This window comes from Erigeron canadensis, chromosome 6 (genome assembly GCF_010389155.1).
Source record: "Erigeron canadensis isolate Cc75 chromosome 6, C_canadensis_v1, whole genome shotgun sequence".
In the NCBI taxonomy this organism is placed as follows: domain Eukaryota; kingdom Viridiplantae; phylum Streptophyta; class Magnoliopsida; order Asterales; family Asteraceae; genus Erigeron; species Erigeron canadensis.
In genome coordinates, this window is record NC_057766.1 from 35,571,145 (window position 1) to 35,707,499 (window position 136,355).

A 136,355-nucleotide genomic window follows, 5' to 3' on the forward strand; every position below is an offset into this window, starting at 1 on the left:
ACTTGTTATACTATATAGGCACATTGACTAGTCAAGAAATTTGGAATTTAAGTTAGAGGCTATAATAAAGTATCGGTTTTGGTGACGGATGTCACATACTAGGTTAAAACCCGTGCGATGCACGACTCAGTAATTTAAAAACGACATTTGTTCTTTGGTTGTTATATAGTTGACATGTGGATCTTACTTGCTATTTGAATGAGTTCTTCCATACTGTGTGTATGTTTGTATACAAATAATCAATAATCAATATTTATTGATCATTAATAAGAATAACATATAATACAATAGAATTAATATACACTAAGCTATTGAATGAAATGTAAAAGGTAATTTCGATGCAGTGATATAGGTGTTTCAAGTTGTTTTCTCATTTGTGTACTACAACTAATATTGGTTAATGTATTCCTCTGGTACTAAAAGGTTTAAAGTTGTTTTAATATTTGAATTTAGAAAAGAAAATTCACAATTTCAATATTCTAATCTGTGACTGAATATAGATTTACATTTACAAATTTAAAACAATATATTTTATCCATGTAATATATGTTTGTGTGAGTTATGTACGTCAATATAGCTGAACAAATCACACATATATTTGAATTACACAAACTAAAATCATTGTGTGATTTCTTTCCTTTTTTAATAAAAATAGTTTTAGCTTTTATCTATAATAACTTCCTTATTCCATTAAATAACAATAGTACTTGAGATTTGAGAAAGGAACATATAAAAGGGAATCCAATTTTGTGGAAGATTAATTCACTTAGTTATGGTGGAGTACACTAAATTGTTGGGGTCGAAATTTTAAGTCTCATTTAATTGTGGGGAAATTATTCACTCTACAATACAATTAGTAAATAGGTGAAATTGGAGGGTTTTTTTCCCCCCGATTTATTAATTAATCGTTGTCCAAAGTGACAAATTTTTACAATGGTGTAGCTGGAGTAAAGCCTCATCTCTTACCCGGGAGACCCGGAATCGAAACCTTGCATGATTTCTATTTTTTTAATAAACACGCATAACAATTGTTGAATTACATGCCATGTAATTCTTGACGTGGACATGGTATATGCTTGACACGTAGGACTGCTACAACCTCGGCGTGACACGTAGGAAATGACGTGGGCGGGGCGAATGATTGCCTCATAAGCTGAGTTTATTCTCACTTATAGGTATAGTAAGATAGTAAGATACTTGCATAAAGTGGATGGGTATTTTTTTTGAGATATATACTACACCATAACAGCAATAAGAAAAAGTGCCTTGCAAATACCCTCTCGACATTCATTTTTGCGGCAACGCTACTAGACGTTAGTAATACTTGGGGACTTACCTGAAAAGGCAAAATATAATTCAAACATCTTGGTAAATTTTAAATTCAGTGAGTGTGAGACCTTACAATTTATTTTATTAATGTAAAATGTTGTATGTCAATTGATTTCGAAAATAAATTATGCTGTCCAGATCGGAAACCCGAATTTGCATCTTTTGTGGGCTGAAGGAGAGGGGGACTTATGTACACCACGAGCTCGTGACACCTAAGCCACCTTCGGTTTTTAGGCCACGAACAATTAATAAGCATAATCGATCGAATGTACTTGGGTTTAGCGTATTTGAGGTAGCTCATCAACCAACAAATCATGTGGGCTAATGCTATTTTAAGTGTAACCTTGTGGGTAGGGGTGATCAAAATACGGGCCAACCCGTCAAACCCGTTTAACCGGGCCGAAAAAAACCGAGCCCGACCCAACCCGTTAAGTATATGGTCCGGTCCACGGGCCTATATTTTATGAAATCTTGGGTTACGGGCCGGGCTAACCCGGGAAAAAACCCGAGAACCCGCCAACCCGGCCAACATTGACATTACATTGTTATATGACTGATGTAAACTCACGTAAATATATATTATATATTATAATAATATTTTCCTAGTATTTTTATATATTTATATATGTAATTCAGTATTTGATTTGGTTTTCAATTCCATTCAACAAAGTTTTTTTTATCTAAAATCATGTTAATAATGTAATTAGGAATTCTCACATAATTTCTTAATGTTGTTGTTAATAGTTAAAGCACAACCGAAACGAGAATCATAATGAGATATTGTACTGTAGTCAAACCATTATTACGGAAACCATAACACTACTTAAAAAACCATGAGATATTTGTTGTTATCCGGGTTACGGGTTGGCCCGCAAAAACCCGAGCCCGCATGCTAACCCGAACCGGACCGACCCAATGAAACATGGGCCGGTCCTCGGTCCACATATTTCGTATTTTTCGGGTCACAGGCCGGGTTGAGCCCATGATCACCCCTACTTGTGGGATATCAATCATAAAGGCCCATCTGCAAAATGCATCTTAGACTCTTTAAATATAAGTTTCTTGTGATTCTTTTAACTGGGCTTGTACTAACCCATTCTTATATGGCCCAATTTTCCTAAAACAATTAAAGATACGCGCAAATTTGAAATTTCCAACTAGTTGAATGCCGTGTTTCCTTACATTTTCTTTTTTGCCCAAACATATACCATTGATTTAGAAAAAATATGGGTGCTTTATGCTATTTATATTTTGTATGCAACAGAAGTCACAGAACACCACCTTTGACTTCAACATACATTCTCTTATTTTGGGAAGTTAAAAAGTTCAATATTAAAAAAACTTGATAAATATAGTAATTTACATAGAAATAAAAGGTAAACGGGCAACAAATTGCGCTGTCACTTCTTTTTGTATAGCAAAACTAAGACGTTTAAAAACTACATTCATCGATCGTGGTGTCATGACATTACTATGCATGACCCGTTGAACCCTTCCAAGTAGCTAAGAAATCCAAACGTATTGAATGCAAAGGGTATAAATACGTGTTGGTTGTCAAGACACGCTTAATCGTGTTTGGCCACTTTGCATGAGGCAGCTTTTAAAGCCGCAAGACCGGCTGTGAAGCTGCACCCTAAGCCCACAAGTGGAGAGACTCCTGTTAGCATGTTTTTTGATTAAGGCTGTAATAATGTAATTATGTAATCCGACAAAAGGCACACTATATGATACAGTACAAAATACATATATTAAGCCACCAACAGCAAATTAGTTCAGGATCTACAATAAATTATAAATTTTCTAACATTTTGCTTCAATATACAAACTGAAATTTGACATTGCCATACTCTATGTTACACCTAAAACACACTAATTAGTAATTAAGTAATCAAAATGGGCCATTCAAATTAAATTCCACTAGAGGCTTCTATGTTTCTATTTTCAGTTTGGTGTGGAGGATCAGCACGAGAGGATGACACCACTTCTGGTTCTGAATGTATAACAGCCCGAGAATTGGCTTGTTGACTTGATCTATCCAGCCATCGTCTTCTTATTCTTAAGACCTCTACAATAATCGAGCTGCCACACATTGCTAGCCCACAGCCAGCAAACGTGGCGAGAAGAATTGATAAAACTGGTGTGATATGAATCTACATAGCATTCAAAGTAAAGGTGTCAATGGATCTTATTTTTACTAGACACTTTGTATTACATATGGTTGTAATGACTAAGGAATGTATAACATGTTAAATACGGTGTTGTGAATAAGTTGCTTACCACATTGTAGAAAATATGTGCAAAGAGTACTACAAATGAGAACTGGACTGATGCATATAACCAAACAAATTGTCTCTTCACTACATACAAGAAATGTAATATTTGAATTAGGAGGTACACTGCAACGATAAAGACTAGTAAATTAGTACATGAACTTTTGTTTTAATGTTTGAGAAAAATAGATTGTGTACCCATTGTGGAAGCTGTCATGGATGAAAGAAGACCCAAGACACAAGAAAATGGAAGAGAGAGCGCGATTGCACCTGTTCCCATCTTCCTTACCTTCATACAATAAGTTTATCAGATGGTTAATATTTAATATCACATAATCAATTACAAAATGTTTCAAATATATCTCACCAGAAGCTGCTCAAGGAAACAGAAGTATGCAAGCATGCTAACAATGACCAAAATCGGCACTTCCTGCCACACCCTATAGATATCACTAAATGATATCAGAACAAAAAATAACATTAGATGCCAATTAAGAAACAGAACTTAAACAAGAAAGAAGTGTTTTAACTAACCCGTATCCATCAATTTCCATGTGAGTGGCTCTACTTGCAGCAGAATTTCGGTGTCTAGTACTACTTTGTATTCTTAAAAGTGTAACAGGTAGGTTTTGGACGTCTTGATGGCAAACGTCGCATGTTCTGTTACCTTTTATGCTAAACCATTTTATGGCGCATTCTTGATGTGCTAAAGCAAGTTCACCTTTGCAACTGCATTCCATTTTTAAGGTCTCCCCACCTTCACATAATTCAACAAAACATATTCTACAAACCGCCTCTTCCTCAGGTATATCTTCACCATCAGCTTCATCTGCAAACCAAATTGGTATATCTTTTATCAAAATTTGTAAAAGAAGACCTTAAAGTTTGAATTTTCATCTCTTTCTGAACTCACCAGCATTACTAGTCGGAGTAGGAGTTGGTGTGGGGGCATCAGCTTCCTTTACTCGTGGAGTTGATGGAATCACACGGAAAAATGAATCCATTCTCTTGATACTTGCTTCTTTATTGAGGTTAGGCACTGAAAGTGATCGAACCATTTGTCCCTGGACTTTAGCCTGCTTGGATTTGCTCATATGTCACAAAATTGTCAAACATTTGAAGTCCTAGTTATCTAATAAGTGAAAATGTAAACAAGAGAAGCACATTCAGAAACTGGTTTTTGTAGTCCATTCTTACATGTTACAACTAATTATCTGATTCTGATCATTTAAAACCACATTTTTAGTCCATTTTCAATTTTCCACCACGACTCATAATCATATTGTCATTCCTTAATGTTACATGCTGATGATTTAAGGACATACCTCCGAATTTAAAGAACCCCTTGAACTTCCTAATATAGGGCCCGAATGACCAGCAGGGGTAGCAGGCAGAGAACCCATTCTCTTCGCACGAGGGGTAAATATCTTTGTGAACGACCATGACCTCGAGAAATAAGGCTTTTCTTGAGGCAAAGAAGATGGGGTTGCTGGATTTGTGCTAACAACAGCCTTCTGCGTATCAGAAACAGTATTCCTGTTCTTGAAACTCAATTTTGTTAAAAGACTTTTCTTCAACGATTTGGTTTGTGTGGTGTGAGTAGAGGGTGATGCCAGTGGCCGAGCTTCCGAAGAGGTTGGTGTTAAGTTAAAGTTCACTTTTTTAGGTGTAGGAGTTGGTGTTTGAGGCATTTTAATTAGAACAAATTCCTGTGAAGAAGAAGGTTGTATCGATCTTGATGGTATCTCCAAGAATAGATTTGGTTTTCTCCAATTCTTGCCATTTTGGGCTTCCATATTTTCCTCAGAATCTTCTCCTTCAACCTAGAAACAGAAATGACAAATGGAAATGAGTGATAAACATATCATGCATAACTGATATGACATAGTCATTTAGTATAGGCTCACTAAACAATATTTTAAACTATTATAGTCAATATGAAGCATACTTTTGGCTAAGTTAACAAAAATTTGTCCAAATCATAAGAAACACATGATACCATAGAGCAACCAAACAAAACACAAAGTTAAACAGACAAAAAAAAAGATGCACAATAATGAAGTCTAAAATAATTGAACATGAGCAAACAAGGGTAAGAATTTTAAATTACACAATATTAAAATAAAAAGCTTTACTTTTCATCCAAGAATTAGGGAAAGTTTTACTAGATATTACTAATTAAGGAACATCATCAAACTGATCAACTGTTTTATGGCTTACTAATCACTCAGACCTCAAGATAACAATATTTAACAAACTCCATTATATAATATCTATTACGAAACAGAATCCTCCAGCCTTAAGCTACAAATCTTCATTTCCTAGACTTTTTCCAACTAGTTGCTCAAAGGACAGACAGATATACATGATTAGATATTGAAAAATATCATTACTTTAGTAATATATTCAAACATAATAGTTACCAAACCAAAAATTTTCAAAAATAAAGATGACCTCATAAAAACTCTGCATCCACATAATCTGAAAAATACAAATAAATAACGAGTACTAAATTAAGAGAGACCTTGATTGCAACTTCCTCAATTCTTGAAGTACTTGAATCACGCAGCTCAAATATTGACATGTTTTTTTTTTTCTTTCTTTAGTTTTGAGATTTCAGTTAACAGTTTCTTGAAACCAAAAGGTACAAAATGGAGGAATTAAAATGGAGATGTTGTAATGAGGTTGATAATGTTGGTTAGTAATAGTTATGGCATGGAAACAGAGGAATGGTAGTATTGGTGTGGGAGTGGCATTTATATCCTTTTTTTTTCCCAATTATTTTACTATCACTATCCCAATCACTCTCGCGAATATTATATTATTCCAACACTCTATATGATAAATTAACTAATTTATGCAATTATGCATATGTTCTAAAGACAAATGTCTTCATGTCACATATGAATGGAGTGATTATTTATGAGAATGAGTTTTTTTTACTCATATTCAGAATTAAAACTAGTAAATTTTGGGATATCATGTGGTTGGGCTTTAATTGTAGTGTTGAAATAATTGTATATTTGCGTTAAACTATCAATCATTTAATTAACAATTATTTTGTTAATGAAAAGTTTGTTTAAAAGTTTTCATGAAACTAAAAACTGATAAAACACACTGTGATATGAACTTAACACAATATTTTTTTAACATACTGTGATCTAAATTTAACACAATGTGTTTTTAGAAAACATATTGTGTGAAGTTCATATCACAGTATGTTTGAACAATTTTCTGATTTTCACGCGCTATCAAAAACACATTGTGATTTAAAACTTAACACAATGTATTTAACACATTGTGTTTTTAAAAAACACAACAAAACACATTTTATTAGATTCAGATCACAGTGTGTTTAGGTCAGTTTTCACAGAAATTTTATTTTTCAAATAAATGTTTTACTCAAATATATATATATATATATATAGGCGACATATTTTGAGACCACCTCTTATTTTAGGACCAACTAGGACCATTGATTTTTGTACAACATCATGATCTACTACGATATACAAGACTTTTTTGTAAAAACACTAAGACTTTCCGGCGACGGGCCCACTAGATACTCATGTGTAAGTTAAGTTACACGTAGTAGATCATGATGGTGGTGTGTAACTTACGAAAATCAATGGTCCTTTTTTGGACTTTTTTAGAGGAGGGGTTATTTGAGAACTCCTAAAAAAAAGAACCCAAGAACTCCTCTATACCCTTGGATCAAAGAAAATGGATGGACAAGATTAAAAATAAAAAACCCCTCTCAACACTAGAGGGGTATTTTCGTCAGCTCCTTTTTTCTCTCTCTTACTTTAATAGAATTCTATTTAATTCACTAAAAAACTTTTATCTCACAAACCGTAAATCGTTAAACGAAAAAAAAAGCGTGGGTAGTCTTAGAATTTCGTCCTCTTTCATTAAAGATGCGATTCAATATACTTTTGACGACTTTTTAAATTTAGTTTTTTTTTTATCACGTTCATCTTACACATGTGTAAGTTATACTTACCCATGAGCAAGTTGTACTCGGCTAACCCTCGACCTTCAAACCCTAAACCCTAGAGTGAGAACCCTCATCTGTTTTAGGTTCTTAGGGTTTAGATTTTCTTGGGTTTTTAGAAAGTAGCCTCCCCCTCAGATTAGAAATTAAGCTTAAGGTTTAGTATTTAGGGTTTTACAATGCGTCCTCATCATTTTTGAACTTTATAAGTAACTTACCCATGTGTAGTTTGTACTTACCCATAGGCAGGTTATACAACTCATCAATTCCAGGTCTTTCCTACACATGTGTAGGTTGTACTTACACATGTGTAGGATGAACATGATAGGAAAAAAAAAAACGAAATTTAAAAAGTCGTCAAAAGTATATCGAATCGCATCTCTAATGAAAGAGGACGAAATTTCAAGACTACCCATGTTTTTTTTCCGTCTAACGATGTACAGTTTGTGAGATAAAAGTTTTTTAATAATTTAGATATTTTTTGATTTAATAAGAGGAGAGAGAAAGAGAGTGTTGGACAATTTTTTTAATAATAACAAACATGTCCTTCCTAATCTTAATAAATGGAGGGCTGAGATTGGTTCTCGCGTTCTTTATATATATATAAACTATAAAAAAAAACTAACATCTAATATTTGTACGGTATATTAGACACGGACTCCATCTAGTTTTAAATTAAGGGGTTCCTAATCCTTTTTTCTTCCATTCGTGGTTTATTACATATGGATCACAAAGTAAAACTTCTAGCATTTTCTTCTTAATTAGCTGACACTACTCTGGAAAATATATTTAACTTGTATTGTGATTTGATTATGTGTCACGCACTTAATCGCGTAGTATGTGGATAATAATGATTCGTAAACCTATAATTGCACCTTTAGTTAATTGCACTAAACACTTAGCTGCTTTGTTTGTGTTTCTTTCTGCCCGCAAAATATATGGTGCCACCAAAACAAGTAGCTATGATCACATTTTATCTTTAAATAATGCAAATAATGCACACGGAGTATAACTTTTTTTATACATATAGGATAAAATATATATAAAATTAGAGCATAATTGTTTTCATAAAAACTAACTTTAATTGTATTGCTGGTTTGTCGTCTTAGATCATATTTGGGTCAAATTGGGAACTATTGAAGCTTTCAGGAATAGATATTGTAAAGTACTTGACTGGATACACTTTAATTTTGTTGATTAGTAAATTGTTCAAGGGGTTGCCGTCATATATATCATTTTTGAAGACCAAATAATAATAGTATATAATTAGACTATTAGATAATAACTAGATTTTAGACCCGTGTCCAGGGGTTTACGATATTATCAATATTAGATGTTTATACATTTAAGTCATAAAAGCTTATAATGTTGAAGAAATACGGTTCTAAGTGTTATATTTTGCAAGTTGTAGTACAATAATCATATGTTTGTCACTGTCATTATTAGCCTCGACATATTGATGAAATTATTTGTCGTAGTCATTCCACAAGCCACATGCTATATATAATAATTTCTCCATTATAGAATATTTTGAAACCAGTTGTACTCATAATGTGATATTATTATGAAAGATAATTAAAAATAAAAGATATAAACATATTTGCGATCCTGTTCAAGTATATGTATTTAATCATGTTGCGTGTCCATAACACGCATAAGTTTATTTTCAATCACTTATTTTATGATAATATGATAACAATTAGGATTGTTTTTATATTATTTGATAACAATTAGGACTCTTGATTTGAGTGACAACTGTAACTTTAAATATTAATATGCAAAACTAATATATACAAAAGGAGAAAATTATGCACCTTTTTGATTGAGTGATAAAATGAATCTTGAATGGAGTTTATATTGATTTAGATTTAGGATTCAAATAACCCGCTGTTATAAATTGTGTTTGGGATATGTATCTAGATGTCACATTGTATATATATCAAATATTAAACTAAATATTAATATTTATAATTATAAAAATCTAATGTTATATTTGTTAATAAGTCATTAGGTTTTGAAATAATTTTTTGTAGAAAATATTTCATAGGTTGAAAAATATTTTATTTAATTAAATTTAAATGATTGTAAATTTTAAAAAAAATTTTCAAGTTAATAGCTAAAAATAAATATAAATTAACTATTCAGAGCTAAAAATGTAAATTATTAATATAAATCAAAAAAGTGTAAATTAATGAGACTTTTTCTACAAATCAATATAAATACTAATAGAATAATATATTTGGATAATGATTATTAGGATTTTTTATTTGTAGTTTATCTAAATGATGACATCATCAAAAGTCAATTTGATGAAATCGAGCAATGCGATTGATTAATAAGTTATTAGTTCAACTGTCTTATAGTATATATTAAGATTAAGATAACACTATCATTACGACACAAATTAAAGCAACTCCTATCGGTTTTTGAACTAGAAACCATAGCTTTTGGACTTTTATAAGTAAAACCTTCAAGATTTCCGAAGTACTTATAAACTTTCACGTCATATATTATGGTAGTGAATTAATTAGACTCTAATCCATTTTAAATTGTTTTGTGGTCTTTCTTTAAGCTTGTTTTAAGATTAGACATCACTAATATTAATCAATCCCACTATAGGACTTAAAAGTAGCCACTTAATTTAGCAAGAAGATTATAATGACCTCTATATGAAGTTTCCATGGATGTTCATTGTGAAGATTAACTCAAAAGTTATCAGTGCAACAGATGAATTTAGCACATATTTAGGACCTAATAAGTATATGAAAACAAAAGCAAGTGGAATGGACCCATATATATAAAGAGAAATCATATAAGTCTAATTTGATAAAAAGATAAAGTTATAAAGGTACGGAGATAAAGATGAAACTAAAAATAGGTACTCCATTTCAAATGTCTTCTTTTGACATTAGGCTTGAGGTATAAAGATAGATTCATATCTATGTATTATCCATTTGCACGAACAACGTTGACCTGGTCTAGTTGAACTTATTTCGATGATCTATTCCAGCTTTGGAATCGAACTTTACACATAGATGGTTTAATCACCATCAAATAATGTTCACCAAGTCGTACGGAAAAGTTAGACATGGACCAAAAGTGTGAACTCAAACACCGCGTTTCTTTGATTTAGCGAAGGTTGTCAAAAGAAACCTTTATAGGTTCGCTTTTGAATTCATGGTGTTTGTGACCCGAAATTGTGACTTGGTCATGTAACAATGAAAATTAGTAGCTGACTAGTGTTGTAATAGAGACGTTAAATATGGATGCATCTTTTTCATCTTTTATGAATATTGAAAAAAGTTATCAAGGACAGGCAAATGTATGTGAGGGTGTGACCAAATATGTTAGTGGAAACCTACATGACCATGCACCCACTCATTTGTGTTAAGGCTAGTGGAGCTATCAAGCCCCTATATATATCAAACAACCACTCCAAAGTCAAAGGTTAATTTGTCAAAAGTGGGTGGGGGTAAAGATTTCACTTATTTTTGGAATTGGAAGAAGGTAGGTTAATGAGTGTTTCTTCATAGGAAACTAAGTCTAAATAATTATTTGGTTTAATCTAAATATAAAAATAAATAGGCCAAAAAGGCTAATATGAAAAGTTAGGTTTAAAAATAATTGGTATAAAAAATGTTTCATTTTTACATTAAAAACATGCTATAGTGGTAGGCACATTAAGATTTTTCTTTTTTTTTTTTTTTTGGAACATTGCACATTATGATTTAAACAGAAAATTCAACCTACAATTTGAACTTTTTTGATTTTCAATAGAGAAACATTATTGTCAGGATTTGTATTATAAGCAAACTCTAATTAAAATCAAGTTTCTTTAGTGCTAGACAAACAAATTAAAAATAAACGTTTTGGTGTTTTATTTGCAACAAATAACATAAAAAACCATATTAACACTGATGTAGCAAACAATCAACTTCTGATTAATGTGTTATGATACTGAACAGTTTGAGTTAAAATTTTAGATCACTCTTTTAGATAGTGAACAAGTTTTTGTTTGGAATAAACTTCCTACAAGGCTACAAGGTATTATTCTATTAATGAACTACATTTAGTCATTTACAGATTTACAACTTAAAAATAAAAGAAAATGGGCCATATCTCTAGTAGATTGATAAGATAACGGATTCTAAATTGTAACCAAGCATCATCTCCATGAGTTTGAAACTGGGCTTTACAGAACCAGGCCTTTTAAAAACCAGTCTTTAGACAATCAGTATACTATATTTTATGGATCCATGGGCTCGTGGATACTACACTACTAGTCTAATACGTTGTTTGGCAATATTTAATGGATGATTTATAAAAATAAAAACATATCTTTATACCGTCAAATAGTAAGGTACTAACTCGAGAGCAGATAGTTTGTTAGTCTAAACCGAATCTTATCACCACAAGCCGAGCAGCGATGCTAAAGAAAAAACCTCACATGCTCCCTTACAACAACTTGAAGATTAATTGGTGCAAAACTTGCACTTAGCAAAAATTGAACTCCCACCTCGTGAGGAAAACCCGAGTGTCTAACCATTGGACCAATGGGTGATCATTAACGGGCAATATATACATGTTCGTTAACAGCGAATCAATACTACTATTGAATATGTGTTTTATATAGAATATATATTGAATTTAATAATGAAAAAATATCTTTACGAGCTAAATATGTTACGAGAAGTAAAATTCAATGAGAAAACATTTAAGTATGGGATAGAAGTATATCGTATTCTTAGGGTTTTTTATATGGCAAAATGCATAATCCTAGAAATCTAAAATGATTCCGAACAATCTTAATCTTAATCTTAATATATACTAAAAAGGCAATTAATCTAACCTCAATTGATCAATCACAATCCCCAATTTCTAAAAATTAACTAAATTAGCACATGTCTAAATTAATTTACACTTTTTGGTTTTCATCACTAATTTAAACTTTAACCCAATTTAAAAATAATTAATACTTGATTGCATAATGTTCATCTATTAACAAAATTAAATATAGCTAAAAGTTGGAGAGTTTACAACCTTTAGATTAATACGAATGAATATTTATATCAAAATCTAATTTTATTATATTACATGTAATCAAACTAATTGTAATATTGTTGTTATTAGTGATTTAAATCATACTATTACCGGGGCTAGGGTTCCCTCCATTACCCTTTTTTGAAAACCCTCATGAACGAGCTGCTACTTTTGTTGTTCTTAGCAACTATGATTAACGGAAGAAAAATTACTTTTTTGCAGAAAACCAATGAGAATTCGGTCAATTGTGTAATCAAGTTAAGGATATTGTTTATTTAGAAGAGTTTGTATTAAAAAAACCTTGCTACACCATCCGATCTTGATATGATCTAGCATTCCATATTTACATTTAAAGATCTCAAATCCTTTTTAAGTATATTTTTATAGTTAACATATCATATTTTTTTTGTTTCATATACTAATATTTATGTTGATGATGTTGTAAAACCCTCCAATTCTATAACAATGTAATAGTGCAACACTTTAGAAGCTATCCTCTTGTACAACTCTACTAGCTAAGTATCCCGGGTTTAACCCGAGAATAGTAATAAAAGTTTTGTAAAAACATATATTTGATACTTAAGTTGTGACAGTCCAGCGGTATTCATAACCTCGTAATACTATATCTTATGTTTCAAATAAATTTAAGTAGTTTATTAACCTGTATTACATGCCAAAAGTTTAAAATTATGTTATCATAAAATTAATTATATGATGAAAATATAAAAGTCCCATGTATAAAATATTAGAGTTTTCAAAAGAAAATAAAAAAAAAAGACATCAAAAATAATAAAATAAAAATGAAATAAACTTTAATTAGGAAGGTGTTTTTGACATCATAAATAAATTAAATAAAAAAGAACTAATTTTAAGAAAAAATTTGAAGGTGACAAATTAGTTATTTTTGTAAAATGTGATGTCATAACAATTTTATTTTATTTAATATAAAGATTTAGCTTTATAAGACAACGACCGTTTAATGTTCATTAACGATACGAGACATTAAGAGCTATGATTGATGTCCTAGGTATATTGCCTCGTGATGAAATGCGCCATTGATATCTTGTACAGTTTAATAGCTGTTCTTCTATAAACGGGTTATACCTAGATTAAATAATTCACTGCCTCAAAATTGAAGATTGAGTTCATTTTGGTGATCCAAATAGAACTAAATTGAACAAAATATGACTATTTATTAATTTCACTTTCTTAAGACAATAAAATCTTTTTTCTTTGATGATAAAAAAAGGGGAATCATTTCAATCTATCACTAATTATGTAGTACCAAACACACGAAAAAGGTTTAGACAAGGAACATGTTTTATTGTAGATACACCTGAATAAACCCACATGGTAAGCACGTGTATTACCTAATTTGGAGAGAAATTGTGCCCAGTTAAATCATTGTTGGAATTCATAATCATTGAATAACCCTTTATATTGTAAGCTTAGACATGTCTAAAATGGTTCTTTGAAATCTTTAACATTGTCAAAAAAAAAAATGTATGTATAATAAAATAAAATTACTAAAATCTTGCAAAATAAGATAAAAAAATAAAAATATGCAATAATATCTTGAAAAAACCATCACATTCGCAAGTGCTTCAAATTCTATATGGTAACTGGTAAGGCTTAGGAACTCACAAGTCGATATTCGATCCACCAACACAAGACAGTTAAAAACTGAGATTAAATGCGTCAGTGCTATAAACGAGTTTTTGAATGTAATAAGCTTTAAGATATAAATTAAAAATTAAAAAAGGTTACACAAGGAGGGTTGATCCCTTCACAAAGTCACTAGTGTCAAGATAAAAATAACGAGACTATTAACTATACATATTTTCACAAGTCACAACGGATAAGTGCGAGAAAATGTGTTAAATCTGTCTTACTCCCTTATTTTTTTCACATGTCATTATCTTACTATTAGACATATCTTTAGGCACATCAATTACTTTGATTTATCATTATCTTTTCTTAAAGATTATGCCTTTAAACATCAAACCTTTTCAATTCGTTGTCATTATATGTACTGATGTGCACATTGTTACATAATTGGATACGTGTGCAAAATCATTGACACATCTATCAGTTTACAGCTTGTAAGAGTTTACGTACATGTACATTCAATATTAAAACGTACAATATCAAAATGAGATAAGTCTAACTCTTTTCATGCACTTGTCTATTTTCACAACTATATTTGTTATCTTAGGCTATTCAGAGTGGGATGTTCTTATTTCGTTTCGCGAAATAGGGATTGGGAGTCTCGTCTCGGACTTGACTTGAAACACACACCACGCCACGTGTCACAAGTCGCCCTATGTGGGGAGCCCCCTTTATCCTCCCACTCCTAGTAGCCTTATTATGTAAAATTGCTCACAAGTGCTTGTAAATTTGAAATCTAACCAATTTGGCATACGTGTTAATATTTTGGTCAAAAATATCGACAAAATTGTTGTACGGGTTGTTTTTGAATTGGATGATTCTAACCCACAAACCCGTTATCCTTTAACCCAAACACAACAATTTTGACAACTTTTCTGTATAGCATTTACCAAAAAACATGTTAAACTGACATGAAATGACAATCTAACCATATTTTGTCTGAGTCATTATGATTGCCCGTTTTTCATTGGCTATTATCTCCTCAAAAAATATCATCCCCCACCACTCACCATATTCTAGACTTTACACCCAAAGGCCTAGTCACTAACTTTTAACTGGTTATTGCAACAGCAAATACAGAGGATCCAATCCCATACAATGTAATCTATATCTATATTTAGGTATATACATTCATCTCCAAAAACCACACATTTGAACTATAGTCACACATACTAACTCATCTGGAAACTTAATAAGGAATTGTAATAACTTGTATTGAAATTGGACAAAAACAACAAAACAGTTAACTTGAACTTTGATTATTAATTTTTGCAGTTTATTGCCACGGGAAGTAGGCTGCTAAGGAACAAATAAAGCACACAAAAGATATGAAAAAAAGAAAGAAAAAAATGCACCCTTGTGACCAAACAGGCTGCAGATTATGAAAGTACTGAACTTGACTTACAACAATGTTTAGAAGAAGAAAAAAAAAAATAATGGTGGAATTGACATAGTTATCTCTGAAAAGAAAGTTTAGTTTTACCTATGGTCAGGAACTCAGCAACCCATCACAGCACAATTGTAAACAAACACTCCAGAATGTTCTTTAACACCAAGAATTTTCCAATCCAAGATCCCATCTTTGACCCCTGATTTTGGACTCCAAGAATTGAGAACAATAGATTCACCTTCTGGACCCCTTTGACCACCGACTACTAGAAGCCGTTCCCCACAAGCCTTGAAGGCCAAGCCCCAACCGTTTGATGAATCAGCCCGAACAGGTAGTCGGCCCAAAACCTCCCACAAGTTCTTAACTTTGTCATATTTCTTAACCATATTGCTCGAATACTCGACTGCATATAACTCATCACTAACAACTGCAACAAGAGGAGGTGCTTGTGCAGCCCGGTTTACATTAGGGTACATCCCTTCTATTTTCCTCCATTTTTTAGTTTTAAGATCAAACTCCTCACCACAAGTTAATGAATCATTGGGACTTGTCATCCCTCCTATCACATAAAACTTTCCATCCATGAAAAAACCAGAACATAATCTACGAGGCGAATGCATATTTGGCAACATTTCCCATTCCCCAGTTACAGAATCATACAATTCAGCAGACTTCAAGATATTCCCATTATGATCACTTCCTCCTGCAACAATAGCAATGGATCCAAGAGTCCCGGAGCCAAACAAACAACGAGAGTGATTCATTCCTTGGCATTTCACCCAATGCCGACGAACCAAACTATACTTCCATATAGCAAAATCAAAAAGCTCACGCCCGAAAACCAACAACTCACTTCCCACAGCTAAAGATTCTTTATCCGCATGATTAAAACACTCGTCACAAGGGATTTTCGGCAGTCTCATCCAATTCTTACTAATTGGATCAAACCCCTCCCACCCTCTAGGATCAGAGACCATATACACCCAATGCTCAACTATCCCTAACTGTTTCCTTAATTCGTATAAATATCCGCTTTTCATAAGCGAATTAAAGCGCTTATTTAAAGACGATAAAGCGGCGTAATCAAATCTACATACCCAAGCTAGACATATTAAGGCAACATCATCATACATCCCAGGAACAAGAGAATCATATTGCTCTCCATTTTTCTTCATTATTTTTATTCCAACCTCATTATTTTCTTCCTCAAACAAATATTCTGAGAAAGAATTATTTATCTTTAACATCTTTCTTGTAATATAATATATCTGTATACCCCCCACAACAATTTATTTATTTATTTAATTTATTCAAATTATTCTTATTCATAATATGCCCATCAAATTATACCAGACATCAAAACACCTAAATTGATCAAAAATCATCAAAAAGATCAAAACTTTACAATCAATTTCATAACTTTATGAATGAAAAAGACTGAAATGATAAAGCCCATGTTGAAATTATTGAGATCTCACCGTGAAACCGTTTTTTATTTCAGAGTCGCCGGAGATTATTGAATTTTGGGATCTGGGTAATCACGGCGCCGGCGCCGGCGAATGGAAGAACCGTGAACATACAAACATCTTGTTTGTGTGTCAAATAACTGTGTGTGTGAGAAAATAGAAAGAAAGAAATAAAGAGAGACAGATGAGATAAACTAGTTGCAAGAGAAAAAAGGACTGAAAGTGAAAATATCTGTGTTGCTATATATACTTACACTATTGGTCCTTCTAGTATTGTTATGTTATCTTTATCATCATGAATCATGATAATGATATACGGAATATTTTACACGTATATGTTTTGGCTACTTTCATTTCATGATTACAAATTTACAACAAATTTTATTTTATTTTTTAAGGCAAACTTATATTAAAATTACAACTATTTTTTTATATAAATGCAGATACAAATCTAGAGTTAACCAATAAAACACATGGATTCACTTGAAATATTAACTGTCAAACTATAAAGATAATGAAAATTAAGAATTTTTAAAACTGACCATAAAATATCTGGTTGAGTTGTATACTTATGTAAATCAAAAAAATCCATTATATATCACATATATTCGAGTCTGGATTAAAGTTTCAAAGTATATGAGGAAATAAAACGGAAATATACACCCAATATTTTTTCTTGTTGAAAATTTGATCTTAAATAGGTTTGACAATTTAATATAACAACTTGGCTAACATACAACTACATGAGCAATTATTTTTATTATATTATACGATAAATAGTTTTGATTTGTTATCGGTAAACATTTGTCCATTGATCTTGTGCCAACTGGTCAGAGACATGCCAGATTTTACCCAAGGTTTTGAGTTCGATCCTTAGGGATGACAAGTCCTGGGGTTTTTTCCTCCGAATACTTGTAACGGCCCATTGTCAACATCTCGTTGTCTAGGGTACGTGCAAAAATCACCATTATACCGTGGGATTTCCCTGATGTCGCATACAGACTGAATGTTGGAAAAAAAATCTTGTGCCAACTATTATGAAAGAGACTCAATAAAGGATTTTAAGTTTTATATTCTTTGCTATTTTGATTCTTGTATACTTTGCTTTGCAATTCTGTTCTTCTCACTTGATATCATACTCGACACTACTCCACTAGGACCTGTTACAATGCATCTATACCAAGGAACTAAAATCAATCAATTTTAAACCATGCATATTTAATTAGTTGAAAAGGAAGTTGTAAATTCCTCCTAAACCATCATTTTAGTTGCGTTTTGTCCTAAACCACAATGTATGTAAATATTATCATCAAATATCTATAATCATGACGCTCGTTATACAGTTATACAACCATGGTGATCAATGAACTTGTCACCCCATAGTTATTGACATAGCACAAAGCCAAATTTGTTCCACCAGTTCAACCAAAATTTTCATTGGCAAAATATTGATTCGATGACTACTACATCTTCATGGCGTGGTCTGATTGAAACTTTTATTATCGTGGCTTGGTGGAGTAATTAACAGAATTGAATACATTCTCAAGCATTTTGTCCTTTATAACAGAATTGAATACATTCTCGGCTTGTTTTAAGCTACATAGTTTATCAAGTTATAAAAATGGGATTTTTTAAAAATTGTCGATTTGTCCCCAAGGCAATGATTTAGTCTTCTCTATTTATGGATAGTATTCCTCAATTAATAATTAATATTTTAAAATTAATTTTAGCATTAAGTTACCTAATTAAAATGACACTAATTGGTAGGATACTCAAGGCATGTGATCGATCATATCGTTTATGTAATGTCTCATACCACACAGATTTTTTTTCTTGATTCTTTAACTAGCATACTTTTTGTCAAAAACATATTGATATTTTTCATTTTGCAAATAAGCATGGACCGAAGGAAGAACCACAATTTCATATTGTGACATAAAGACTCGTTAGAATTCTATGTAATGCTCCTTTTGATTATTTAGATCTTTGAAATGAAACTTAAAGACTCGTTAGAATTCTATGTAATGTGGTATCACATGTTTTATAAATTTGCTACTGCGGAGTATTTAGTGATCATGATAAATTTGTATTTGAACAAGCATACGATCAAAGGCGGGAATATTAATTTTAGCATATTAATATAAATTTGCTACTGCGTAGTTTGTATAAGCTTAGTATATTATGCCTTTAATATTAATTTTAGCTTCACCAATAAATTAATGCAAGAATTTATGTTTGAATATTAAACATTTCAACTGATGAATTAAATGGTACATAAATTAATGTTAGATATAATGTTAAAATTAATGATAAGAAATACTAACCATGAATAGAAAACTAAACCATTGCTTTGGGGGCAATGTTTAGTAAATCCTTATAAAAATTATACACTTGCAATAGGCGGGAAGCAGGGTGGAAAGAGCGGTGTCCGAGTTGCTCACCACCTTTTATTGATTTTTTTTTCTTTTGTCTTTTCTTGTTTTTTGTCTTTAATTGAGTGGGGAGGGTGGTAAGGGAAAAGGCGGGGAAGAGTAAAAAAAGTGGGGAGAGATGGGGAGGTACTCCCTCCACCTTAATTGGATATATTCCCAGATATGCATTTTACGCTATAAAAAATTTAATTGGCTAATGTCATGACGTGTTTCACGCTACATCGATCGTCTACTTTTAAATGTTATATATCTTCAATCTTAATCTTATCTTAATATATACTAAAAGACAACTGACCTAATCTCAATTGATCAACCACAACCTTCAATTTATCAAAATTAATTAAACCAACACATGTCTAAATTAATTTACACATTTTGATTTTTCATCACCAATTTATATTTTAACTCAATTTAAAGATAACTAATATTTTAATCATAATATATATTTAATAACAAAATATAGTTAAAAGTTAAAGCTGTTACAACATTTAGATTGATACAAATTAATATTTATATCAATATTTAATTTTGTAGTCTTAATTGTAATCAAACTAATTGTAATATTGTTGTTATTAGTAATTGTAATGAGATTATAATTAGGATACTCACTGTTTTTATTAATAAATGGAATCAAACTATATTTTGAGTATAGATTTTTCTTATATAAATTGAACCCTACAAATAAAATCACAACACACGAAATTATTAAAAATCCCACGAGTCACGAACCAGCTGCTACTTTGGTTGTTCTTAACAACCATGGGTAATAAAAATAAGATTATTTTTATTGATAACTAATATTTTAATCATAATATATATTTAAAAACAAAATATAGTTAAAAGTTAAAGCTGTTACAACATTTAGATTGATACAAATTAATATTTATATCAATATTTAATTTTGTAGTCTTAATTGTAATCAAACTAATTGTAATATTGTTGTTATTAGTGATTGTAATGAGACTATAATTAGGATACTCACTGTTTTTATTAATAAATGGAATCAAACTATATTTTGAGTATAGATTCTTCTTATATAAATTGAACCCTACAAATAAAATCACAACACACGAAATCATTGAAAACCCCACGAGTCACGAACCAGCTGCTACTTTGGTTGTTCTTAACAACCATGGGTAATAAAAATAAGATTATTTAGCATTCAGTATTACATCTCAATATCTGAATCAAGTATATTTTTACATTTAACGTATATGTATTTTTTTTTCCATATATTAATTATTATATTGATAATGTTGTAAAGCACGTATATTTGGCATGGGTCTAAATTATAGTTTTGGATTGGAACTAAATACACATTTAAAACTTGATACATTCAATATAGTTTTAAAAATTTTACATTTTTACTGTGACTACTTTTAGTTTAATATATTTTTATATACATAAAAACATGATAAACTTCTATAATATGTTAACTCTAATTAAAACCGTGAATTTATAATAAGATTAAATTAAATGATTTATGTACAATAGATGAGCCTCACATAAAATGTTATTCCCCATAGTATTGGTATATTTTGAAAACTACCTTGCATGGTTTTTAAGATAAGCATATGAAAAAACGAACAAAAGATGTACACACATATGTGCATTATTTGAATAGCTTCACGTTAAAGCTTCAATATTCTCTCACTTGTCAATTGTCACCCTCTTTAAACCACGTACGAGTGAGTTATAGTTGAACCTATATCTTGACAAAAACGCGTACGACCTCGATCAGATGCTTTCTTGGCATTAGTTATTGTCCACCCCACTAAAATAACAGGCTCACACAATGAGGTATCGTTGGAAGCCCAGTTGTGAACCTAAAGCCTGTAATCTTGACAAATTCACTCCATATTATTATAATAAGTATATATATAAATGTAATGTAATAGATGAAAAGATCAAATATCAATTCCGAAAAAAACATTTTAAAGATGTTTTAATGCTAATTAACTCATTGGAAATGCATCGACTACTATTTACAAGTTACATAAAAATTATGAGTGGGGTTGTGCAAAATTTCCCAACTACCGATCCCACTAGCGAAAAATAATAACGAATTACAAATGAGATCAAGATCGGGATTGATATCTATTTTTAGTTCCGGGATATGTACCGGAAAAATATTGGGAATACTAGTATGGTATCGTACTATCGATATTGGTCAAATTCATATGAGGTCCATATAAGTATAATATTTTGATGACTTTTAGGACAAATGTCATCAATACTAGGACACATTACAAATAATATTATATTTATTCACACTTTTAGTTATCATAAATAAATTAAAAAATTTGTCACGTTTTTATGTGTGTAAAAATTGTAGATATAAAAATGTGTAAAAATTTATTCACACTAAATGTTGTGGTTTTTTAAAAGTTCACACTTTTTAGTATAGACTTTCATAATTAATTTGTAACACCTCATTTGTCCACACTAAAAATGTAAACTTTTAGTTCTACACTTTTTAGTGTGGATAAATTTCTATACACTTTTAGTTCTATATATTATTACACACATAAAAGCGTGACAAAAATTTTAATTTTTTCACACTAACTAAAGGTGTGGACAAATGCAACATTATTTGTAGTGACATAACAATACCAGTCTTACGTACCGTCTTAAAATCTGAGAGAATTAAAACGCGTATGCATTTAATATAAAGTTTTAAGTATAAATGCATACAATTGGAAAACACGTAATGATATTAAAGATTGATATAATTTACAATCGATATAATTTTTTCCCAACCATTATCAAATGGTGTAGTGGGAAAAAGTCTCGTTTCTTCATAAAAAAAATCCTAAGTTAAAATCTTACATTAGACATATTTGGGATATCTATGTATTTAATTTCTATTCTATGGTTAAGATATCTTAAGTAAGTTTTTTCGTCTAGATGATAAGAATCTCAACGTATGTTGCACCTATGATATTCGCGAGTAGTACTAACTTTTTTTTATAAAAATAAAAAAAAATCTTTTTTTCTATGACTATGTTTGGCACAAGCTTTTCAAGAGTTTTAATTTTCTATTTTAAACTAAATACTCCTAAAGTGTTAAAAGTTTTGTTCGGATGCAACTAGCTTTAGCTTTTATTTGAAAAGAAAATCTCCAAAATGAAACGCTCACGAGCTTTACCTTTTCGATGTAGCTTTTATTCTTTAAAAGTTACATAAATACCTCTTGAAATTGAAGTTGCAGCTACAGCTATTATACCAAACACTTTTAAAAAATAAAAGCTCCAGCTAACAGCTTTGTTTAAAAGTTACAGCTCCAACTACAAGATACAACTAATTTTGCCACACCCCATATATTATCAAGCAAAGTGTTTCAAAAACTTGCAACTTAAATTTACTTTTTTATATCTGATGTTATAATAGGACAGACTCGGTACACCATTTGATTTATGTTATACACCAACGTAGGATACTACACATTTAACTAGGTCAATACGTTAGAGTTTCATGGCTGTTGTAATCTTTTTTATAGACCATAGTAGTAACTCAGTGTGACTTGTGAGTAACAATTTTTGCGTAAAAAACTCTTTTATATATATAAAAATGAAATTGATACTTTCATCAAGAGTACTTGGGCCCGGGAGGTGTTATTCACTTATTTAGTTATTTGTGCTATTGACTTCTAATAAGGTCCTTTTCAGAATATGTATAAGGCCCTCCACACAATTACTAAAAGCATAAATTTGGAGTATAATAAAGGTAAATTATTTAAAGATTGTTTGGAAATTCCATCCTTTTAATTAACTTCCAAACAAGTTTGGTTATGATTTTGGATTCCGCTAGAATGTTTAATATCCACAAACTAAAGAGTTATTAGACCAATCCATTAGTTAGGATATCACAGTAGACACTTTATTTAACTATTAAGAATTTAGTATTTCGATCGATACAAAATAAATATATTTTTAAACCAAAGAAATACGTCCATGAAAAGCTGGAAGCAAGCCAGCCACCGTATAGTCCACACTCCACACGAATGCATGCTAGCATAGTAGGATGGACTAAACATTTTGGGCTTATGAGGATCATTTCCACAAATTAAAGCCCATATGTTAAATTATAAAAATGAGCCCACTTTTCGTCAATGATTTTTTTTTTTTTTTTTATAGAAAATCAAAAGCTTACATCCATAATCTATCTACCAATAAACTAAAACAGAATTGACATATTCTTGAAACGACACGTGGCGTAATCCTTGATCGACACATGTCCTTTTAATTAATTTATTTTGTTAAATTAGTTTTTTAGTTGTATATAAATTCAAATTAGTTTTTTTAGTTGTATATAAGTTCAATTTCCCTATTAGATTTAAAATTATACTCTACTCTTGGTTTTATTAATACAAAATACATTATAACCTTATTTGATTAATCGTTTTCTCATTAATAAATTGTCTCTTTTTATTTGTCAATTCTTCAACTCCTATTACTTATAATAATAATAATAATAATAATAATAATAATAAGTTATTAACATGAAGACTTCAAAAATCAAGTTTACGATCCGAAATCATAAGACTATTTGCCATCATCTACTATGCTTACAAGTTCCGATTTTGATGGTGCTTTTAAAAATTTAAGGTTAATTCAAAATTCTAACTAAACATATATTATATTTATCATTAATGTATATTATAATTTAGCTTTGATCATCAATTACCTTAACCACAATTTATTTCATACTTATGAATCATGTATGAGACATATTCTAAATTCTTTATGATACATCTTTATAGCTACCGTACATTGTACGGGTATTATAACTAGTAATATAAAAAAGGAGGTTGAGGGTACATTTGACACCCCTAATCCCCCTCCTTGAGTCTAATTCTCCCTCCTTATTAATTCTCTAATTTTTTAATATTTATTTAATATTTAGGCCGACCTTTTATATCCCAAAAATTATTATTATATAATTCTTATCTATTATCTATATCTATATATATACAACATAGAAAAAACCATCACATATTCTACATAAAAAAAACAAACGTACGACAACCAAAAAAAAAAAAAACTACATCGACTACAAGATGATTTTTCTTTTTATATGTTTTACTAATAATCATAATTAATCATTATTACTTAACATTAATTCTTATGTTATTGTTATTATTTTATTTTTTAATTTAGTTTGTTGTCTATTATAAATTCGTTATGGCTTCTTCTTAAACAACAAAAAATAAGACAACATTAGTTCATCTTGAAGATCTTAAGCCAACACATGTTAACCATCATCTACGACTCCGTGTTGTGCATGTATGAACTGTTTCGGAGTGGAACAACCCAAAGAAAATCAAAACGTTTGGGATGGTTTTTGTTGATGAATTGATATGTATTTTTCAAATTATATAGTTTACACTTTTAGAGTATAAGAAACTGTAAATTTTTTATTTAACTAAAGTTGAAAAAAAAGGGTAAACTGGACTCAATATTTATATGGATTCAATTTTCGTATGTTTTTTCTTTAGCTTTTGTATTTTAAAATATAGGAAACTGTAAATGTTTTATTTAACTAGACTTGAAAAAAAAGGTAAACTAGACTCAATATTTATAAACATATTTAATATACTACGAATTATAAACATATTTAATATACTGTGACGATTTTAACTTCACATAAGTCATTTACTCCATATAGTTCATGCTACGAAATCTTTATTTTTGAATACATGTTTTCAATTAGTTTATTTCCGTTCTAATTATAAACATGTTTTCTGATATTTTAACTTTTTGCCTTAATTTTATCGTTTTATGTTTTATGTTTTGTTATTTTAATTTTATTCTGTATCTATTTAATATACTTGAATTCTATTTTTTTAGCTTTGATTGATAAATTTTGAGACTACATGTCTATCGGACGGGTTTGAGCACTAGTAATGTAATATATACAATTTTTTAATAAAGGCATAATACACTCCAGGGTTAATAACGGAAAAAACAACCAAACTGCTACAACCTCCTTCTGTGTAGTCAATTGCATCAGTGGCGAAACCAGGTTTTTAGGTCAGGGTGTGCCAAATTATCAATCAAACACAAACAAATGCCAACAAGGTCGGTCCTGAAAACCCACATGCCTTGGGCGAGATGGTCAAAAATATATTTATATCAAACGGTTTAATTAACGATATGGTATTCATAAGAATTTGAAACCGGGTAAAAAACAAAAACACTATAAGAATTCATTAACTTTAAATGTAATAATATCGACATATTTCAAAGATCACCAATTAAAAAGCTTAATAAAGTAAACCTTGAAAGCTCTATTTAATTCTAAATTGTAAATAGTTTCATTAAAAGTTAAATGACCTGTAACTAAGTATTAAACGCTTAAAAGATACGTAGTAAATTGATTTGCATAAACAAAATAGATTTTTGATTACCCAAAAAAAATATAAAAAAAATACTGAACCATGTCAACAAAAAGTTATAAGAGCAATGGTAATTCAAATCATATTTGTGTAAGGATTAAATATACATCATTACATCAACGCAGTTTATGATTCAAAATGAATATGGTTATAAAAGTGCTTTTCGTAAAACTTACCAAGATTTCATTTAGAAGTCACAATAGCTAATCGATTACTATTATTAGTGCTTTTGTGCTTGACATAGTTACTTTTTAGTTTTTACCTTTTTCTCCTTTAAGAGTTTTGTTAATCAGGTTGGGTCATAGTCATTTCCCATTTACTACATAGATACATTTAAAAAGTAAAACACACTGGTACGAAGATTTTCAGGGTGGGCCTTGGCCCATCTAATTCTCAACGTGGCTCCGCCACTGAATTGCATGGATGATATTCCTCTTTTTAATTTTTTTCTTTTTTCCTAAACAAAATGGTTGATTCAAATAAACTTTAGTGATTGAGCGTACTTCATTGAAGAAAATGTTAAACTAGTTGACTCGATTGGTTTGTTGGTACAAATTCGTCCCAATCCCTGGTAATCTAGCTTTTTTTTCCCCTCAGTCTCTTACCTCATTTAATTAATTTTTTTCCCCACGAGCCTTCATAACTGTTAAAAGGTTCACGTCAAAGATCAAATTTGTGATTTCTATTTTAGAACTTACAAATGCACATTTTTTTTTTTAAAGGTGTGGATCATTTGCTCGCAACAAGGGATGTAACTTATAAAACTCTGACCAGAACTCAAACCTGCTTCACTGTAGGACTTTATTATCAAAATTCTTTCAAATGTCTTTCCCATGTCTCGAGACCTACAGTATGTACAGTTAATGCTCAATCACTGAATTATAATGAAAAGTACACTTACAAACGGATCTTCATCCTAGTTAAGAGTATTTTCAGTCGTCCAAGTTTTTTTTTTTTTGTTTAATTAAAACTATCCTAAAAAGAAAGCATTAGCAATTTATTTCTAATATTTTAATTTTATTTTATTATAGTATGTGACCCCACTTTGATAACTTATTTGTTTCATGCCTTTCTAAGTAAATTTAGATACCCGACCCTATCTCCCTTTCTTTCTTCTTCTATTTTTTATTTTTATTTATTTATTATTATTATTATTATTATTATTATTTTTATTTTTATTTTTATTTTTATTTTTACTTTTTCTTCTACTCATCATTTAAGTAATTGTGTGTTTAATTCCAATTCAAACTACAACAAAGCATAACTAAATTTCATCTAAAATAAACACTATTCATAACTTTTGTATTATACTTATCAATTATCATCATAAATAATTTTCTAAAACAAACAAATAAATAGTTGATTCTTAATTAAATTGATGTTACATCATTTTGAGCTTTGATTAACATAGAGAGATTACCAACTTGCATTATATTTAAACATTTTTTTAACATTAAACTTTTATTAATATTCAAAAGGTTTATAAGAGTAAGCAACTTCACTACTTGTACTTCCTATTTAGCTCAAGTGGTTAAGCATCTGCCTTATAAGCAGGAGGTCTTTGGTTCAACACTTGGGAAGTACATAGGAAGTCTTTCTATGAAGGCTTGACTTGGGTATACCCAGGTTCAAGTCTGGGAAGCAGGGTTTACCCCTATTGATCGTCGTGCCTTCGGGTGGATTAGTAGGGGGTTTTCCCACCATTGGGTATTTGAAATAGACATTTTTACTTTGTGGGAGTTCTCTAGCGCGAACCCGATTAAGACAGCGTATGTTAGACCTCCCACTGTCGAATCACGACATGAAGTTCTCAAGCGAATTTCAACTTAAAAAAAAATAAAAAATAAAAAAATTCACTACTTTAACTATCATTATGATATGAATTAAGTTCCATTTTTTAATTTTATTTTACCAATATGAATAGAAGTATGAAATTACAACTTGAACTAAAAATCACAACCTATCACCAACTCAAACTTTTAGAAATCTTCAACTATGTATAATAGACCCATTTCACCAATATTTACTCCACCCCTCACCATAAAAACCCTTGACCCATTTCAACACACATCTCACTCCTAATCCACTATTCTCAATCCTTCCCTTATTTTTCTTCCCAAAATAAGAAACAAAATGGCATTACAATTCTTGCTACTACTAATCCTATGCACCATCACCACCACCCTAGCCCAGTCAGCACCGGCACCGGCACCGCCCGGTCCCACCAACATTACCAAAATCTTGGAAAAAGCTAGCCAATTTACCACCCTCATCCACCTTTTTGCCATAACTGATGTAGGTGATCAAATCAACACACAACTAAACAACTCCAAACAAGGCATGACCGTATTTGCCCCTATAGACAATGCTTTCACAAGCCTCGCGGCGGGCACATTAAACTCATTGTCTGAGCAAGAAAAGGACGAACTAATCCAGTTCCACGTCCTCCCCACATTCATTTCCACGTCACAGTTTCAAACCTTAAGCAACCCGTTGCGAACACAAGCAGGGGATAGTGCTTTCTATAACTTCCCTTTGAATATAACTACTTCCGGAAACAGTGTGAATCTGACCACTGGTGTTGTTAACGCGACCGTAGCCAATACAATCTATACAGATGGTTCACTTGCTGTGTATCAAGTGGACAAAGTGCTTTTGCCCATGAAGTTGTTTGGCCCGGTACCTCCAGCAACCGCCCCTGCACCTCAACCCGAAAAGACTAACCCAACGAAAAATGGGGATGATGAAACTCCAGCCACCAGCCTCCACTCTTCGGGTGCACGTGATTTGGGTTGTGACTTGCATTGCTTGATGATGGGTTTGATTGCTTTCATGGCAATGTATAATTACTTGTAACAATTGGCACATTATTTTGCATGTGTCTTTTTTTTTTTTTGAGTGATTGAGAATTGTGATAGTTAGTATTATTGTGTGGTGCGTGATTTTGTTAACTCGATGTGAACTTTGTAACCTACTGTGTGTTCATTTTGGCACCCGACTCTGTTTTTAAAAATATGTGCAACTAATATTAAAAGGAAAATGCGATCTTCAGCTTATTTTTGTAAGGGATTTAATATCTTAATGTACTCTCTACATTGTATATTGATTCAACTCTTTGGGTTAAACCCCAGTGGCCAGGGGTGTCGGGGGAGTTTTACTCCACGGTCTTGAGTTCGAGCCTTGGTAGGTTCTCCTCGATGGTATTTTCCAATAAAGGAGGTGGCATGGTGAGAAAGACTATTTAAGATCCGCTTAGTGCATGACCCTTTCGTTGTACGATTAGCACACATCATACGCATCTAGGGTAAAATTCACTTGTAAAAAAAGGAAAAAAAAAAAGAAAAGAAAAGGAGTTCAAAAAGAAGTACATAAATTCTAGTTAAACTTCACTAGTTAGTCACTAAACACTAATATAAGGACATAATCGATAACCCTAGTTAGTGTATTTCTAACTTAACCAAGCCATAATGCAATATTTATACGTCCGAATAATGAACTTTTTTAATTAGTGCATGGCTACCAGCCTACCAGAAACAAATTTTGAAAAACAACAAAATGTTCACACATTGGCTCACCCATTACTAACAAACTTTTAAAAACAAAAAAAATTAAAAATGTACTAAAGTCCAGCCCAGCCCAACCATTACTATTAATTGTTAAATTAAAGACTGTTTACAAACCCATTCGACCGGCCCATGAGACACTCACAATCAAGTCAATTCATGCTGACTCAGTCACTACTGTGATATTCCCTATTTGGTCCCAACTCTCTCCCAACAACTAAATATCTTATTTTGCAGCAAATAATAGTCAAATATACTCTTTTAATTCTTAAGACTATCTTTGAGGGTATTTTTAAATGCTCTTAGTTGTACATGAATATTCTTTGTTATTGAATTTTAAAACTAAAGTTTTTTGGGTGTATGTCTTTACATAAAGGTATACCCTTAGGGTATCTCCAGTATTGTTTTTTTGTTTGTATATATATAAATGTAAGAATATATATCGATGTTTGTATGGTTAATTAGAGGTAAACTAAACGATTTTAAAGATGTGCAATGATTTTAAAGATTTATAAAGATATGATGTGATAGCTCAATATGTTTAATGACGTACTTAATATTGGAGATAGACTAAGAAGATATATAGAACATTTATTTGACTACGTATATATAGCCGCTTACATTGACTTTTAGTGCTTTTCAGTTTTTGTCAATATTGTTTTGATAAACGTTAATTAAAAAAATGGTCGAGAAAATAGAATTTCAGTTTTTATTTTATACATATAATAATGTAATAGCGCTAACTAACATTCTATTCTAGCTATAAGAATAAGACTAGCTATGTTTGTGATGTTAGTTGACAATTAATTAAGTACTACTGGAATCATATACAGTTATGCGTCCAAAGAAGAAGAAAAACAAAATACGGAACATGTAAAACTAGCAAGTGTGTCTAAGCTTCTTTTTTTTTATACCAGTAAATAGTAGTACTGGTTGATAATTACTCCGTATTATTTTTTAAGTTAGTAATTAAATGTTAATGATATGATTTCAATATCGGACTTCTAGAAAGGTAAAACTTTCCACTTTCTTTTTACGTACACCGCTAGATTAAAAGCTCATTGGCTAGCTTTTGTATATTTTAAGATTTTCATTACACGTACGTACCGCCTACTAATGTTTTAAAACCAAAATTTGTCTCAAGATACATTAATTGTCAACAAACACATTTCGCTAAGAATCACTCATGTAAATCATAAAGATGTCGATTTTACAAAAGGTCCTATATATATGATGAGCTAGCTAGCTAGCCTTACGGCCACCACACTAGCTACTTACCACGTACCCGTAACAGATGAATTGTTCCCAATCGTACGAGAACTTTTAAACTAGACTGGACCAAACCAAATTAGATCAGACCGAGCCGGACCAGCCTGATTGGTCATGTTCCCCTGACCCAATTACACCTAGCTAGCTAGGAGGACTAATTAATGAATATATATGACAAGGGTCACTTTTATCATATATATCATCATCCCAAATACATGCATATATATTCTATAGACACGAGTACTAAATGAGCCAAATTAATTAAGCACATGTTCTAGCTAGCTCGATCATTGACTTCCTGTGAATCCAATGCTTGAATCGTTCATCGAACAAGTGAAGCTGTTTAACTCTTGTTGCAAACTGAACGTTCTTGGCTGATCGTTCCCCAATTTTACACCAAGAAAATCTCTTGTCAAACTACCATCACCAGAGTCAATGCCGCTTGATGTCTTTTGCTTCAACTCCGCCATCATCATCATCATTAGTCCATCTGCGCCGTGCATCATCTGATCACCACTTAAGTTCTCACATTGGCTCAAAGAAGAAGAACCAAACCCGGACATCTCATGACTTTTGTTCATGAGCTGAAACCCGCTTGAGCAGGTACTTGTCGTGGACCCAATTTGAGACGCCTTTTGTAAGAGGGCAGTGGCGGACAAAAGAGTTGGAGGAGGCTGTGCGTTAGGACAACCACCATAATCATTATACATTGGGCTCAAGTCCATTTCCTCTTGGTCGTTGTTATCTTGTTCCTCTTTTAAGGGCATTTCTGTATAATTTCCAATTGCTCCTTGGTTTCTACTCAGCCATTGCATCATTTCTGATGATAAGATTCCACCATTATTGTTGTTATTCAAACTTGTTGACCCCAAAAATGATGAGCTATTTGTCGAATTTGTAAGAGGAATATTATTATTAATGTTGTAATCATGGTTGTGTAACCAAGTTGGTAACCTTGGTTTCAACCCATTTCCATCTGGACCTCTTTCTAGCCCACTCACACCACCAAACATAACCGGAAACTGTGGATTCGTTATCCGGTTTATTCCAGTACCATTCATCATCATTAGCTCATTATGGAAATTGAGACTTGAGGTGTTTTGAAAGACTGGATATGAAGCCATTCTTGAATTTTCTTCCGATATAGCATCACAAAATGCTCTATGTGTTATAAAGCTATCTTTCCTGCATGTTCCATAATTATTGAAATTTATCATTCCAATTCATTCATCGTTTATATATATATATATATATGTGTGTGTGTGATAATCATCACTAATAATTAATAGCTAATACTTATGAAATCCGATTTCACAACATTCAGAAAGCTCTGAGCCAGCTTTCTGAATGTTGTGAGTCAATGTCATTCACATGGCCGGATCTCGCAAATATATAATCTCTTAGTCAAGTAATTAAATATCAGCCTAAGCCTAATTAATCAACATATAAATCTAATTAATGATCGATAATCAAAATGCATGTATACCTGGAGAAAAGTGTTCCACAATCACATTTATACTCTCTAGTGCCACAAATCTTGCTATGAGCCTTCCAATCAGACTGAACCGCATACTTCTTCAAGCACTTATCACACTTCCACCTCTTCTCACCGTGTTTCCGGCTAAAATGCTTCTTAACACCCGTAAGATCTCCAAGAGCTCGAGAAGGATCATGATGCACACAAGTTGTTTCAGGACATATGTAAACTTTCTTTCTAACAACTTCATTTTTGTTCCTTTGCTTAAGCTTCCAAGGCAAGTTATGCCCTCTTCTATGAAGCTGCAAATTTTGATCTCTTTGGAAACCCTTGCTACATATCTCACACACGAATCGATTCGTTGCCATCAACGAAGTTGGCGACAACGCTATCACTTCTGCATCTGGATCTATATATATATATAATAAACTCAATTAAATAAAAACACACAGACACACACACATATATATATATATATATATATATATAAAACAAACAACAAATTATTGATATACCATGATCAATATTAATTGATATACCTGGGTTTCCCGGTAGATTGCGCTTTCGTTTAGTCGAATTATTATTATTATTATTATTCTTATTATTATTAGGGTTAGGGTTTGAGATTATTGTTTCATGAGTGAAAGGTGTAAGTGAAGAAGGTTGAGGTGATGAAAAACCATCACAAGACATCATTTCGGATCAACAAATTTTGAGTAATTATATAATAAGGTTATAATTAATTAATTAATCAATCAAAGCTACTAAAAATAGCTAGATATATGCAAAATCAAAGATGGTGATGATGATGATGATGATGATGCTATATATATATATATAGTATAACTTTTATATATATATTTGATGATGATGAGGTAGGATGAGGATGATGTATGAGCATGTGATTCCATATATCAAATGTTCTTCAAAGATGATGACGCAAACCACCAAGAATAACAACCACCTAGCTTGTAAGTGTTCATGTTACTCCTTTTCATTAAACTACACATGGAGATCTTGTTGTTGCTTTGAATCTTGGTCAGAATAATATCATATATGAAGAAATTAAGAGTACACGTTTGAGAAAAAAAAAAAAAAAGAGTAGAGAATATATATATTCAACACACTTAAAAACAAACACACATACACAGTGAGAGGGAAAGAGAGAGAGAATTATGTTTAGGTCACACACGGGTTGTTATGTAAAGTCGGTCAGTCAGAAACTCAAGTGGACCACATACATACCTCTCCCTCTCCCTTTGCATAATTATTGATGCCTTCTCCGTGAGTAACTTTTGACCTTTACTGCCAACTTATTCTTATTCACATTTTCTTTTTTTCTCAATTCCTGCCAAAATTTATTTTTGTTTTACTCGGTCTGATATATATAGAGTATAACTTAACGAGTTTAATGTGTAATACTCGAGTCGAACTACATTTATATATAAAAAAAAAACACTCAGAATTCGACTCGGAAAAACTTTAGACTATTTTCAAATGCGTATAATTAAATGAATTCAGATGTGGAAAAGTTTAAACAACATATTAAAATTAACAATTTCAATTTGGACAAGTCTAAATGAAAGCCTTGATAAGAATAAATATTTACAAAGATAATTTATTTTCCTATCATTTATTTTGATGGTTGTATCGCCATTAAGTATTATCGGCTTATACAGTCAGCTATAAAAATTATAAATGTGATACAATAATTATAAATGATTGTACGAATATCACTTTTCATTTACAAAATATGATTATATGATTATTTAAACAAATATGTATACCAAGTACATATATACACACATACATATATATACATATAGGTTTTAGGTAAAATAAAACAAGTATTATAGTAAAACAAATAAAACAATAGGTTTTTCTTCACTGAAAATCACTGTGCATCATGAAAATCATCGTGCATCAATTGTTTCGTGAATCTTCGTGCATCAGATTAAAGATGATCTAATGGTTAAGATCCCGTCTTATTTATTTTACTTTAATACTTGTTTTACAATACCCAACCTCCATGGAGACACATTTTATTTTTCTTTTCGATAAACGTTTATCTAAAATTTACACAATTTGAAACAAAAGACAAAAACATCAAAAAACTTTGATCATGTATTCATGTCCATGCCAAATATATACCTCGTTTTATAAGTTCCTATAAAGCTGCTTTTTATTTTGTTTCACTTAAAAAGAAATGAACTACTCGTACTACATGACAATGAACTTGTTAAATTACAGTATCATTTATAACTGTACCAATTAAACTGTTGGTGGTACATATATACACATTACATATATAATAATTAGCTTAAATCAATACTTAAACTGTAAAAAACTTGGATAAAATTTAACATCAAAAATTTCAAAATGTTATAATCGACAGAAACATGACCAGGATTGTTGTTGATTTCAACGTGAGCGTTGAGTTGTCCTTTTATTTTTTTCCTTCTCCAAGTCCGTGATTTACATTTTGCACTTGATTAGACCGAGTGATTGAATGTACAGTGCGGCCCCCACTCACCTATGTTTCATCATTTTATGATATGTTGATATGTCCCTCCCGAGCAGTAAAAAAAACCACAGTTTTGACTAACTATTATTCACGCCTTACCTAATTAAATTTTACTTACACCTGCAACAAAAAGTTTTGACAATTTCAAACAAGAAGCTAAGTAATATTAACAACACAAGAATTTGGGCTATTGGGCTTTGGTTTCCATCTATGGGCCTTGAAACTCTAAATGCAAATCTATTATCTACTTGACTAGCTACTTGTCTAATTCAGGGCGTGCCTAACAGGGGAAGGGTTCTTAAAATTTAAATTTTGTTATGTAGTTTTTAATTTTTCATGGATTTTAAAAATTTTGTTATAGGTTTTTAACATTTTGTCCCCTTCTAAATTTATATTTCATAAATTTTTTAATTTTGTCCCCTCTGAGATTTTTTCTGATACCGCATTTATATTTACTTAGCCAGTTAGTCGTACATTAAATTATTCGTCTTAGTACATCCCATTATAGTTTAGTGGTTGAGCACCAGCTTTACATGTTGTAGGTCTCGAGTTTGAGACATGGGAAAGACATTTAAAGAGGAATTTCACTAAAAGTCCTCCAGTGAAACAGGTTTGAGTCTTGCAGAAGGAGCAGGGTTATACCCCAATTAAATGTCGTGCCTACGGAAGGTTTAGTTGGGGGTTTCTCCTCCTACTAGGTATTGAGAGTGAGAGGACTCTCTAGCGCGGACCCGGTTAAGACAACGTAAGCTAGATCCCTTGTTACGAGCAAATGATCCATGCCTTTAAAAAAAAGATTATTCGTCTTATTATATTGGTATACCTCATAATTTTATTTTATTATATACTCGATTATTTAGTTGTTTTGACATTGATTAATACCATTATTATTATATCGCAAATAAAGTCTTTCAGTGTAGCAGGTTTGAGTCTTGCAAAGGGATATGGTGTTATCCCAATTAAATGTCGTGCCTTCAGGCGGTTTAGTTCGGGTTTCTCCTCCTACTAGGTATTGAGGGTCAGTGGACTCTCTAGCGCTGACCCAATTAAGACAACGTAAACTAGATCCCCTGTTATGAGTAAATAATCCCCCCCTTTAAAAAAAATACCATTATTATTATTTCCAAAGTCAATTATGTATCAAATGCACAAGGACGGAAGATAAATTATCTCTTTTAAAACTAACAAGCTAGTTTTTTATGTTTATTGAAGACGTACAATTATCAGATTTTTATTTTTTATTTTATTGTGATTACACTTCTCTTATAGATATATCTAAGAGAATTGGTACCTATGGAATAAATTTAATTAATTTATGACTCTCCCTGTAATTTTATCCTAATACTCTACAGTTAGAACTAGTTTAAATCAAATTAATGAAATCAACGAACATAGTAATATCAGAATCTAGTTTCCTTAGATGAAGTTTGACCTTTGACACAAGGATACCTTGATCAAATAATGCTTTCATATATCAAAATAAACATATAAGAATCCAAAATCGATCAAGACTTTAAATGCTCTTTAATTTTGGATTTAAGATAAATTATATTTAACGAGTATATTTTTTTTGGTTTTGCCAGGTAAAATTGTAAAAATCTATTAGCATCTTTCAAACAAACAATCTACAATCAATAGAGTTGACTGTTTAGATTTTTCTAGTCCATACTAAAACTCTTCAAATTTATTTTTAAAGAAAAAAATAATTCTTTTCACGTACTAGAGTTGACTGCTGAGATTTTCTTGCCGAATTGTAAACTAAAAAAAGAAGCCCATATTACTATTTGCGATTACAAGTTAGTATGTTACAACCCAAAACCTCGACAACATATGGGCCTAATTTGGACAAGATGGTCCTAACCTCAATACGCCATGGTCCTAATTCGCAGGAAATGACGGGATTTAATAATTTATTTTACTAAACTATATTATGGATTTAGTTCACTAAATTTTTCTATTTTTGAAGTAGATACTATGAAAATAATTAAAGATGATCAAATTTAGATACTATAGAATTTATTACAAATTTAAAATTGATATACCAAATTTAGGATGATTACAAAGTTATCAAATTGTAAGAAACAATACAGCAAGCTAATTATCAATTAGTCATTTGTAATGAATGCGAAAAAAACTTCCTTTTATAATAAATCTCACTAATCGAAACACAATCTGTGTGCTATAATATAAGATTTAGTTTGTTAATCAATCCCTAATACCCAATTACAACCCTTTTATATATTGCATTACATTATGATCACTTGATTACTTCCATTAACAAGCCACAATGAACATCAACAGTTTCCCTAATGATTCCATGAAGAAAAAGGCATCAAAAGGCAGAAAAAAGATCGAGATCAAGAAGATTCAACATGTAAGCAACCTTCAAGTCACATTCTCCAAACGTCGTACCGGGCTCTTCAAAAAAGCAAGTGAACTTTGCGTTTTGACTGGAGCCCAGATAGCCATTCTTGCTCGTTCTCCTGGTGATCGTATTTATGCTTTTGGGCATCCATCTGCTGACGTTCTTATCGAACGTTATCTCAATACCATTGACCCTACTAAAAACGACAACAATGCATCATCATCCGATGGGTCATCCACATCAAGTGCTCAGATACCACAACCACCGGTGAAAGAGTTTAACCGGCATTATATGGAGGTTTCAAAAGAGTTGGAGGTTGAGAAGAAGCGGAAAGATATGATAATAGAGTCAAGGATGGTCAACAATAGTGGACTTCCGTGGTACGAAGAAGAGAATCTAGATGGGTTTGATGTTGATGAACTAGAGCAGTATCTTTCGACTTTGGTGGAAATGAAAAGGAAGGTTTTAGTAAGAGCTGATGAATTGATGATGATCCAGAAAACCCCTGCTTTTTTGAGTCCGAATATGTTGGATCATATTCGTAGTGGTCCAAACATGTTGGATCGTATCGGGGGTGCTCTAAACATGTTGGACATTGGCGGTAATGGTCCAAACATGATGCAAAATGGTGGAGGTGGTCATGGTGGATATACTAATAATGACATGATTAGGAATACAATGATTCCTAATAATGGCGGTATGCCTCCTCAAAGTTTTGATTTTGGAAATTTTCTTAAATAGAGGTTTATCAATAATCAAGGCACGTAACTTGCTTCAGATTTTACTCATAAGGTTAATCGATGAAATACTAGTATGTTTTTTGCTTTTGTTGATTGTTTTGATATTTAATGATGGTTGTGCTAATAAACATTGCATTACTATTAGAACCCTGGCCGGTATTGTTTTGATCATATGATCCTCTTTTTTTTTTTTTTCTTCCGGTCAAATGAAATTAAAATACATACAATGAATATGATTATAGTTAGATATATACTATAGATATTCGTGTATAATTTATGGAGTACAATTTGATGTCATAACCCCAAATTTATTGTCTTAATTAGTAATTGAGACATGTTATTGTGTTGTTACTTGATTATTTATACATACAAAAGGATATCTCTATTGGTAAATGAATTACAAAATTTTCAATATCGGATGTGGTTTGGTAGCTGGATTACGATCAAAATATTGATCATACTCCCCATCTAACATTTTAATCATATACTACTGTATTTGGTCTTTTGTCAAATGAAAAATCTTTTGAAACACGTACTGTAACCTCGGCCTGTTGCCTTTCAATAGGAGCAATTTCATACAATGCCACTTGTGATGAACCAGGCTCGTGGTCTTGTTGGTCTATAGCCTCATCTATGTAGCTTAGCTCAATCTCATGATAAAATGAAGGCTCTCTACTGATGGGGTAGGTAGGTGAGGATGAACCATCAGGGTCTAAATATTCACTTAATCTGGGTGAGGAGATTTGAAGGTTGTCCATATTGGTACGATAGTGACCTAAGAGGTGGACCGGGGACAAACTGTCAACATTGGATGGTGTCCCAGGCCTACTTGACATTGGGGTCATTTGGCCTGATGATTTCTTGTTTTCTTTAATGTTCTTTCTTGCGGTGTGGTGCCATCTTCTTATTGCAGTCGCTACTCTTTCATTGAATACCGTCGGTCTCATTGTGGATCCCATCTACGTTCATAACAAAGACACGCTATACTTATACAATGTTAATATAATACAGTTTAAAAGCTTTATTATAGAACAAATTTCACCTGCGTGACAAGGGCATATAGAGGAAGAGTTACATAACTGCACAGGATCTGAATTGTTACCCTAACAAAAGAAACTATATTATTAGTTTATGTACAATATAATTAGTGTCATATATTTTTAGAAAAAATTTGAGACTCACCCCATTGTGATTCTGATGATAATATCCTCGGTGTGCTCATGAAAACACGAGTTCAATCCAAATTGGTACTGAATTAATACAAAAAAGGGACATTTTAACAGATAAAATTAAGAAGATGGTAGTTTGAAAAAGAAAGGTTCTGTCATGATTAATAAGAATTTGAAAAAAGTTTCTTGATTATTAATGCATATCTCTTCCAAATCAAGAAAAATCAATTACAAGGATTGTCCGTGTGGTTTGTCCAAATTTTATTAATCGTCCCTAACTTTTATGAAGTACTCTGGTCTTAGTGTTTGCAAATGGCTTCACAGATGGTCCATCGGTGATGGATGTTATGTTTTGGGGACTTAACATACCCATAATAACAGATGACAATCTTTGCACCAACGGGGAATCCATTTATAAACAGTAGGACCACCGGGGTAATTTTTAAAAGTTATGGACGATAAGCACAGAATTGAAAATCGCAATATGCTTCTTACCGAAGTCCAGGAGAAGAAGGCAAACTGAAATGCATTCTGCAATATTCATAATAGTAAAATACCAATTAAACACAAGGTTAATCTTACTGCTTACTAATATTACTGAGTTATCATTCCAGCCTTATGTATATATTCAAGCAGAAAACTGATTATGATGTTTAATGAGATACCAGATTACAAACGGTATAACTATAGTTAGTTTACCTGAAAGAGGACAAAATTGAGGAGGTGGAGAAGTAAACGGGGGCGATTGAACCAAAAGAGATCATCACCAGGCTGAACCACTGGTTCACCCTTAATGACCACTCCTCTATCTTGGAACTTTAAGCCCATTTTCGTGATAATCACTTGTAATTTTGTCCCCACAATCAACACTATCTGCAATTTCAATCATTGTTACATTAAATGACATAGCTAGATATGAACAAATAAACAGTGTTAGTACATTAATAAGTATACATATAATCACTGAAAGTCAGAAACTACTGATCTTGACATAATTAGGCATGAACCGGTGGGAGAGTTTAGATTCATAACCTCAGTATACATTAACATCACAACTTGTATGAAATATGAACCACTATTTGGTATAATTGAAACACTTTTTTGCTAATTGTGGACAGATTTATTACTTACAATCAGGGGGACAAAGGGTAGCCATAGATAAGAATACCATCCTGCAGTCCAATAAAAGACAGATCAAAATACAATCATGATTCAAAAATTTACTCTGCAACTGTGATATGCCCATATAAACTTACCATGAGTACTGAAGAGCAAGAAAGCGACAGCAAATAACCAAATCGGCGGGCTGTCATAAAATAGAGGATGATAAAATTGTGTAAGGGTGAGTGTAAAAGAATAAAATTGCATACCTATAGGTTAAGCATTCCTCTTTTATACTTTTCTTTTTATTTCATATGATGAGGTTAAGTAATTTTTCTGCAACTATGATCTACGGCCCATCTTCACGATAATTGTTACTCTGTATAACTAAAATGATTGAACAAAAACTGGGGAAAAGATCTATTTTGATTGCTCTTGAAATCCAACAATTTTCGAAAATCCTCAGATATAAGGTGTTATTAAGGATTATTGAATAGCAAAATTTCGAGCTTCATGTGCTGAAAGTTGATAACAAAAATTACATGAAAAGTTTTGAATCCAAGTAAAAAGAGAACTGATATATAGATTGAAGAGAAATATATAGCCACCTGATTTCCACAACCACCTTGAAATCTTCTTCAAGTGATCTGTTAATGTAACTTGCAAAATCGAAGCTTGAGTGGCTATGGGGTGCCAAATGCGCCTAAAATAGAATAAAAACTTGGATTATGTATGGTGAAACTGAAGTTTTTCATATCTGGTTGTACTTACAATTAGACATTTAAATGCAAAACTTACAATGATGAATCCATGCCTCAATGTCAAGTAGTCAACTTTGGGCACTGATCTAACAAATTGTCTATAGAAACAAACCTACAATAATTAAGTAATTAGAAGGTTAGTAACTAATTAGTATATATAAATCAAGGATATTAAAGTTGATAAGACAAGAGTATATAGTTTTTTAAGATTATACATCCTGCTTACTTAACTTCAATTCCTTTCTAACTATAAGGAAATCCAAAGAGTTATGAATAAAAATATCATGCATCCTATAACAAACCTTGATCGATCATCAGTATGATTCCATCCTAAGATGTTCAGATATGCGGCATAGATATATAGAGAGAGAGAGAACAGAGAAAGACTTACAATCCAAAGTAAGATGGGAGACTTGCTCCAAGAACTCATGTGTCTTCTTCCAAAAGATGTATCTCTTGTAAATCTGAATCTTTTTGAATCTATATGTACAAATGACCATACTCGATCAATTATAAGAATAAGTTGGCTATCACCTATCTATAAAGTTTCAAGCCCACATGTTCTCAATCTTTGAGCATAACATGACCCATTTTATATATAGGACACGGCCGGGGTGAGTCTACTTCTGATTTTGACATAATGGTACGTACAACGAACATTGCGTGTTACATGGGGAACGTTTAAAAAGGTATGATCTAAAAAACACATACCATGAGAGAATTGATACTCAGGTGTTTTTATTTCCGATTCCCACCGCTTCCAATTTCTCATCTATATTCAAAATACAAAAACATATATCGATCTTTAGTTAGTTCACAGGAGTACTATGTCCATTAATTATGTATTGAGAGAATAAGTTTTGTTTTTTTTGATGTATATATGTTGTACCTTCAATCTACCTAAAGCCATGGTGAGAACGCAGTAAAAAACATGAGATACAGTCAACACAAAGATGAATATATGAAGCTGGTGAACCCCGTCGTATGACATAAACGACACTTTTCCCTGCTCTTCACATGTGTCGCCGCCACTACGACTACTGCTTTCTCCCAACATGCGACGGTCACCCTGCAGCATCATCTCCGACGACCAACCTAGTAATCTACGGCGACGATTCTCTATTTCTTCATCACTAGTAGTATCATCCTTTTTGTCTTCATCAATCTCCAGCTGGCTGCATGGAAGCCAGCTGGAAGCTGCACTTTCTGATATACATATTCTTGTGATCTGAGTTGTTCCTACCGTTAGTAGCAACGATATGAATCCTAGCAGCATAAGCTCTACTCCAAATACCCCCCACCAAAACAAAAAAAACCCATCATATTATTATGATCAATAAATGAAGTAACAAGTTTTTTTTGACAAATTAGAGATTAATACGAAAATCCGGTCAAAATTAATTAGTTATATATTAGTACCTGCTTTGATCTTTTGTAGTGATTCATATAGACCATTTTTGTGTTTCTTCTTTAACCACTGAAAAACAACATTTAAAAGAATCATCGATCAACGTTACAAAAATTCAGTTTAAATTAGTTCCAACTAGCTTGTACGTATATATGCTTAATTACGTACGTACATGACCGATCTTTTCGATGGTCTGTTCGATAATGATGGAGATTACGATCAACACAAAACAGACGGTAGCTACTGCCCATGTAGGAGTCTCTTCCAAAGACCTTCCACTTGCTTTACCCATTTATAATGATCAGCTGCTGTCTCCAGAATTAAAGATATATAAGATTAATTAATTTGAAAATATATATTGGAATGATGATGGATGATTTTGAATATATGCCTTCAAAGCTATATAGAAAAGAGTTTAAGGAAATGATTATGAGAACACGGTTTCCTTAATGAATTTATATAAGTATGACGATGATCGATGAAAGACGCTCCAAATAATTTGACTATATATAGGCGCATATGAAAGATGTATATATATAGAAATTTCCAATTTACACCCCCTAGACTATGCATGGTCATATTGTGCACCTACACTTGACAAAAATAACAACAACCTCCCTGTATTTTTTGACCCGTCTTAGGAAACCAGAGATTTTGGGAACGATATGACCCAAACATAATTGTTCGATTAGCTGTAATTTTTTTTTTTATGGTATAAGAATAGATATCATAATTGTTTGATTAATTACCTGACAGATTAGTGCAATTTCGATCTATTGTAAATATTGTCTGATTTTATGTTTTGGCCTCTCCACTAGTTTGTTTATTTGTGAATAATAGTTAAATTTTAAAAAATAATATATAAAAAGAATTGTGTGCATATATTTAATCAACGTAGAAAACTTATTTTAATTAGAAAAAAGTTCAATAAATATGTGAGATGTATGTGTGTACGTGGATGTGTGTGGAAACCCACATAAGATGTATTGACATGATATAAAAAAGTTCTGATTTTCTATAGAGTCAAATGAAAATTTAAAATAAAATTTATCAAATAATAAAAATACAAAACTCTTAGTTTTAATCATCTTAGATTTATTATTTTAACTTTTGCTTGTATGAATATAAGTTGAGCAGCCAAAATATAAAATTTTAAGATAGATAATTAATTTATTGTGTATGATAGTAGTGTGTAAAAATATACTGAGTAGTTGTCATAAAGTATTTATTTTTAACAACCAACTAAGATAATGTCGGGTATTCTATATGTGACGTCCTAATGGCTAAAGGTACGCACAAGCTAGCCGGTATTCCAATAATCAAAGATGACTATTATTTGGATTTTTGGATCGGCTTGAGAGTTGAGAGTTAAAAGTATTGGGTTCAGGTTTGAGGTGAGAAAAATGTTCTTTTAGATGTAGACGGTTTTTCTTTAAAATTATCTGGTTTTTAAAGAATTGGAAATGATTATACGAAGAAGAAATGACATTGAGTTCAAACATGCGTGTAGTTAAAACAAAGTTATTTATTCTATTCAAAGAAAACGTATAATCGGCCTAGTAGAGCTTGTTCTCTTTTCACCGACGATGCAGAGAGCCAAACTCTAGTTTGGACTGGACACAACTTTAATTTTAGCAATGGCGTTAACTTTGATCTGAGTTTGAAAGAATACAAAGTTTAATTGTTCGCCGCTTATTTTTTTTCCCTACACGCCCAAAATAATTAATTTTAATGACCCCGACACCCTATATTGTTAAAACTAGTTGACCAAATGCAATCATCACATGTTTTATAAAGTTAACTTTGTCTTTCTTATTTCTAATCTTCAGACAAGGAGTAAACCAATAAATTAAAAAACCACATCCATGTATCTCTTTGTCTCCCCCTCTTAAAAAAAGAAGAGGAAAATAGAAGATGATAATACATGACTTAGTGTTGTAGTTGCAACAATTCTTTGGCTTAATGGACATGCTTTGACAATATAAACATCATTTCGTTTTGTTATTAAATGATTAATTAACATTTTTTCTCTTCGTCTACACGTCTTTTTTCACACATAGGAAATTTGATAGCACTTTCTCATCATGAAGCCTTTTGTATATAGGCTACAAAGGTATTATTGTTGCCCATTGGTGGTCACGTATGGTCTCTTCTACACCAAAGTCCACTAGTCATCCGTCAGTCCATTGAATAAACGGTCACTTTCTCCAATTAATGAAGTCATCAATGGGCCTTCAACGACTATATGCATGGGTCGATTGGCATCATCGATCCATATATAATATATGTTCATTTTTAAATTATAATATAAATTGCAATGGGTCATTCTGTTTAAAAGTAGTCCAACACAAACTAGCTATAATTAAGCCACTCCTATAAGTACCAAAAGTGTTCGAGTTCCCAAATCAAACCATGGGTGTTGATATATCTTGTTTTAACCCATTTAACCAAACCATGTGAAACTAGATCGATCAAAAACAATGTGAAACTAGATCAAAACCAAACCAATTAATGTAGAATTCGGTTTTTTGTTAGAGTTTTTACCTAAACCGAATTCGGTTCGTAGCTTTTATATAAATTTACTAGTTTGGTTTAAACAAAAAAATCGAATAAAGTTTACCAATTTTATATATGTTTTGTAGTTTTAAGTTGCATTTCTATATATTAACTCCTTAGAAAAACCATGTTTATTTTTGTCATACATAGTTTTACTTTATATTTATCTATCTCGTGAAGCCTTCACATGTTTTCCATCTGTACTGATATCATTTTTTATTCGATTTATATTGTTATGAAAAATTATGTGTGTTAGTTGTCATAATGTTATGGTAAACTTCTTTAAAGATTTATAAACCATGTTTGCAATATGACTAATTTCCTCTCTTGTTAGGAAAAAAATCCCTAAATTTGTTGTGGAAAACTTTTTACAAAATTCTATTCGGATCTTGTGGTTTTAAATTGAAACCAAACCAACTCAACTCAAATGTTTTCAGTTCGATTCAGTAAATTGAATTCAGTTTTGGATTGTTTCTCATGCTACAAAATTTTTTGAAAAATCGAATGGATCGAATATGCATGCCAAACAATCCAAGACAAGGGTGGAGACAATAGGGAAACTGGTAGGTCTTTAGCCCCCGCCAACCGTCCAAACTTTCCTTTGCAAGGCTAACTCATAACCAACCAGTATAAAGGTCGTTTCAAACGAGCCACCCCCAACTTATAAATAATTGATTTCTACCCATGCCAGTACAAGTAAAACCATTACATTTAACCAATAAAAGTAAACTATTGTCATGAAAATTTATTTTGCTAACATTTTATTAAATGGTTATATCTTTTATATTATGTTATATACAACGATCGAGAAAACAATACGGTTGAGCCCCCTCAACGTCAAATCCTAGCTCCGCCTTTGATCCAAGGCCGAACCGTCAACCCCTAGGTGTTATATCTATTAATTATACACAAATCGAATTTAAGTAGTAGTAGAGAGGCTTGGCCCTACCTTATGGGAATGGCTAACGAATTCTCAAACACACAAAGCCCCACATTGCATCCGATCTAAGTTCTAGTCGCGGTTTGGTACACAATCACTGATGAATCCATTACAACACAACCGATTTCAACATATGTACATATTCTAGCTTAAGTTTGCTATTTTTCTCAGATGTTATCTCACTTAATTTTCAAACTATTCCGCATTTTCATATTTAAGTTTAATTGAGCTATTATAATATGAACCCATATTGATCTCGTATTCTGAATTTCTGATAAATTATGATAAATGATAGAACGAGCATGTGGTCCAAGGCGGATAGGGTACGTTAAGTTTGTTGTTGAAGTTGAACGTACTTTTATGATGAGACAAAATTGAGTTCACACTAATTAAATATATTTGATTTCCGTAAGCAATTAAGAAAAGCTTTTTTAATGCAAACTCACAAGTAATGAGAAGTTATCATAATATATAGATGCAAATGTTATCATAAGATCAAACCTTTATCGGTTCCCACTTATACCAACAGGGAGTTTATCTAATGATAAAGAAAGCATTTTGTAACTTTAAAATCTCAAGTTTGTTTTTCACTTGACACAGAAAAATATTCGATCTTTTAAAGTACCCATTACAAATGAAGTTTAGGATCATATGTGAAGTTCCAAAAACATGAGTTCGATCATACAGAATGCCTAGTTCATGTTGGGATTATGATAGTGGTATTGTACCGCCATTATATGCTCATATGAGATGAGGCAATAGGTATTCAATTGTGATGTCGGGGTTAAAGTTTCCCACTACCCTTTTTTTCCCACTGATTATTATTAAAACCAATATAAGTAAATCATCTAACATAAAAGTGTGATTAAAACAACATAATAATTTTTGTTTTTTTTGTAATATATACCTCGCTACTAGAATACCATCATGATAACATCGGGTAATTGGATGAAAATCCCCTGATCCCATGTACCATTTGGTACTCACTAATCCCCCAGCCAGACAGTGTCCACGTGATTTTCAACCACTCAATATTTCTCTGATTATCTTAAGTTTGCTTTTGACAAAACTCGAACCCAAGACCTCCTTTGAAAAGTGGCGGCTGGTGGCCACTGGGCTATTGCCCAATGGTTATCTCTAAATTAAATTTCTAAACATAAGTTCATCTCTAGAAATGATGCTAATTGGCAATGAAAAAATTTCTAAACATAAGTTAATCTCTAGAAATGATGATAATTGGCAATGAAATTCGAAATACTTAACGAATGTATGTGACATTATATTAATATCATTGGACCAAATATCAGTCGTAGCCATAACCCTTTCCTTTGATTAGTCTTGGTTTGGTCCCAACTCTAAAAATGAATGATCCTTAAGTTCAAACAAAAGAATTAAATTAAAGCTTTAAAAATAGAAACCAATATACAATACAAAACAAAATGATAGGAAAATAAAATAACTAATAAAAGGAATCTAAAAGAAACAAAATGCTAGTAAGCAAACTCAATGTTAAATGAAAAAATAGAAAGAAAAAAAAGTTTTAAAAAAATTGTTTGAATAAAAGCAACTTAAATCAAATTAGTTATACAAAATCAAAAATATATATCTATATATATGACAATTTAATCAAATATAAAACTGAAAGGGTATAATATATATAAAATTTGAAAGGGGCAAACTGTAAATATGAGATTACAAGTAAAATTACAAAAACAGAAAGGGAAAAGGGGGCATCTGGTGGGTGTCGAACTAGGGACCCTTTCTCTTCAAAACTCAAAAGTGAAAGCTTGTTCACTCCGTCTAAGTACCTAATACTTTCATCTTTCTAAAAATTTTAAGATAAAAACAAAATAAATTTTGTTCATTACAAGCTTTTTTAATGAGATTGTGTAATGTAATATGAATGGTCATCTAAAATTGTCGATTTCTGGGGCCTATTACCAAAATGATATATGTTTTTTCCAATTTTTTTGAAAGGTGAATTTCGATTGAAACTTTGTGTCGTGATTCGACAACGAGAGGTCGAGGGTTTTTCCGCTATTGGGTATTTAAAATAGGCATTTCTGCTTTGAGGGAGCTCTCTAGCGCGGACCCGGTTAGCATACGTTGTCTTAATCGGGTCCGCGCTAGAGAGCTCCCTCAAAGCAGAAATGCCTATTTCAAATACCCAATAGGGGGAAAACCCTCTACTAATCCGCCTGAAGGCACGACGATCAATTGGGGTAAACCCTGCCCCCTCATATTTGAACCTGAGTATACCTAATCCAAGCCCTCATAGAAGGACTACCTATATCTCAAAGTTGGTGGAATGGAGATTCGAACCTGAGACCTATAGATCACCAGGGGAACTCCAAACCACTCCACCAATTTATCATTTGCAAGCTAGCACTTAGATGTAATGCAAATTTCTATGATCAACCAAAACTACCATTTTGAATGCATCACCTTTTTGTTTGCAAACACCGTCAAAGTGACCTCGCAGTGGTTAAAGTCATAATTTTTTATGAAAAACAATCATGGAGATGCCTCAATTAATTATGTACATTTGATGCAAAATTAATCGAACATGAAAAGCTTCTCCACTCGTTTGGACCATTTGAATAATTTAGACCCCATGGGGTCGCTATTTTAACTACAAAAGCAATATAATTGAACAAGCCATCATAATCAACTGAAATTTCTCTTCAATTCTCTCTCATAAAAACTTCCACGTTCGTAGACTCTCTGTTGTCTAATTGTTCCCACTAAACACCATTCACAAGTTTATACTCGTATTATTAAGAAGGAAAACAAAAGTATTAAAAATATATCATAAAAGAAAATCATGATATATATCTTAATTGAGGAATGAAGATGGAAAGGAGTGAGATCATGATTCATTCATGAATCAAAATATGAATGAATTAAGCGTGTTTGGTTCATTAATTTAGGTCTATACGACTATACTCTTGTAAAAAACATACGTTAGTTCCAAATACAAACGTTGATAAGACGTAAATCTAAAAAACAAATTAAAAAAAATCAAGGGAAGGTATAAGATTGGCATCCTTTAAATATGAAGTCAACCATATTAAGTTGGGGATATTGAAGAAAAAAACGTCAAAATTCGAAAATTATCTTTAAAAATTGATATTTTATTTAAAGATGGCTCAACTTTATTATTAAAGTTTGAAACAACTTTAAAGAAACTCAATCCGTAAATGTGTGTGTTCGGAGGGTGGAGGATGTCATTTTCTTAAAATTCAGTGACTCTTGGAAAACCCTATAAAGTTATTATTATTATTATTATTATTATTATTATTATTATTATTATTAAATAGTCGCACCTAACAAATTTTGCAATTTTTTCAACTTTTGCAATGGCCGTACTTAACAAATCTCATAAATTTTTAACTAGTAAATCATGTAGGATAGCCATTTTAAGAAATGACGTGTATAAATCTGATTAATTCCGTTCAATTGTATATATAGTATTAGTCTTAATACTCGTACGATGTACGGTAACAATATAAATTGTATCATAAAAAAATTCGAATGTGCATCATACATGATTCGTATGTATAAAAAAATGGTGGTTAAAATAAACCGATGATCGAAGTTAGAGTAATAAGAGTTGAAAAATTGAGAAAGAAAAAGAGATAATTTATTCATGAAAAAACGATCAATCAAATAAGATTATAATGTGTTTTGTATTTATAAGCCAAAAGTTGCAGTTTAATTATAAGTCTAATAAGGAATTTGAATCTATATATAATTAGAAAAACTAATTTAATAAAATAAATAAATTAAAAGGACACGTATCGATCAAAGATTACGCCACGTTTCATTTAAAAAACATGTCAATCATGTTTTAGTTTATTGGTAGATGCTAGTCAATTTCTAATGCGTCTATGTCAATCAAATTCAAAGGGCAAGTTTTGCCAAAATCAATGGAATTAAACCTATGTAGTTTCTTTATGCTATGCTATTCTTGGCCACAAAAGAGGTTCGTAACTTCTCAAATTATAACAAAACTGGGTGATATTATGAAAAAGATAGACTTTATCAAGTTTAGAGTGTGGACCTAAATCTATCCCCTGTGGGTTAAATCAATTAATTAAATTAATCGAAGATAAGTGAAGCTTTGATTTGTGGGTTCTGTCATTTTTATACAACGTGACAATTTAGCAAAATGATAAAACTTAATGAAATTAAATATAATGTTGTTACAAATAATTATAAATCTTGACGGATGTACTCGCATTACGATGGCGATGGTGGTGATTGACGGCGGTGGTGTAGCGTTTATGGTTGTGCTTGTGTTTCTATGTGTGTGTTCTCTCAAATTGACGGCATTTGTGGAACATTAGTATAGTATCGGGTAGGTAGGATACAATGGTTTATACATAGGTATTTATGGTAGATCCTCTGTTTTTTTTTATAAATGGGAAGGGGGCTCCTTCTAAAAGTGATTTGCTTGGCCAGTAGTACTTGTTGCGTTTTTTTGAAGGATATTAAGTTAGTTAAACTGCGTGGGTAAAAGTCCATAGATTGGGCTGATTATTCATCGGATACGAGAGTAGGAAGAGCTTCGATTCCATCAATACAAGTTATTCCAGCAATGACTTTTACTGTAACAGAACTAGAACTATCAACTTTAATTGTTCTTATAGGCAAAAGTCACCTCGACATAATATGGAGCTACCCAACTTCTCTTAATGCTAAGGAGTTAAAAATTGTTTACCCTGTAGTCGTCAGCTCATTTTTTATAGATCCGACCAAGTGTTCATAATATGGAGTAAAAGAATTCAAACATTTCCATGCCGAGAACCATGGCCGGCGAAGACATGGGACAAAGCGGACGACGGGCCGAGGTCCGAATTTTTAAGGGATCTGATTTTTTATACTTTCTAATATATATATATATATGGGGATGAGAATATAAGGTTGTCGGACATCTAAACTTAGGTGTGAAACACTCACATATTTTTTTTTAATCCATAAAAATTATGGGGGCCCATGCATTTGTTCATTAAACAAGAAATAATATTAGTATGTGAGGGGTTTCACACCTAAGCTTAGGTGCCGGATAGCCTTATATTTTTTTTCCCCATATATATATACATATATATATAATAAATTGTATATGTAATCAACTAAGCCTATTACAAATCCTAACAATCATACAATCATTAAACTATATAACTAATTAGCCCACATAAAAAAATCCCACTTAGATATCTTCTGCATATAAAAAATACCCTTGTTTGCGGGGAAAAAAAATAGAATGCGACTACCGCAAACGTGTCCCTGTACAGGTTGCTTATGTATTTTTTTCAACCAAACTTTTTATTTAATTTGGATTGAATAAAAACGGTGTACTTTTTAGGTTTTAGATTTTATCATGTTTTATATCTCTAAATTATTTATCTATTATATTGTTTATTGATATAACATTTTTTGTCGTTTTAAAAATTATTTTTATATAATATAATCGTTTGGTGTACTTTACCTATGGGCCTTTTATTTTTCCGGCCGAGGTTCATAAATCCTCGGAGATGGCCATGTCGAGAACCGGTGTCTTACCACTTGGCTATACTCCATACGGACTGAGTAGTAAGCATGCAACCTCCTTAGGTAAACCACATCTATTTATCTTTAAAACCGAACAAAATTATGTGTTTCTTTGGGTATGCAAATTAATTCACACACGGTTTCAAAGGTTGTCAATAGATCCACATCATGTCATCGTGCCTCCGTGTAATCGCTCTCAAATTCCAAATTGATTGTCACGATCTCGTGATCACACCTGGTCTTAGCAGTATTCGACAATTGTCCGAAAATTATATATACAAACAATTCAAATTCATTCATATTGTATACTACAAGCAGAGCGAATAGATACAGTCATGTACAAATTAAGCCGCGTTCATATATGTTCGTTCGATTGATTACTATAGACCAGAGTTTTGAATGGATACACATACTCCATGTACTTTAGTCAAGAGTACACCAAAAGTTAAAACGTAACGTGGATGGTTATACTAAATAAAAATAGATGATCGAGGGGCCCTACATGGAGCGTATGTGAGATCAACCGCTCCTTGACTCGCACGTTGCCGCCCTTTTCCATTTTCAAAAACACCATCCTCGTCTTCTCTCTTTCCATTATATTTTAACTGCACACTTTCATAAAAGTTAGTTAAATTATATTCTCCTCTAATTCTATCATATTGCCTTATTATTCTGACTACTACTTTCAAAAACAATGGATGTTCATCCTACCCCCTTTCCTGGTATAGATTGTTTTCTTTGTCTATACAAATTTCACGATTTATTTATGGTTACGTTTTCTATTTTATTCTATATATGTTTCGTACAGGAAACAAAGCCCAACCGGTGAAATCTAAGTATAAAAAGATCAATGAAGTACCGAAATCGAAGATCAAAGAAGCACCTCCTCATCAAAGGTAACGTTTGTGTTTCAACAAAGATTAACATTTGATTATTGCGTTTTGTAAAACATAAATTAACCATTTGAATAAAATCTTGATGATATATACAAAATCTGTTTTACAAACGCAATCCCTACCTAAAACCTTGAAAAATTAACTACATGTCCAATCCACAAATTTGTTTATGTAATTAATTCAGGCACAGGAGAACCTTTGGCACGATTCGCAATCCCAACATCCCAGAGAAAACATTACCCGAAAAGCCAAAAACAAAACCATCGAATCATGTCACACTAAAACAACAAAAGCCCGAGCCAGAGACTAAGCCGGTACCAAAAACCGCAACCAATGACAAATCCAAACTGAAAAAAAAGAAAACCGTTTCTTTCCCTGAAACCAAAATAACTCCGGGTAAGGACGTTGTTGATGGGGTCAAAACCCCGGTCAGACCACCGTTTTCAGTTAAACCAATCAGGATTCCTGGGACACCGTATCTTACTGCTGAAAAATGTAGCAGTTGCCAGTTTGATAGACTTGAAACGGCGTCGTATTGGCTTGGTCAGATAAAATCCGCTGAAACTGTCGGCAAGCATTTTGTCTCCGTGGCTTTCTTCCGCCTTGCCAATCTTTGCAAAGCAGAGGTTTTTGCTTTATGTTTTTGATCAAAAATAATTCTTATTCTTGTTATAGTAATTTTTATTTTATTTTTTAAAAAGATAAAAAAAAATAAAATGTAAACTCTTATAACTCTTTGTTTATAATTAATTGTTGTTTTTGTATAAATTTGTGTAGCCGGCACGAAATCTTCAAATCGAGCTAAAGAAATATATAGCTCGTCATGACAACTTATCAACCAAGGCCGAATGGGAAGATGTGTCTCGTCTATATGGAATAGTAAAGAAAGAATGCGCAACTAATAAAATCAAGGAGGATCGCGTTGTGAATTTGTTTTCCGAGGAAACAGATACACCAGTTGGTTCTAAGGATTGCGATAAGAACAATGATCAAGAACAAATAATAGAAAATGAAGACGACGATTGGGTGAAAGAAATGTATGAGTAGGTTAATTAGTCGTTATTCGAGTGTTTGTGACCTTGTTTAAGTATGATTAAGTTGGGTGTTATTAGATTTGGGGCTAGCTTGTATGGCTATTATTACTCTATGTGCTTGGATTGTAAAAGTTATAATGGTGTTTTATGACATGTATATGTATTCAGTTTGAGTATTTATGATAAATTGGGATATATGGTTTGATTGATCCAAAAGTGATGATATATATGTACTATATATGGCACCATGTTAAAATTCAACAAAAAATAATTAAAATTAAATCAAATGTAACCATATTATATATAGACTAACCTGATTCCACCGATTTCTACATAATTTGTTGTCAAAAACTCAAAATTGGAGATTGTGGTAAATAAATCAAAACAAATCACCTGAAATCAGATTGGATACGTATATTGGGCCGTTTAATGCGAACTTGCTGTATTTTTTCGCCCTTTACCCGAAAGCAATAAACTCTTTTAATGGCCCATTTGTAGCTAGCTTATTGGACTATTTAATTTCACATTTTAGTATTTTACTTTTTTATCTAGATATTACGTCAACATGCTATTTTTTTTATAAAACATGCGACTTCAACATCTTATTTTTCCAAGATATACCTAAATGAAATGATTATGGAAGTTGTAAAACATTCACAAATGAAAAGTTTGCTTTATATATAAAACGCTTTGAAAATTATGCGCATTTTCCAAATGGGTGCCTTTCTCATCGAAGCAAAGTGTATCGACCTAAAGTTTTTATTTTTATTTTTTTTGTTAATTTTGCATTATTGTACAAGAGCAAGATAAGCATTTCAGACTGCTCATGTTACTAAATGTTATAAGTAATGTTAACTAAAATAAAAATAAATATATGTGGAATTAACTATAGCCAATAGTACATAATAATAGTTTATAAATTACCTTTAGGAGCAATACTTTTACAGCAATCTTTTGTATATATAATCTTATTTTGTATATACATGCAAGTATCGAAATTCTAAAATTATGTCTTTCAATTACTTTTACCGGTTGTCTCTAGTAATGTGATATTGTTATATAAAAAATATGTTAATATATGCAAAGCAGTGACGATTTAGTTTAAATATTTCACTCAAACTTCTTTGTTTTGGGATAAGTTTTCTTTTCTAGAACAGCTTCGTTTTGGATAAGTTAAATACATACATGACCTTACACCAGCCTGTTGCTTGATGCAGGGACCATTATATTATATTACCCTATAAAAATTATATATGTCAAATATTCGACTTTTCTCGAAAGAAAACAATCAAGTAAAACCTAAACACAATTTCAATATTGGTAATTAAAGACAAAAACATGTTCCATGAGACATCAGCAAGACATAGACGATAGGCCCACCATGAAATAACAAATCAGGCCCAAGTTCTGCCTGTGTGATAAAATCAGGAGGTCCACAATCAAAGTATCTTTCAAATTATGTCGGCCCAATAGACATATATGAATGATATATATCTGTTTAACGTGTAGTGTTTTCACAAGAATTAAACCAGATAAAAACAACACTTCATCCAAATACAGAAAGAAAACAGAAATAATGTAATACACAACTGAAATAACTAATTCTATATACAAAAATACAAGACGGAAGTGATATATGTAAAACTTAATACTACTAATTAATTAGTGGGTAATTCTAAGCCACTATACTTGTAATACTGCTTAAGCATAGCTAGTTAGTGGGCCATTCTAAACCATCATACTTCCATAGCATCTACAAGATGATGCATCGGGTTTGGTAGTTTAAACGCTATGAGTTTGAGTCTTATTTACAAATGGAGATGCCGTTTTGTTAATGAACCCGATGTTGTAAACGTGCCAGCTCATCATCCCCAACACCATCTCAAGTGCTTGAATTTGAAGTAGGTTGTAGAATGAAAGAGCAAGCCATGCATAGTTGACATGGAGTTAAAAATCAATGCGCAGATACATTAATACTCCTAAAACATGCTTTGAAAACAATAAACTTTTTATTTGGGTTTTAACCATAGTTGACATGGAGTTAAAAAACAATAAACCTTATCTAGTATTGAGTTTTAACCATAGTAGCAAATTAGATCAAAGTTCCGTCGTTTTTTGAACTCTTATATAGTATTTTAATTCGGGGATGCTAATTAGACTTAAAACTCTTGTCTCTCACATTCGAATGGCGATCGATGATAGACGTTGATGTGTTAAACTTAACTATGGTGCTTTTTGAAGTTTTCTCACATCCGAATGCAATTATGAAAAAATGAGGTGATCCCATTAAAGTTATTAAACGTACACATGAGTAGTATTGGTTCCCTAGGCCATAATCTTGTTTAATATATGCTTTTATATGGTGACTTTACACTAAATAAGTTATATATACGGATATACCTGATATATATATTTCTTTAATTATTGGTTTATTGGGAGGAAAGAAAGAATAATATAAACAAAGGTAAAATTTATACTTTATTAATTAGACAATAGAGATGCTAAGTGCAAGCTTTCAATCATATATGTTGATATACACTTTGTCTCCCCAATTTGTTTGGTTAATTTCCTAGCATTTTAGTTAAAGTTGTCTTCACCCCTTTTCCTTTCTTTAACTTTAAAACAAAAATTAAAGCGTAAATGAAGAGCATCATAATAAAATTCATCCAAATTTATTTATTTTACTAAGATGATAATCAAGTATATACAGAGAAAGGTTAGATAAAGCATGCAGTACCTATCTTAGATAAAGCATGGGGAGATTATGTGAAATTCGATCAGGGGGAGGTTATGTAAAATTCAGAGGCTATATATATTTATCAAATTCAAATGTTTAATTTATAACTTTTTTTAAAGTGACAGTACCTAAGCTTAGATAAAGTCTACGGATCATTTTCCCCAAATATATATAATATAATATGCATTCAAACCTCACCCTACCGATCTATATCTGATAAATAACAACACAATCATTTGGACCGGTCTAGAGATTATATATAGACCTTAACCAAATGTGAAATGTCTGGCTCTAGAAAACATTAATAGCTCCCCAGACCCAAGTAGACCTCATTGTGATGGATTGATAACAGAATCTCAATCCCTAAGGGAAGTATCCCATATACCCCAATATATTGTAACTATAGAGACCATTTATGTGTTGAAAAGCAATCTTATTTTTTAGAACGACAATATATCCAATTCCTACTCATAAACTATATGAATGCCTAAGATATAACCTACAAGTCTACGATTTTTGAAAAACCCTCCAAATAATTCATTCCTATACAAATGTAGACAGTGAGACTCGAATCCAGATGGATTTTCAGTCAAAAACTTTGCGGATAAGTCACCAACCCAATTGTATTTTCTATGGTCGAAAAGCATCTTATTTGGAATGCTACATAGCATCTGGCAGAGATGATCATGTGCTCAATGATTCGGGTGACATACATAATGAAAAAAGCCTATCGTATCAAGCGCACAGTAACTAGCAGCTAACTAGTTTGTCTCTAACTATTTATTTTACTCTTGAACCTTGAAATTCTGATTTACATAATGGATTGCAAGGAGACAAATTAAAGACCACTCGTGTTTCCACTTGACTAATGTAAAGCTCTCATTTGTTTTAGTCATGGCTTCTTACCCCGATCATTTGCCGATCGATGTATTAATAAAATAACGCTGTTTTAAAAGTAATAATAATAATAATAAGTTCTCATTTGTTTTGACATGGTGTAGCTTATAAAAGAAACAAAAATTAATTTTAAAACAATATGTATGATTTTATCATATAATATGTATGATTTTAAGTACTTGCACGAAAATTATGACATCAAATATAAAAACCATTTTTTTTCAAGACCTTTAAAGTAACTGGAATCAAATGTGGTTGAATTGACATCATCAATCGCGTTTTCATGAGTAAATCAATTAAAATGGATAGATTTTTATACATAAAAGCCACTACCCGTGAACTTATATATACATGATATTTTTTATAGGATATGTATATAGTGAGTACATGAATAGATGTATAGTTAAGACGATTGTTTGATATATATATATATATAGAAAAAGTAATACCAGTATTATTTCAAGAAATTAAAAAGTACATGAATCCATTTTTATGTTTTTCAATGTTTCAACCTGTACATGCTATAGATGTATAGTTAAGACGATTGTTTGATATATATATATATATAGAAAAAGTAATAATCTATAACTAACGATCGCTAGCTACAGATACATATATATGTTAAATTTTGGTTGGGGGGGACCTGGCATAAAGATGATGTATGATTAAAGGGTACGTACGATGAATGCGGGCGATATACCATTCATCATCAAATCGGTCCCCAGACAGACATACATTCGATTAAAGTTCTTCGCCCATAAATACACATATTACTAATTTTATATACTATATTTTATATTGAAAGATATATATAATTATATATATATGGCTACTACTACAATGAGAAAAAAATAGTTTTCAAGTTTTAATCTTACCATTGAAATTAAAATCAAAAACAATCTAAGCCATTAAAATATAAAGTCAAACTAAAACTCATATAAACATGGAAAGTGTTAATCATCATTTTAAAATATTTATAACAATACAATTAAATGATTAATACAACCAAAATAAACATGAGTCTATATAACCTCTTGAAAAAAATGTCTATACATAGCAACCTTTGTTATAAATGTTAAATTTCAAAGTCTCAAACCCATGTAGTACGCAAGGCATAACCATACATGCTAAATTTATTATATACTTGATTGAAAGCAAATTTAAAAATTTTTCATATAAGCTCTATAAAAGAAAACGTAATTAATGATAATTGATATTTTTTAAAATGGTAGAGATTTATTGTATGACACTATAAAAAGCACCAAGTTTTTCTTCTCATGTTCATTTAACATATTTTTCAACCATGAAGAGTGAAGACTAACTTATTATTTTATTAGCTCATATCTTTACATATGATTTTATTGTATATTATATTATAAATATGTTGTTATTCATGTTTTTTAGGACTTTGAAGACACTAAACAATGAAATTGCATGATGTTGTTGATATCAAGGATTCGACCGATGAAAAGGTAACCTTATCTAAACAAATTAGTAAAAATTATATGTTGTGACTCTTTTTTTCTCAATTTTCTTTGTAGGATGAGGTTGATGGTGATATGTTTTTGGATGAAGTTAAATTGGTAGACATTCATAAGATGAAAAGGCAAATATGTATTCAAAATTATTATATACATCTAATATTGTAAATACATTTACTTCAAAGAGTGTCTAACTCTTTTTTATCTCATTTTCTTTTTACAAGGAAATTTTGATTAAGATACATTTTAGATGACGATAAAGCTATCCCATTTATCAAACATAAAAACATGAATCAAGTAAAGTTCAACATAAATATTATTTGGCTAATCGATAAAAACTAACCTATTATTTTTCATGTTATTTAATAAAGTTTGTTATTTTTTATTTCACATGTTAATGATTTAAATCTTTTTGTTATCAATTGTTTGAAGTTTTGATGTTTTAAAATGTTAATTTCTTATATTCTCATGTTTATTGTTTCATTTATTTTATAGATTATTTGTTTCATTTATAGGCGCATTTAATTACAAGGACATTAAATTAGTTAAGACTTAAATTTGTTAAGTAAAACAAAATTGTAAAAATACAAAAAGTAAAATTTAGTACAGCGACATACATTCATTCGAGTTGCTTAGAATGTTTTCATATGTAATTATTAGTTTTTAGTTTGAAGTATTTTTAAAAGAATTTATCATGTAAAAGAATAAATAAATAAGAAACTAATTAGCGTTTGGAAAAAGAAAAAAAAAGTTAATAAAAAGCACACCTCTTCATTGTTACAATTTGACCATATTTAATAATTACACGGATTGTAATGAAAAGTAGTTTTTAATTAAAATACATACTTACTAACTGTAAAAAACCTTACTAATTTATAGCTAAATAAAAATAACAATTCGGTCAAAGAAAAGAAATAAATTATCGCTATTTAAAAAAAAGTATTTTTGATTGAAGAAGATTTATGATAAAAATTTAAATATATTTATCTATTTAATAAAAAATAAATAAATAAATTTAGAAAAAAAAAAAGTTTAGATTAATTAGGAGGAAGAATTAGACCTAAAGAGGGGGAAGGGGGGTTAGGGTGTCAATTGTATCCTCAACCTCCCCTTTTAGCTATAATATAGATATGTATATTTGAGAAAACTATTTTTGATAAAAATAGATAGGTACAACACGAAACATCAAAACTGATAATTGATAGTAAAAGTCAACTTCAATTTTTTTTTACAATAGATAACAACGTTATTTAATAAACTTTTTTAATTGTGGTAGTTACCAAAGTTAAATGCATGTTTAGTGATTGTGGTTAAAATAGTTATACTTGATAATTAGGCCATCTAAATTCACAACCAATTAATGTTAGCTTAGTCCTTTAAACATCTAATAAATAATGTTGTAATGACAGTCACTTCGAACTTACAGAAACACAAGTATTTCACGAGGGTGGTGATTCTTTCATGAAAAGTTTTTATGCTAAAGTAAAATTATAAATCCCCCCCCCCCCCCACAACATATCATTCGCATGTTCATGCTCATCGACAAAAAACAAATTACACAGTTGTTACAAATATATCCTCACATCTTTAAGTATTCTTTTCTATATAAATTTAAAAATATTTAAATTAGTAAATAATTGAGAGAGTTGGTTTGTAAATATATAGTAAATATTTTAAGGATATTTTAGGTAAGAGTAGTGTAAGTTGAATTGTATTGAAAGTTAAAAATATTTTGGGTATTTTAAAATACGCAGTTGAAAAGATGTAATGGTAGTTTGTTTTATAAGAGAGTAACAATAACCCGGTCAACGACCGGGTATAAATCTAGTTGTATAGTGATAAACGGGTTAACATATAAGGTTTTCTCTGTTTAGCTTATTTGAGATGAAGAATATCCTTTTGACTCAAATATAGACGCTCTAATTAAATCATTGTCTGGCAACCCAAAAATTATCTATTAAGATTTAAACCTGATGTCAAAAATGTTATCTAGTGAGATTTAAACCTAAGATTTAAGAAGTAAGGACCATATACATTTATAGATAACTTTTGATATTGCAGTACGTACAATAAATGTGAAAAAGATTTGTAATATTAATTTATTAATCGTATTCTGCATGTATGAGACTATGAGAGGTAGGACTAGTCGAATCAGCTTTTTTTTTTTTTTAAGAACAACATTAGTGTTATTATTAGGACTTTCGACGAAAGATCGAAAGACACCATACAACGAGTTAAAACGAGTTACAACAAGTAATTAGGAGAAATTTGTCATAAAGGCCAAACTAATCTATCTTTTTTAAGACGACAATTCATCCAAAAAAATGATGAAGAAACGATATCTTTAAAGATATCGATCAATACTAGTTAAATTACTACCATTAAAGACAACATTATTCTGATGCTTCTATAATGCCCACCACCACGTGTAGAAAATCGTCTCTAAGTTAGTCTTGAATTTCTTTAACATTGGTAGACTTGATATTTGATATGTCGTATTTTATACCCATTTCCCACAGCTAATATGGTTGATTTAGCATCCAAGCTAACCATCTGTAGTTCAGCAAGTAATTCAAAAAGTTGAGAGTCATCACACCCACCCTTTATTTCCCTACGCCACTCCCAAGTTCTGGATCCGTTTGAGACACGTTCTGAAATGAGACAATCAGGTTGTTTTTTTAATCAAAATAATTGAGGGTACCTACTGGACAAAGATGAGTCCCCAATCCAAATGTCTTTCCAAAATCTTTTATTAAGACCATTATCTATTTTTCGAGAAATAACAGAACATGGCAAGAGCTCATCACCATGAATGGTTGTTGATGTCTTACATATTTGCGCCCACAAACCCTTTTGTTTACTTTGAAGCATAATCGCACTATTCAACCCATGAATAGACATGATGACCTTTGCCCATTAAGAATTGGGATTCAAGAGAATACGCTATCTCCATTTGTACAACAAAGCTAGATTTAACGCTTTAAGACTTCGAACACCTAAACAACCAACATATTTTGACGCTAAAAGCAAAGGCCATTTTGCCCAAGACATTTTCTTGGCTTCATTATTACCGCCCCAAAAGAATTTGGATCTCATACCCTCCAATTTGGAGAAAATTGTGGCTGAAACACGAAATAAAGAGAAGAGGTAGATACCAATTGATCCCAACTTTTGAGTCGCATCCCAGAACCGATGTAATGAGGGTCAGTCTACCCCCAATAGATAAGAGATTTGCCTTCCAATTAGACAGTCATTTGGAGAACTTTTGAGTCGACGATTCCCAATTTTTTAGACGGTTCATAGTACCACCAATCGGAATTCCCAAGTATTTAAAAGGGAATGACTCATGTTTACAACCTGCTCTAGAAGCCACCGCTTGCCTACTAACCCCAACCCCGAGAATGGAAGACTTGTGAATATTAATTTTTAAACCTGATGCATGGAAAAAGAATTTGAGTGCTGTTTTGATTACTTTCACATTAGATTCCAGCCATTCCCCAATAATAATTACATCGTCCGCAAAAAATAGGTGAGAACTGGAAATATTGTTAACTTTGGCAGATAGGAGTAGAGATCGAACCAGCTTTTATGAGGAGTAGAGATCGAAAAACTTAATTAATTAAAGGCAAGTGCTAAAAATATTTCACCAAATTTTTTATAGTTCTGCCAAATTTTACTGAATGTAGATGTATAGTGTTGGTAATGGACTGACTTTTGTCATTCAAGAGAATATCGTTAAAAAATAATGTGTATATACAACTTGGACGACACGTATATTAAAATTTACTAAATTACTATGTTTAAATGTTATTAAATGCATATAAAAAAATATGGAAAATGTTAAACATAAGTCGTATGGTTTCATTTAATGTGTATAAAACGATTGTACATTTTCATATTAAAAGTCTAACTCTGAATTTTATGGTAAGTGTACAACTAATTAATACACCTTAACGAAAGTTCTTAAGCTTTCGTTTAGCAAAACCCAAAAAATATTATGTTAATGTCATGATCTTTTAGATCTTTAATGTAGGAAGTCGTAGTTTAGGTTCAATGTACAATCATCTAATTATGTGCAGATCTTTTTAAATGAAAATTTAATCAAATTTTCAAACATTATATAGGGCATTGCTTAAACGTCATTAATTATCTTAATGTTTCTAAATGTAAACTATACTTACAATAAATGAATTTAGTTTATTTTTTCATACCAAATTTACCCTTTCTTTTTTTAAAAACGTTACAGCTAACATGCATTAATATTCATATATTTAAGTGATATTCTCTTAGTTTTGTATAGTTACTTTTCAAATAAAAGTTTTGTACGATTTGATCGACCTATATTTCTCAAAATTTTATATGAACAAATTGCATTTTTTGTCTTGTGTTATCACACATTTTACAAGTTTGATACAAACATGTGCAAAGTTGCGAAACACATCCTTGTCATATCACACCTGTTGCAATTTTAGTCCAACAGTAACGTCCCGTCTATTTTTTACCATTAAGGGCATCATGTGTCCTTCACGTGAGGGGCAATATTGTCATTTTAAATAAACGAGGACTATTCTTGCAACTCACCCAAATACATATATCATCATCCTCATCAAAAATCATATTCCGGTAAAGTAGCATATTCCGGTAAACTTAACCAAAAGTAAAACAAAAGTTCTCTTTCATCCCATTTTCACCATCCAATTCATCATATTTATATTTATACACAACCAACATTAAAACAAAAATCAAATAAAAAAGCAGTAGCAAAACACAAGTAGTAAAACACAGACTCTTTCTTGACAACAAACTGAGTTTCTCACATGGGGTACCAATCAGTAGCTTATTATGCTCCATAAAATTATTAAATCTAACCACTAGTTTGTTGATTTTCTCCTTTGTCTATCTTGATCCTTTCCCTGATGCAGCTTTCCAGATCCAACATCTTTGAGTTTGAAACTTTTTGATCAACGGTTGTCGTCAAGTTTGAAACTTTCCAATCAAAGGCGATATCGGCGGATCTGTAACGATCTCCATTGACAGGTCGCTATACACCAGTTGGTGGGTTTTGTTTTCGATTTTTAGATCTGGTGAAGCTAGTGGTTTAATTAGTGAAATTGGGGTTTTAATGATTAGTGAAGAAGAAAAGGAAAAGTGGAGAGCAAATATTGTAATATTAGGCTATCAGCGATGGCATGTGATATAGATATAGAAGATACACAAAATGATCGGTTGTAAAGAGTAAGAAGAAGGTGAAGCTTAGTGTGTGTACTTTTGGAATCTTCATTTGTAATCTCATTTGTAAAGCTGATACATGAATCTCACATTTTTTTCTAGCCTTCTCGTTCGTAGGAATTCCTTTTTCTTATTATGTGAATTTTTGTTTGGTGTTTGGTTAACTTAGCCGGATCTGCTGCTTGTTGCCTGAATATTGTCAGAATCTGCTACTTTGTCTTTGGATGTGTTTCACGACTTTGCACATGTTTGTATCAAACTTGTAAAATGTGTAATAATACAGGGACCAAAAATGCAATTCGTTCATTTTATAATAATCATTAAATCTAAGGGTTATTCAATAACAGTGATATTTTATTAATAATAATTCAATATACATATAAGATACAAAATGAGTATCCGTATTATCCCACTGAAAATTGAAAAAAAAAACAATATATAAGAGAATACATGTAAATTATTACTATTATCATTACTCTATATATTATATTACAAATACTAAGGGGTGCTTGGTTCGGATAGGGTAATGGAAAAGAGAAAGGTAATAGAAATGCTAAGGTAATGCAATCAAAGTATACCCCTATTAATATTGCTTAGTTGTAAAATAATGCTCACCGTTTTTCTCCCACTTGCTTTTTTCTTCTTCTTCCCCCTTGTCTTTTTCTTCCACTTGCTTCTTCCTTGTCATCTCTTTGTTTTCTCCACTTGTAGAATGCAGAATATATATATATATATATATATTGGTTTTTGTCATCAAAAAATCATCTAATGGTCTTTTCTCGATCTCTTACCGGAAAGAAAATCTAGCACCACCAACCGGAAATATACACCGGCCGTCACTAGAAATATCCCGTGAACGACTTAACTGGCGATTTATCCCTCTCCAGGAACACACATTATCAACCACCATCGACCGAAAATCAACTCCAGCCGTCATCACCATGCCTATGGAGTAACCTATCGGAGATAGCCGGAACAGGATGGGGGTATCGGCGGTTACCCAGGAGGATGGTGGGTGTTGGCTGTCGGAGGTGATGTGATGGGCGGGTGATGTATACCAACAGATCTTAGACAGAGACAAGAGAAGAAAGAAAGAAAGAGAGTAGAAGGAATGATTACCTTACCCCTCAATTTGTTGAGTAATGCTTTATTAACCACTTCTAGGTATTGATTATCTTACCTTACTCCTACCAAGCATTGGTATTCATTGCCTTTGCCATTCCCCACCCCCAAAAACCCCCAACCAGACACCCCCTAAATGGTAAAATTTGCAATATTAACTTTAATCATAGTTGGTATTTTTTTTTTCATCAAAATTGTTTAAATCATGATTTTTATTTTCTAAATCAAATCAAACTATATATAGATATCTAATACTTTAAATAGAGAAATGTTACACATCTCTTTTAAATATGCTATAAAATATAGTAGCAAAACACATATTAAATACTATTAAAATATAAATTCAAATAACTAATTGACATTATATAAATAAAGTTTCAATCACACGAAATATATTATTATTGTTTGATGATATTTAAATATATTAAATAATAATATAAATATAAAGTAAGCTCTAATATGTGCGAACAATCTTATCTTAATATATATTATAAACAGTTGAACTATTGACTAATTAATCAATCAAATCGCTTAATTTCATCAAATTGATTATCGTTTATATTATCATTTAAATTAAATATAAATTAAAAATCTCAATAATCATTATCCAAATATATTATTATATTAATATTTATATTAACTTATAGAAAAAATTCCATTAATTTACACTTTTTTGTTTTTCATCAATAATTTACACTTTTAGTCCTGAATACTTAATTTATATTTATTTTTAGCCATAACTTGAGAGGATTTTTTAAATATTACAATTGTTTAATTAATTAAAAAAATTTCAATATATGAAATATTGTCTATAAAAAATTATTTCAAAACCTAATAACTTATTAATAAATATTAGATTAGATTTTCATAAATTATAAATATTAGTATTTAGCTTAATATCTAATATAAACACAACTTGTACTCTAGATACATATTTCAAACATAATAACAAATGACGATATACAATATTTTTATCCTAAACACTACAAGAATCACAGAACATTAGACAATCACAGAACAACACACGATTTACAACAGAAGTTACTAGACTATTAAATCCAAATCAATGTGAACTCATTCAAGATTTATTCCATCTCTCAATCAAATAGGTATATAATATTCCCCTTTTTTATACATTAGTTTTGCGTATTAATGTTTGAAGTTACAATTGTCACTCAAATCAAGAGTCTTAATTGTTAGAGTTAATTACTGAAATGGTACCTAACGTTTGGGCCATATTACTAGTTTCATACCTTTCTTTTCGAAATTACACTGATCATACCCAACGTATGCAAATCTCCACTCGGACGATACTGGAGGCCAACGCCGTCCAATGGCCGTTAAAACCTCTCCCACGTGACTTGCACGTGAGGGGTAAAGATGTAATATCGCGTTTTAATGTCTCATAATTACTGAAATGGTACCTAATGTTTGCACGATATTGCTGGTTTCATACCCAATGTTTCTTAATTATTTAAATGGTACCTAATGTTTAGTTATTAATTTTATTTTTTTTACTTTTTTGTATTTTTTTAATTTGTTTTATTTTTCTTTTATAAAAATTATCTAAAACTTATTACAATTTAATGAAAATAGCCAAAATGCATTTATAATCCACTAAAAAAATACCAAATAGATATTTCATAACGAAATATTAGTTTTAAAGTTCACGAATAACCAAAAATAGCAACAAAGTATCATAAAAATAATTTTAAAAAAATTTAAAATTCTCTTTTTTTAAATACAGGATTTAAAATATTGCTTTAAGCTTCTTGTTGCAGATATTGACTTGTATTTCTGGTGGTATATTCCATTGTATTACCATTGTGGTATTTCCGGTATTTTAAAAAAAAAAAAGTTTCCTCGCAAATTTTTTAAAAATTGTTTTTATAATACTTTATTGCTATTTTTGGTTATTCGTGAACTTTAAAACTTATATTTTGTTATGAAATACCTATTTGGAACTTTTTTTTAGTGGATTATAAATGCATTTTGACTATTTTCATTAAATTGTAATAAGTTTTGGATAATTTTTATAAAAGAAAAATATAACAAATTAAAAAAATATATAAAAAATAATAATAACTAAACATTAGGTACCATTTAAGTAATTAAAAAACATTAGGTATGAAACCAGCAATATCGTGCAAACGTTAGGTACCATTTCAGTAATTATGAAACATTAAAACGCGATACATCTTTACCCCTCACGTGCAAGTCACGTGGGGGAGGTTGGAGGTTTTAACGGCCATCTGACAGCGTTGGTGAAACGCCCCAAACCATATTAACTCGAAAGGCATACAATCATTTGAAACTCATGTTAAACAAGCTAGACAATTTTATACTTAGAAAATTTAAGCCAATTTTCGCCAAAAATCAAAGTTCTCAAATTTGAAAAATGACAAATTGAACCTTCTTAGAATGTTAATATAAGTCTATTGTATGAGTTTCAGGTCCCGGAAAGGTCAAACGAAGCCTCATTAATAAAAAGTGTAAAAATCACAGCAGGCGGGCGGCTCTTGTGTCCTGCACAAAGGTCGTCCTCTTCAGGTTTTGTACTTTTGACACTTTAAACAACTTTTGACCCTTTTTCTCAAAACCGAGCTTCCGACAACTGATTAGCAACTTAGTTTTGACATAAATCAACTAACACAACATTTCCAAAAGTCTCCATACCATCCATTTATACAAACCAAGTTTATACAAGTAAATGGGCCATCTTACCCATTTTGACGCTTTTTAAGTCAAAATACAAGTTTTACAAATTCATGGAACCACACTTGACCATTTACAGAAATTTGACAATAGCATGACCATCAAAACAAAATGTACCAAGAGACATAAGGAGAGTGATTTCTAAGCCTCTAAACCACAAGATTATCATTCATCCATGAATGACCTAAATACCTCCAAGTCTTGCAAAATCTTTACTTCTAATACTTCAAGCTTTAAATCAACAACTAGTTCCTTCTTCCGAAACTACCTATAAAAATGGTAAACAACTAAAAAGTAAGCGAATGCTTAGTGAATAAACTTGCATACAAATATACATACGAAGGAGGGCAAAAACACAAAAGACTATCGCATGTAGCCAATGATACCGTCATATCATCACTTGCATACTCACTTTTGTGCTAGCAAAACATACATGGATCCACATACGCTAAACAATCATCAACATAATTAACTATCGGGATTCTTAGGCCCCGGAGGTTCTTAGGCCTCATAAACACTATGCCCCATATGGGCCTACGCCGAATCAATCACCACACATGGATAAATAAACTTCAACATGATGTGGTCAACACCACACATGGACAAAAGGCTTCAACACGATGTGGTCGATTGACCCAACGTATACATAAAGGTATGCAAGAGTACTCACCCCCTCCGCGACTATCAACAATCAACGATGCAACAACAAGTGCAAAGCTTTCAACCTATCAATTCAATACAGTATGCACATAAGACTTTATTCACAATCTTGGCTAACTCACTTAGCCAAACTAATGATTCACTAGCATTCCTATTCATCCAAACTCAATTTCCTTGAGTTGGCTTAAAATCAAGTTTCACTTAACAAAGCTCAATCTTTCTAACTCATCAATCTCAATTATCTATCATTTTGCTAAAAATCTCATTTTACCACCAACATGTGGCCATTTCATCTAGTTGCTCAAAATTACCAAATTCTCATTCACTAGCCTTTTCCAAACCCAAAACCCAACCCATTTGTCATTGAGTTTCTTTCACCTTTAACAACTATATTAGGTAGTTCATCTTACCTTTTTCAACCACATAACAATAACTAGCAAAATTTTATCTTTTCTTACAAACTCAAATTATTACTTTGAACTTATCAATTTCATAATCAAACACATCATATAACTCAATGACAACTAGGTTAACTAATGAATTGGGAGAAATTAACCATAATTCATTTTCTAGCAAAATCCCCAATTTGGTTCATCCATGAACCCTAAATTCAAAAAGAAAGATAAAAACTAAATTAGGGGAATTCAATACCTCAACAAACAATAGGTTGATGCTTAGACTTAAGTTGGAAAATTCTTCTTTCTTTCTTTTCTCTAGCAATTTCGGCCACCACCACAAAACCTGCAAGCCCTAGCTTTTCAATTCTTGAATGGAGATTATTTGATGGTGATGATTATTATTATGATTTTTATTCTTGGATTGAAAGAATTAGTCTTTGATTTTGGAAGAATTGAGATGAAGTTGCATGGAGGAATGATGATGAACAAGAGTGAAAATGTGAGAAGTGGAAAAAGGAAATGGCTGGCACTTCCGATGAGTGCCACGCCCTTGACTAACTTTTGTGGGTATTTTACCCACTATCCGTTAAAGTACCAACTAAATTAACCCCCGATTCAAAAATATAATATTAGGGACTTATTTTAATGTCAAAACTACAAAAAAGGTTCATTTATTTATCTTTAGAAAAACTTGGGGTGTTACAGTTGGCCTCCAGTATGATCAGAGTGGAGATTTGCATACGTTGGGTATGATCAGCGTAATTTCGAAAGGAAAGGTATGAAACTAGTAATATGGCGCAAACGTTCGGTACCATTTCAGTAATTAACTCTAATTGTTATCAAAAAATATGAAAACAATCCTAATTGCTATCTAATTATCATAGGACAGGTGATTGAAAATAAACCTATGCGTGCTATGGGATTTGTCAAGTACAAGATCACAACTATGTTTATATTTTAATTCTTATTTATCTTTCATAATAATATCACAATATGAGTACAACTAGTTTCAAAAAATTTTATTATAAAGAAATTATTATAGCATGTGGCTTGTGGAATGACTATGACAAACAATTTCATCCATATGTCTCAGCTAATAATGACAGTGACAAACCTATGATTACTGTACAACAACTTGCAAAGTATAACACTTAGAACCGTATATCTTCAAAGTTATAAACTTTTATAACTTAAATGTATCTATATCTAATATTGATAATATCGTAAACCCATGTCCAGTGTTGAACACGAGTCTAAAATCTAGTAATAATTTAAAGTAAGCTCTAAAATGTGCGATTGAGATTAATGAAGGATTATAAAACCCCAAATTTTGTAACAATTCAATAAAGAAACAAAGGGTAAATTTGGTATGAAAAAATAAACTAAATTCATTTATTGTAAATATTGTTTACATTTAGAAACATTAAGATAATTAATGACGTTTAAGCAATGCCCCAAGGGCACTTGATAGAAAATCCCTGTCTTTTTTCTGTTATCCTTATATAATATAAAAGTTAGGTTTTGAACCATCCTTAAATCTTAAATAATCTCTCTTCATAATTATTGGTATAAGTCTAATAACATAGTTTACAATTGTAACAAGCATGAGTATTTAATTGTTGTTTAGTTATTATGTGTGTTATAGTAGGTTTACGTGCAATTGTAATAGTAATGATCATTATCATATTAATGACATTGGGAAGTTGAAGTATTTCATATGAAAGAAAACGAAGCAACAAAGCCACAATTATCGAAGTAATTACTGGAACTAATTACCCTTAACAAGTACTTCATTTAACATAATGCACATATGACATGTGCATCCATAAATTAATTACAAAGTGACAAACATACTACATATCAGTATATGGATGATACATATCGTGAGAAAACCATTTGCAGATAACGGCTACTAGAAGTGCTTTCCACTAGATAGGGTCGTGCACGAACATCATAGATACATATGTAAACATGTACGAGTAAATAATACACATTGTTCATATAATATATGCCCTTACTACGTGCTACATAATGTATAGATACAAACTAGCTACATATCATAATACTTTGAATCCTCAACTTATTCTAGTTGTATAGAGGATGAAAAGCCCAAAAGATTATGAAGTCTTTGTTATAAATATGTAGGTGGTTCATGAGAGTTTATTGGATTGGGTGTTATAGAATTTCATTGGTTGTTAAAGAGGGTATATATATATATATGAGGAATTCATTCTTCAATTCCAGCTTTGCATTCTTCTCTCATAAAAAGTTAGTATTCATAAGTGTATCTAAAGCCAAAAAATATCTCTTCGAATGGGGAAGAGTAATGCTATTGTTGTAAAACAACCTAAGAAAAATGATTGTATTTTTTTGAATCAACTTAACAAAGAATCTACGGGCCTGATTGTTGTCATGATTTGTAGGCGGTGGGATGTGATAAGTGTGAAGAACAAGTACATGAGTACCGACTTCATCATCTCTGATGCAAAGGTGTATAGGGCGGGTTTTCTATATAGATATTTATAAAATGTTTGTTTTCCCTGTTTTTAATTTAATAATTCTTCCTTTGGCAGGGAAATGTCCTTCATTGTTTTGTCAAGGCTTCGATTGCTTACCGTTTTAAGCCCCTGTTGGAAGAAGGTTGTTTGTACATGATGAACGACTTCACTGTGTTGCCGAATCCTCAAAAGTACAGGATTATGAAAGATGTTGAATTCATGATCGAGATTGATGGTTCAACTTTAGTGACAAAGCAAAGTGATGACGTTGATAAGTTTATTCGACACCCGTTTCAGTTGGTATCCTTTGAGCAGATTGTACCTACAAACAGCAAGTATTTTGTTGGTAAGTTCTGTTTCTATACTCCACATTCATAATATTATATGTATGTTGAAATAATAGGTATATTTAATCAACTAATACTTAAAACAAACTGCTGGATTATTCAACCATATAATTATTTGAAACTGATTTAAGCTTGGTAGCTTTAATGTTATTGGTTATGAATACGTAAACTGTCAAATAAGTATTAATCCAGCGAAAATACTAAACCTCCACACTACTCACCATAATTTATTTTTCTACTACGTTTTTTAAAATAAATTACCCAAACTATTTATCATTACTAAATGGCCATATAACCACAGTCACACGACATCACAAACATATTCAAACCCAAGATCAGTAATTTAAAAAAAAAACAAAAAAATATAAAACTTTTTCATGAGTACATAAGAATAATATATATATATATATATATCTACAACTCTTCTAATTCCGAACAATACGAAACAGATTCCATAAATCCACATTTTTGATAACAACTCATTTAACTCAGTTAACTAGAACACACATGTTCAAATTACTATAAGTTACCATTTAAGATGACTATAAAAACAGACCCAAATATATAACCGCACTCATAAAACACAACCCTACATCATCAACTATTACATTTCCCCCACTACTATTTTCCTATCAATATCAACCAATCTTCAATACTATCCGGGTGGTTTTCCCCAAATTTAATTACTATAATCCGTTTTCTTTAAAAAAATATAAGTTTAAAACAAACAAAATGTTCAACTGCTTTCTTCCTCAAATCTTTCGAATCACTACCATGTCCCTCTTTTTGTCGCTGTATTAATATATATATATATATATATACTTCACTACTGCTATCTATGTAAATCATGAAAATAACACTTGAATCACTTATGTTCATCTTCAATGATTAGTTATACTATGCCAATGAAGTAACTATAATTAGATTTAACACTACAATCATTTAATCTAAGTAATATCATCACTTGCTGATGGGTTTCGAGCTACTGATCGAGGTCACCATCATTGCCGTTATCGTTACTTATACCTTTAATACTTTTCGTTGGCTTAAACAATCCAACGGATTGTATCTACTTACATAGAAGACCAATGTGCATAATTCATATTTAAGACGCATTTATAGACAAAATATGCCTCTTCATTTCTTATACCCAACATTAAACATAAATCAAGAAAACCATGGCAAACAACAACAATCCAAGTATGATCATTGTTGAAACAAAGATAGCAATGAAAAATAATATGCTTGAATAAATCATTTTCTAACTACCCACAAACAATGAAAATAATAATTTTAAAATACAACTACTACAAGAAAACAAATATATTTCATCCCGGTCGTGCATCGCACGGGTCTTAAGACCTCGTATATCCCAAAAGATAACTTATAAATGAATAGAATATAATGAAGTAGCTATAAATATTCATCACCCGGAAAACTGTAGAAAAGGTTTGACCAAACATAGGGGAAAAAACACTCGTGTAACATATGCTAATGTTGTAGTTGTATTCATGTGATGTGGCTTTGTCTTGCCACAAAAAGAGAGGTGAAAAGTAGGAATGGCAATGGTTGGGTTCGGGGCGGGCAGTGTCAAACCTAAACATGAACCTGATAAGGAATATGTGATCCGAATTCGACCCGATACTAATCGGGTACCTTATCGGGGACCCCGTCGGGGGTAAAATAATGCCCCAAAACCCGAAACCCGATGACAATAGTTATTTTTTAATAATAATTACCAAAATCTTGTTTAATTTAAGAAATAATACTACATGCTCTTGATGTTTTGAAAAATGGATATGCAAGTGTAGAATGTAGATACAAATTAGTTAATATAAGTGTGAAACATTGTAATTACAAAAATGAAATATAAATTCAATACTAATCACTTATAAGTATATATATAAAGTTATTAATGTCGGGTCGAGTATCGGGTATTCTCGTCGGGTATCGGGTTTCCTCTTCGGGTTGGGTGTTTTTTTTTTTTTTGCCATCCCTAGTGAAAAGGCCTACCATAAGAAGTCCATAACCATATATGTAGATTGTAGAGTCAAGTAACTTTTCCTTATTTCAACAAGCTCATGATTCTTAACCGTTTTTACCGATTATAACTCTTAATATCACTTCAGTTTTTAATGTTTGACGTCGAAGACTTTTTTCTACAACTATGTATGCTAGTTTTCGGCTGTAAACTAATATGTCGTCGTCGTCATCATTAAGAATACATATATTGATAATATATATCCATTAGTTTTTAGATAACATATATCCATTGATTTTTATATATAACCTCAAATTTTGCTTGTAACATGTGATCGATAATAGTATATTACTATTATCAATCAATATATTTTCGTAGATGCATAAACATTAGGTTTAAGATGTTAGTCACATGTTTCATAACATAATTTAGAGAAATTAAGATTCATGATTGGTAAATTAGGTCAGTTTTTTTTTTTTTATAAAAAAAGTGAATTTCGTTAGAAACTTCGTGTCGCGATTCGAAAGCGGGAGGTATAGCATATGTTTTCTTAACCAGGTCCGCGTTAGAGAGTTCCCACGAAGTAGAAATGTCAATTCAAATACCCAATGGGGGAAAAACCCCTACTAATCCTCCCGAAGGCATGACGATTAATATGGGTAAATCCTGCTCCCTCAGACTTGAACCTGGGTATACCCAAGTCAAGCTCTTATAAAGGGACTTAATTCCTATGTCCTCTCCAAAGCTTGAACTCAAGACCTTATGCAAAGGAGATAGTGTTACACCCATTGAGCTAAAACTCAAGAAAATAATAGATAAAAATAAAATGATAAGATTAAGAAGATTTTAATGTTTTATTTTGAATTAAGAAAAATGTTAAATGAAACCCTTAAGACTTCACTTAACATACATAAAAAAGTTGTACATTTTCATATCAAAAGCTCACTCCCTGAATTTTATGGTAAATATACAACTATTTAATGCATTTTAATGAAACCCCTAGGACTTCGTTTAGCAAAACCTTTGAATTAATTCAATCATTTGGACATATTTAATATATCTCAGGCTTAATAATGACAATGTTAATATTCAGACATTTAATTGGGTATATATAGTACTTTAAAGTTTAATAATGATAAGAAAAAGTTCATGTGAGAATCATTTGAATTAGAAGAACCATGAGAACCTTTATAATAACTTGATGTTCATATGTGAATACTCTATGTGAACATATCCATGCATATATGAACATATCAAGTTATGTCTAATATTAACTATGTTCATATGTGAATGGTTCTCAAATGAACATTACCTAATAATGATATTTATAAAATTAAGGATAAATAAATTTCTACAATTTTGCTACATTTTTCTTGTGCGCTAATAAAAATTCGCAAATAAAGTGATTGGCTTTTCACCCCGTTGATTATTTGTGAAGAATGGTAAACGACTAAACGTAGACCCATTAAGCATGATGGAGTATCTTGGTCATCACAAATAACATAAGGGCGCGTTTAATTCATAAAATGCTTTTGGAAAGAATGAAATCTATTAAATGAATTGGAATATGATGGAATGGAATTTGACGGAATATTTTTCACTTTTTGAAGATTTAAGTGACGGAAAGAATGAGATTCCTTCTCTCATCCTCATGGAATGGAGATTCCATCAATTGAGGGAATGTTTACATTCCAGCGGAATGATATTCCTTCATCTTTGAACAACCAAATGCACTTTCCATCAGATTCTATCAGAATCTACGAACCAAACGCGAAGATCTTGAAAAAGTCAAGGAATGGAATCTCGCCAAAATTCGTCCGCTAAATAAGTCATGTATGTTCTACATTATGAATAGACATTTGCAATCAAACTTTTAAACAAAACAATATTTATTACAAAAATATTGTTTTCACACTATTGAATAACAGGTATCGGGTTTGAGACATGAGAAAAACATTTTAAGGAGTTTTCACAAAGTGCTCTAGTGAAACAGATTTGAGTCATGCAGAGGGGTAAGGTTTTATCCCAATTAAATGTCGCGCCTTCGGACGGTTTAGTTGGGAGTTTCTCCTCCTACTAGGTATTAAGGGTGAGGGGTTCTTTAGCGCGGAACTGATTAATACAACGTAAGCTAGATTCCCTGTTACGAGCAAATGATCCACACCATAAAAAAAAAAAAAAAGAGAGACAGATCAAATACGTAGTATTAAACATGAACTAGGAATAAACACCCCATTTTTTATTAAATTTTATGAGTTGTAACTTGGAACTTCCTGCATATATAACTCATCGGTTAAAGAGTCCATCAATGAATAGAAGTATAGAACTGAAAATTGGATGGTTGACACCAGATGAGTTAATAATACATATAGATTAATCATTTAAGTTTTAACATCCAAAATCAAAAGATTAATTTAAAATTTTTTCTTCTTGGAGAATATATATTGATTATCAACGAAATAGGGCCAACGATCGACTACCTAATAACCTAAAGTATAACATTGACTTATTTTTATTATATATATATATGGATACCATAGCATAGAAAAAAAAATAAAATTAAATTTTAATCTTAACCATTAAAATTCATAAACCTTTCAATCTTGGCCTTTAAATTTCAAAGTCAAATTTCTAAAAATATAAAAGTCAAAAGAATATAAACATGGTAACTTTTCAATTGTATTAAACATACTAACTAATTGCTTTAAAAAAATTTTAAGTACGTAGTATACCAAAAAAAATCACACGGCAATGATCAGAGTGTTTGTGTATAACAACATACTTTAATTAGTTTATTTTTGTATTTTTACATTATAGTAGATAATTTTAATTAGTTTTGAATTATATGTGATGAATAATGCATGTTTGATATTTTCACATTTTTGATCGATTAGTTTCAATTTAATGGAAGTTTTCATTTTAATTAATTTGGTAAATGGTAAACTTATAAACTCTCACACCAAATTTATAATTTCTAAGAAAAAAAATACTATAAGAAAGAATATGATAGAATTAAGTAAGTACATGCGAAATTTTGTAATCATAGTTTAAAAAATAACGAGATGTTAGAGTTTTTACATAGATTAGAAGTGTGCTCATGTAATACATGGCATCCAAATATTTTTTTTAAATGTTATAGTAAGGACGTACAGTTAAAAAGTAGAAGGTGACTGTTTTTGGCTTCTGACATCCGTGAGGGTTGTGTAACATAGAGAGTTTAAGGTGTATCATACTCCAAAGTTGAAAATCATTACGTAATAGCCTAGTGGCCACCCGCCACCACTTTACAGGGGAGGTCTTGGATTCGAGCTTGCCAAAGGCAAACTTGAGATAATCAAAGGGTTATTAAGTGGCTGAGAATTACCTGGACACTAGCCTGACTGAAGGATTCGTGGGTACCAAATGGTACATGAGAATGATTTCCATTAAATTACCTTTTTTTACTACAAAGTTGAATTTTTATTTGTATTATTTTTACATTACCACTTGTTGTTATAATAACTTTTTAATTGCAATAATATATTCAATTTTTGTTCTAATATATAAGCACGACCCATTTATGTTGACCTGTTAGACTCTCTGATCCTAACTGTAAACATTAAAAGTTTCATGTTCAAAAATTCAACTCGTGATCGACCCGGTTTTACAAAGTTGGCCAAATTATAGGTTAGCGGGTTGATAAGTAAAATAAGTGGATTAAATTACAGGTTAACGGGTTGATAAATAAAATAAGTTGGTTAGTCAAGTATGCTTTTAAGTGGATTGGTTTTGATTAAGTATGTCAAATCAGTTGTTTTTAGGTCAATTTCATAACTCAATCAACGACCGGGTATTGATCTAGTTTTTGAATACCCCAAATCCTTTTAAATTTTGCCGATTATATTGCATGGAACTCAATTACTATAATTTAATTAAAAAGTTGTTTATGCTAAAGAATTGAATAAATCACAATCATATATTGATTTAATAGTCAAAATTTTAATACATATACTTACCTCCTTATAAGCTAGTGATGTGGAGTGTCTCGACGAATGTAATATATATTTATATCCATATCTCTTTATAATAATTATCAATCCTTATTTTTAGAAAGTGTTAGAAAATAGTTAAATGCAAAAGTATTAAATTATCCTTGATAAATATCCACTTTACCGAATTTTCCCTTAATAAATTAATTTACAATATAAAACTTTATTTTAATAATTAACACTTTAAGCTCTATTTTCTAAAATACTCCATTATCACTTTTACATCAGCCTACACCACTTGACACCGACACCACTAGACCGTCGTTCCCGTCACCGCCGCCGCATTGCGCGGGTATTATGCTAGTGTGTGTGTGTGTCTATAGGAGGACAATCAAATAAGAACAACCTTAAAATAAGAACACAGTGAGAATACTTAAAAACTACATTTCGATGCATTAAAAGTCCATAAGAGTAACATAGTGTATAAGTAATTATCATTATTTGAGTATTTAACAACACATTGGTCTGTCAAAATTGAGAAAATCATGTTTTTTGTTTTATGCATCCATCTTGGATGCATCAACAAAAAACGTTATTTTTTCATTTTTGACGGATCAATGTATTGTTAAACACATAAATAATGATAATTAGTTATACACTATGTTAGTCTTATGGATTTTTAATGGATCGAAATGATGTTTTTAAGTGTCATCACCGTTCTTATTTTAAGAATATTCTTACCGGATTGTTACCCTATCTATACTATATTGATAAACAAATTACCGAACTCCCTTTTCAACACTTTACCTTTAAAATACCCAAAATACCCTTAGTGTTCAACACAATTCCTAACTCACACACTAAATCTACGGGGAGTGATATTTATACAACAAAATTTAGCCATATACAACAAAGGTACAAATTCTATTACGCAGTGTACAACTGTATTATGTAGGATTTGTTGTAGATGCCTAAAACTTGTTGTAGCAATATCAGTTTCCTAAATATACTCAATATATCCATAAAATATTTTACACTCATATTTATCCAAACTATATATCTCTATTATTAATTAATTTAAATATTTCCACCTAATATCTCTGTATATTCTTAATAAAGTTATTTACAAAAGATACATCTTTTAACCATAAAATAACTACACAACCATTTACGTCAATTACTTTTAGATTAATAACTACATCGTTACCACCACCGCCATTAGCACCACCTGTTGTCGCCGCATTGCACGGGTACTCTTTTCGTGTGTGTATATATATATATATATAGTAAGATTTTGGAGATAGACAAACAATTTGGAAGAGAGATTTAAATTGGCAAAGAGTCGTGTTAGAATTTTTTTGCCGACAACAAGAACATATGTCAACTTAAGGTCGACAATGATTGATCGATTGCACATCATATCATAATTAATGTCTTGGGGACTTAGTGTTCGTGCATAATATAATTTGCATAGATAAATAAAAAAATTAAGATATCTCAAGTTCATTCAATTTTACCAGTCAAATTGGAAGAATTTCAACCTTTATATTAAAATGACGGGTTAAAATTTCATTATCATCTTTGCATCATGATTATTGATTTTAACCCAATAGTTAAAATCTTTTCAATTTGACCCCTCAAATTGTTTATTTGAATTAATCTAAAATGTTTCAACTATAATGTAGTACTAGATTTTAGACCCGTGTCCAGTGTGAATACGGGGTTTACGATATTATCAATGTTATATTTTCATACATTTAATTAATAAAAGCTTATAACTTTGAAGATATATGGTTCTAAGGGTTATATTTTACAAGATGTAGTACAATATTCACAGGTTCGTCACTGTTATTATTAACTGAGACATATTGTTTGAATTGTTTGTCGTACTAATTACACAAGGCACATGCTACAATAATTTTTCTATTATAAAAATTTTTGAAACCAGTTGTACTCATAATGTGATACTATTATAAAAGATAATTAAAAATTAAAATATAAACATACTTGTGACTTGTACTTGACATTCAAGTATATGTACTTGATCATAATTCGAGTCCATAACACGAATATGTTTATTTTTCAATCACTTGTCTTATGATAAGTACATAACAATTAAGATTGTTTTCATATTTTTTTGATAACAATTAGGGCTCTTGATTTGGGTGATAATTGTAACTTTAAACGATTAAATATAAATACTTTTTGTAACTTTTTTTTAAAAATTGAGAAAAATCCTCTCAAGTTGATGGCTAAAAATAAATATAAATTAAGTATTCAGAGCTAAAAAATGTAAATTATTGATCGAAAATAAAAAAGTGTAAGTTAATAAGATTTTTTCTACAAATAAATATAAATACTAATATAATAATATATCTGGATAATGATTATTAAGATTTTTAATTTATAGTTAATCTAAATGATGACATAAGCGCTAGTCAGTTTGATGAAATTAGGAGATTTGATTGGTTAATAAGTTATTAGTTCAACTGTCTTATATTATTATTTATTAATTATTATTAAGATAAGATTCTTGTCAATAAAAATAAAATCACATTCAATTAACCGATAATGAGTTTTTGATATGATAGTTTAAAATGAGGGGTGATAAGCTTTGTTTTTAGGATGTCTTGATTAAAATCGAGAGAATAATATGTTATTATCTTTATAAAAAAAACCTAACTATTGACAAATACTATTCATAATCGGGAAAATAAAAAGAATAATAAAATGGGAGTTTGAGTGTCTGTGTCTTTTCGGCTTTAAAGAACATATATTTTTAAAATGCCTTTATTTGATTATAAAGTTTTACAGATTAATATTAACAGAATGTTTAGATATAAATTTGATAAATCAAATTAAACACATTCATTCCTAAACCCAAATTGGGATACAGGGGCGCCAATAGAAAAATCAGAATGGCACATTGATTATCACATATGTCACTATGGACTCATTTTGTTTTAATTGAAACGCTTTTAAGCCTAGATAGACAAATACAAGTACAATCTAAGTGATGTGGGTTACATTCGAGTATAACAATTCATGGTCATCATCTCGTTATTTGAGATACATGTAATTATTTACTGTTATACGGTGAAATTATTCAATTTTGTATTCCAACTGAATGTTCGAGTAAAAAATATACAAAAACATGCAACTATATTAAGTTATCTTATATATTTTCAAAATTAAATTTTCGATTATCTTTCTCATTAATTAGTTTTTTTTTCGTGGGTCATGTAGGGGTAGTGTCTGGGCTTTAAGACAAAATATGTCTCTAATCAAAACTAGGGGTGAGTATCAGGCGGTTTGGGTTGGTTTTTGTCTAAAACCGAAAACCAAATTGATCCGATCCATTCGGTTTTTAGAAAACCAAAATCATTGGATTCGGTTTTTGTTCGGTTCAATATGTTCGTTTTTTTATAAATTGTTTTTTTCACGTTTTTTGTTTATTATGTCATAAATTTAACTTTCAATTGTTATTAAAATAAATATGATATGGAAACTAAAATATAGAAATGTTTTTTATTAATTAATTATATTTATTAGGTGTTAAAATTGGTATAAATTTTATAAAATGAATTTATTTTATTATACTTTTTCATCTAAAACATATAATTTATATGAATTTGTACACTATAAAGACATAAAATTTAAATATATTAACCGTATTACAACTTATAAGTAATATAAATAAATGTAATATGATATACATATAATAAATTAAAATATATTTAGTTCGGTTCGGTTTTTAATCGGTTTTTTGGTATATGAAACCAAAACCTGAACTGATCCATTCGTTTTTTAGAAAAGAAAAACCAAACCAATGGGTTTTATTCGGTTTTCGGTTCGGTTTTATTGGGTTTTTTCGGTTTTTGGTTTTCCGGTTCAGTTTTTGCTCACCAAACCACTAAGGGGGGAAGGAATGGGGGTCGGGTACTCCGACCACGATCGGGTACACCATTTCCAGGAGTCGGGTATCATTCGGGTAACGAAAATCGGGTAACCTTTTGATTAGTGAAACCGACGTTGGGTTCAAAATATTTGAACGTTGGATGTGGGGTCTGGTTGCTCAACGGCTACTTTTGCCAAATAAAAAAAACGCAGCCACCACCATTTCTTTTTCTTATTCTTCTTCATACATATACACAAAACGCAAGTGTATATATATATATACACAACAACACAGCCACCACCATCACTGTCCAGCCACCACCATGGTACCACCTAGAGGTAACCAACAAACCCACCAACAAGGTTATCGTCAACCACCACCACCGAATCAAGGTTTTTTCCATCCACCACCACCGAATCAACTACCACCACCGAATCAAGGTTATTTCCATCCACCACCACCGAATCAACCACCACCACAGAATAAAGTGTATCGTCGACACAATACACAGCCACCACCATCGACTCAATATTCCCAACCACAACAAGTGCAATTCTATACACCACAACCCGCTAACCCACTTTACGGTTACCACATGGGTCCTCCTGTCGAACCTCAACACATTGAACTCGCATAAACGGGAGACTTTTCTGCATTTGAAGATCTCAGGACCGACGACGTTATACCTGAAACACAACCGGTTGAAGAACAAGATGAAGTTAAAGAGGTCGATTGTCGTGGGAAGAAAAAGGTGTTTGTCGGGAGGAAGCGGCGTAAACATTGGACGGAAGATCAAAAGGTCGCCTTGGCTCAAGCATGGATTCAAATATCGGAGTGTAAGAAGTATGGCATAGAACAAAAGGCCGAAGGGTTTTGGAAACGAGTTCTTCAACACTATACAAGCACCTTGGGTTCGACTACGCGAACCTTTCATAGTTTGACTACAAAGTGGAAGGCGATGAATATGGAGATGGGTGTTTTCAACGGGTTATGGATTCAAGCGGTACATATACTTACACCTTTTTCATTGCAAATGTCGATTAAGCATTGCTGTAGATTAAGTACTCTGTTTAGATATATATATATGTGTATGTGTGTGTGTGTGTGTGTCGAATTGATTTTGATATAGATATAGATATGTGTTGATTAATCTGATTAAGCATATAGATATAGATACAATGTCGATTAGGTATAGATTAAGTACTATGTAATGATTTTGATTTTGATATAGATATATATATATGTGTCGATTAAGCATTGCTATATATTGGTTAACCATATAGATATACATACTGTGTAGATACTGTGTAACCAAATAGATATAGATTTTGATTATGTCGAATTGATTAAATACAATGTGTATGTAGCCGAGGTGATTGATTATGTGTATATATTCGAATTGTTCATGTCGAATTGATTGATTAAATACAATGTTTGATTTATGTAGTTTCGTGCAAAGGGGAGTGGATGCAATGACTTGGATGTTACGACGACCGCTTTGTCCGATTACCACACCAAATTGGACAAGCATTTTACGCATCTACCAGCGTGGCATGTGGTAAAAACTCGTGATAAATGGAAGCAACAAGATTGTTTTGCTGATATTGTAGGAATGGGAATCGGTTCGTCTAGTGGATCCTCAAAAAGAAAGTCAGCGGATTATGAATCGGCAAGCAACGACAATGTCCTTCCCGACATGAATGAAGACCCATCCCCGCCTTTGGAACCAAGAAAGATGAAGAAGAAGCAATCCGCCTCGTCTTGCAGCTCGGTGTCAAATGTAGCCGAGGAAATCACCAAGTACACACAACAAAGGACGAGCTATTTGGACAAGAAGGAAGAGAAAGAAGAATTGGCGAAGCGTTTGATGGCTACACAACTTGAGGGGGAGATGTTCAAGAACCGCCACCGTGAATTTGATGTTTTTATGAAGCCCCATGATCACATTACCGATCCCGCTTTGTTGGAGTGTGTTCTCGAGGAAAAATGCGCACTCGGGAAAAAAAAACGGATGACCTTGTAATTTTTAAATTTGTTGAACTATTTATGTTTAATTTTAATTTGTAATGTGGTGAACTATTTATTTTTATGTTTAATTTAGTATTTATGTTGAATTTTAATTGAATTTAGTATTTATATTTATATAGTTAAATTGATGATTTAATATAAAAAAAAAGGAAAAAGAAAAGAAATTGGGTAAGTTTAATGAATTTGTGTATGTATTTCTAGTGATTTGGGTAAGAATTGGGTAAAATTTAATAGGTATGAGTTGGAGGATTTTGATTAGAAGATGATTTGGGTAACTTAATTGAATTCGGTACCACTCCTTCCCGCTAAAAGATTTCGCATGCTAATAACTTATTTGACCACTTTTAAAAGTTTCTCCAAATAAGAGCATTCTATCTACCACGGATTAAAAGGACCAACTCTAATCATTTTCTTTTTCTTCTTTTGGCATGATTACGAAGACACTAACATGCCCGCACAATAAATATGCATTATGTTGTTTCTAAAAATAGCAACTTTTCATTATAAAACCATATAACTTGTGTCAACATTTCATATAAAACTTACTAGCCTAAATTTGGTGTGTAAAGCACTGTTTAACTTAATTTATTCTACAGTTTTTGTTAATTACATTATCCCAAAAATAAAAACAAAAAATTTGCATTTATGGAAGCATTATGCATTATGTATATCAGTTGTTTACATTTTAGCTGTTTTATACCAAAAAAAGTTTGGAATATAGATAAATATATTTATGTGTCATTTTGTGCATCAACTTATTGACTATTCTCTGTTCATAGATACCATCTTATGAAGTGAACGAACTCATAATCTGTTTCTACAAAAGTCATTTGTAAGATTAAGTTATTGAGGTTGTTGCTTAACGTAAAAATTATAGTTACTCCTCAACGAACTCCGTTCTAGAGATGGCAATGGATAGGATTTAGATCGGATGTGGTCAAATCCATATCCATTTATTTTTTTAGCATCCATATCCATATTTATTTAAAAAAGTCTCATCCACTCATATCCATTTCCAATAGATGGGATAGATAAATGGATATCCATTGGATGATTGCCATTAAAATATTTTCGCAATAATATAACAGTTTAAAATGTGTAGTAAACATCCTTGTCATCAATAAATATGTTGTTCTAACTTTCCAAAATCAAAAGTCATGGTTTTCTCTATATTATAGAATCAAAAGTAACCGGTTTCCGAGTTTGTACAACCAAAAAACATATTTGTGTAATTGTGTTACACACATTTTGCAATCCTAAAGTCTAAATATTGAATACAATTACAAAAAGTACTAAGATATTACTTTTAACTTAATTATGTTTGTATATTTTTTGGTTGCAACATCAAGATTTCAAAAACACGCCCCCTTAAAAATTAAAAGTCATATATATATTAACAAAAATGTAAAATGTGTTCAACACATAGACATTTATATATATAATTTATAAATAAAAACAACACATTTAGTTAATTTCGGGTTAATTAATGACATCGACATATTTTTATCTATATTCACTCCATTAAATATCCATATCTGCTCCACATCCAATATTTATTCAATTAACGTCATCTATATCCAACAATAATAGATCAGATCGAGTAGATGTTTATTGGATCGGGTTACCATTTTCATCCCTAGCTGTTTTTACAAAAGAACCATTTACTTTTTAAAGTTGCTTCTAATTAATGAGTATAAAGTTTGCTTCCAATGAGACAGGGAAATATCAACTTCACGTGCTTTGGTTTTGAATGGGACGACTTGACGATTGGTCACTTGTTCGTATGAAAATGACACTTTCTTTTAATTTGGTGAAATAAACAATATAAATATATCGCGTAATACACAAGTTAGTATATTTTTATATTTATATATATTGAAAATACAACTTTTAACTAATTATTAACAAATTTAATTATTAATTATACTAAAATATATATAAAAAAAAGTTTACACTTTTTTTTTAAAAATCACCAAATTATAATATTTAGATTTCCTTAAAAGAATAAATCTTACTGTAGTTATTTATAAGTCCCATTAGTTTACATTTTTTTTGTTTTCTATTACCAATTTATAATTTTTTATTTTTCATCACTAATATTTAACTTGATAGAGATATATTTTGACTTATCATTCAAAGTGTGAGGATTAATATTGTCTTTAATAAATTAAAAAATTTAAAGAATGTGATCTAATGATCATAAATCAATGTAGAAAATCATCAAACGGTTGTTTTCTATAATTAATTTACCATATTTAGATTTTCATAAAAGGATAAATCTTACTATAAATATTTGAAAGTCGCATTAACTTGCATTTCTTTTGTTTTTCAACACTAATTTATAGATTTCTTTATTTTTCATAACTGATATTTAATTTAAAATATAGTATTGATAACGTTTTAGATTTATAACACCTATATGAGATTTGCTAACTAGTGCCCCTAGTGCACTAGTTAAGAAGCATTTAATGAACTTGTTATTTCTTTATTAATCAAAAATTTTACTTAATGTGTATTAATTTAACTCAACAATTTTTATTTTTAATTAAATATTTAATACATATTTTTATATTTTAAGAAAATTAGACTTCAATAAATACTTTATTAAATGCTTATGCTTCTTAACTAACGCACTAAAGACACTAGTTTGCAAATCCTTTAAAGAATAATATTGAATCAACATTATGGTGGAGTTGACCTCTTTGTTAGCCTTAGATGGAATTAATTTTAGGAACATTTTTTAAGCCTCTAACAATAACTAATTTTCTTTATTTTTCTTGAACCGGCAAAATAAACAAAACGGAAAGAATGTGTTAATTCATAGCAACTATGAGACAACTATCGAGATTATCAATACTTAAGTTCCCACTCGATCATGCTTCAAATTCTCCTTTCCTAGCTCAAAACTAATAATAGCCCGAAAGTTAAGAAAACTTATAGTGAAAAACATGTGAAGGAGGAAGCTAGGTATCAAACGACCATATGACCCTTTAGTATGTACTATTCAGGAGGCATTGACAAACATTTATTTCTTATGTTTTTTCAACCAAACAATATAAGATTTCTCCATAAACCAAACTTATCAAAATAGAAGTCCGTACACTGTAGTTGGTACGTTCAGAAAAGCAAACGTAACATATACGAGTATATATATATATTTGTCCAATGATGGAGTATCCACGTAGAGGTAGTTGGGAAGGTATTGTGACTTGAGAAAAAGATAAGCCGATAAGGTTATGGTTACCACTCTGATGACAGCGAAAAAAGGGGTCGTGCGCCTGAAAAAAAAAAGTGGATGTTTATTTTTCGGCATGTGTAACCTCTGTGTGGTCGCCGTTAATACTGCGGGTCCCTATGTCTGTAATAGTAAATTTGAACGAGAAATTAGCGGGGCCCTGTCAGTGTCAAAGTATTAGTGTCGACGTCGGCGCTAATACCTTGGTCGGGTTGACTTTTGCCTAGTGATATTACCCTCTGCCTTAATTTTTAACGTAAAAAGTGAGAATCGATGGTATTATGGTAATTAAACAAATTAGAGAGGGTTATTTGTGTCGGGCAAAACTAGGCTAACTTGTCTTCATTCAACGAAGAATGTGTGTGGTGGGGTACTTGGCCAGCGCCAAAGCCGCAGGCCTCCTATATATATAGTTTTACCACATTCATTCACATGCGCGTAATCTTCACCTCTTTTGGATGCCTAAAAGTGATACAATTGACTGTTGAGGTAAAACACTAGCTAATAATTTTAGTTAAAGAGAGATGATGAGTTCACATCTTATATGTGACTATGTGAGCATAGGTGGTTGCTAGACGATCATTTATGACGTAAAATCTTCTTAATCACAAGATTATGCCACGTAGAAAGATCAAGAGAAGAGATTAAGAAAGAGAATAAGTGAATTACAATTGTCATGATTTAAGGTATTTAAGAGGATTTTTTAGTCTATTTTTAAAAAGATTTTTAAGCTATTTTGTATATTAGACTTAATAGACTAAATATCATTATATAATTTTCATTGTAGTGACATTTTATTAGTTTTTCATCAACATGTGCATCTTTTTATTACTAATAGTTCAATAATATAAGTCGAGCTAACCCTTTTTTTTTTTTTTTTTAGTTTATACGCTTATGAGCTAGGCCCCAAAGTTGACTTTGTTTAAAGCTTATAAAAATCTTAAAGCAACATTGTATATGATAGGGAAAAAAAAAGGAAAAAGCGAAGATTTAAGGTTAAAATGTTTTTTTTCACTTATAATACGTATTTTTTTATAGAGTTTAAAAAAAAACAAATGAACTAATGACATATCGATGATCTTAATTTACAGCTAAAAAAATATAACAACAAGCATATAGCAGTTTCAAAAAAAAAGAAAAAAAAAGTGATGTAGTATAAGATATTTTTGAAGGTGTCTTACATAAATAGAAGTAAGATATGTAAAGTGTAACATCTAATTATCTTGGCGGTGTATGAGAGAGGTTAAGATATAGACAATGTTATCTCTATTTAGGTAAAGAGGTTGCTTTCTGTGTCTATCTAACTAGTCGAAAGGGATCTCCAGCTTTTACATAGGGTGAGGATTGAATCCTTAATCTTTGTTTATGGGTATTCACCACTTAATCCCAAGTTTATCTATTTATCTATTGATGATTGATTAAATAAACAATATGTATAGAAAAAATAAAGATAGAAAATAGTGTTATAAACAAGCACATTTGAGTTAAAAACTCTCGTATGATTTGATGAGAAAAAAAACCTATATCGTGGGTCAAAATCATATCTTACTACTACTACATATGATTTTTTTTTAAGAAGAAAAACTATTTTTAAAACAAAGACCTCGTCTCAATTGTCATAGATAATAACTAGCATATTTTCGCGCAATGCGGCGGTATTCGTAGCGGGGAACGGCTGTTGGTGGTACAGGCAGTGTCGAGTGATGTAAATAACTGATATATAACTAATTGATGCAAATGGTTAATAAAAATATTATAAAAGATAAAAGAGCGATACTGTTACATTTTTTTCCATGTAACTTCCAAAATAAAGATAATATAGATTATACAACTTAAAAGAAGTGCAATTATTATATTGTACTACTAGTATAAAATTTCATATCCTTAATCATTGATGTAACTTTCTTTTTTTTCTTAAAACAGAAAATTAAATTATTTTAAGACATAACAGAATGAAATAATAGATTATCATTGGGATATTATAAAGATTATCCCACCTTTCTAATAAGTTATAAAATATCTTCATATGAAAATATCAAATTATGCTTAATGAATCCTATTTGTAATGATTTATAAAAAATTGCCTAATTGGTTTTAATTACACCCTAAATCCTAATATATTAAAAATTCATACTAGCAACTTTACATCAATTATATTTTTACCAACTTATACTACTCGACGTTACTTTTACCACCATTAACAGTAGCAACAATTAAACTGACGTCATCACATTACACAAATAATTTTTAGTTTATTTAAAGTGTATTTGAGTAAAATTCTAGTCCATCTTAAGATAGGAATAAAAGAGAGAGAAGAGGGGGAAAATGCCAATGAGGCAAGATGTGGTTAATTATAGGAAAATGAATGAATGAAGGCGAGTGGAGAGAATTGATTAGACAGGAGAGAGATATGGGTGGACTGGTGGATGGGAAGCACTGAGTCACTGAGTCATAATACCAACGCACTGCTATTTACTCGCTGCCAAACCACCCTTCTTCTCGAGTCTTGACGCCCCCACCATTTTACATTATATTGACCCCGTCTCTCATTATTATGTTTATAACGTTGATTATATAAATTTAAAATAACTCTATCAAATACATACATACATACAAAAATATAAAAGTGCAAAACTTGAAAGTGTCATTAGAACATTAACACGTCCATGAATAGATGAGGCGATTGTGTGTGTGTCAAATTAAGCTAGCCGAAGATGTCGATCGATGAGACAAATTTTTGTGTGTCAAATTAAGACGACAATGTCGATAGACGAATTTAGGTATTTCAAATTTCATGTTCAAACACGAAAATAAGATTACATAATGCACCATGTGATGTGTTTTGTATGTACTTATACACGCATTAGTAAGACGCAATCAATCAATATATCTCAATGACTCAATATATATCTTTATAAATTAAAATTGATATAATTGTCTCATTCGTACACATAAAATTTAAAGTGTCTTTATACGCAACCTATTCTTTTAGGCTTTTAACTTTACAGGATTCTTTATGTTGGGCTTTGTGTTATAAGGTTGTTCATGACTTTATCCCAACCAAAACTCATATTTTTAGAATATTTTCTTGAATAATAGGTTTTCTTGGACCAATTATTTCTATTTTAGGGCATGCAGAAAAGGGAAGAATTTAGCCAACTCAATATTGGGATGTACAAAGTGTATACGAATCGTGTAAATTTACTAAAGTGGTATATTATTATATTTGTTACATTTAAGTAACTACTGTAATATAAAAATGTTGTCACCTTATGAATTGAAAGGTAAATAGAATTATTGCTTTTTCTCGTTTTACCACTACCTAACTAAATCATTCATTCGGGAAAAGTTAGCATGCAATATGCATTGGTGGCACTCGATTGAAATTATCCAAACTTTTTCACTTTTTCTTAGTGATTATATAATCCTTTGAATATACAAGTAATTTTATAAAGAAAAATGACTGATAGACTTAAAACATGAAGGTAACATGTTTTAAAAAGTGTAATATAAATATAATGCAAATCATTACTAAGCTCTACATCCAGAAAAAGGTACATGTACAATCTTTTGCACAAGTGTTTAATACAGTAATTAGTTTAAGGTATTATCTTCGTCAAGTGTTGGTGTTTGTGAAAGACAATGAATGAATTTTTCTCAATATTAAAGCTATCGTTTTTTTATGGTATAGAAGTAGATTAAAAAATTTTGGGAGGATTATTATCATTTTAATGTAATCTAATCCTCCACTTTGTACGAATGTCTACTCTCAAATTGCAGAGTATTATATTTATTTGACGTGAATAATACATACTTTGCAAACAAATGTATAGTATATACAAAGTCATATACTCATATCACAACAAAAATCTATCTTATAAGTTATAACTAAAAGAAAAAGGTTGGAAATATATTTGGCATCCTTTAAAACCTTGAAATTATATTTACCCTCTACTATCTCTACTCCTTTTTTCTCTTATTTTCCCATCTATTTCCATCTTTAACTTTTTATAAATAAATTTTATTATTAAAAAATTATTTAAAGTCCAATACATTACACTTTAGAATCACTAAAACTATTTTTTCTATCGCTTAATTTTTTTTATAGTTTTTTATCCGTAATCACTATAAATGTTATTTTTGTAAATGAATAAAAAGTATTATAGATATATTATCATCTTCCAGAAAAAAAAATGTTGTAAAATATAGATATACTAGCTAATAAACCCGGGTATATTTATTATTATTTTTTTAAATGTAAAGATAACTATATATGACATAATAAATATATTAAAATCTTTTTAAGAAAAACTATGAACATGCCACATAATATTTTTTTCTAGAAATATACTAAATTAGTTAACATAATTTATATATGGGAAAAGGGAATATAAGGTTGTCCGACACCTAAGCTTAGGTGTGGAACCCCTCACATACTAATATTTTATTATTTCTTGTTTAATGAATAAATGCATGAGCCCCCATGATTTTTATGGATTAAAAAAACAATATGTGAGTGTTCCACACCTAAACTTAGATACCCGACAGCCTTATATTCCCATCCCCCTTTATATATATATATATATATAGGGGCTATATAGGGGGACAATCAAATAAGAACAGTTTTAAAATAAGAACGGTGATAACACCTTAAAATCATTATTTTGATGCATTAAAAGTCCATAAAACTGACATAGTGCATAACTAATTATCATTATTTAAGTGTTTAACGACACATTGATTCATCAAAATCAAAAAAATTACGTTTTTTGTTGGATGCATCATTTTGATGAATATGCATCTAAGATGGATGCACAAAACAAAAAACATGATTATTTCGATTTTGACGGATGAATGTGTTGTTAAACATTTAAATAATGATAATTAGTCATGCACTATGTTAGTTTTATGAACTTTTAATGCGTCAAAATGATGTTTTTAAGGTGTTCTCACCGGAGTGTTACCTTATATATATATATATATATATATATATAAAAGTACCTATTGCATTAAAATAAATATTTAATGGATTATTTATTTTTAAAAATATTCAATAGTAAATATGACATCATAAATAAATTAAAATCTTTTTAAGAAAAAACTAAGTACATGCCACATAATATTTTTTTAAAAATAGTTTTAAAAGAAAATCCTTTTTTATTATATATAAAAATAACTGTTCTGTTGGCAATATCTTACCAATTGAAAATTGTTATTTTGATTTAATAGTTAATACTTCGTATTTATTTTATTTTTCATTTTATATTTACAAATTGTTATAAAAGTTATTAAATTAAGGTATCCAACAACTAGTCAGATATTGGTGAATTAATTTATATGCCAAAAGTTGATATATATTTTTTTATCACCAAGAATGGGCTTATATATAAAAAATAAACCACTAAGTATTTGTTTATATTTCATCCCAAAACATGAGTGGGACTATCCATGAGAAGTCTTAAATTACAGTTTAAGAGGATATTGACAAACATTCTTATAATGGTCATTAAAATATAGAACTTTTATCTAGAAAACTTCTAACTTTGTTAATTTTTGTAGAGTTTACCAATAACTTTTTTCTTTGGTTGAAAAAGAAAAGAAAAGGTGATTGAAGTTAAAAAAGACATAAACCCACATTGGCTTTTTCTGCCTTTTGTTTCAACTTTTGTTTCTGTGCTACCTATGCATTTGTCTATGTCTACCTTCCTTCCTCTGTTTCCTTTCTCCCTCATTTAACTCACACACATAAACACACACACATCATATATCATAAATAATGGGTTAGCAATCATCTCAAATTTCTGTGCAAGTTTTCATCTTTTGTATCATATTCCATTTGGGTGTCTTCAAAATCATGTCTTTTCAGTATATTCATGCTTATCTTGGATTTTTCTCCATTTTTTGACTTCATTTTGACCCCAAAATTAAGAAATTCACTTAAAAAGTTGATCTTTCTGTGTTTTTATCTTTGGCCCATCTTTTAATTCTCAAGAAAAAGTTGGATTTTGTGATGGAAATTGATCTAAATGATGTAATAACAAGTGGTGGTGAAAATGTAGAATCTTGTGGAAATGAAGGGGACTTATCATCACTATCAACTTCATCAAATTGTTCATTAAGTTCATTATCATCATCTAGTTCAATTTATATGGAACTTTGGCATGCTTGTGCTGGCCCTCTTACTACTCTTCCTAATAAAGGAAATGTAGTTGTGTATTTCCCTCAAGGCCATTTGGAACAAATTGCTTCACACTCATTATCCACTCACTTTTCTCCTATTGAAGTTCCTTCTTTAGGTCTCCCTCCTCAGATCTTTTGCAAAATTGTTGATGTTCAATTGCTTGTAAGTTGTTAAACTTTTCACTCTTTTGGTTTCATTTTCATTTTATTATATATATTGGGTGCTTTTTTCTTACTATAAATAGAATAACCATTCCTGCCATGGGCTGGGTAGACGTAGACAGTTTCTATCCTTATTCGAGGATAGGGAGCACTTCCAGATATTGGGCATTTTTTTTATTTACTCAATTTTACATTTTGTTAAAGTTTACACAATTCTTGAAACAGGCAAACAAGGAGAATGATGAGGTCTTCACAAAGCTCACTCTTTTGCCACTACCAGAGGTAAATTTGACTAACATTTTGTACTTCTGAGTTAAATTCATGGAAAAATTGATAAAAAAAATTTCCTCCTTACATAATGTTCTTACATTCTATAAAGCTTTTGTACTAATTAAGGTGTGTTTATATTATCTTGAAATTTGTGGGTATCTTTCTTTTACTCTTTGTATGCAACCTTTGTTGTAAAAAAAAAAAAAAGAGTCTTTATATATATATATATATATATATTTTTATTCTAAGTTAATTTGCAAGGGTAAAATGGTGGAAATTTCAGGGAAATGTGCAAGAAAAGGAAGAAGAGAATGGTGGGGTCACACCTACAAGATCAACCCCTCAAATGTTCTGCAAAACACTTACTGCTTCTGATACCTCTACACATGGTGGATTCTCAGTCCCTAGAAGAGCGGCTGAAGATTGTTTTCCACCTCTGGTTTGATTTTCTTGAATGCTTTTTTTGATTTTAAATGCTTTTGGATGTTCAAGTTTGATATTCATATGCGCATGTTTGTTTATGTAACTGCATTAAATATATATACTGGTTGGATTTTAGGATTATAAGCAGCAGAGGCCTAGTCAAGAACTAGTTGCAAAGGATCTCCATGGAGTTGAATGGAAGTTTAGGCATATTTACAGAGGTGAATGTGGTTAAGAAGTGGTTTTTAGTAAGGGTTTTTGAATGGTTGAACTAAAAGTTTCTGAATTGATTTGGAAACTGAATCGTGTTTTTTTTTTCAGGTCAGCCGAGGCGGCATTTGCTTACAACGGGCTGGAGCGTCTTTGTGAGCCAAAAGAATCTGGTTTCCGGGGATGCGGTTCTTTTCTTGAGGTATCCCTTTGGAGCATGTACACATTTTATTTAGACAAGCTAATATGAAAAGATCCTGCTGGAAATCAGTTTTGTTGATTCATTCTTGAATGTGAATGAATTTAGGGGTGAAGGAGGGGAACTAAGGCTGGGTACCCGAAGAGCCACCCGACCAAGAAACATCCTTCCTGATACAACCATGGGTAACTTGAACTCTTACGCTGACACTCTTGCTTCAGTTGCTAATGCTGTGTCAACCAACAGTACTTTTCATGTGTTCTATAGTCCAAGGTGAAAGTTTTGGGATCATAAACAATTCAACATCAAGAAATACTAGATTTTATTTACTGTATTTTAATTTATTTCCGCAAATTAAAAAATGCAATGTAGGTCTAGCCGAGCGGATTTTGTTGTTCCATACGCTAAGTACGTGAAATCAGTCAATAGTATGATATCTATTGGTTCAAGATTCAAAATGAAGTTCTGTATGGATGAGTCTCCTGAACGAAGGTATGGTGTACATGCACTACGCTTATTTTTTGTGATAAAAAACATCTGGGTAAAAGAGGATTTCATTTGTTTTCTTGCAGATTCAGTGGAGTTGTGACCAGTGTAGGTGATATGGATCCTTACAAATGGCCTAACTCGAAATGGAGATGCCTAAAGGTACATTCCATAACCATTTTGACGTTCATTTAAATAGATAATTTAAAAAGTTTCTTGTATATTTATATGCTTTATTGCCTGCAAAAAAAGGTGAGGTGGGATGAAGATATTGGGAATGATCACCAAGAACGAATATCTCCATGGGAGATCGATCTTTCCAGTGGGTCCTTTCCATTGTTAAACATTCAGACTTCCCCACGGTTCAAGAAATTGCGTGTAGGTTTGCATGCAACTCCTTCTGGACACCCTGCAGCTGGTATTGATCTTTCTTGATCTCAATTTTGCAATTATAAATCAGGTTACTTTCTTATGAATATTAGTGGTTTTGTTATTTTATTTTTGCAGTGCGGGGTGAACATGTAGACTTTGAGGAGTCAATAAGATCCTCTAAGGTCTTGCAAGGTCAAGAAAATTTAGGTCCGATGTCACCTCTCTATGGGCGTGACAAGATGAATAACTTGTTGAGCTTTGGGGCACAACCCTTGATGCATCCGAGTTTTCCATCAAATGCGATGATGATGATGGGGAGGGGTTCCAATTTCGTTAGTGAACTTATGAGGAGTACTCATCATCAGCCTCTCTCAACCACCCTTTATTCGGGCTTTCTGGGATCTGATAATACTATATTCCCGAAGGTCTTGCAAGGTCAAGAAATTTGCTCATTGAGATCATTGACTGGAAAATCCGATATTGCTTCTTGGGCTCCACCAAGAGCCGATATTGGTTGCAATGTTCTCAACATGTATCGAGCACCTGGGAATCCCAGTTTCTATCCACTTGGTTCTGAAGGTGGGAGAAACTTCACTTTTCCAAACACTGATGTTTATGAAGCAAGACCCAATCTAGGTCCCGTCATGCCTACAAACTTAACGCGGTTTCCTATCATTCCACCTTCGGCTGGGAATGGTATCTCGAGGGATAATGTAACCGAGCTTCAGATTCCCACTGAAAAAATTGTCGTTGAACCAAATTCCAGCAGTGAGAAAGATGATGGTGCTTCTGATAGCATTGGGAGTAGCTGCAAACTCTTTGGGTTTCCCTTAAATGAAGCTCCTTTGTTACTTGATACTAAAAGTTTAAGCAAGAGGAGTTGTACCAAGGTTAGATTGAATCCCAACTCAAACCCTTGATGTATTTATATACTCATTTGCCCCCCTAATACAGCAACACAGTTTCACACTTTTATCAGTAACCGCGATATTACTCTAAAAATTAGCCGATATAGCAACACTTATCATTTTTCTTACCTATAATTAATAATGTAATTTACCTCGAAGTTTCGCCTTGCTACAAAAGTTCTAACTCATGTTGCTACAATTGCTACTAAAAACCAGAAGCATGTTGCTTCTTTTGATAGTGTCAGAAGTATTGTGCCCTTTTAGGTGAAAGTGTGTTATTATTTTGTACTAATATCTCAAAACTATTACTCTATTCTGTTTTAGATGGTATACAATCAGTTTTCGATTTGGATTGTAGGTACACAAACAAGGAAACAAGGTTGGAAGGGCCATTGATCTATCAAAAATGTCAAGTTATCGTGAGTTGTTCATGGAGTTAGAAGTGCTATTTAACATGGAAGGCTTGTTTAATAACTCTGATGGTGGATGGCGATTGCTGTATACTGATGAAGAGAACGACATGATGGTTGTCGGTGATGATCCATGGGAGTAAGTACTTACACCATAGCATCAGTATATATTCATAAATATTCTAGAATAGTCTTGATTTCTATAGAATATCCTACACTAAACCAAACGTATATGTGAACGTTCCATGCAGTGAGTTTGCGAGAATCGCTACAAAGATACACATATACACTGCCGAAGAAGTAGAAAAGCTGATGAGCAGTGGGGTAATCAGTGACAACACAAGCTGCTTGGAGGAAGCGCCGGCTATAGTCGACACAGCCAAGTCATCATCAGTCGGCCAGTCTGACTGATCATTGTATTTATCAAACCGTTTTGTTGTTATGTTATGTTGTTGTTATGTGGTACTATGTATGTAGTTTTGTGTTGTGCCAACATGCTACTAATGGAACCTTTGTTTTCAAAGCAGGTTAAGTACTTGCCAGACTCTGATGCAACATTATATCAGCAAATAAGTTGCAAACTTTGGCTTTCTAATGGTTTTGTAATATTATTGTGTTTATAACGTAATGTTGCATACGGACTATTTTGATAAAGACCTATTCAGAAAGAATTATAATTCCTGTTTGAAAAGTTCACGACCAATGATCATTCTTCTTATGTCGCTAGTGCCAGCACCGATTTCATACATTTTGGCATCATGGAGAAGCCGACCAGTTGGGTAGTCGTTCACATACCCATTTCCGCCCAGGCATTGAATAGCCTGCCAAAAATAAGAAACAAGAACTTTTATCAAGAAAATGATCCAAAGAATTTTTTTGGACAACTGATGGATCCAGTTTGTAAAACAGGTATTTTTGACAAAATGACAAGCAAATTAGTGAAAAGGTTATACCCTTTTCACAAACTTCTTTGTCAAATATATGTGTATTACAAGTTGGTTCCCCAGGTCGTCCAATAAATTCAAAAATTTATGATCTTGAGGTGGGGACCTACAGAGCAACTTGGGTAGCATTTTCGGCAGCAAAAAGTATAACCCCTGCACAATCCTGTCGTGGATGGAGATCCGTGGGCTTAGTAAGATGTAAGAATCATAGTATACTAGGTATAATTCATTGATCAAAATTGCACCTTCGTGGCGATATTCCCATTGTCACAATCTCTTGCTACAGAATATACATATGATCTGTCACAAGATTATATGTTATCAATACACATGCCAAACTAATAGATGATAAAGTCAAAGGGTCGTGTTTTACCTTAAAGACTGCAAAGCAACATGCATGTCGGAAATCTTTCCCTGTTCACAACAAATTAGTGTTTTTCTCCCTTTTTTTAATAGAAGAATCAAGAATGCAAAGATGAACCTGCACAAGTTGAAACTCCCCAATGGGGCGGCCAAACTGTTGTCTTTGGCGGACATATGGAAGAACTACATCAAGACATGCCTGCATAATTCCAATTGGTGCAGCTGCCAATACAAGTCTTTCTATATCTAAACCAGACATCATTACATAAACTCCTGAAAAACATAAATTACATGTCAATAATAATTCAAAGATTTAGGCCTTATTTATTTTGAAGTACAAGGATACCTTTTCCCTCTTCACCAAGGATATTCTCTTGAGGAACAAAGCAATCCTCAAAAACAAGCTTGCACCTGAGATTTGTATATAATCAAAAGAGCAATTTTATTAGAAAGACAATAAAATGTGGTTATATAATCAACTACAAGCATAAATACATACGTAGCACTTCCACGCATTCCAAGTTTATCCAATTTTTGGGCACTAGTAAATCTGCACCAAATGTACAAAGAACATGTCAAAATACAATCCAACAGGCTTAACTGATTCGTTATGTTGCCTTTGAATGAAGACAGACAAATACAGAAGACATATGTACCCAGACATCCCTTTCTCAACGATAAATGCTGTTATCCCTTTAGATCCTGCAGCAATATCTGTCTTAGCATAAACCACCTAACAAAATCCATTGGTATTAGCAAAGAAGGATACAAGTTTATTAGTATAAGATGATGCAAGCATTGATTAGTAAATTACAATAGTATCAGCAATAGCCCCATTGGTGCACCACATCTTGTTCCCATTTAGTAGATAACCACCATCAACACGGTCTGCTTTGCATTTCATACTAACAGCATCTGATCCAGCTACAAGAAAATAGCAAGACAAGCTCTGTTACTATTACAAAATATATAGTACTTAAGATAATCAAGCAACATAACTATGAAGTACGCACAACTAGGCTCGCTGATGGAAAGAGCTCCCACACGCTCCCCACTGATTAACTTCATTTACAACAGATACAGACATTAAATGGACCCATAAAAGCTAGAAAGAGAATGGAAAACAAGTACACACCTTTGGCAAATATTTTTTTTTCTGGGCAGCATTTCCATTCCTCACCTACAATATATTAGACCAACAAAATAAGCTGTTAATAGAAAGCACCACAAATAATTTTTGAAAAGAAATACGAGTAGTAAAAAGAACTAAGATGTAGTTAGGACATATACCAACTGATTAATGCAAACGTTTGAATGTACACCATAGGATACGCCAAACAGTGATACAAGTAGCCAAGCCCAAGTCCTCCATATTCAACTACAAAAATACTAATTCTTACTTTCTTAGTGCACTTTTAATGCTTTTTAAAATTAAAAAAAAAAACTCAGTTTTTCACTGAATTTCTGCAAAAGCTAGCGCAGACACAGACGACGTACCAGGAGCAGTAATCCCATGAAGATTAAAGTCCCCCATTAGTTTCCATAAGTTCACATCCTGAACCAAATTAAATTAATAATGAAAATTGGATTTATAAATTCTTCTCACAAAAACTTTCATATTGCAATGCTTTGAAGCTAATCAGAGTTTTTGAATAATTAAGAACCGGCCTCTGGGAACGAATCCATTTGGTCTATCTTTTGTGCGTGAGGAGCAATATTCTCTTGGGCAAATTGTGCAACACCTTCTTTGAACTGTCAACAAATTGTATGAATAAAATCATTAAATATATATTTCCCAATCAACAAATGTCCGGGATTCTTACTTGATCTTCCACCTGGTCCAAAAACCAGTTCAAACACAATCATGCGCAGGCAAAACATACCCTTATTTGTGTTTCGTCAAATAGCATAGAGGTCGAAAAGAAAGCTACATTAGTAGTTCGTCGTTGTGATGCAGCCGCTTGCTGCTGCACATTCTTATTCCTCCGACCAATCTCTGCATATTATCTTCTCGATATAGATATCGAGAGAGGGACTATATCAGGATGTTCAGGCTTCAGATAGAATGACTTATAACATAGAATTTAATTTACGGGCAGTTTAGGATGATAATATTGAAGATCAAGCATGTTTAGAAATAAGTGTCTCTCCATATTGACTAAAAGGTCATAAATAGCATGTGTGGATTGACAAGGGAATTATAGCCTGTTGGATCGCAGCAAAAAGTCGTATGTTGCGATAGAAACGAGTCGTATTAATAACTCAAGAACATGATAAGCCTTTCAATAATCCATACGAATAGCTCATTAGCCTTTATCAGCTCTTTTAACATGCGAGGCTTTTGACAAAATAGGAGTATAAACTATGAAGGCACTAATAAGTATAAACTCATAAGACCCATAGTTCTACTGTAGGAGATGATGTCTCAACCTCTTTTTGCCATACTACATGTTATTCTATATAAAACCATAAATTTTGTTATCTTTATACAATTATACACTTATGGGCAAAAATTGTTATATAGATATGATCTCCCATAAACAAATAGGTCAAGAATTAAAATAATGATACTGTAATGACCAAATGATGTATATCACGGTATATTGCTCGTCATTTTGACTTGGCATAACAATAGTACCTCAGTTGTTCGGAAACCCCAAAAAGTATTATATAACTCAAATATTCTGTTAATATCCGAACATATGATTTTCACCTGTGAAGGAAAGAGTAAAATACTTTTCCTTGTTTCTCTTTGCTAGAATCAATTATATACGAATCCTTTAAAAAGTTGTACATTTTTTTGGGGTATGTTAAATAAAAGAGCTATCTAGGAGATTTAATTCTTATTGTTCCTTGAAGAGTTCACGGCCAATAATGATCCTTCTAATCTCACTGGTTCCGGCCCCAATCTCATATAACTTTGCATCTCGTAACAACCGGCCAGTCGGGTACTCATTTACGTACCCATTGCCACCCAAACATTGAATTGCCTATCAACAGAAAAGTTTCAAATCTATAAACAATGTGTTGATAAATTATAATTTGCAATTGGGAAATTTATCGGACCTGCAGAGCAACTTGGGTGGCTCTTTCAGCAGCAACGAGTATAACTCCAGCACAATCCTGTAAGCAAAATGGATACAATCGTTGATACACAAGGCACAGCTGAAGAAACAAGAATGCACATGATACATATATACATTGATAATTAAGCTATAATACACACCTTTGGAACAAGTACTTTATTGTCGCATTGTCTTGCCACAGAATACATGTAGGATCTGTCAAAATGCTGATTATTATCATACACGAGAGGGTAGTTTAACAGTTATGGAGTCAATGGTATGTTTTTTACCTTGAAGACTGCAAAGATGTATACATGTCTGCAATTTTTCCCTGTTTCCACAGTAAACAAATTTTAAAACGATCAGGTTTCATGTCAAATGGGAAAAGAAATCCTTTTCCTAAAAGAGATTAAAAACGCATCCAAAGTGTATCTTGCTAATGTATAAAACCTTGTGAATTGATTATATTCATAAGGTTAGAATACTACTTAATAATACACAGTAAATGAATTTTATTATCATATATGACAAAGAAAAGGGATTTTGGGTCAACCCAATTAGACCTGACTCATACCAACTTGTCCATTTTGACATGATGACCCGCCCAACCCGTCCATATTGTCACCTCTAGAAAAGAGTTTTGGCATCTTTTCCAAGATAGTAATGGCTGCCATTACTGACCTCCATAAGTTGAAACTCTCCAATTGGGCGGCCAAATTGTTCTCGTTGGCGTACATAAGGAAGAACAATATCAAGACATGCCTGCATGATGCCAATGGGTCCAGCTGATAGTACAAGTCTCTCTAAATCTAAACCCGACATCATCACATAAACTCCTAAATGTGAAATTTGAATTACATATCAGCAGCATCAAAAAAACACTTAAGTTACTTTCATCTGAGTATAACCAAATTAAAAGAAGGAAAAAATCAAAAATAAATTATATTCTTAATGACGGGGTACCTTTTCCTACTTCACCAAGAACATTCTCATGAGGAACAAAGCAATTCTCAAAAACAAGCTCGCATCTGATAATTGCAAGAATCAGATGGTATTGTTATTAGGAAAGAAAGAAGAACAAAGAGGATCGATCTTTCATTAACTACAACATTAACATACGTATCACTTCCTCGCATCCCAAGTTTGTCCAACTTTTGGGCAGTACTGAACCTGCATTACACATATAAAGGGATAGAAAAACTGGTCAGATACTAACAAATTGTTATTGCATCAATGTAGATGCTAGTTCCTGGCTTTGTAGACAATTAAGCAAGTTTTAATACTTTCTGTCTTCAAAGTCATCTAGATTAACAGAAGATGTACCCGGGCATCCCTTTCTCAATAATAAATGCCGTTATCCCTTTTGACCGAGAAGCAATATCTGTTTTAGCATAAACCACCTGATTTTGACCAAGTAATATAAACAGATTAAAGAGTGGCATGCCATACAAGAACACAGAAAGATTAAATGCAAATCCTATATGCACATAATGGATGATATACCAGGGTTTGAGCAACTGGACCATTGGTGCACCACATCTTGTTCCCATTTAAAACATAACCACCGTCAACAAGATCTGCTTTGCATTTCATACCAACAACATCTGAACCAGCTGGTGATATCGAAAAACAAAGATCAAATCAACACAAACCCACAATGGTTCACAAACAAATCAGAATAACCCAAAATTCTTAGGAATGTACAATACCATTCGGCTCACTCATTGCAAGAGCTCCGACGTGTTCCCCACTGATTAGCTACAAGGAAGTAAATAAAAAAACATATGAATGAAGTCATCAAGTAGCATATATAAAAAAAAAACTATACACACTTTAAAATTTGCTTTAAAAAATCAGTTCTCATTAAAATAAAAACCTTAGGCAAATATTTTTCCTTCTGTGCAGCATTTGCATTTCTCACCTGCAAGATCAACAAACTTGTTATATGAAGCTCGTTAAACATGTTTGAAACACCAAACATAACAGACTTAGAAGATTTAATATATTACCAGCTGATTGATGCAGAGGTTAGAATGGGCACCAAAGGATAGCCCAACCGATCCTGATGCACGGCTAATCTCCTCCATAGCTAAGCAATGATATAGATAACCGAGACCCAGTCCTCCATATTCCTCTGCAATAAGGGTATATCTTTTTTTATATAGTTTCAAGTTAATAGCAGTAAACATATCATCAGTTATCAGCTAAAAAAGCTGCACATGTGTTAGGCCCAAAACAGTCTGTAAATTAAAAACGAAATTTAGAGTAGAAATTGCAGTTCTACCTGGGGCAGTGATTCCATGAAGATTAAAGTCCCCCATTAGTTTCCATAAGTTCACATTCTGGACCATATAATAAACAAAATACAAAGTCAATTTCTAAAAGTTAACTAGTATAAGAAGTATATATATATATATGGATTCGTCTTGGAACCTCAGGAAAATAATTCGTTTTGTCTATTTTTTCAGCATGAGGAGCGATATGCTCTTGGGCGAATTGTGCAACACTTTCTTTAAACTGTCATAATTTCAATAAACTGTCAGAAAATAACCAAATATATGTCCTTACAGACAAAAAAAAATAATAATAAACTATGATGGGAAATCTAAGTTTATTAAGACGAGCTTTCCTCCAAACATCAGGGATCAAGTAGTAGTAATGACACTTAGGGTGATCAGGGTGGACTTCATATTCGGAGTTAGACATGTCCACCACGCAGTGTAGTTAAAATCAAATTACAAGGCCGAGTTATCACTTAGTAATTGCTACAAGATTAGTGACCAAGGCGAGTTGACCTGATTCGGTCATAAATAATGATCTGGTCAAAACTTATTTTTAAGAATTCCAATCCAAGTACTCCCCGCCTAGGTCAATTACTTGTTACCAATTGCTCGAGTACCTCCTAACGAGTTTCAGCTAATCACTCACTAACCGACCACTCGAGTATTTCCTAGCGAGAATTACCGTGTATGTATCATGTATTTTTCTAATAAAGTGTAAGCTAAAAAAAAATCTCTAAAAGCAAAGTCATTTCTTAATGTTTCTTAACAAGTCCATTAAAGGCTGTCTAAATCTATAATCTTTCCCATCCGCCCGCCATTGGGTATTTACCAAATAATTAATACAGCCCATGTAGAGTAATTAAAGCAGCATTCACAAGTAATTATTAATCACAATAAAAGAAAAGCAAGAGGAGGGAAAACCTGAATCTGGGTATCATCAAACAACATAGAAGTTGAAAAAGAGGCACGAAATGCAGCAGGGGTGGCTGCTATTGATGATGATGATGATCTTGCTGATTTCACCAACCTTTTAACCATCATCATCTTTATTTCTTTTTTTATTAGTTAATAATACTACAAACTATAGATAGATAGATAGAGATAGATAAAGATTTTGATTTTAACTATTTTTTATGATGTATGTAAGTGAGGAAATGACGGGGTTTAGATAAAAAAGAAAAGAAATGGAAAAGAGAATCTAGAGTTGTTAAGTAGGGGTTTGGGGGTTGGGGCGGGGTCCAGTCAGATACACATGTATCTTCCAAGTTTTAGAGGTTATCTTCTTCTTTTCTTTTCATTTTTCATATGGATGATGGGCTTTTGGGGTGTGATTGCCATGTGTAAATGTGTTGTGCGTGTAAGATAAGAGCACCAACGAGGCAACCACAGGTCATTACCAAATTATGTACCTACTTACCACTGTATTAGTATTAGTATTAAAATACCGAAGGAATCATTTCAGGTTTCAGTATCTCGTGTACACTAATAAAAACTTATTTTTCAGAAAAATTATACTATCAAAATTTAAAGGAGTTGTAGTCTGGACTACCCCTTGTTTAAGTGTGGTTTCGCCGATGATGTGTGGTAAATATATTACTAATAACTATGGTACCAATATTACTTTCTGTTATTTTATAATGATCTATGGATGATTCTACATTTCTTGGCAATGACAAGTAGTTATATGAATCAAAACTATAGACCAAATAAACTTGGATTATTTAGCTAATCAATGGGGACCAAACATATACAAGATTAAAATGAAGATGGTTCATGAGATAATTTACTTTACATGTAAAATATAATAAAATATTAATAATTGGACATCTAAGCCACTTAAAAAGAAAAATAAGCAACATGGTCAATTCATTGATATTGTACGGAGTAATTTTCTATATAATTAACCAAAAAAATTATATTATTTAAATTTGACGGATATAACCCTCATGATTTGCAAACATATAACAGGCAAAAAAAAGGGGAGATGGAAAAGAGGATATTCAGAACAGTCACTCCACTCCATGGATAGTGCACACATCCATACTAAATCTGACCAACTGTCCATCCTACCTCCTCTACGTTCTTGACGGGTGTTTATACATGATAGGAGTGCTTGTGTGCATATGCTTAGAATGAGCGGTGAATGCGTTACATGCTTAGTATTCCCATTCATGTGTATATATATATTTTACTTATATTATATATATTCTTTACTTTAAAAATCACACATATTTCACTTTTGCACTTCGGTCAAGTAGGAGTCTTTCTAAAGGAGGTAGAAATAAATCTATCTACACCTCCTTCGTACCGCAATAATGTTGAGATATACATGTTGCTGTTGTGTCTATAGCTTTGAGCTCCTCTCTTAGAGCATACTACTCATGAAAATCGGAGAAGTCCTACCACAATTAATCTTTAAAATTGGTCAGTCCACCCTCTTCAAATATATGAATGTGATTATAAATGATAAACAGCATATACAGGATCCAACTGATAAGATAAATAGACATCAAATATGTCAGTCAAGCTTATCTTAACACTGCATTACTAGCTACTAGCCAGGTAGCCGACACTTCTCTAACATGCATTTCACCTATTCTTGGTACCGAGTTACAAAAAAAATGTTGATTAACAATGCTTGCAATCCTTGCTTAACACATAAATACCCAAAATTTTAACCAGCCTTTACTAACACAAATAACTGCTACAAAAGTCAATCAGCCGTCCTCTAACATATAAAATGTCCCTAGTCATGCTAATTAGCTTTCTTTGAACACGTTCAGTCAACAGTGAACTCTGTTTCAAGAAGATATGGGAAATGTCACTCACTGTTTTCTTCAACAAAAATGGGAAGAATACCCAAGGCTGAAGAACCCAGATGCGTTCCCCTAACGATGGCACCATAATCAGTCTTAATCTTATGGCATAAAAGCAATACAGAGTCCCAAAGAGCTGTTCTCCCCTGCAATTGAAAAATAATCGAATCATCAAAAGAAGATAAGGTCTCACAGCTCGAATCCTATAAAGTATTGTATGAGAAATTCAGTTATAAGCTATCTGCTTTGGCCTCTTTGCATTCACATTTCTATGATTAGTAGTACAGAGTAAAACGCTAGTTTTTGTGCAAATGTATTGACCATTTTGTGTTTTATTTTGCAAAAGCAACAGTTAATTTGCTATGAAAAGCCACGATTGTTCAAAAAGTCATTTGCTCCTAGCAATTATCACATACCTCAAAAGAAAACTGGGGCTTTTTATCCCAATACAAGGCAAAGACAGGGGGGCTTTGTTTCCCAACAGCCAATAAACAAGCCCCAGGGTGTAACACTGAGGGCACTCCGGAAATGACAGCCAGGTACTTCTCTGGAAACCGTTCTTTTGGTGGAAGTACACCCAAAAATAAAGGATTTTTGCTAGACTGGACACCAGCATGACAGGTAGCATCCACATGTAGCGTCCATTTTGGGTGTTCCAGGAAAGCACAAAAAAGATACAACAGCAGATGAGAGTCTGTGGGAACTTCAGTCCATTTCTTATTCAAGATGTCTCTGTTGGTTGTATATTCGTAATTCTTAACGCAGGTTCCTGCAGCAAGTTCTGCAAAAATTGACAAAAGGGTGATCATAATTTATTTTCCATGCATTAAACTTAAAATGCCTAGTTACGTTAACCAAGTGGTGAGTGATCCAACCCACCTATTTACAAATGGGTCAAGGGCGGGAGGAAGCCACTCTAAAGAGAACTGTCAAAGAGTCATGTCGGGCTTCGACTAGGAGCTCTCCTCGGCCATTTTTTCATCTCAGGAAATAAGAATAAAGACTATACTAATAATAGTAATTTAAAAGCAAAGGACTCAAGGATCCCCCCCAGTTTAATGCATACAATAGTCCAGAAAAAAACTATGATGAAATAACTCGAGTTTTGCAATCATATCTGCGGCGCCAACTAACTATCATATTAAAACAATTGGAATTAAAAGAACGGACAAAAAATTGTATCGATCCAACCTAATCTGACCACACTAGGCTACCTGCAGCAAAAACTACCAGTTATGACCCGAAATTATTTTACCTGTTTCCCAACAATTTACTTACTCATCTTGCCGCCTATAAATGTATATTTATGACATAAGAAAATCAAAAACAAAAGGACTACCTCGGATTCTCTGTACTGTATAATCTGGCCGTATACTGCTCTGTGGTAGCAAGCCCTTTGTCCACTCCCCTTTCACTATAGCAAGAAGCTTCTGGTGTTCAGTTATTACGTCTATACAATCCTGAATGAGAGGGATTGAAGGGTTCTGAACTTGCATTTGTTGAATACCACCTAGAGAAGACCTTGCTACAAAACATGAAATTTGACAATAAGCCTATTTGGAAAGAGTATGAGATATGACAACCATAAAAATATAACTCCACCCTGAAGGAGGTAAGATGACCAGGCGAGTAAGATAACGAGTCAAACAGGGTTTACATAGGGATAAAGAACTTTTAGTATAGGATGGGTCGGGTTGGGCTGTACAGCCAACATTTTTCATCCACTTAACACACACACATACATATATATAATCATTAGCCCGTTATTATGGTTTAAAAATCATTAATATTACAACTATGATCTATATATATACTTCAACATAGTTTAACCTCTTCCCCTTTCAGCTAATATATTTAGTTTGACCTTTTGAAGATAAAACACGACCTAAAATAACCCATTCATATATATGGGTCGAGACGCCACATCTCCCCCATCTCAATATTCTATAAAACTCATCGTTTTACTTGATCTTACAGGGATTAGCAAAAGGATTAAAAAAAATTCATAGCACCAACGAACTTGAAGAGAAATAAAATTTTCCCATTTCAAACCAGAAAACACTACAATTGAAATTTTGGTCAAAGTACGAGATTCCATTTAGATTATGACATTATGTGGTACTTACATAAGTTAGCATTAAGAGTTTGCACAAGAGTAGTACGTAACTGAAGAAGAAGGCCTTCTTCCTCAAGGGTATATGCAGACTGCCAATCATTATTTCTCTCATTGGAAGAGACAGCTGCAGTAGATCCTACAGTGGAATCAATTCCTACTTTGCTGATTGTAACAGATATGCCGAGTTTAGTAGCAGCATCCATGACCTATGCAATCAGATAAATGTACTGAGTAACATAGGAAAATTGTAAACTATACTTTGATCCACACAACCCCTCAAGGCGAAATAAGTATTAGCAGATAACTATCAAAAAGTATTTATGAAGCTGCTCCAAGAAATAATGATAGTCATGTTTTTCTAATTTCCAATCTAAATGATAATAAATATATTAATCCCTTTTACTATTCTGTAAATTAAAAGCCACACATGTAGCATGTTTTGGGCATTAAAAATCACGCTAATGGTTTCAATGTGAATGATACATTAACAACATCACAACGATCGCACTTTAAAGAGCTGAGCCAAGTATATAATGAGAGCACAAACTGTCATGCATGAACACACTGCATCGTGCTAAATTATTAAGTATAACAAATAAGATACACGCAAAACAGGCTTTTGTTTAGTGCCAACATTTTCATGACTACGTTCATCATCAATGCCAGTGTCCTCTTCTTAAGGTATAAATAAAAATGCATAGACATAACGGGCCATGCGAGGTAACCAGCCTATGATGCGTATCAGTTGGTTATTTGAAGTGGGATTAATATGGAAGGTGCTAATAAAAAACCACAAACATTTTGTTATGTTAGAAAATTGAAATGATGGCACCTTGCAGATAACTATATTAAATAAGTTGTGATTTAGACCAAACCTTTAAGTGGCTGTTGTCAATTTTCACAAGCAATGGATTCAGCAGAACCGAAGAGAACCACTGTCTAAGATGGTCACGCCACTGCTCGATTTGTGGATAAACACCTAGGCGTTCAAAAGCATTAATTGACTCTTCCATTGACATGGGAGGAGGAAGATCACCCTCTCCTTTCTTTGGTGGGGTACTAAACTTCTGAGAACCAGGGGACATGCGAACAGGCCTTAGCGGTGTACTTCTGGTAGTACCAGAAGTGTTGGTACCGGGACTAGATATACCAAACCCAGGTACTGTGGGAGATGGGGTAGTCATTTTACCAGCAGACATGGAAAACTTTTCATCAATGTCTGCTAAAAAAGTTTCAAGCTGTTCTTCAGTTGATATCTCTCTGGTAGAAGATGCTCGTTTACTTGACCAAGGAGTGGAAACATATTTGTCCGAGCCTGATGATGTCTTCATATTTGGTGATTGTGAAGGGACAAGATAGACTGATGAGGAGACGGGTGGTTTAGATGGTGTACTGAAAGAATGCATCTTTTTTCCACTACTGGTAATCGATTTTTCACTGTTTATACGACTTTTATGGCCTGATCCCATAAACGGTTGGTGAAGGGGGACAAGAGTATTTGAAGGTGTTGTTTTAACCTTAGCTTTGGTTGGTTCCTTTGAAGAGTTTGAATCGACTTCCTGAACCTTCGACTTTAATCCCAACAGACCTAATTGTCGGTTGCTAAGATTTATATGGTCACTGGTGCCATTAGAGGTAGATACAGGTTTAGCAGCTTTTGTTTTCCATAACGAGATGGCTTTCAGAAGCGCAAATAAAGATCCAATTAAAACCAGAGCCAAAACAGCCTGTGTCACTTTCAAAAATATATCTGCGGGGAACGATAAGATATTAAGGTAAACATTAACGATAGCATTCAAGCTAAGTATAAGACTATAAAATCTATTGTGAATAAACATTACTCACAAGCAACGTCTTGTGTAACAAATCTGAGCTTCGAACTGTCAACAAAGTCGTTTTCCCTATCATCGTTCACATCAAACAAGAATCAATACTCGTTTAGCAGGAAATATAATTTCAGATATCAACTATGCGACAAGAATGTGAAACTAAAAGCTAATTCAACATCGGGTTAAGTGTTTCTACACGTATCCAACTTAATCTAAAAATCTATATTACATTAAAACTTGCTACTGTATTTATCAAGCTTTTCAAGTATAGCCATCCTGTGACTTCTTTATCAGGTAACCAGTATATTTTGCTGACGTGGCAACATATAAATTGTCATCTCAGCTATTCATGCGAAGTCAAATACATACAAAGTGAAACCTGATATATACAATAGCAAAAGTTTTAACATAATATAGATTTTCAAATTAGGTTTAATACATGTAGAAACAAATATACAAGTACCAGAAGCTACTAGAATCTAATAATCACATACGAAACATATAGAGTATATAACTTGATAATTAAATTAAATAGTGAGATAAAGGTATAGATATAGATATAGATACAGAAGTAGGTACCTGAGGATGAAGGAAGCGAGAGAATAAGCGGAAGAGGAGACAATGGAGAGAATGAAGAGGAAAGTAGAAATGGAAGGACGGAGACTGTTGTTAGTTAGGGCAGCAGAAATTGCTGGATTTTGATACACTGTAAATTTCTGTTTTACCGGATTATTATTATTATTTGATGATGATGATGATGATAATGATGATAAGTCCTGTTTAGCTCTTCCAGTTCCCCCATCCATTGAATGGCGGTGTGGAGCAATGTGTGAATTTGATTTTGAGATTTTTCGTTAGGTTATTCCGCCATTTATGAAGCTCCTCTCCTCTTCGCCGGGTGTGAAGTTTTTTTGTTCCCAACGAATTTTGACTAGGGATGTTTGAATTTTTTTGAAAAAAAAAAAAAAAATTAAACAAAATTAGTTACTCGCGTAATGCGGCGGCGGTAGTGAACACGACGGTCTAATATTGTCGGTGACGATATTATTTCTGGTGGTGGCGGTGTCAAGTCTCAGATGTTTTAGGTTGATGTAAAGATAATAGTGGAATATTTAAAAAGATTAGGACTTAAAGTGTTAATTATTAAAATAAATGTCAAGGGCAATTCTGTTAATTCAAATACATAAATTACTAAAAATAAAAATGACCCTTTTACTTTATAAGAGAGTAGATATAGAGATAGAGATAAATCGAAGTTTGTAAGTTCCAGACTTCCAGTTACTAACTTACTATAAAACTAGACCAAAGCCTCCGATGCATCAGGGACGGTGATAGCGGTGGTGATGGTACTAATGTGGTAATGGTAACGATGGGTGGTTGTGACGTGTGGTTATTGATATAAAGATAATTAATATTAAAAAGTGTACAGTTTTTCTATTGATGATTCGAGGGATAAATGTAGTAAATTATTTAAAAACTAGTATTTTATGTATGTAAGATTAATTATAAAAAAAAAATGAAACAGTAAGGATATTATAAGTTTTTAGACTTAAAAGTTTAAAAAGAATTGTGTTTTTTTTTATTAAATAGTAGAGATAAGTTTAAAAAAATAATAATAATAAAAAATAAAGTAAAATCTTAATCAATGAGAATGTACGTGGATACATCATATACATATATATATAAACTAATGCACGGAATTTTTCGTTATTCACTAAAAAAAATTAAAGATCGTATTATATATTTGCTTTAATACTTTTTATATTTATACTAAAACCTTCTTTTACTTTATGAATTCAAAATGATGACAGTACATATATCTATAATCTTATTACTCTTTATATTGAAAAATCAATTGAAATAAAGATGATTAGATAACATATCTATCAATATATAGTACATTTCAAGTGGGATTTTGTCGTCAAAGGTCTTTTTTTCAACTTGTTCTTATGTATTTTATTTTGTGGTTATACATTTTAAGTGATTATGTTTAAGGATATATACAAATCGTGTTTATAAAGACTGATTTAAACTCATTTACGTTGATTTAAATATAGTAGTCTTTGAATTAAATTTAAGCTAGAGTAGAAAATTGTTACTCTAATAGCTTAACGAATAGAACTTAAACTTTGTTATTCATATTAGCTTGTAAAATGTTGGTGTATTTATTTTAGTTCACTTAGTAACTAATCAACTTTACGATTTTGATGAGTTTTTTTAATCACAAAGTATAGTTATGTGTGATCATAACTCAGATTACGCAAGCTCAAGTTTGAGATTTTAAACGAGGATATGGAGCTCAAGTTTAGAGAACGATAAAAAATGTAGAGTTCGAGTTCAAACACAATTTTAAAAAGTTGTTCAAACTTAATACTATATGAGTAATTACCAAACGAGCAAACCACAAAATGTATGGTACCCTGCTCAAATTTAATCGTCTAATACCACCTAGCTAATTTAGATGATTGATAGGTTTTATAATCGACTGTGTCTTATTTGGTTTTCAATTTTAAACTAATTAAGTACTAGCTTTCTAACTTGTCTCATTAGACTCAAGAGTTGACTTTAGGTCTAAACTTAATTGTTCATTAGTCGTGGTTCTTGCTATACTTGTGGTTAAAGGTGTCGGAACGGCTTTAGTGGTTTTCTTCAATTTTCATGTTCCATCTCCTATATGATTTTGGTTGTGTTAATAAGTTGCATAAAGTTGATGAATAAAAACATTTATGACACACCTATTAAGGAATAACCAATATCGTGTAAAATAGAGGCACAATAATTGAGACTTTGTATACGCCTAGCTAATTTAAAGGGAATAAATTAAGTTAATTAAACGAACATTTATATAAAAATAAATAATAATAATCATAAACTCGTGTAAAATAAAAAGAGGACATCAGGACGGCCGAATAAAAATAATATTTTTGTGTAAAATAAAAAGAGGACGGAGGCCGAAAATAACAAAACTCAAAAAGGACAAAATGGTAAAAAACCAAATGATGTGTATATTAATAACAATCCACAACCGTCAGATTCAATCGATCCAACGGCCAGTAAAGAAACCCTAATCACATACCTTTGTTTGTCCCTTATAAAATCTCTCTTTGCAGCTCACTCTTTCCATTCTTCATTTTCCTCCATCTGATTTCTGCGTACACAAACACAAACTTCTCTCAGGTCCATCTCTTTTCTTAACTGTTTTAATATCGATATATATATATATATATTCAGTCGATGTATGTGTATATGTATATGTTTAGATATAGTATATGCATGCTTTGATCTGTTATTTTATATATTTTATGCATGCTTAGATCTGTTATTTGAAGGTTTTTTGAGCTAAATCTGCATCTGATTAGCATGTTTTTACTGTTATTATTATGATTTTGAGCCTGTTTAAGTTATAGATGTAACTGTTATGCGTGTATATCACCACTATTTGTTATTAAATCATCGGCCGATTATTTGAAGGTTTTTTGAGCTAAATTTGTATCTGATTAACATGTTCTTACTGTTATTATATGCTTTTGAGCTTGTTTATGTTATAGACGTAACTGTTATGTATCTATATTTCATCACTGATTGTTATTAAATCATCGCATGATTGTTTAGGTTTTGAATTAGATATTAGCTGAAATAGTTTTATTGAATCGGCTGGATTTGTAGTTATAGTTGTAGATTTATTTGTTGATTATGATTTTGTGCTTAATTAATTGAGATTTATGGATATACTTTTATTTGTTTATATAAAACACGATTTTCTATATAGCTACTTCACTTTTCTTAAACTGTAGATTTTTACGATGTTTTCAAAGTTAATAATTATTTATGATTTTTTAAATAATAATATTAGACTAACATATTTCAAGTATATCTGATTTTAACTTTTTTTTTTTGTAAACTGGATGTATTTGTGTAAACGTAAAAAAAATTGTTTATGATATTTTTTGTTAAATAAGACATAATTTTGATGGAGTAATACAGATCTGTTGTGCTTAACAAAGTTTTAGCTATGTTTTTATCAATAATCTCTATTTTTTGCATGCTGCATCTACAAACTTAATATCTTCTCAAGTCTGTGCACACTTTTGTAACTGATATGTTTACATTCAACTTAGCATGATATTTTATTTTATTTTTTCATTACATGACGATTGTGTATATAGCCAAGTGTATTTATGTTCAGATCTGTTATTTGAAGATTTTTGAGTTGAATCAGTATTAGACTAACGTTTTTTTACTGATTTTATTATGATTTTGAGCTTGTTTATGATGGAAGTAACTGTTTATGTATCTATATATCATCACTGAGTGTTTTAAAATCATCAGATGTTTGTTTAGGTTTATATATTAGCTGCAATAGTTTGAGTTTTATTAAATTGGCTGGAATTAGCAATTATGGAAGATAGATATAATTATGAATGGAGTTACAAGGGCATAGTTTTAGGTGCACTGAAGTCTGTTTTTACAAGTCAAACTTGTCTCTATACAGATCTATTATGTTAACAATTCTCAGCCATGTCTTATAAATAAATAAATTTTAGTTATGTTTCTATAAATGAATTCAATTTTTAGTATGCTATATCTACAAACTTGTTACTTTCTTCATGTCTGCACAATTTTGTTATCCATATGTGTATAGTCAAATAAGTGTGATTGTATACTACATTTCTCATTACATAATGATTGTGTATATTGCTATTGCTATGCTCATTTATAGTCGTGTTTCATGTCTGCACAATTTTGTTACTGATATGTTTATATTCAACTAAGCATGATTGCATACGATATTTTCATTACATAACGATTGTATATATTGCTACTGCTCTGCTCATTTATAGTCATGTTTTAGGCTAAAATGGTTGCTGCCTTAGCTTTTTTCATTATTGGTATATTTTAGATATGTTTTTGTTATGTATCATGCTTCAGTCTAAATTTTGATACATCTTTCATGTTGCTGTTATGATCTTAAGTTTACATTTCATTTGTGCTGTTTTGGTTTTTTCTAAAATCAGTTAAGTATATATGATACTGAAGTTTGTTCCGTGTGTATGTATAGAATTGAGTTGTTATTAAAAGTTGATTTTGATATTTCAGGATGGGTAAGGAAAAAATCCATGTGAGCATTGTTGTTATTGGACATGTCGACTCTGGCAAGTCCACCACTACAGGTCACTTGATCTATAAGCTTGGAGGTATTGACAAGCGTGTCATTGAAAGATTCGAGAAGGAAGCTGCTGAAATGAACAAACGTTCATTCAAGTACGCATGGGTTCTTGACAAACTTAAGGCAGAGCGTGAACGTGGTATTACAATTGATATTGCCTTGTGGAAGTTTGAGACCACCAAGTACTACTGCACAGTCATTGATGCCCCTGGACATCGTGATTTCATTAAGAACATGATTACTGGTACTTCCCAGGCTGACTGTGCTGTTCTCATCATTGACTCTACCACTGGTGGTTTTGAAGCTGGTATTTCCAAAGACGGACAGACCCGTGAGCACGCTCTCCTTGCTTTTACTCTTGGTGTCAAGCAAATGATTTGCTGTTGTAACAAGGTATAATGTTTTTGTTGTAACAGTTGCCTTAAACTTGTTCAATATTATATATAATGTATGTATATGCTAACTGTTTATGTGTTATTTTTCAGATGGATGCTACCACACCTAAGTACTCTAAGGCAAGGTATGATGAAATCGTGAAGGAAGTGTCTTCATACCTCAAGAAGGTTGGATACAACCCTGACAAAATTGCATTTGTGCCCATCTCTGGTTTTGAGGGTGACAATATGATTGAGAGGTCTACAAACCTTGACTGGTACAAGGGTCCAACCCTTCTTGAGGCTCTTGATGCTATCAATGAGCCCAAGAGACCATCGGACAAGCCACTCCGATTACCACTTCAGGATGTTTACAAGATTGGAGGTATTGGAACTGTGCCAGTGGGACGTGTGGAGACTGGTATCATCAAGCCTGGTATGGTGGTTACTTTTGGACCAACTGGTTTGACAACTGAAGTTAAGTCTGTTGAGATGCACCATGAAGCTCTACAAGAGGCTCTTCCTGGTGACAATGTTGGTTTCAATGTTAAGAATGTTGCTGTCAAGGATATCAAGCGTGGGTATGTTGCATCCAACTCCAAGGATGACCCTGCTAAGGGTGCTGCTAGTTTCACTTCCCAGGTTATCATCATGAACCACCCTGGTCAGATTGGAAATGGTTATGCTCCAGTGCTTGATTGCCACACCTCACATATTGCTGTTAAGTTCTCTGAAATCTTGACCAAGATTGACAGACGATCAGGAAAGGAAATTGAGAAGGAGCCCAAGTTCTTGAAAAATGGTGATGCTGGTATGGTTAAGATGCTTCCCACCAAGCCCATGGTGGTTGAGACTTTTGCAGAATACCCACCACTTGGAAGATTTGCTGTGAGAGACATGCGTCAGACAGTTGCTGTTGGTGTTATTAAGAGCGTTGACAAGAAGGACCCAACTGGAGCCAAGGTGACCAAGGCAGCAGCCAAGAAGGGAGCCAAGTGATCGGTTCTTGTTTTGGTGTATAGTCTCTTTAATTTTGAAGTATTAGCCGAGTAAGAGTTTGTTCAAAACCCTTTTCTTTTTTTCTTCATGGATTGTTGAATTTGGAAGTCCTTATTTCTCTAAGTCTGAACTCGTGTAGCCCTTGTCGCCACATCTTTACAGGTAAACCTTTTTTATTGTTCTATTGCTTCTGATTTCTACAACATACTTCCTCTGAATCATTTTCCTTGTTTACGAATTTAAGAGTGCGATGTCATTAGCCAATAACTTTGTTTGAAAGCAAGACTGCAAGACCATAAGGTGTTGTGTTCTAATATGTGGCTTACTATTTGTTGTACATAATATTTTGCATTTATCATTCGTCTTTGAAATTGAAAAAACTTTGGTCACATTTTTAGTGGTTTAGATCTATGGTGTTATACTGATCATTAGTATAGCTCTTAGTCAAAGACTCGACCTTATTTCAAAACGCTTATATTAGCTCTTAGTCAAAGACTCAACCTTGTTTCAAAACGTTTATATTTTTTAAAAAATGTACAGAAAAATAATAATATGGAGTAAAACCGTATTCGTATATTGCAAACTTGGTTTGGTTACCATTAACCCAAAATTCAGTTTATTATCCGAAGTGAGTTTTAAACTTTCAAGCTACCATTTACCTCCAACCCTTTAGTTTTAAACTCAGTTTTATAACCTTACTTTCTCATTTTTTAATCCAAAACAAATTTTTCTCATTTTTTAATTCATAAAACATATTAACTTGCACATTGAAAACCAACATGAGTGAAACAAATAATTGAAAACCAACATGAGTGAAACCAATAATTGAAAACCAACAAGAGTGAAACAAATCAAGTGGTGCGCACCTCAAACCTGGCCACTGTTCAACCCGGCCACTGTTCTTGGGCTGAGCTCGAGGGAGAGGGGGATCTTTAGTGTTGGGGATTCCCTTAAACGTTCTTAGACGTAACTGTTATATTATATTATTATAAATCCTTGAAATTCTTAAATTTTTTACAAATTCTTATCATTTTTAATTTTACCTTTAATTATTACAAACCTTACAAATTATTTTATATTTTACACATCACAACCTATTTTGCTTAAATTCTTCTACAAACTTATATAAATTTGTCCATAATTATAGACAAACATATCATGAACAATCAAGGATATACATACTGCAATGATGTGAAAAAAAGGATATCCAGAGATTTGAAAAGACATCACATTGGAAATAACCTTATACCACCAAACCGATGATTAATGATTCCAAAATTTAGTGCCCAACTCTTATAATTGAACGTAGAAAAACAAATATAGGCATTACATTATGATACCCGAAATTAATTTTCAGTGTGTTTCGATTTCTAGTTTACATCTTACAACCAAATGAAACAAAACATTGTTAATGTCACGAGCCTTCTTCTAAGGTGAGACAACAAATGTCTTGATAAAGAAATCTTCTAAACATACAGTTTGTATAAACTTGTTTAAGTAAAATCATATCCATTTGTAAATACATATTAAACCCGGAGAAAAATCACACATTATTATATATACTAAAAAGCACAAATTGGTTTGCGTGCGTCATACATTTTCAACACTTTTAGTCCCTGTCGTTAAATTTGTTGCAGCAATGGTCCTCATCAGCTAACGGCTGTTAATTTTTTCCTGCAATTATAGTCCTTGTCGTTAAATTTGTTACAACAATGGTCCCTATCAGCTAACTATAACCTTTTAACTTTAGGTTTCTTAATATTTGCCACATAACTTTAACCTTTTAACTTTTGTCACATAACTTTAATTTCTTTTACTTTTAGCACAAAAGTTTGCTTTTATTTAGTTTTTAAACATATGTTTTTTCTAACTTTTGCCACGAAAGTTCCATTTTTTTACTTTTTATGACGGAAACTTTTAACTTTTAACTTTATTTCACTTAAATTTAATTTCTTTTATTTTTGGCACGAAAGCTTTGTTTTATTTAGTTTTTAAACTTTTATTTTTCTAATTTCTTCCACGAAAATTCATTATTTTTACTTTTTATCACAGAAATTTTTAAACTTTTACTTTTTATCACATAACTTTTATTTCTTTTATTTCTTGCACGAAAATTTTGTGTTATTTACTTTTTATACATTTGTTTTTCTAGCTTTTGTCACGAAAGTTTCATTCTCTTTATTTTTTATCACATAAATTTACGAAGTTTTCGTCATTTTACTTTTTGCCACATCACATTTATTTTTTCTACTTTTCACACAAAGTTTTGTTCTATTTACTTTTTATACTTTTATTTTTTTCAACTTCAGCAATCAACGTTTCATTTTTTTTTACTTTTTATCACATAACTTTTTACTTTTTAACTTTTGCCACGAAAATTTCATTTTATATAATTTTTCACATGTTTACATGTCACGTAATGTCTCCCGGGGCAACGCCCGAGGACAAAAAACTAGTTATATGTAAAATCGACTTGAATCTTTTTGCATGTGTTAGTATAATAGTTTTAGGTAAAATAAAACAAGTATTAAAGTAAAACAAATAAAACAATAAGTTTCTCTTTACTGAAAATCACTGTGCATCATGATCTAAAGGTGTCCATTTAACCATAATTTAATGGTCAAGATCTTCTCTTATTTGTTTCGTGAATATTCGTGCAACCATCTAATCATAATCTAATGGCCAAGGTCTTATCTTATTTGTTTTACTTTAATACTTATTTTACAATAACTAAACTCTTAGTAGAACATTGTTTATCATATATATATCTTAAACTTGCCGAATCTATCACACACCTATTAAGTAGTATTAACCAATTTTGTGTTCTACCTTTGCTTGTTCCCCGTGTTCCTGGTAATTGGTAACACGAGTAGACGACAACACGAGACATGTTATAAAAATGCAACTTTCATGTGGCTCACAGTGACAAATTACTTAAATCAGTACATCACAAACACCCACATAATCACCTTTTTTTTTTAAGAAACGACAAATATTATTTAATTATAAGACCACTAGTAACATGCTAAAGATTTGAAATGCGTAAAAAAAAAAAACAAGACAATCTAGAATTCAAAAAGACTACAAAATTGTTGGGGAAAAAACTTTGTGTCAACCAGAGTGACTCAAAGCACAAAAAAATTTTTTTTATCACCGATGACCTACACATGATTACTAAAAGCTTTCTTTTAATATATTTATCATAACCGTGTCTTATTGACTAGTATAGTTAATTGTAAAATTTGTACGTTAATATTATACATTTAAAAAATGATGATACTAATATCACTTAAAAGGACCTTAATAAAAGGCTTCTTAGTAAAAGGTTACAAGTCTTGGCATATATCAGAGTAGTCATTATCATATGTCTAGCAATACAAACTTTAGTACACACTTTTTCGCATTTATCCATTAGTTATATAATTATATTTATTTTGAGTTTGTCATGTGTTTCCACAATCCATATCAAAAGGAAATATGCTATATGCGTTTAACTTTTAAGTTATTGAAGAAAATGCATGGTAAAAACTAGAAGTCATAGAATACAATCATCAACTCAATGACCCATATTATTTATTTTAGTGGTAGGATGTGAAATATATCTATCATGTTACTCGTAGACCTTGTAAAAGATTATGTAATTCCGCAACCTTGTTTATGACTATTGAACCATGTTGTCACGTAAAACAATTCAGAAACGAGATTACACGATTTTTTTTGTGTCAAGTAGGTTAAGTGTGGTTGTTCAAGTTCAAAGTGTTTTTTTTTTGACAGGTACACATTATAAAAATGCCGACATACTCCTTACCTAACATGGTAAGGACTTACTCAGCGTGGGTAGTCGGTTGTCTTAACCGGCAGGGCTGACTTAAGGCTTTTGGGGGCCTTAAACGAAATCATTTTTGGGGGTCTTGTTTATTAACATACAAAACTAAGATAACAAAGAAAGAAAAAAAAAGGGTACAAAACTAAGTCATGTACTGCAATTTACGCTACCAGATTAAATAACTAATAGAAAGATAAATTTAAGATTATATAGTTTGTATCTGATAATGGTGGTGAACTGTAAACAATGGCTAGAGATGAGAGAGGTATGAATTACAAAAACAATAGACTAGACAACAATAAATAAAGTATTGAAAATTAGGATAATAAGCATCAGTATACATTTTATAAACTTGAATACCACAATAAGCATATTTATATTTGAATTTCTCTACAAGAGTAATGGAAATTTGGTTTCAAAGAAAAGTGATGATGGTAGAAACGGTTCATTGTTCACAAATAAAGGACATGTTTTCAAGCCCTAACTATAAATACTATTAAGCTTTAGGATAAATATCGTGGCAGACGCATAGTCATAGGCTATAGTATTGAAAATTTGGGGGCCTTTGTAATTGGTGGGCCTTAGGCCCATGCCTAAACCCAAATAATTATAAAGCCGACTCTGTTAACCGGATCCCGCTACATCGAAACTGAGTCGGCTGCCAAGGGAAAACTCCAAGAGACTCCCACACATGGAAAATTTAACGAATAGTCGATTCTGCAGTTGGCAGGGATCAAACCCTCCACCTCAAAGATAAAATCTTGGTGACTCACCACTAGACCAGTGGATCATTGTCAGTTCAAGTGTATTTAATCACCAAACCACCAAAACCATCACAACGTATCAAAATTGTGACAACCGTCATCTGAGCGTTTTCCCCGAAATATTTTTCGGTTGTTTTTAGTTCGCTTCATTTATGTATGTCATTAGTTTTTAAGACTTTATCATTTAAATAAATGGATTTATATTTTATTCGGGCTTTATGAACATTTAGACTTTAGAATAATAGTACGTGGACTCGAGAACAGGAGAAATGCTAGTTGTCTTGTGGAAATGCCAAATTAAGTGAAATACTTAAAATTAAATCAATTAAAGATTTAATAAGTAAAAATAGACATGTTTATATCTAATAGAAAGCTAGTAAAAAGTTAGGTTTAAATATGACGACAAAATAAATTTACGGGTCATGAGTCTTCTTGAATTGTCGAGTCAAATGAGATTTTAAAAGGTCAAGCTGGTCAAACTCGGTCAAAGGAAGAAAAGGAATAAACAAACCCTAAAATCCCAACCCTAGCCTCCCATTTTTCCTCCCACGCCATTTTTCACACACACTTCCTTTCTCCCTTTCCTCTCTAGCCGCCCCCCTCCCTTTTCTCTCAAATAACTCGGCCACCACCATCCACCACTGTAAACCGCCGCCGACCACCATAAACAACCATCAACCACCACGAAATCTTCATTTAATCTTCTTGTTCTTTCTTTATTTGGGTAAGTTATGGTTAGATTTAATGTTTAAAGGCTTTTCTTCTTCATCTCTTCTCAAAAATCGAATTTTTCTTTTATATATGTATATATTTCGGATTACATGTATATATCTATATATAGATCTAAAAATCTTTTCTTAGATTTGTGTAAGTCGGTTATGTTTTTGTATATATAGCTATAAATCCAAATTTCTTGATAAATTACATATGTTTTCGGTTATATGTTCATATGTATCTATGTATAACCGAGTTTTTGACGGTTGTTATGTTGATAGAAATACAAATCCTTTGGTAAAAGATTTTGGTTATCGGTTCTACATACATGTTCATACCCGAAATCTATAGATCCGAGATATATAGACCCGAAATCTTTTAGATCCGGAATGTTTGGCTCCGAAATCCTTTGAATCTTGAATCTCTAAACCCGGAATCTTCAAATCCGGTAATGATGGACCGAAATCTTGTTAGATCCGGGAACTTGAACCCGAAATCCTCAAGAAACCCAAAATATTGTATAAATTCGAATTGTACGAGACATTTGTTTAGCTTTCGGTTGGATCGAGTTTAGATCCGTGGCCTGTTAATGATTTTTATCCTTGAAATCGGTTTGGAACTCCATGTAGTCGAATCTAGTATTGTTCTTGATTTTTGTTCGGTCAACGCAGGTCAATGTCGGTCAAACTGGCCAGAAAATGTTTTTTTTTTTGGTTCAAAATTTGATTTGGGTATTATTTTGGTATTTTAGTCAAAAATTAAAGTTTTTAAATAAAGTTAATTTATATTTAATTGATCCATATTAAAAATTAAATCAAAATATATATATATATACATACATAAAGACAAAGTTAAATGGACATAAATATATATATATATATATACATACACATATATATGCAAGAATTAAATTGATATGGACATATGTATATATATATAAGGATTAAAATTTAATATGGACATATGACTAAATATATATATTAAAAAGACTTTGTAAGGACTACATAAATTATACATTCATATAACAATAGTTAATGACTTATCGGACTTCATATACTTTATAATGACTATATATAAATGTAAAGAATAAAAGACTTTGTAAATACGATTTACAAATTATATGACCTTCCAGACTTAACATATTTTATAATGACGTTGTTACAAAGACTTGACGGGATATAAACAATGAAATGTAACATTATTAAACGAACTATTCATTTGGACTACTTATAATGACAAAGGGCTATTTTATGTATATATATATATAGACATTGGACAAGACATAATGGCATTTCCTAAGACACTAGTATAGGACATAGACGTGTATAATTAACTAAGTACTTACTGGGTGACTTGTGGACAATGTAGAACTTTTGGACAGATAGTGGGCTTATTTCAGGTGTACTTGACTGTTCGTGTTCTTGTTCGTTCATCTAGGGTATTTGTGCTTGTGATGCTTTAAGGTGAGTTTCGTAGCCCCTCTTTTTACAAGTTTTGGGGTGGAAAGTATACTTGTTCTTTTTAAACAGTTTTGTCGATTTCTGTTTACGTTCAATATTGAGCCTGTGCGTATAGAGTTACTGATGCCATGTGACGTGCTTGTTCTTGTCTGTATGTGTGTGATTATGTGCTTAATGATTGTGCTTATTGTGACGTACTTGTTGTGTGCATTGGAGACTTATACTAAGGCAAGTACCGTAAGACTAGACTTGAGACTTAAGGCAGGTTGTTTAACTGTAAGGCCACGTATCATTACCAAAGGCAGGTTGTTGAACCGTAAGGCTACACTCTGAGCACTTGGACTATGGCGTAGCTCTGCTCACTATATATTGAACATCTATTTATCTTGTTCCTAAAGAATCGACATAAGACTTATTTATTACTCTACTTTTAAACTAAACCCTACGAACTCACCAACCTTTGTGTTGACACATTTTAGTATACTTTTCAGGTGCTCAGGCTAATCAGGGATAAAGACTGCTAAGCTAGGCTGGACTTCGGAGTTTAGTGCTCCTTTATTTATTGTCAAACTTTAAGGCTATATGCCTTGGATTATTTCTTTATGGACTTGGTTGTAATAAGCTATTTTAACACTGTTATGACTTTGAACTCATGTTTTTGGGAATATATTTATTATATTCTATTTCATTTAGCGGTATCTATGTAATTCCATGTTCGTGTTGTACTTTTCATGACACCTCATGTTTCCGCCAACGGTGGGGTGTTACAAAAATATGATAGATGCTTCTAGCCAAAAAAATGTCTAGTCCACGTTTTACATATAACTTTCAGTAACTATAATTGAACACTAAAAAGGATTCGGTTTTGACCGGAACTGGTTCTGGGACTTGAAAACCCAAACCGATGGAACCGAACTATAGGTTCCGGATCGGTTCGGATCCGAACCGGTTCCGTAATCGGTTCCTAATTATTTTATTTTTAGTTTTTTTTCCAGAAGTTAATGGCCGTTAAAGGTCCTTTTTTCATCGTAAATCGATTTTGGGCCACTTGATTGCTAATACACCGAGCCTTAATAACTAAAATACCTTCATAATGATAATATCTAGTGATTTAATAGAAAAACTCCAAGTCATTTCACAAAAAAAACACTTAGAAAAAAATTTAAAAACTCACTAATAATTCATTTAACTGCCGTTTTAGGCCAAATTTTTCATTGTAAATCGATTTTGGTTCACTTGATTGCTAATACACCAAGTCTTAAGACCTAAAATACCTTCATAGTGATGATATCTTGTAATTTGACACAAAAAAACTCCAAGTTATTTCACAAAAAAAAAACTTGAAAAACAAAATGAAAACTCACTAATAATTCATTTAACGGTCGTTTAGGTCAATTTTTTCATCGTAAATCGATTTTGGGCCACTTGATTGCTAATGGATCGAGCCTAAGACCCAATAGACCTTCCAAAATGATAAGATCTAGTTAATTGACACAAAAAACTTCAAGTTATTTCACAAAAACCACTTGAAATAATTGAAAACACACTAATAATTCATTTAATGGCCTTTAGGCCAATTCTTTCATCGTAAATCGATTTTGTGCCACTTGATTGCTAATGGCTCGAGCCTAAGACCCAAGTCCCAAGATATCTTCCAAAATGATAAGATCTAGTTAATTGACACAAAAAACTCAAAGTTATTTTACAAAAAGCACTTGAAATAATTGAAAACTCACTAATAATTCACTATAATTCATTCTTTTTCGTTGAAAATGCATATTTTATTATAGACCATCTTATTATTCAACAAAGTTCAAAGTCTTCAACCAAATACAATGTCTTCAACCAAATAACAATGTCTACAACCGAATAACAAGTTTTCAAACAAATACAAATTTTTAAACAAATAAAATAGTCTTCAAATTCAAAGTCTTTAATCTTCATTTTCTTCAAATTTGTCTTCAAATTGTCTTCATTTGTCTTGATTGGTCTTCAAATGGTTTTCTTGAAACAAATACAAAGTCTAGAAACAAATACAAAATTTTCAATCAAATTAAAGTCTTCATCTTCAATCGGAGTCTATTGGGGTTACTTGTTGTGGAGCTTGAGCTTGAGCTTCATCAAGTTGAATCTTGATGTGCGTTTTTATTAAACTACCTAAGTTTTAAATTTATAATTCAAGGTTTTACCTAATATATCTTAAACGCAACTAAGAGCAGTGTACTCTATCTATTGGTAATATAGTCTAGGTAAGTCCAGGTTCGTTCGCAGGGAACTTAATCTAGGGAATTAAAATACTAAAGATTAAAATTACAGTTTTCTTTTAGGGGTTTCCTAGTTAACTAATTGCATATGAAATGAAAGACAATAATAAATGTAAAAACTGACATTCGTTTGGTTTTGATTGACATGCTTAAAAGTGGTTATGATTGAAGTTGTTGAACGACTCTTTTCACATTCAGATTCTCGTTAGATTCACTTGAATAATTTAGCCTTATTGCGTTTCGACTGGTAAGACACATCAGTGAGTTCCTGTTAAGGTCGCTCACTGAGCATGTAACTATGACTGAAATCTTTTTTGTAAGTCTTTGTTCTTGTTAAAGTTAAAAGACACTGATTACCCTAGCCACCTGGATCCGGTTTCCGTTTGCCAGATCAGCTAGATTAACCTAATTAAACTCACACTCGTTTGAATCAATTATTAATTCTCAATCAAATGTCCAGTTACAGATCAAATGATTACACTAGTTATAGACCGACCAATGTTTCGCAAAATGATTAATATGACCCTAGAGCCTCGGATCCAAGTCGACTCAACCAAATCAATAAAAATAAGTTTGTATATGAAAATTAATAATAATTCAGATTCAAATAAATATGGATCTACGATTTAGCATAGAAACTATTCAACAATCAACCATAATCAACAATCAAGTCATGTTTACATCACGTCCAAACGAATGTCGAGTAAATTAGCTACTCATAGGCTGAGTAGCCATGAACAATCTGATAAAATAAAATAACATAGAAATCTAGAGATAACGGAAAGAGAGAAAAGAATATAAACCGAGTGATTATGAATCACTAGATTGGATTCCCAAGCGTCTGATGATGTTAGATCTGCTCCGGAGTGCCTGAGAGGTCCAGATTCTCAATCCCTAGCCGTCACTTTCGACCTGTGTGCTCTTCTTATGTTTTTAGGGTTTATAATGGGGTATTTATTGGCAAAATACGAAAAACCCTAATTCTGGCCGACCTAGTACCAGCGGCGCTGGTTGATGTATCTGAGCGGCGCTGGTTGATCACCAGCGGCGCTGGTGTGTTGCCTGAAGGGACCAGCGGCGTTGGTATGTCACCAGCGGCGCTGGTGATGTTTCTTGGACGCTAAGTGGCGCTGGTTGCTTGATTTGGCACTTGTTTTTTCGTTTGAGCTCCTGTTCTTCATATGTGCATCTATCGAACTTCATCCTTAATCTTCCTAAGCTCATTTCTACTCTCTCGATCAGTCACCTCTCGAGTCAAACTTGTTCACACTCCTAATTCCATTAAGTACCTCAAAGTTCATACTAAAGACTCATTTATACCTCAAAATCATGACAAACGAATGGGGAAAAAGTCACAAATAAATCACTCATCAAATCTCTTCATCGGAAAGTGATAAGGATGTACCTTCCTCAACTTATTCATTGTGAATATGTTCTTTAAGGTCCAGAGCATCTTCAAGGCTTGATACATTTTGTTTACGTTCCATGGCGTCCAAGTGGTCTTTGTAGCAAATACACATCTCCAATGATGCCGGTATAGGTTTTGTTCTTCTTATGGACAAAACCCTTCCACTAGTTGAAAATGCGGATTCACTAGCCACCGTTGAAGTTTGAGCGCCTAGTAAATTGCGTGCCATGATAGATAGAATGGGAAATTGACTTTCCCTTTTCCTTAACCAATTCAATACATCCACGTTCATGAAAGCATCAAATCCAAGGCTCACCAAAAAGTTGGTTCCGATATACCTATGATAATCGGTGTTCTTATTGGAACTTGAAGCCTCATTTCTTTGACGTTTGGTGGTTGCTTGGACAATGATATTGCATAGGTTTATCTTTGAATTCTTGTTTTTTTTGTAGTAACAAAAGGATTAGGAATAATAGAAGAACTTGAGTCATATCTAGCTTCATAAACCTTATACAGTCTTTCTAAAATCACATTAAACTCACTTTTTGCATTCATGGAAAAGTTACATCCTCTTCATAACACTCCAAACTATCACTTATTTTTTCAATAAGTGTCTCAATGCCGCTAACATTTAAAGTGGGGTTCATGGCGGCGACACAAGCAAAAATTGGGGGCATTTCCATAAAATACTTTTTTGATTTTATCTTTCATTGCTTTCACCATGTTTTCATGTATACCATCATCCACACACTCATATTCTACCAATTTTTCATAAATTTCATAAGTTTGATAAATCACCAAATGACTAGTAGAATAATAAACCTCCGAAACCAAAACCGTGACATTTTTAAACACTTGAAGTAAATCTACTAAAGATTGAATAATTTCCCAATTGTCAAACTTAGAAGATGCCAAACTATTGTCAACTAGATCATCATGAAAATGTTTTAAAGTAGTTTTTTGATGTAAAGCACCTTCAAACATTGTAAGAGTGAATTCCATCTAGTAGGACAATCCCAATGAGGTGTCAAATATATCGAATCGGTATCTTTACACAATTTGATATACTTCTTATTTCTAGTCTTACCCCCAAAAAATACATCCTTCAACATATTTACAAAGTCTTTCTTAACAATTTTAATGACCTTTTCACCCAAACCACTTTGCACAACCAAGTTAAGAATATGTGCAACACATCGACCATGACAAAAAACACCATCAAATGATATTGAAAAAAAGATATTGAAGAAATCTTTTGTTCAATTTTATAGTATGCAAACACATCCTTTAACTTATAGTATAAATTTTCACCCATATGAGGTTCCTCAAATTTTGCAAAAGCAATCGTGCGCTTCATCATTTACCAAGTACTAGGATCTATCCAATGCGTCGTAACACGTATGTAAGAATCGGGCAAACCATGAGGAGCACTCCAAACATCGGTTGTCAAATTTAAACTACCCTTTAAATTTTCAAATTCTGTTATAAGTAGTTTTTTAGCCAATTCTCAATTTTTCATACATGTACGTTTAAACATAGAGCGAGTTAGAGTTGTGTATCTTGGTTGGAGTACGTTTTGAAATACGAAAGTGACATCCGGATCGTCCCAATGGTTGAATGGCCAAGCATTTTTAATGATAAGGTTAGAAAGTGTCTCACGAAGGACTCGTCGAATAATGAAAAATAGTGCTAACATTTGCCAATGTTTGTTGACCTTGTGAGGAGGTACCCGCTTCTTGTGCTTTTTTCACCGGACAAAAATTTAACATGTTTCCCCAAAGTCAAGTTTGCATTTTTCACAAAAAGACGTTGACAATAATTACACCGAGCCTTAACATTACCATTCGACAATTTAACTAATTGAAAGTGTTCAAACACAGGAGTCGTTCTTTTATGCTTCGTTATTATAGCCACCACTGTTAGCTCACTTGTGGAACCAATACCGGTAAATTGCGTTTGTGAAACGGAATTATGCTCCATTTTGTGAGAGATTTTATATACGTAGTATATTATATATAATATATATAGTGTATATATAATACATAGTGTTTTTGCAAGAGATATAGTGTTTTTGTAAGTGATGGAATGTGTAAAAACAACCCAAAATGATGTTAGATATGTATACTAGTTGTATAATGACAAAATTGTAATTTCTGGGTCAAATAAACGACTAGTAACTACTCCTAACGGTCAAAAAGGACCAAAAACGGCTATTTCTAACGGCTCCTAACGGCTAGTGAAAAAATCGGTTCCAAACCGGTTTCTCGGACCAATTTCTGGAACCAGTTCCTCATGACCGATTTTTTTAAAAAATAGTGCAATCGGTTCGGATCTATCGATTCCTCAAGAACCGGAGGAACCAGTTATTTTTGGTTCCGGTTCTAGGACTATTGGGATCGGTTTTTTTGGAACCGATTATTATGCCCACGTCTATACTTAACTAGTTAAGAGAGGAACCGATCACTCTCTCACCAAAATTTACCAAATTTCTACTTAATCATTCTCTAATAAAAAAGTTATGTTATTTTTCCTCAAAACACTTGCTCATTTTCACTACACTTCATCAAACTTTCCCAATTTCTACATCATGTTTTTTCGTTCATTTATTTAAAATACATAAAATCACAAACTATATAAAAAACTCAATAAATAAAAATGTTATTTTTAATATTAACAATAAAACTAAAATGAATATAAACAAAATATATTTTACATTAAAAAGAGTTTGAAAAAAAAACTTTGACTAATACCATGGCTAAAAGTGAAATTTTGTATATATTGAATGTAAAAATCCCATAAGTCGTCCCTTTCAATTCTTTTACAATCACCATTCCTACAATCATCTAAATATGAACTCTTACAAATTTCTTTACTATAGATCAAACGGTGGAGTATGTGACCGTTGTCGGGCCTCTTATACGGTCAAATGCTATTTTCTTTCACTGGTGACTTTCCCTGAATTCTACCCCTATCTCCTTCGATGAACCACCAGCGACACTGTTACCGCCCAAAGCCGGTCGGTGAAAGGGGTTCACCACATCCACTCCCTTCCTCTCATATGCCTGTGCGATGCGGCTGTACAGTGGGGCGACGGTGGTGGCAGTGACGGGTGTTGACGGCGTTGGTAGCGGTATAGTTAATTGATATATAAATAGTTGATGTGAAAAAGATGATGTAGTTTATTTATGAGCTAAGATATGATATTATAAACTACGTTCATTAAGAGTATTATAAATATTTCAAGTAGATATTATTGGTATTTTAAGCGTAAATGTTTATAATAATGAATTAAAAAATAAACATTTTAAGGTTAACAACTAATTACTTTAAAAAAAGTGAAATGAACATTACTTTACAAAGTAATATAAAAATTTGATCGCAAAATAATCAATAACAATAAAGTTAAAAGCATAACATACAATATCTATAAATCAAAGATTTAAAATATATTTCGCGTAGAAACGAGTCTAAGTATTCCAACAGGGAAATGATAATTTTACAACACAATTTGATAATCTACAACAATCTTTGCGTTATGCAGTTGTACCATGTGTAATAAAGTTTGTATATTTGTTGTAGATGGCAAAATTATGTTGTAAGAATATCACTTCCCATTCCAATATAACAACTTTTTAACAAATATATTTATGATATAGTAGTGGTTATTGTAGTGCCTAGCAAACCTTGCAAAAAAATGAAGGGTTTAGTGCCAATACCTTGTCAAAATAGTAAAATTTGCCATAAAAAAAACAAAAAAATGGTGGAGGCTCAAGTTTGCATTTAGGAGAAAAAAAAGATGCTAAAACCTTGGCACAATCGGTTAGATATGGACGATGGTAGTTGCCACCGCTACTTGCCAATTTTAGCCCATAGAAAGCGCGTAATGAAGCCGACATGCTAATCTTTACCGATGGAAAGAATTGATTGCACTCTTTCTGCTTATAACTTGCCAACTAAGGACACGTTAAATTTTATTATTTCAAATTCTAATTTTTTTTTTTTGATAGATTTCATTCATTTTAAAAATGTTATGTGAAAGCAAACGTGTTCTTAGTTTATTTAAAGCAAAGAAGTTAAGTAATTATTGAAATAAAAAGCAATAAGTTATTATTAAATATAAAAAATAATACAGTAATTCTGCGTAAAATAAAAAGAGGACGGAGGCCGAAAATAATAAAACTCAAAAAGGACAGAATCGTAATTAACCAAATGATGTGTATACCTAATAGCTAAAAACCCAAAACACGGAGGCTGTGGGCTTAGGGTATATCACATTACATTCACATACTCATACAATCCACAGCCGTCAGATCAATCAATCCAACGGCCAATAAAGAAACCCTAATCACATAACTTTGTTTGTTTCTCTTATAAAATCTCTCTTTGCAGCTCACTCTTTCCATTCTTCATTTTCCTCCATCTAATTTCTGCACACACACACACAAACTTCTCTCAGGTCCATCTCTTTTCCTTCACTATTTTCATTTCGATATATATATATGTATATATTCTGTATCTATTTGTATGTGTTGTGTATATGTATAGATATAGTCTATGTATGTTTAGATCTGTTATTTGAAGCTTTTTTTGAGCTGAATCGGTATCTGATTAACATGTTTTTACTATTATTATTATTATTCTATTGAGCTTGTTTATGTTATAGAACTGTATATGTATCTCTATATCATCTCTGATTGTTATATAATCATAGCCTGATTGTTTAGGTTTTGGATTAGATATTAGCTGAAATAATTTATTTATTATTAAATCGGATTGATTTTTAGTTGTACTTTTAGGTTTGTCTATTGATGATAGTTTTCTGCTTAATTAACTGAATTTTATAGATATATATTTTTTTGCATTAGTTAAACATGATTATTTATGTGTTAGCTTCACCCTGCTGAAACTGTCTGGATTTTTATATTGTTTTCAGATTTAATAGTTTTTATCTTTATGTTTTAGACTAGTATATATCAAGCATATTTTTTTTTTTTAATTTTTATATATTTATGAAAGTATTTCAATATTTTTAAACCTTTTATATTTATGTAAATGTTTACAAAAGTTATTTGTTAATGATAGATTTGTACAAAAGTTTGATTTTTGAATGGAGTTACTTAGATCTATTATGGTTTAACACGTTTTAGCTAAGTTTTTTTGAACAGTTATAAGTAAAAACATACACACTTGAATCTATTTTTTAACTAAGCAATAAACATAGTAGTTTACTATATCTACTATGTCGCTTAACAAAGCATGATAGTTTATTATAATTTCATATATGTTTAACATCATCTTTAAGTTTGTGTACAATTTTGTAACTGACTTGTTTGATTTTAACTAATCATGATAGGTTACTTAATTTTTTACATACCTATTGTGCTTATAGCTAGTTCTCTGCTCATTCATAGTCATGTTTTAGGCTAAAATTTTTACTGTTTTAGGCTTTTAAGAGATGCATTTATTTTAGCTTTTTATATAGTATTCCTGAGATATGTTTATAGTTTTTGAAGAATCATTTTGCTATTCTGTATAGCCTTGGTTGTGATCTATAGTAGTCTTTTTGTTTAAAATCTGTTCTAGCTATTATGATAGTTTCTATTGTATGTATGTAATTGAATTGTTATTAAAAGTTAATTTTGATATTTCAGGATGGGTAAGGAAAAAATCCATGTGAGCATTGTTGTTATTGGACATGTCGACTCTGGCAAGTCCACCACTACAGGTCACTTGATCTATAAGCTTGGAGGTATTGACAAGCGTGTCATTGAAAGATTTGAGAAGGAAGCTGCTGAAATGAACAAACGTTCATTCAAGTACGCATGGGTTCTTGACAAACTTAAGGCAGAGCGTGAACGTGGTATTACCATTGATATTGCCTTGTGGAAGTTTGAGACCACCAAGTACTACTGCACGGTCATTGATGCCCCTGGACATCGTGATTTCATTAAGAACATGATTACTGGTACTTCCCAGGCTGACTGTGCTGTTCTCATCATTGACTCTACCACTGGTGGTTTTGAAGCTGGTATTTCCAAAGATGGACAGACCCGTGAGCACGCTCTCCTTGCTTTTACTCTTGGTGTCAAGCAAATGATTTGCTGTTGTAACAAGGTATAATGTTTTTGTTGTAACAGTTGCCTTAAACTTGTTCAATATTATATATAGTGCAAGTATATGCTAACTGTTTATGTGTTGTTTTTCAGATGGATGCTACCACACCTAAGTACTCTAAGGCAAGGTACGATGAAATTGTGAAGGAAGTGTCTTCATACCTCAAGAAGGTTGGATACAACCCAGACAAAATTGCATTTGTGCCCATCTCTGGTTTTGAGGGTGACAATATGATTGAGAGGTCTACAAACCTTGACTGGTACAAGGGTCCAACCCTTCTCGAGGCTCTTGATGCTATCAATGAGCCCAAGAGACCATCAGACAAGCCACTCCGTTTACCACTTCAGGATGTTTACAAGATTGGAGGTATTGGAACTGTGCCAGTGGGACGTGTGGAGACTGGTATCATCAAGCCTGGTATGGTGGTTACTTTTGGACCAACTGGTTTGACAACTGAAGTTAAGTCTGTTGAGATGCACCATGAAGCTCTACAAGAGGCTCTTCCTGGTGACAATGTTGGTTTCAATGTTAAGAATGTTGCTGTCAAGGATATCAAGCGTGGGTATGTTGCATCCAACTCCAAGGATGACCCTGCTAAGGGTGCTGCCAGTTTCACTTCTCAGGTTATCATCATGAACCACCCGGGTCAGATTGGAAATGGTTATGCTCCAGTGCTTGATTGCCACACCTCACACATTGCTGTTAAGTTCTCTGAAATCTTGACCAAGATTGACAGACGATCAGGAAAGGAAATTGAGAAGGAGCCCAAGTTCTTAAAGAATGGAGATGCTGGTATGGTTAAGATGCTTCCCACCAAGCCCATGGTTGTTGAGACATTCGCAGAGTACCCACCACTTGGAAGATTTGCAGTGAGAGACATGCGTCAGACCGTTGCTGTTGGTGTTATCAAGAGTGTGGACAAGAAGGACCCAACCGGAGCCAAGGTGACCAAGGCAGCAGCCAAGAAGGGAGCCAAGTGATCTGTTCTTGTTTGAGTATGGAGTCTTTAATTTTTCTGTTGTTTCATTTACTAGTTTTGAACCTTATATTTTGTTTGAAGAGTTTTGGTATTACATCCCTGGAACCTTCATTCTTGTGAAGGTTTTTGAGGGTTTCAGACTTTGTTGTGGAATTTTATAGTAGGTGGTGGTTAAAACAATTTGAAATTTGCTATCCAAGCTTTATTGATCTCTATATTGCTCATTGCTCCTTCTCGTGAAGGGTTTTCTGCAGGTTTTTGGATTAACTTGTTTGATCCAGCTTTGATCAGTGTGTTGCTTTTGCAGCAAACTTGATCCGATCAATTGCTCTATTAGAGTGTAAGTTGGTCATACATTATGTTAATTCTGTTAATCTGATTTTGATTCTTATGTGGGAATTTGAACCTACTTGGTTTATATTTTCTTCATTGGCAGTAACTCATGAACTAATTTTATTTAAATATTTAACTAGTTACGTCTCCCGGGGCAATGCCCGGGTGTTGCTTGCAGAGACTTTATATAGGCGAGAATATGTATTGTCATATACAAACGTAAGATATAGTAATCATGTATCAATTCTATTAATTGTTAAAAAAAAGCAAATCATATATCAACTAAATTTTTTCTTTGCCAAACGGTAAAAAAACGAAGAATGAAAACGCATTAAAATTGTACAATTGAATGTAAAATACGAAAAGAATGACAAAGTACCATATAAATCACTACAGAAAATATAATGCAAAATTGTTTAGTAAAAAAGCCAAAATAACTGAAAGAACGATAGCTTTAGTTAAAATTATTATGAAAAAAATAATTTTTTTCTTAATCTGGGTGACCGATAGACAATAATTTCATAGAAAACTACACTACAATGTTTATTAGAAAAATAGATCTAATTTTGCCACATTTTTTTTAACTCTCGTAAGACATTAAATTAACATTTAATGATCATTAACGCCCGTTGAAGAAAAAGACCGAACTTCTTATTAGATAAAAGAACCTGATTTGCAGCCATTATTGTTACTCTCGTTAAACACCCAAACAAAACTTAACAATCGTTAGTTTTTTTAATGGTATTGAATGTTATTTAACGACAGAAATATGCATATCTTCGGAAATCAAATGCGATGATACATGCGAAATCCTTTCAATTTGCAGAAATGGTAATAAGTGAAACGTCTCTCAAATAATTAGCAAGTGAAATTGTATTATTTTTAACCTATTAAATGCAAAAAAGAACTAACCTGCACTATTTGGGAAAAGATTAAAAAAGAATTGGGCATTGCAGCCCATTAAAGAAAACTTGGGCCAAAATTCCATATATGTAAAAACCTTGGTTTATACTTATACCGATTTATTTGTATATCAAAGCTAGCCGCCGCCTTTGACTTTCACTAAGTTCCTAACATTCATATAAAAAAATGTACACGAAAACCGTTGCATGCTTTTAGGATATATATAATTTATCATTTTTTACAAATCTTTGCCATTGTATCAGTTGGATCCTGTAGAAATTGATATTTGATTTTGAAAACATACCTTTTTATGTGGTTTGTAAATAATAGAAATGAAAAGATGATGTCTGTTTTATGTATTGAACAGACAAACGTTAAAAGGTTAGCTTTCATAGTCATTGTTCTTCCAGTTGAGTACATTATATAATGATAGATGTCTCTTCTAGTCTAGTAAGCAGACCCATCAAGGCCAGAGTGCTCAATGTTGCGATTCTGCTCAAAAAATCAGGAAATCTTAGTCGAAATAAGCTCAATAAAACTACAACTGCCAAGGAAAGAAGCAATCTTTTTAAGGACAACGTCAGGGGTCTGAAGCAAATTTGGATAAAGATTTTTGGATAAACATATCTATAGGAAGCTTGTGTTTGATTCAAGTCAAACATGGAAATTTGTTCGACCAAGATGAGTTACCGGGTTATGCAGATAGGGATAAGTTGTATTATGCAGATATGGAAAATGCTAATTTTCCTGGTTTTCTTGATTTTTATATAAGAAATTGAGAGTTCTTTCTTTGACCTCATACACTTATTTAGTTGAGGTTCTATCAGTTCATGTTAAATATCATATATATAGCCATATCGGTTTCTCCTGTCGGTGTTGAAGTGTCACTCCTCTTCCATAATGATGCTTCTAAAAAAACAAAACCAATTTCATTTAAAACTAAATAATAAAAAAAATTCCTTTATTTTACTGTAATGAAGGATGTGCAACCTTAACTTGTTAGATAATCCCTTCAATACTATGGACATGTCATAATTTGGATTAATTTTGAAGATTTAGTCTTTGTAGCAAAATGGTCTTCAATCAAAGACACTTGGCTTCCACAGAATTCAAATGGTTCTAAGCTCTAACTATACGCTTTTTCGTTGTAGTTGAGGTCACATAAAAGTGGATATGTAACCGGTCAGCAAACTGCAAAAAGACTTGATCAAACTCTCTCGGAGATGAAACACCCCTGATCTAAAAATGAAGTTGGCAACTCATAGCTAGTAAGGTAGCTCGATGCTAAAGTTTTCTCCAAATCAAACTGTTTTATTATTTATTTAAGTCTCTAATCGTGTGTAAAAAACTGAAGACCTGAATAGATTGCGTAGGAGCAATGACCCAACTCCTGACTGATCAAAACAAACAGGAACGAAAACATGCTTTACAGGAGTCAATTGATGTTGTGTGGATCAAATTTGTTCTACACGTTTCTCG

The 136,355-nt window shown here is 31.9% G+C and overlaps 13 protein-coding genes and 1 pseudogene across 14 annotated transcripts; 7 read left to right on the forward strand and 7 right to left on the reverse strand.

The window, feature by feature from the left end:
- Window positions 1-3,059: 3,059 nt before the first annotated feature.
- LOC122605489 (E3 ubiquitin-protein ligase MARCHF7-like) lies at window positions 3,060-6,310 on the reverse strand. 2 transcript variants are annotated; one of them, XM_043778442.1, is made up of 8 exons: window positions 6,124-6,310; window positions 4,925-5,422; window positions 4,513-4,675; window positions 4,134-4,428; window positions 3,967-4,039; window positions 3,798-3,888; window positions 3,607-3,686; window positions 3,060-3,479 (listed from the first exon to the last, which is right to left on the reverse strand). In XM_043778442.1, exons 1-8 carry the CDS (start codon window positions 6,181-6,183, stop codon window positions 3,237-3,239), a joined length of 1,503 nt encoding a protein of 500 aa, XP_043634377.1. In that variant the 5' UTR covers window positions 6,184-6,310; the 3' UTR covers window positions 3,060-3,236. The 2 variants fall into 2 exon arrangements, with proteins under 2 accessions (XP_043634377.1, XP_043634376.1); XM_043778441.1 differs by having other exon boundaries at window positions 3,967-4,051.
- A 9,228-nt stretch (window positions 6,311-15,538) lies between these two features.
- Window positions 15,539-17,334, reverse strand: LOC122603123 (F-box/kelch-repeat protein At5g60570-like). The gene has a single exon (XM_043775743.1). It carries the CDS (start codon window positions 16,936-16,938, stop codon window positions 15,799-15,801), a length of 1,140 nt encoding a protein of 379 aa, XP_043631678.1. The 5' UTR covers window positions 16,939-17,334; the 3' UTR covers window positions 15,539-15,798.
- Window positions 17,335-28,119: 10,785 nt separating this feature from the next.
- LOC122604785 (fasciclin-like arabinogalactan protein 12) lies at window positions 28,120-28,842 on the forward strand. Its single transcript, XM_043777652.1, has one exon. The coding sequence runs from the start codon at window positions 28,120-28,122 to the stop codon at window positions 28,840-28,842; it is 723 nt and encodes a 240-aa protein (XP_043633587.1).
- Window positions 28,843-30,717: 1,875 nt separating this feature from the next.
- On the reverse strand, window positions 30,718-33,127 carry LOC122602529 (zinc finger protein BALDIBIS-like). The gene is made up of 3 exons (XM_043775134.1): window positions 32,835-33,127; window positions 32,305-32,704; window positions 30,718-32,003 (listed from the first exon to the last, which is right to left on the reverse strand). Exons 1-3 carry the CDS (start codon window positions 32,989-32,991, stop codon window positions 31,106-31,108), a joined length of 1,455 nt encoding a protein of 484 aa, XP_043631069.1. The 5' UTR covers window positions 32,992-33,127; the 3' UTR covers window positions 30,718-31,105.
- Window positions 33,128-37,136: 4,009 nt separating this feature from the next.
- LOC122602530 (agamous-like MADS-box protein AGL62) lies at window positions 37,137-37,990 on the forward strand. The gene has a single exon (XM_043775135.1). The coding sequence runs from the start codon at window positions 37,137-37,139 to the stop codon at window positions 37,923-37,925; it is 789 nt and encodes a 262-aa protein (XP_043631070.1). The 3' UTR covers window positions 37,926-37,990.
- A 297-nt stretch (window positions 37,991-38,287) lies between these two features.
- LOC122602528 (MLO-like protein 6) lies at window positions 38,288-42,828 on the reverse strand. The gene is made up of 14 exons (XM_043775133.1): window positions 42,536-42,828; window positions 42,375-42,432; window positions 41,845-42,236; window positions 41,667-41,727; window positions 41,347-41,435; window positions 40,993-41,067; window positions 40,803-40,897; window positions 40,350-40,399; window positions 40,225-40,265; window positions 39,793-39,966; window positions 39,589-39,624; window positions 39,107-39,174; window positions 38,967-39,027; window positions 38,288-38,883 (listed from the first exon to the last, which is right to left on the reverse strand). The coding sequence occupies exons 1-14, from the start codon at window positions 42,653-42,655 to the stop codon at window positions 38,401-38,403; spliced, it is 1,803 nt and encodes a 600-aa protein (XP_043631068.1). The 5' UTR covers window positions 42,656-42,828; the 3' UTR covers window positions 38,288-38,400.
- A 9,190-nt stretch (window positions 42,829-52,018) lies between these two features.
- On the forward strand, window positions 52,019-53,551 carry LOC122605711. The gene is made up of 4 exons (XM_043778668.1): window positions 52,019-52,134; window positions 52,221-52,308; window positions 52,493-52,934; window positions 53,086-53,551. The coding sequence occupies exons 1-4, from the start codon at window positions 52,107-52,109 to the stop codon at window positions 53,353-53,355; spliced, it is 828 nt and encodes a 275-aa protein (XP_043634603.1). The 5' UTR covers window positions 52,019-52,106; the 3' UTR covers window positions 53,356-53,551.
- Window positions 53,552-58,400: 4,849 nt separating this feature from the next.
- Window positions 58,401-83,340, forward strand: LOC122604786 (glutathione S-transferase T3-like). Its single transcript, XM_043777653.1, has 6 exons — window positions 58,401-58,448; window positions 58,518-58,582; window positions 71,005-71,071; window positions 71,155-71,425; window positions 81,936-82,276; window positions 82,721-83,340. Exons 1-6 carry the CDS (start codon window positions 58,401-58,403, stop codon window positions 83,294-83,296), a joined length of 1,368 nt encoding a protein of 455 aa, XP_043633588.1. The 3' UTR covers window positions 83,297-83,340.
- Window positions 83,341-92,429: 9,089 nt separating this feature from the next.
- LOC122602852 (auxin response factor 4-like) lies at window positions 92,430-96,679 on the forward strand. Its single transcript, XM_043775457.1, has 12 exons — window positions 92,430-92,879; window positions 93,104-93,160; window positions 93,432-93,587; window positions 93,708-93,792; window positions 93,893-93,983; window positions 94,089-94,253; window positions 94,353-94,472; window positions 94,553-94,628; window positions 94,719-94,884; window positions 94,974-95,728; window positions 96,105-96,295; window positions 96,408-96,679. The coding sequence occupies exons 1-12, from the start codon at window positions 92,547-92,549 to the stop codon at window positions 96,565-96,567; spliced, it is 2,355 nt and encodes a 784-aa protein (XP_043631392.1). The 5' UTR covers window positions 92,430-92,546; the 3' UTR covers window positions 96,568-96,679.
- Window positions 96,680-96,825: 146 nt separating this feature from the next.
- On the reverse strand, window positions 96,826-99,864 carry LOC122604787 (annotated as a pseudogene).
- Window positions 99,865-100,106: 242 nt separating this feature from the next.
- Window positions 100,107-103,988, reverse strand: LOC122602825 (isovaleryl-CoA dehydrogenase, mitochondrial-like). The gene is made up of 15 exons (XM_043775429.1): window positions 103,732-103,988; window positions 102,962-103,045; window positions 102,813-102,870; window positions 102,538-102,662; window positions 102,405-102,449; window positions 102,238-102,286; window positions 102,032-102,141; window positions 101,852-101,928; window positions 101,648-101,698; window positions 101,492-101,556; window positions 101,210-101,364; window positions 100,819-100,859; window positions 100,690-100,744; window positions 100,530-100,586; window positions 100,107-100,453 (listed from the first exon to the last, which is right to left on the reverse strand). The coding sequence occupies exons 1-15, from the start codon at window positions 103,852-103,854 to the stop codon at window positions 100,307-100,309; spliced, it is 1,242 nt and encodes a 413-aa protein (XP_043631364.1). The 5' UTR covers window positions 103,855-103,988; the 3' UTR covers window positions 100,107-100,306.
- A 1,258-nt stretch (window positions 103,989-105,246) lies between these two features.
- On the reverse strand, window positions 105,247-110,480 carry LOC122602824 (transmembrane protein 209). Its single transcript, XM_043775428.1, has 7 exons — window positions 110,151-110,480; window positions 109,588-109,643; window positions 108,618-109,492; window positions 107,753-107,948; window positions 106,966-107,151; window positions 106,043-106,407; window positions 105,247-105,772 (listed from the first exon to the last, which is right to left on the reverse strand). The coding sequence occupies exons 1-7, from the start codon at window positions 110,375-110,377 to the stop codon at window positions 105,632-105,634; spliced, it is 2,046 nt and encodes a 681-aa protein (XP_043631363.1). The 5' UTR covers window positions 110,378-110,480; the 3' UTR covers window positions 105,247-105,631.
- Window positions 110,481-112,685: 2,205 nt separating this feature from the next.
- LOC122603239 (elongation factor 1-alpha) lies at window positions 112,686-116,295 on the forward strand. The gene is made up of 3 exons (XM_043775895.1): window positions 112,686-112,748; window positions 114,669-115,131; window positions 115,224-116,295. The coding sequence occupies exons 2-3, from the start codon at window positions 114,670-114,672 to the stop codon at window positions 116,109-116,111; spliced, it is 1,350 nt and encodes a 449-aa protein (XP_043631830.1). The 5' UTR covers window positions 112,686-112,748; window position 114,669; the 3' UTR covers window positions 116,112-116,295.
- Window positions 116,296-130,913: 14,618 nt separating this feature from the next.
- LOC122603236 (elongation factor 1-alpha) lies at window positions 130,914-133,834 on the forward strand. The gene is made up of 3 exons (XM_043775894.1): window positions 130,914-131,003; window positions 132,199-132,661; window positions 132,754-133,834. Exons 2-3 carry the CDS (start codon window positions 132,200-132,202, stop codon window positions 133,639-133,641), a joined length of 1,350 nt encoding a protein of 449 aa, XP_043631829.1. The 5' UTR covers window positions 130,914-131,003; window position 132,199; the 3' UTR covers window positions 133,642-133,834.
- The last annotated feature ends 2,521 nt before the right edge of the window (window positions 133,835-136,355 follow it).

Bases quoted from the DNA above. Each gene is read 5' to 3' on its own strand.
- LOC122605489 (XM_043778441.1), bottom strand. From the start codon at position 6,183: ATGTCAATATTTGAGCTGCGTGATTCAAGTACTTCAAGAATTGAGGAA. The intron at 4,052-4,133 runs GTTAGTTAAAAC...GATATCATTTAG, and splicing joins ATGGAAATTGATGGATACGG to TGATATCTATAGGGTGTGGC. The intron at 3,480-3,606 runs GTAAGCAACTTA...AATGCTATGTAG, and splicing joins CACATATTTTCTACAATGTG to ATTCATATCACACCAGTTTT.
- LOC122603123 (XM_043775743.1), bottom strand. From the start codon at position 16,938: ATGTTAAAGATAAATAATTCTTTCTCAGAATATTTGTTTGAGGAAGAA.
- LOC122604785 (XM_043777652.1), top strand. From the start codon at position 28,120: ATGGCATTACAATTCTTGCTACTACTAATCCTATGCACCATCACCACC.
- LOC122602529 (XM_043775134.1), bottom strand. From the start codon at position 32,991: ATGATGTCTTGTGATGGTTTTTCATCACCTCAACCTTCTTCACTTACA. The intron at 32,705-32,834 runs GTATATCAATTA...ATATATATATAG, and splicing joins CAATCTACCGGGAAACCCAG to ATCCAGATGCAGAAGTGATA. The intron at 32,004-32,304 runs GTATACATGCAT...TGGAACATGCAG, and splicing joins TGTGGAACACTTTTCTCCAG to GAAAGATAGCTTTATAACAC.
- LOC122602530 (XM_043775135.1), top strand. From the start codon at position 37,137: ATGAAGAAAAAGGCATCAAAAGGCAGAAAAAAGATCGAGATCAAGAAG.
- LOC122602528 (XM_043775133.1), bottom strand. From the start codon at position 42,655: ATGGGTAAAGCAAGTGGAAGGTCTTTGGAAGAGACTCCTACATGGGCA. The intron at 39,967-40,224 runs GTAAGTAATAAA...TTGAAATTGCAG, and splicing joins TACCCTTTGTCCCCCTGATT to ATAGTGTTGATTGTGGGGAC. The intron at 39,175-39,588 runs GTAAGAAGCATA...GTATTAATTCAG, and splicing joins CCTTCTTCTCCTGGACTTCG to TACCAATTTGGATTGAACTC.
- LOC122605711 (XM_043778668.1), top strand. From the start codon at position 52,107: ATGGATGTTCATCCTACCCCCTTTCCTG. The intron at 52,135-52,220 runs GTATAGATTGTT...TGTTTCGTACAG, and splicing joins TCATCCTACCCCCTTTCCTG to GAAACAAAGCCCAACCGGTG. The intron at 52,935-53,085 runs GTTTTTGCTTTA...AAATTTGTGTAG, and splicing joins CCAATCTTTGCAAAGCAGAG to CCGGCACGAAATCTTCAAAT.
- LOC122604786 (XM_043777653.1), top strand. From the start codon at position 58,401: ATGAAATTGCATGATGTTGTTGATATCAAGGATTCGACCGATGAAAAG. The intron at 71,426-81,935 runs GTAAGTTCTGTT...CTGCATTTGAAG, and splicing joins AAACAGCAAGTATTTTGTTG to ATCTCAGGACCGACGACGTT. The intron at 82,277-82,720 runs GTACATATACTT...TGATTTATGTAG, and splicing joins ACGGGTTATGGATTCAAGCG to TTTCGTGCAAAGGGGAGTGG.
- LOC122602852 (XM_043775457.1), top strand. From the start codon at position 92,547: ATGGAAATTGATCTAAATGATGTAATAACAAGTGGTGGTGAAAATGTA. The intron at 93,161-93,431 runs GTAAATTTGACT...TGGAAATTTCAG, and splicing joins CTCTTTTGCCACTACCAGAG to GGAAATGTGCAAGAAAAGGA. The intron at 96,296-96,407 runs GTAAGTACTTAC...CGTTCCATGCAG, and splicing joins GTCGGTGATGATCCATGGGA to TGAGTTTGCGAGAATCGCTA.
- LOC122602825 (XM_043775429.1), bottom strand. From the start codon at position 103,854: ATGATGATGGTTAAAAGGTTGGTGAAATCAGCAAGATCATCATCATCA. The intron at 102,450-102,537 runs GTAATATATTAA...TTGATCTTGCAG, and splicing joins ACCTCTGCATCAATCAGCTG to GTGAGAAATGCAAATGCTGC. The intron at 101,929-102,031 runs GTATATCATCCA...GGTCAAAATCAG, and splicing joins GTCCAGTTGCTCAAACCCTG to GTGGTTTATGCTAAAACAGA.
- LOC122602824 (XM_043775428.1), bottom strand. From the start codon at position 110,377: ATGGATGGGGGAACTGGAAGAGCTAAACAGGACTTATCATCATTATCA. The intron at 107,152-107,752 runs GTAAGTACCACA...CATGTTTTGTAG, and splicing joins AACTCTTAATGCTAACTTAT to CAAGGTCTTCTCTAGGTGGT. The intron at 105,773-106,042 runs GTATGTGATAAT...TTTCAATTGCAG, and splicing joins AGCCCCAGTTTTCTTTTGAG to GGGAGAACAGCTCTTTGGGA.
- LOC122603239 (XM_043775895.1), top strand. From the start codon at position 114,670: ATGGGTAAGGAAAAAATCCATGTGAGCATTGTTGTTATTGGACATGTC. The intron at 115,132-115,223 runs GTATAATGTTTT...GTTATTTTTCAG, and splicing joins TGATTTGCTGTTGTAACAAG to ATGGATGCTACCACACCTAA.
- LOC122603236 (XM_043775894.1), top strand. From the start codon at position 132,200: ATGGGTAAGGAAAAAATCCATGTGAGCATTGTTGTTATTGGACATGTC. The intron at 132,662-132,753 runs GTATAATGTTTT...GTTGTTTTTCAG, and splicing joins TGATTTGCTGTTGTAACAAG to ATGGATGCTACCACACCTAA.